General features: G+C 35.1%; 1 non-coding gene across 1 annotated transcript; it reads right to left on the bottom strand.

The window, feature by feature from the left end:
* Nucleotides 1-120,654: 120,654 nt before the first annotated feature.
* On the bottom strand, nucleotides 120,655-120,814 carry LOC136309651 (U1 spliceosomal RNA). The gene has a single exon (XR_010726343.1). It is a non-coding gene; the product is annotated as a U1 spliceosomal RNA (small nuclear RNA).
* Nucleotides 120,815-144,179: the final 23,365 nt, after the last annotated feature.

Here is a 144,179-nt window from a genome sequence, read left to right as displayed (position 1 = left end):
TTTTTTCTATTGTTTTTCTATTCTTTATTTTGTTTATATCTGCTCCAATTTTTATTATTTCTTTCCTTTTGTTCACTTAAAGCTTAGTTTGTTCTTTTTATAGTAAATTTAGATATTAAAGTTAGGTTGTTCATTTAGTATTTTTCTTTTCTAATGTGGGCATTAATTGTTTTAAACTTTGTTTTTTGTACTAGTTTTACTTTATTCCATGTAGTGTTTGTTTTTATTTATTATGTAGTGTTTTGTTTTCATTTGTATCAAGATATTTCCTAATTTTCCTGTGATTTCCTTTTTGCTCATTGATTGTTTAACAGTGTGTGATTTAATTTTCTTGTTAGTAAAATTTTAAGTTTTCCTTCTGCTATTGATTTCTAGTTCATTCTATAGTGATTGAAAAAGATTTTTGCTATGGTTTCAATCTTCTCAAATTTGTTAATTTTTTTTAAACCTAATGTGACCTGTGCTGAAGAATATTTTCTGTGTTCTTCAAAATAATGTATATTTCTGGCCATTGGGTGGACTGTTTAGGATATGTTTAGTTAAGTCCATTTGTTTTATTTTTTTTTTATTTTTTTTTTTATTTTTATTTTTTTTTTTCATTTTTCTTAAGCTGGAAACAGGGAGAGACAGTCAGACAGACTCCCGCATGCGCCCGACCAGGATCCACCCGGCACGCCCACCAGGGGCGACGCTCTGCCCACCAGGGGGCGATGCTCTGCCCATCCTGGGCGTCGCCATGTTGCGACCAGAGCCACTCTAGCGCCTGAGGCAGAGGCCACAGAGCCATCCCCAGCGCCCGGGCCATCTTTGCTCCAATGGAGCCTTGGCTGCGGGAGGGGAAGGGAGAGACAGAGAGGAAAGCGCGGTGGAGGGGTGGAGAAGCAAATGGGCGCTTCTCCTGTGTGCCCTGGCCGGGAATCGAACCCGGGTCCTCCGCACGCTAGGCCGACGCTCTACCGCTGAGCCAACCGGCCAGGGCCATTTGTTTTCTAATATTAAGACCAGTACTTTCTTTATTATTTTCTGTGTGTTTTATCCATTATTGAAAGAATTATATCAGTATCTTTGTAATATTGAGTTGCTGTTTCTCTATTCAGGTCTGACAATATCCATTTCATATATTTAAATGCTCTGAGGTTTGGGTGAATTGACTTTCATTATTGTATTATTATATTATCTTTGTCTCTTGAAGCAGATTTTGACTTAAAGAAACTTTTTTTCTGATAGAATCATAGCCAAAGCTACTCAAATTATTTATAGTATTGATAGAATTACTTTAAGTGTTGAATTTAACATAGTTCTACCTTTGACTTTGGGAAAATATCAGGTTGAAGATTAAACCATCACAAGCAGGAAGAGATATTAAGTAGATGAGACAATGAGATAAATGAAAGATTAAAGAAATATCAACTTGACTATAGGTAGGCAAAATAATGATGATGGATGAGATCACAGGTAACATGCAAGATTAAATATTTATTACTTTATAGAATAAAGAATAAAACAGCTCAATGAGGAAATGCATTAAAATTCTATTATTTTGATTAAAAAGAATATTTATTCATTGTTTCTTTGATGATTTACCCTGGCATTTAATTTATCATGTGATTAAAAAAATAATGGCAGTTTGGAAAGTGACAGCTACTTTGTTGGCCATGTTGTCAGAATCCAAAAAGCTCTGTTGTGAAAGTATTCCCTTGGAGAAGTCTATTTTCATATAGTTTATTTATGTTTGTGCATGCCTTTAATAACAAATGCTCAGCATACATACATGCACTGAATAAATCCATTATTATATAAAAGAAAAACTATTTTTACTCACAGGTAAATGTGACTGCTTATTGTTATTGACTTTAAGTCGACACTGAAAACTTTAATATTTTTGTAAATTTTGTAAATATTTTGTAAATGACCCTTTTGAAAATTTTGTAAATTTACCTGTACTATACTACTTTTTGCTGGAGGGGAAGGCTAAGGTTCATCATCTTTGTTTTTTTAGAGTCAACATATTGCTAAACCAATTAGTGCTAAACTAAAAAAATTGAGTTAAATTTTAGATGTGACAAAATCGCTGCTTTTTGTAATTTTCTTTCTTTCTTTTGTATTTTTTTAAGTGAGAAATGGGCAGGCAGAGATACAGACTTTTGCATATGCCCACTGGGATTCACCCAGCATGCCCACTAAGGGACTATGTTTTGCCCATCTGGGGCTGTTGCTCCATTGCAACCAAAGTCATTTTAGAGGCTGAGGAGAGGCATAGTACCATCCTCAGTGCCTGGGCCAACTTGCTCTAATGGAACCATGGCTGCAGGAGAGAAAGAGAAAGATAGAGATAGGGGTGAAGGGGGAAGTGTGGAGAAGCAGATGGTCACTTCTTCTGTGTGTCTTGACTGGGAATAGAACTTGGGACATCCACACACTAGGTTGACACTCTACCACTGAGCCAATCAGCCAGGGAGCTTTTGTAATCTTCTGAAACCTTGTAATAATGCATGATTGTTTTAAATGAATTTCACGCAGGAAACTAAATATTCCTTTCAAAGCTGTAACATCAGTTGTCAGTCTGTGGTAGTGTTAAAGTGGATAAAACACAGCATTCTCTTAAGTAGTCTCTCAAATATGTATACTTTTAAAATTTGCTTTTTCTACTCTTTTCTCAAATACTGACACAGTACAACATATTTTTGTTGGCTGACTTGATATTTATATTCTTAAATAATTTAGGAGATAAAGAGATGGACTATACACATTTTAAAATACTTATTTCTAAGAATGAAAGAGAAAATCAAATAATGAAAATAGCTGAGAAACTAAAATTTTCCAACTACATTCAGATTCTCATATAAACTTTTATGTTTAGGAAAGAAAGAGAATTTTTATGTTAAAATATCAAGAGTTGAAATAAAACAGCAATACTATTATAATATTTAAAATACACTGGAGGCTTATTTTGTTGGTTTATTTATTCATGGACATTCTTACTTGCTAATTTGGCTTCCTATTTACTGGAATTTTAAAATTGAACTTCATAGTTTTTATAGAGGTTTTGCAAATTGCCAGTAGTCAACTCCTGTCTAGCAATCTTGTCTTATCACAGCCTATCCACTGAAAGCACAGATATCTAATACATTACCCTCTCTACAACTAAACAGCATAGGCAGTACTTGCTACAGAGCAGATTGTTAGCGGAATGGAAAAAGAATTTAGAGAACTGGAATGGGATAATTTTATATCTATCCTACATTACAGAATACAAAGTTAGGGTAATGAGATAGTTTACATTGCCTTATATATTTTAAGTTTTCAAGTTAATGGTAAAGTCACTGTGATTTAGTTTTAGCTATTTAAGATTGTTTGTTAATTTTTATATTAAATAAAACTATGGACTATAAAACAATGTATATTCTTAAAATCTTTTTAAGATAATTCTATAGATGTAGCAATTTTTGATTGAATAGTTGTTATATAATTTTATAACTACTTTTCTACTTACTAGAATTCAAATTGATTCCATATTATATTAAAAACATTTTATTATTGGATTCTGGGAAGATAGCAAAGTAAGAAGCACCAGGAATCTGACTCTTCATGCCAACAACAATTACATGGCAGGTTTTGTCTGATATAAATATTTTTGGAACACTGGAATCTAGTGATAGCTTGCATCTCCCAGGGGAAAGCTTAGACGGTAAATTGTAAATTTTGGTCAATTTCAGCTTTTAGCTTAGCAGGGGCCACCTATAATGCATCCTCTGTCCCTATGACAAGCAGCCATGCATATTCTCCTGGAGCAGCTTGCTCACAGGTTGTAGGAGCCAGGGTGGGCAATAAGGACCCTGCTCTCTAAAACTGGTGATCAGTGTCTGGTTGCTGATTGGTGCTTCTGATCTCAGAGGTGCAGACAAAGAGGCCGGAGCAATTATTGCGGCATTCTTCCTTATTGTTACAAGTCACTGTCTCTCCAGTTGAAGTAGCACTCATCAGACTTCAAAAGTCTTCACCTTTTTCCCTTTCACTTTCCTTTTCTTCCCTTTTGGGGAGCCAGACATTAAAGACTAGGATATTAAAAGACAATTACATATAAGGGAGATGTTAGAAAGTCAACATGCATGTTTAGGGAAGGTAGAGGCTCTGAAAATACCTGAAAACAGCATAAGTCTTTACCATAGGCTGATCCTCAGCACAGTACAGCCTACATCAATAAAAATAATACAGAACAAACACCACCACCACCAAACACTGAGGAAGGGAGATAATTGGATTTCCAGAGACATCATATTATTAGATTTAAATGTCTATTTTTTTATAAAAAAACAAACATAAGACATACAACAAAACAAGAAATATGCACATTCAAAGGAAAACAAAACAAAAGAAACTGTATATAAAAAATTTGATAGAACTACTAGATAGACTTTAAAAGAACTGTTTTTGAAGATGCTTAAAGAATTAACAAAAGACATGAAGAATGTAAAGAAAACAATGTATGAAAAATAGAGATATCAGTAGAGAGAAAACCTAAAAAGAAATAAAAAAGAAATTATGAAACTTAAATATATAATGATTAAAATGAAAAAAATTATGAGAAAGACTCACAGGCTAATATGAACAGGCAAAAAAAAAGTCAGGGAGAAAACATAAAGATGGGGAAATTGAAGTTATTGATTCTGAGGAATAGAAAAAAAAAATGACTGAAGACAAGTGAACAGAGGGACACCATCTGTTCCTATAGGTCACCATCACATAGATAGATAGATAGATAGATAGATAGATAGATAGATAGATAGATAGATAGATAGATAGATATTGTAAAGTCTTGGAGCAGAAGAGAGAGAGATAAAAAAAGAAAGCCAGAGAGAGTTTGAAGAAATAATGGCAAATATTTTACCAACCTTGATAAAAATATGTAAAATAAACAATGAAGGAGCTCAGTAAACTTCAATAGAATGAACTCCAAGAGACTGAATGCATTCTAATCAACATATTGAAAGAAAAACAGAAAGGTTATCTTAAAAGCATCAAGAAAGAAATTACTCAATACGCAAGGGATCTTCAATAGAACTAACAAAAGAGTTATTACCAGAAATTTTAGAAGACAGACCGTTATGGGCTGACATATCAATAATTAAAGTGTTAAAAGGTGTTAAGGCCCTGGCTGGTTTGCTCAGCGGTAGAGCATCGGCCTGGCGTGCGGGGGACCCGGGTTCGATTCCCAGCCAGGGCACATAGGAGAAGCGCCCATTTGCTTCTCCAACCCCCCCTTCCTCTCTGTCTCTCTCTTCCCCTCCAGCAGCCGAGGCTCCATTGGAGCAAAGATGGCCCGGGCGCTGGGGATGGCTCCTTGGCCTCTGCCCCAGGCGCTAGAGGGGCTCTGGTCGTCGCAGAGCGACGCCCCAGAGGGGCAGAACATCGCCCCTGGCGGGTGTGCCGGGTGGATCCCGGTCGGGCGCATGCAGGAGTCTGACTGTCTCTCCCCGTTTTCAGCTTCAGAAAAATACAAAAAAAAAAAAAAAAAGATGTTAAAAGAAAGCAATCTGTCAACCAAGAATTCTATATCCAGAAAAAATATTTTTCAAAAGTAAGGGAGAAATTAAGACATTTTCAGATAAAAGCAGAGGGTTTTTTTTTTAACCACTAGACTTGCATTGCAGAAATGCTAAAGGAATTCCTTCAGGTTTAAATGAAAGGACACAAAATAGTAACTTAAATGAAGAGAAGATAAACATCACTAATTATTAGAGAAATTAAAATGAAAACCATAATGAGATACCACTTCACATACATTAAGAGAACTGCTATAAAAATAATAAGTATTGGCAACGATGTGGAGAAATTGTAACCCTAGGGCACTGTTGGTGAGAATGTAAAATGATACAGCTTCTGTAGAAAACAGTTTGATGGTTTCTCAAAAAAATTAAAAGTGAAATTAGCAAATTATTCAGTTATTCAACTTCTGAGGCTATATCCTCAAAAATAAAAGCAAGGTCTTAAAGAGATAGCTGCACTCTCATATTCATATCAAGATTATTAATTGTAGCTAAAATGTGGAAGAAACTCAAATGTCTATTGATAGATGAATAAATAGGAAAGTGAAATGCTATATATGCAAACAGTGGAACATTTTTCAGCCTTTAAAAAGAGAAGATTCTGATGTAGGCTACAACATAGAGGGACATTGAAAACATTATGTTGCGTGAATTAAGCCAATCACAAAAAGAGACAAATACTGTATTTCACTTGTATGAAGTAGAGTATCAGAATCATGGAGACAGAAAGTAGAATGGTGGTTGCTGGAGGCTGGGAGAAAGGGGAAGGGAGAGTTATTGTGTAACAATATAGATTTTCATTTTTTTGAGGTGAAAGACATTTAGCGATGGATGATGCTGATGGTTGTATGGCAATACAAATGTACTTAATATTACAAAACTGTACCTGAGATGACAAATTTTATGTGTATTTAACCACATTTTTAAATTGAGAAGCAAAATTAATATAATTGGGAAATTTTGAATAGAGATTGGTTATTAGATGAAATCAGTGAATTATTATTCATGCCATTAGAAGTTTTGTGATACTTTGGTTATGTTGGAAAATATGTTTTAGAAATGAGTACTGAAAACTTTAGTGGTGAGAGGTGTTGATATAGTTTACTTTAATATACTTCAACAACAGCTATATTTAGGTGATGTATACCAGTGTTCATTATCCTAATCTAAAGTAATGGTTTAATATTTTGGAAACAATTTAAAAATATTCCATTATTATAGAGCTCATACACTTCATTGCTTTATATTTTTTATATATTTTATTTGTTGGCAGAACAACATATTCAGAAACAGATAAGTAAATAGTAATGTTCTATATCACTTCAAGGCAATCCTTGCCAATAGTTAAATGTAAATCTTTATGATTTATTATACACTTATTTTTATATTTGGTTATGAACAAGTCATGACAATTTTTTATGATTAAACTCTTTGTACCTATCATTAAAATGTTCAATTAAACTTTGTTGTAAATATTTTCTGGGACATGGAAAGAGAGATTCCAAGAAATGGAATTGTTGGCTCAAGGGTATGCATATTTGTAATTGTAATTGATTCTACCAACTATATTCCTAAGAATATAACACTGTACAGATATACTGTTGATTTTAATGTTGAAAATATTTGCTCCACTTCCATTGTAGATTTTAGACTGAAGAGAGATGCAAGACTGTGAACCCATTGGCCCTCTCACCAGCTCAGTCATCCCAAAGGGAGATGGAATGACATAATATTACTAATGGAAGAGATGAAAAGACTGAACATTTATATCTAGGTTTCTATTTCCTTTCTTTTTTGAAGCTGGCCTACAGTATAAATATATATTCCTCTTTCACCTTATCTTAAAATGGCTCACTTGCATTAGAGAATTCAGCAATTGCTAATCTACCTGTGGCAGAGTAAGATTGCCAATAATCTAAATCAGATTTTCAGACAGTAGCTTTAATTTTTAATACAGACTATTTTTTATTACAGATTACCTACTCTCTTATAAATTGTGACATTTAATTCAGAACCATGAAATGAGATTTCCAAACTGGGAGACAAGTTCAGCCTTTCTTACAAAATTGTAGCTATTTTTATGTGTTTAGAGTTAGAGGTGCTGGCCCTAATACAAACCTGTGAGCCTCATGGAATAGTTTAACCATAGGCATAGGTACTAAGGGCTCAGAAATTTTACCTACAGGCTTGAACATCGATAAGAGATGTGTGTGTGTGTGTGTGTGTGTGTGTGTGTGTTTGTGTACAATTATTTAATATAAAATACAAGAAGAATGATTTTATTGAGAAGAACCATTTTATAAATATTAATATGTAGATATATTTGCATAACCATCATCACTATCAGTACACAGAACAATTTCACCATCCCATAAAGTTCTGTTGCACTCTTTCTTAAATTCAAGCTCTGCTTCCACCCCTAAGCCATAACAATTGCTGCTCTATTCGCCATCATTATACTTTTAACTTTCAAGAAGGCTGTGTAAATGGAAGAATGGACGGTATAACTGTAGATAAGTTTATGTAGATAATCTCACCATTAATAACATTGAGACTCACCAAATTATTGTTTGTATAAACAATTAGTTTTGTTTGTTACTGAATAATGTTTCATCATATGTAAAACAGTTTGTTTATCCATTCTCTCATTTAAAATCTTTTGGATTTTTCCCCCCAGACTGTAGAGCAGGGGTCCCCAAACTATGGCCCGTGGGCTGCATGCGGCCCCCTGAGGCCATTTATCCAGCCCCCGCCACACTTCCGGAAGGGGCACCTCTTTCATTGGTGGTCAGCGAGAGGAGCATAGTTCCCATTGAAATACTGGTCAGTTTGTTGATTTAAATTTACTTGTTCTTTATTTTAAATATTGTATTTGTTCCCGTTTTGTTTTTTTACTTTAAAATAAGATATGTGCAGTGTGCATAGGGATTTGTTCATAGTTATTTTTATAGTCTGGCCCTCCAATGGTCTGAGGGACAGTGAACTGGTCCCCTGTGAAAAAAGTTTGGGGACCCCTGCTGTAGAGCATTATGATAAGTGAAAAATGCTAGTCAGAGAAAAACAAGTACCATGTGATTTCACACATATGTGAAATCTAATTAATAAAATAAGCTAACAAATGAAATAGAAACAGACTCATAGATTAAGAAGAAATTAACAACTTCAAAAGAAGGGGGATTACAGAGCTGGGTGAAAAAAGTGAAGGAATTAGGCAAAAATCCACACAGAAACAAAAACTCATAGACACAAAAAACAGCACGGTGATTACAAGAGGGTAAGGGTGTTGGCAGGAGGAAGAAGAAGATTTGAGGGAGGAGATTAATGGTGATAGAAGGAGACTTGGCTTGGGATGAAGAACACTCAATACAATATAAAAATGTATTATAGAATTGTATACCTGAAACCTATAAAATTTTATTAACTAATGTCACCCCAATAAATTCAATGAAAGATAAAGACATTTGGGTTCATTGTTTTAGGTTTTGATAATTATAAATAGTATACTGTAAAAACCCATATATAGAAATTAGTGTGAACATGAATTTTTATTTCTGTGGTTTAAATATTCAGAAGAGAGATTGCTGAGTCTATGGTAATGGTATGTTTAACTTTTTAAGACTGTCAAACTTTATTTATAAAGTGGCTGTATCATTTTGCATTCCCACCAGTAAAATATTACAGTTCTAGTTTCTCTGCAACCTCACTATTGCACATGATATTGCACATGATATTGTCTATATTTTTAAAATTATTTTAGTTATGTTAAATGCTTGCATTCTTTTAAGGGAAATTATAAACATTTTTTATGTGTTTGCTTGTTTTGAGTATAAACCCTTTAGGAAGTATCTGTGCATTTTTAATTGGCTTTGTTTTTACCTATTCTGAATATTCAGACGCATAGCTTGTAGTAAAAACAGTTCACTATATATAAGACACTAGTGTTGATGCCCTTAACAGATGCCATATACCAGACTGGTACATTCATTTGCAGCAATAATAGAAATTGGCTGTTAGCAGCTCACATCTACAGATTTCTCTGAAGGATTGCTTTGGCTGATGTAAACTGTTTTGCTCAGAATGCGTGGGAGATTATACTCTTAAGCAAATGTCCATGGGTCATGGCCTTCAGCCTTTGACCAACCCAAAGGATATTATAGTCCCAACCACTATTTTCTAAGAATGATGTCTTTCTCTTATAATTTACACATCAGAGTTCTCCCTAGGATTAAGGAAAGTACAGATGTCTCCTGAAATCACACTTTTGTCTTGTTAAAGATAAAAGTAAATGTTTTCTATATAGGATTCAATAGTAAATATTTTAGACTATAAGCCATGCGGTCTGTATTGCAACTACTCAGCACGGCCGGTATAGGAAGAAAGCTAGCATAAAGCTACAGTAATTATAACAATGTGGTCCCATTATAAAAACAAACACATAGACTAATGGAACAGAACAGAGAACCCAGAAATAAACAAACACATGAATATATGGTCAGTTGATCTTCAATGGGCTGTCAAAAAACACAATGGGGAAAGGATAGTCTCTTCAACAAAGGTGCAGGGAACACTGGATATCCATATGCAAAACAATAAAATATCCATATGCAAAACAAATCCAATTTGGTGTACGATTGATTTTGATCATACACCAAAATCAACTCAAAACAGATTAAAGATTTAAATATAAGATTGGAAACTGTAAAACTCCCAGAAGAAAACATAAGCAAAAGCTTAATGACATTAGTCTTGGCAATGATTTTTTTTCTATATAACACTGAAATCCAAAGCAAAACAGACAACAAGTAGGACTACATCAAATTAAAAAAGCTTCTGCATAGAAAAAAGAGCAAAAGACAACCTGTGGAAAGGAAACAATTTGGAATCCTTTAATTTATAAGGAGTTAATTTCCAAAATATGTAAATATAAAGAAGTTCTTTGCTTGACCTGTGGTGGCACAGAGGATAAAGGGTTGACCTGGAACACTGAGGTTGCCAGTTTGAAACCCTGCGTTTGCCTGGTCAAGGCACATATGGGAGTTGATGCTTCCTGTCCTCCCCCCTCTCTCTTTGTCTTTCTTTCTCTCTCTTTCTCTTTTCTCTCTTTAAAAATGAATAAATAAAAATTTTAAAAATATATAAAAAGGAAGTCTTTCAATTAAATAGCAAAACAAAACAAAAACCCCAAACAAACAAACAAACAAAAATGATGAAAAAAATGGGTAGAGTATTTGAATAGACAGTTTTCCTAGAAGAGATATGTATGGCCAACATGTATATGTTCCAATTCACCACATATCTCATGCCTATTATAATAACTGCTATGAAAACACAGTGTTGATGAGTAGGCAAAGAAATTAGAACACTTGTATACTGTTGGTGAGAATGTAAAATGGTGGTGTGGTTGCCATGGAAAATATTATAGCGGTATGGAAGTTTCTTAAAAAAGTTAAAAATAGAATTAACATACAGTCTTGTAACTTTATTTTAGGTATATATATATCCAAGGTAATTGAAATTGGGATCTAGAAGAGCTATCTGCACTCTCATATTCATTGGACCATCTTCACAAAGGCCAAGATATGGGAAAAAAAGATAAAAACCTAAATAACTGCTAAATGATGGATAGATTAAAAAAATGGGACATCTATATATAATGGAATAGTAGTCAGCCTTAATATGGAATAAAATCTTGTCATCCATGACAACGTAGGTGAACATGGAGAACATTATGCTTCATAAAACAATCCAGTTAGAAAAGGACAAATACTATATGATTCTATGTACATGACATATTTAAAATAGAATCATAGAGCCTGACCTGTGGTGGCGCAGTGGATAAAGTGTCGACCTGGAATGCTGAGGTCACCGGTTCGAAACTCTGGGCTTGCCTGGTCAAGGCACATATGGGAGTTGATGCTTCCTGCTTCTCCCCCTTTCTCTCTCTCTCTCTCTCTCTCTCTCTCTCTCTCTTTCTCCTCTAAAATGAATAAATAAAAATAATTTAAAAAATAGAATAGAATCATAGAGACAATGTAGAATGGTGGCTGGATGGTAAGAGGAAGTGGGGAGTTACTGTTCAACTCCTACAAAAAGTTACATTTAATCCAGATGAATTAGATGAAGAGATCTGTGGACTACATTGTGTGCAGAAAATTTATTGTGCACTTAAAATTTGTTAAGAGGATAGAGCTCATAGTAACTGCTTGTACTACAATTAAAAAAAGAAAAAAGGACTTGGCTGTATTTCAATAAAATTTTATTTATGGGTATTGAAATTTGAATATTTATTATATAATTCCTACATGCCTCTTTCTTGTTTTCTCAGCCATCTAAAAGCATTCTCAAGGTGTTCAACATGTTGATTTGATACATTTATATATTGCAATATGATTATCACCTTAATGTTAGCTAACAACTTTATCATGTCACTTCATTACATTTTTTTGTGTAGTGACATTTGAAATCTACTCCATTAACTTTGAAGCTTATAATACAGTATTATTTACTGTAATCACTGTGCTGTGCATTATATTTTAGAACTTATTTATTAGTTTCAAGTTTATGTGCCCTCATTAATAGCACATACAGACTTTCTTTTTGGAAAAACAATTAAAATTGTGATAAAAATGAAAATATTTTATTATAAGATTTTACTTTAACTTAAAGGAAAAAGAATGGTCTTTGCCTCTCCATACATGCAGATATATGTATGTTTGCTCATATACAATAGATGTATCAATATATATAATACATACACAATTTATAACTATATTTTTCAGTAGTGATAAAGAGAAAACACTTAATAGAGGTAGAGAATTTTTTTTCTACATAACACTTGATTTGCAAGTATCTTATTTTATCATCCAAATTATTTTTATATGTGAATAACCACATGTCCTAATGATCAAATTTAGTTATTTGGTTGCCCAGAATTTATATCTTTAAAATGTGTACATGTGCTTTTTTTCTGTTTTATTTGTTAATGTAATGAGATGACAGTTATTATTTAAAGAACAGATAGATTGAAATTTGTAATGTTCTTGTTACCACTTCCATAAATTGCTGATATAGTGTGGGAATGTACCCACAGACCAGTTGAGTGAAATGTTATTTTGTATATGTTGCTTTCTCTATGTGTATAAATATATTAGTGAGATACTTTTAGCTCAGTAAACCAACACTTTCCTTTTAGGAAATGCTGAAATTAGCTGCTAAAATGAATTAATATTCTTCACTAATTACAAGATTGAAACTTGAAACATCTTATCACAGAATTTCATCTTTTTAATGTAATACTAGCTTTCTTTTTTTCCAATATGTTTTTTATCTTGAATAAAGTCTTTTACAGAATTTATTAGGACTCATTCAACTTGGTCACACAAATACTCTGTCATTTGTAACTAAAATATATCAAAAAATAATGGGCTAATAAGATGAGTTCAGACTAATAATGCCTCTTTCTCATTTAGAGAAAAGGTTAACATGTTATTTAAAATATTAAGTTGAAAATGGAGGGACTAGAGTAAAATTGAAAGTCATTCTATGGTTAAATAAATTATGAATCCAGAGACTTAATTATTCTTCCCACCTACTTTCACCCAATGACTTTAATCCTCATGGCAGGTAAATATAAGTAGTCAATTAGACATTTAAAACTTTCAGAAATAATTTTTCTGATTCGCTTATTTCACCCCGCACAATGCTACCAAGACTCCACCATTGTGCGGAGTGAAATAAGCGAATCAGAAAAAAACAGGAACTGCAGGATTCCATACATTGATGGGACATAAAAGCGAGACTAAGAGGCATGAACAGGAGTGTGGTGGCTATGGGAGGTGGGGGGAGGGAAGAAGGGAGAGGGGGAGGGGGAGGGGTACAGAGAGAACTGGATGGAGGGTGGCGGAGGACGATCTCTCTTCGGGTGATGGGTATGCAACATAACTAAATGACAAGATAACCTGGAAATGTTTTCTTTGAATGTATGTACCCTGATTTATTGATGTCACCCCATTAAAATAAAAATTTATTTATAAAAACAAACAAACAAAAAAAAACTTTCAGAAATATTTCTATTTAATATCACAATTTGTGGGGATAAGAGATTTTGATGTCATTTTATTTCTAGGTGACAGCATATTGAATTGTAAAATGCAGAGTCTTCCAACTTAAACATTACTGGAAATTAGGAAATAAAGCATGGACTCTAATTCCTTAACATAATCTTAAGTAAATCTTGAATAAATAAAATTCAACATTGGCTCTTAGAAGCAAGCATTAGAACACTAAAATATTCTTTTTTAAAAATAATATCTCTGCCAAGGCACATCTCAGGGATTAGCTTTAGTTAAAGTAATTTCCCAAAGAGTTATTTGCATTTCTCTATAATATTGTACATTTTAATAAAGACATATTGCAGAAAGAGACTGAGACAGAGAAATTTTAGTACTTTAATCAAAGTCACCAACTATATCATAGGAGGAACTGATATGAAAATCTAGGCATGATCTATTTCTTTCGAATTCTGAATAAGAATTTATTTTCATCCACATGCTAGTGATATAACTTGCTTGTATTACTATTAATTAGAAAGGAAAATAGCCAAATAATATATACTGTTTTATCTTTTCAATCAGCACTTCCCTGCTAACATGTCTTCACAATCTTCAAAGAATGCTTGGAGTTTTTAAGAGTGGTTTTCAAAGTATGTTCCTACATTCTTGTTAGTAAGTAAAGCCATGGACCCTACTTTGATTTATAGAATCTGACTATCTGGAGGTGAGTCAAGAAATTATTTTGGCAGATTCTTTATGAGATTCTTATATATAGTAGAGTTTATGAGAACCGCCATTTGAATATATACATTTTAAAGTAAATTTTGTCCTGAATCCACGATGTTCTTAAACTCATTTCTTGATCCTTTAATAAAAATATACAAATATTTGCTTGAATTTTATCTTTAACATAATCTTAATGTAGGGAGAAATTCATTATCATGAGACTACTAAAAATTGTTATTTCTATTGTAGTTTAGACAATGGAGTAAAGGATATGGCAATGCAAAGTAGTTCAGTTAATTTGGGAGCAACTTAATTTTGCAGTTATTTTCATATATCAGGAAAATTAATTTATGCAATCGTATACAAATATGTGTGCATTTATAATAAAATATATACTGTTTAATATATAATAATAAGTATAGAAGAGAAATGTTTTTGACAGTAAAATTTTATCTTTGCAAATGATTATCCTTTGATAACAATGTCTTTAAAATTAACATTTTACTTTTTTTAATTTGTGTGGCTTGATTAGATAAATTTTCTTAGGTACTTATTTTATATATATATTATTTTTTTGTTTTGTTATTTCTTACATAATTAAAATTATAAGAGATTCAAAATTAAAATTCTCTTACATGTCTGCTAACAAAATTTGTATGTGTTATAGTGAGTAATAAAGCATGAAAAAACTAGGAGAAAAACTACTCTGTAATTTAGAGATTAGGTAATAAACTTTAATGAATTTGAGTTATTTTTCAGGTGTGTTTAGGAGTTTAATAATAACATTGAAGACACCTTAGTTCCTCTCTTTACTTTATCCATTCATTAGTCAATGTTCATAGTTGTTTCCATATATTGGCTATTGTGAATATTGCCTCAGTGCACATGAGCAGTGAAAACATATTTTGGAGAATGTACAGTAGTTTCATTTCCTTCAGATGTAGATCTACAAGCGGGGATGCTGTATCATATAATGTCTATTTTTAATTTTTGAGGAACTTTCACACTATTTTTCATACTGGCTGCACCAATTTACGTTTCCACCAAGCCTTTGTAGGGGCTCTCTTTTCTCTATCTCCTTACCAACACTTCTTTCTTGTCTTTTTAAAAAATACCAACAGGTTTAAATGATATCTCATTATGGCTTTGATATGCATGTCCCTGGTGACTAATGATATTGAGCACCTTTTCATGTATCTGTTGGCCATTTGAGTGTCTTTATTGGGAAAATATCTATTTAGGCTCTCTGTATATTTTGTTAATTAAATTATTTTCTTGTTGAGTTGTATGTATTCCTTATATATATTGGATATTAAGCCCTTATCAAATATATAGTTTGGAAATATTTCCTCCCATTGCATAAGTTGCCCTTATATTTTGTTAAGTGTTTTATATTACTGTGCATAAACTTTTTAGTTTTATTTATTTCTACTAGTTTATTTTGGGTTTATTTTTTGTGTGCCTTTATGTATCAAATCCAAAAAACTGTTGCCAAGACCAATGGCAAGGAGTTTTTTCCCTATGTTTTATTTTTTCTAGGAGTTTATGGTTTCAGCTTTTTCATTTTGTCTTTAATCCATTTTGAGTTAACTTTGTGAATAGTGTAAGAATGAAATCTTTTTCATTATTTTGTATGCAAATATCCAATTTTCCTAGCACCATTTATCTTCTTCCCATTAAGTATTTCTTGGCACTCTTGTTAAACAGTAGTCAACTGTAAATGCATAGGTTTATTTCTGATATCTTAATTCTGTTCCATTGGTGTCTATTATTATGCCAGTGCCACACTGTTTTGCATATTATAGCTTTATAATATAAAATGAAATAAAAAAGTATGATGCCTCCAGTTTTATTTTTCTTTCTCAGGATTGCTTTAGCTACTGTGAGACTTTTGTGGTCCAACATAAAGTTTAGGATTACTTTTCTATTTTTTTGAGATTTCATTGAATCTGTAGATAGCTTCAAGTATTTTATTGTTTGTTCATTGGTTTCTTTCAGTTTTATTTCCCATGTATGAGTAAAATCAAATGATTCTTAACTGTTTGTCTCTGACTAATTTTGGTTAGTATGATATTCTGAAGATCTATCTGTGTTTTTGTACATGGCCATATTTCATCTTATTTATGGTTGAGTAGTATTCCATTGCATATATGTACCAAATTGGAAAGCCACATGCAAAAGTATGAAACTACACAACATTTTGTTCTCATATATGAAAATTAAGTCTAAATAATTAAAGACTTAAATATATGATCTGAAACAAATTACATAGAAGAAAATATATGTCCTAAATAAATGGACCTTAGTCTTAAGGAGGATTTTATGAATTTGACTCCAAAGGCAAGGTAAATAAGGCAAAATAACTGAATGGGACTATTATCAAACTAAAATTTTCTGCACAACAGAAGAAATCAACAACAAAACAAAAAGGCAATCAACTAATGGAAGAAGATTTTTTTTTTAATTTTTTTATTTATTCATCTTAGAGAGGAGAGGGAGAGACAGAGAGAGAGAGAGAGAGAGAGGAGAGAGAGAGAGAGAAAGAGAAGGGAGGGAGGAGCTGGAAGCATCAACTCCCATATGTGCCTTGGCCAGGCAAGCCCAGGGTTTCAAACCGGCGACCTCAGCATTTCCAGGTCGACGCTTTATCCACTGCGCCACCACAGTTCAGGCGAAGAAGATATTTTCAAACAATGGCTCTGGCAAAGGATTAATATGTAATCCAAAATATTAAAAAAATATATAGTTAGAACTACTAAAGGTAGGTAACAAATATTATGCACTTATTATAGTCAGGTGACTTATATTAAACCTGAAGTTATTTGCAAAACATGCATGATTAGTAAAGATGATTGAAGGATATTTAATAATTACCAGGTTTAAATTGTAGGAAAAACCTTATTAAATATTCTGAATTTTAAGGTTAAAATCATTTAAGAAGATAGTTTTTAAATGGTGTTTACTTTTATCTAAGCTCAAAAAAGAAGAGAAATTAGAAATTAGTCTCCTTTGTTTACTGAAAAATTATAGTCTTTTCTCTCTTCTATTAAGTTAAAAATATACTTAATTAGTATTAGGAATATAATCAAATTTGCTGTCTGATAGCATCTTAGTCATTTTTAAGAGGCTCGTACTACTGCACTTTTATTTAAATTATCCTATTTTCTTTAAACAAATAAACTGTTAATTAATAGACATCCTATATTTAGAGGGGACTCATTAACCAAGATTGCTGTCTAAAATGTTTATCTATGAAAATATTTACTTCAAACACATTCTTCAAATAATTTGGCACTTTCTTTTTTTCTGTCCTCTCCTTTTCACTACTCAGGTGTACATGTGTGTATGCATGCACACACACACACACACACAAATGCATACCATCCTGCCTTTATACTTTTACATCTTTAATACCATCAAATAACTCCCCAGTGCCTTCTGCTTTATTATTCCTTCAGGAAATATCATCCTTTAGATTCTCACTAATGTTCCGATTTCTCATCCTAGTCTTACTTGAATAATGATACAGAAAGGATATTTCTGACTGGAAGGAAGAAAACACACAGAAAGCATTTATTTTCTTCCTCATAAAGAAGGCACAGAGACTTTCCAAAGTCCAACAATTTTTACCACCTGTCTTCACTCCAAGGAATCTCCCATCTGTATTAGTAAAATGTCCTCTTAACAAGTTCTCCTGCTTCCACTATTGCTCCCTGTTGGAGGTTGAATATGTCCCCTCAAAATATAGGTTTAACACTAACTATATGTATGAATACATGTGAATGTGACCTTATTTGGGAATAGAGTCTTTTTATATATAATCAAGTTAAGATGAAGTCATGCTGGGCCCTGACTAGGTGGCTAAATGGGTAGAGCATTATCCCAGGGTGCCAAGGTCATGGGGTCAATCTCCAGCACACACATATGAGAAGCAACCAATGAGTGCGCAACTAAATGAAACAACTGTCTCTCTCTCCCTTCTCTCTTTTACTTAAATCAATGGAAAAATTAAAATATATATATATATATCAAGTCATGCTGGAGTAGGTTGGCTCTTATTTAATAATTGGTATTCTTATAAGAAAAAAGATATTTGAACTCACTCAGAGATACACAGGAAGACCACCACATGTAGAGCAAGGCAGGGACTGGAGTGACACACCAATAATGTCAAGGGACATCAAGTTTTGCCAGCAACCACCAGAAGCTAAGAAAAAGCAAGAAAGAATCCTCCCCCTAAGGATTTTAGAACATGTTCCTGCCAACACCTTGATATCAGACTCTGCCGGATTGTGTGAAAATAAATCTCAGTTATTTTAAACTACCCAGATTGGAATAGTTTGTTATGGCCACCCTCAGACAGTAATATACCCTATCTCAATTCAGTCTCAACAGAATAGCAGAAAGATCATTTATCCCTATAACATATCCTTCACAGAATTCAGAGTGATATTTTAAAATCCATACCAAATGTCTCTTTTATACACAAAATGCTTGAGTATCTCCACAATTCTTTTACAGAAAAAGCCATTATATTATTATTTCTGTTGAGCTACATTGACTATATTTGATCTTCTCCTTGTTAGGTTTCCTGTCTCCTGGACTTTCTGTCTTGCTCATTCTGCTTTAAGTAGCTGGCTTTATCGATCTTAAAATATAACTGAAATTTTATTTTTACCCAATAGCATTGTGATTTTTTTGTGCCTGGAACATATTTTGCTCAGATGCTCATGTGCTTAGCTCCCTTATTTCCATCATTTGTTCGTGTGGTTGTCACTGCTGTTTCCTACCATTTTAGTCAGGTTTTTTATCTTTGAAAATTCTATAGATGATAATAAACTTTAAAGATATTTTATCTCTCTCTGCAAGATAGTTTTTTAAAAAAATCTTATCAATTGTGCCTATTTTAGAAATGCACCATTTAAAGCGGTAACCACCAGTCACCAGCCACATTTAGCTATTGCACTTTTCAGAGTTAAGATGTGCTGTGTGAAATGCACACCAGTTTTTAAAAACTTAGTATATAAAATAACATGAACTATGTCATTATAGTTATACATTGATTACATATTGAACTGATAATATTTTTGATCTATAAGGTTAAATAAAATATAAAATTTCATTTTATTAACTTTAAAATGTGGCTTCTAGAAAATTTTAAATTGCATTTTGTCTCACAATTCAGACTTGCATTAAATTTCTGTGTGAAGATTGGTGATTTAAGTGAGGATGATCTTTAAAAGTTGAGAAGAGAAAGTAGAAAGTGTGAGTGTTGAAGTGCTCATACTTCTTAGGAAACACATTTGTATTTTATGAAGGAAATTCTGATCTGAATGCACTTTTTAAATTAAATAGTTTCTTACTTTATAAAGATTTTGGTGACAATATGAAGTCAATTCGGGGCACATTTTAAAGAGTTTAAATATTAGATACTGCTGATTTGTGAACCTAGTTTTGTCAATGTAATTGAATTATATGCATAAAAATTCATGTATTAAAAATGATGTGACCTTACCCAAAACAATGCATAGCTTTAAAATTGCATCTTATTTTTAAAAAAGTATTTTATGTTGTTATTTATACAGCCCTGTGTAACACCATTAATCTAACTTCGAAATACATGTAGTGCATGAGCTGTGCTTCTGGAAGAGCTTTTGATCCCCTGATTATGTGGAACGTGAGTTGCCATCTCAAAATATACGGAAACAAAGATCAATCAATTATATGGATGGAAAGAGAAAAAAATTTCAGTGTCATTTTTAAATGGTAGGAATCAAAATAATGTCATTTTATCCTTACATTCTCAAAACAAATGTACTGTGATTAAGAGTACATTAGAGACTGACCTGTGGTGACGCAGTGGATAAAATCTAGACTTAGAATGCTGAGGTTGCCAGTCGAAATCTTGGGCTTGTCCAGTCAAGGCACAAATGAGAAGCAATTACTACAAGTTGATGCTTCCTGCTCCTCCCCCTGCCTTTCTCTCTTTATCCTCTCTCTAAAATCAATAAATATCATCTTTAAAAGAAGCCATTAGTTTTGGTGCTTCAGTGTATATGTAGGTGTATCATGACACATGCAGAAACACATATCAGTGAATGCCAACAAAAGATGAAGGCTATTAAACTTACCAATAAAAAGACACAGAGTAGCAGAATGGATTAAAAAAGAAAATCCAACTATATGCTGCCTACAAGAAACACATCTAAGCAACAAGGATAAAAACAAATTCAAATGAAAGGCTGGAAAACAATACTCCAAGCAAACAACACCCAAAAAAAAGCAGGTGTAGCAATACTCATATCTAATAATGCTGACTACAAGACAGAAAAAGTACTCAGAGACAAAAATGGTCATTTCATAATGATTAAGGGGAAGTTGAATCAAGAAGACATAACAATCCTTAATATATATGCACCAAACCAAGGAGCGCAAAATATATAAGACAGCTACTTATTGACCTTAAAACAAAAACTAACAAAAATACAATCATACTTGGAGACCTCAATACACCGCTGACGGCTCTAGATCGGTCATCCAAACAGAGAATCAACAAAGATATAGTGGCCTTAAACGAAATACTAGAACACCTGGATATGATAGACATCTACAGGACACTTCATCCCAAAGCGACAGAGTATACATTTTTCTCTAGTGTACATGGAACATTCTCAAGAATTGACCATATGTTGGGCCACAAAGACAATATCAGCAAATTTAGAAAAATTGAAATTGTACCAAGCATATTTTCTGATCATAAAGCCTTGAAACTAGAATTCAACTGCAAAAAAGAGGGGGAAAAACCCACAAAAATGTGGAAACTAAACAACATACTTCTAAAAAATGAATGGGTCAAAGAAGAAATAAGTGCAGAAATCAAAAGATATATACAGACAAATGAAAATGAAAATACGACATATCAGAATCTCTGGGATGCAGCAAAAGCAGTAATAAGAGGAAAGTTCATATCACTTCAGGCCTATATGAACAAACAAGAGAGAGCCGAAGTAAACCACTTAACTTCACACTTTAAGGAACTAGAAAAAGAAGAACAAAGAAAACCCAAAAACAGCCGAAGAAAGGAGATAATAAAAATCAGAGCAGAAATAAATGAAATAGAGAACAGAAAAACTATAGAAAAAATCAATAAAACAAGGAGCTGGTTCTTTGAAAAGATCAACAAAATTGACAAACCCTTGGCAAGACTCACCAAGGAAAAAAGACACAGGACTCAAATAAATAAAATCCAAAATGAAAGAGGAGAGATCACCACAGACATCATAGAAATACAAAGAATTATTGTAGAATACTATGAAAAATTATATGCCACCAAATACAACAACCTAGAAGAAATGGATAAATTCCTAGAACAATACAACCTTCCTAGACTGAGTCATGAAGAAGCAGAAAGTCTAAACAGACCTATTAGTAGAGAAGAAATAGAAAAAAACCATTAAGAACCTCCCCAAAAATAAAAGTCAAGGGTCAGACGTCTATACTAGTGAATTCTATCAAACATTCAAAGAAGACTTGGTACCTATTCTACTCAAAATCAAAGAAGCAATACTTGCAAACACATTTTATGAGGCAACATAACCCTCATGCGAAAACCTGGCAATGATGGAACAAAAAAAAGAAAACTACAGACCAATATCTCTAATGAATACAGATGCTAAAATACTAAACAAAGTACTGGCAAATCAAATACAACAACATATTAAAAAATAATACATCATGATCAAGTGGATTCATCCCAGAATCTCAAGGAGGTTCAACATACGCAAAACGGGTTAACGTATTACACCATATTAACAAACAAAGAACAAAAACCACATGATCTTATCAATAGATGCAGAAAAGGCTTTTGATAAAATACAACACAATTTTATGTTTAAGACTCTCAACAAAATGGTTATAGAAGGAAAATATCTCAACATGATAAAGGCCATATATGATAAACCATCAGCCAACATCCTATTAAACGGCAAAAACCGAGGACTTTCTACCTAAATCAGGAACAAGACAGGGTGTCCACTCTCTCCACTCTTATTCAACGTGGTGCTAGAAGTTCTGGCCAGAGCAATCAGACAAGACAAAGAAATAAAAGGCATCCATATCGGAAAAGAAGAAGTAAAGCTATCACTTTTTGCTGATGATATGATCCTATACATCGAAAACCCGAAGGACTCCACAAAAAGATTATTAGAAACAATAAACCAATACAGTAAGGTCGCAGGATACAAAATTAACATACAAAAGTCCATAGCCTTTCTATATGCCAACAATGAAATATTAGAAAACGAACTCAAAAAAATAATCCCCTTCACGATTGCAACAACAACAAAAATAAAATACCTAGGAATAAACATAACAAAGAACGTAAAGGACCTATATAATGAAAATTACAAAGCATTGTTAAGGGAAATCGAAAAAGATACAATGAGATGGAAAAATATTCCTTGTTCTTGGATAGGAAGAATAAATATAATCAAAATGGCCATATTACCCAAAGCAATATACAAATTTAATGCAATTCCCATCAAAATCCCTATGAGATTTTTTTAAAGAAATGGAACAAAAAATCATCAGATTTATATGGAACTATAAAAACCCCGAATAGCCAAAACAGTCCTAAGGAAAAAGAATGAAGCTGGGGCATTACAATACCTGACTTTAAACTATATTATAGGGCCACGATAATCAAAACAGCATGGTATTTGGCAGAAAAATTAGACACTCAGACCAATGGAACAGATAGAAAGCCCAGAAATAAAACCACATATATATGCGTCAAAATAATCTTTGATAAAGGGGCCAACAACACACAATGGAGAAAGAAAGCCTCTTCAACAAATGGTGTTGGGGAAAAACTTGGAAGCCCACATGCAAAAGAATGAAACTCGACTACAGCCTGTCCCCGTGTACTAAATTAATTCAAAATGGATCAAAGACCTAAATATAAGACCTGAAAACAATAAAGTACATAGAAGAAGACATAGGTACTAAAATCATGGACCTGTGGTTTTAAAGAACATTTTATGAACTTGACTTCCAATGGCAAGAGAAGTGAAGGCAAAGATAAATGAATGGGACTACATCAGAATTAAAAGTTTTTGCTCAGCAAGAGAAACTGATATCAAATAAACAGACAGCCAACTATATGGGAACTGATATTTTCAAACGACAGCTCAGATAAGGGCCTAATATCCAAAATTTACAAAGAACTCATAAAACTCAACAACAAACAAACAAGCAATCCAATAAAAAAATGGGAAGAGGGACATGAACAGACACTTCTCCCAGGAAGAGATACAAATGGCCAACAATATATGAAAAGATGCTCAGCTTCATTAGTTATTAGAGAAATGCAAATCAAAACTACAATGAGATACCACCCTCACCCCTGTTAGATTAGCTATTATCAACAAGACGGGTAATAGCAAATGTTGAGAGGCTGTGGAGAAAAAGGAACCCTCATTCACTGTTGGTGGACTGTAAAGTAGTACAAAACCATTATGGAGGAAAGTATGGTGGTTCCTCAAAAAACTGCAAATTAGAACTACCTTATGACCCAGCAATCCCTCTACTGGGTATATACCCCAAAACCTCAGAAACATTGATACGTGAAGACACATGTAGCCCCATGTTCATTGCAGCACTGTTCACAGTGGCCAAGACATGGAAACAACCAAAAAGCCCTTCAATAGAAGACTGGATAAAGAAGATGTGGCACATATACACTATGGAATTACTACTCAGCCATCAAGAAATGATGACATCAGATCATTTACAGCAAAATGGTGGGATCTTGATAACATTATACGGAGTGAAATAGCAAATCAGAAAAAAACAAGAACTACATGATTCCATACATTGGGTGGAACATAAAAATGAGACTAAGAGACATGGACAAGAGTGTGGTGGTTACCAAGGGTGGGGGGGGAGGGGAGGACATGGGAGGGAGGGAGGGAGAGAGTTAGGGGGAGGGGGAGGGGCACAGAGAACTAGATGGAGGTGGCGGAGGACAATCTGACTTTGGCGAGGGGTTTTTGCAACATAATTTGATGACAAAATAATCTAGACATGTTTTCTTTGAATATATGTACCCTGATTTATTAATGTCATCCCATTACCATTAATAAAAATTTATTAAAAAAAAAAAAAAGAACATATGAATTAAGAGAATGTAAGTGGGATAGAAGTTTTTAAGTAAATTTCTCAACAATAATTATGTTTTATTGTAGGGTCTACTTAAATAGTTACCCCAATTTTTTTTTTGGTTACTTGAAAACCTAGAATTTTGCTAAGTTAAGGTAAATGATGAAAATTCACTGAATATCTAGATTATTTCCAAATAAAATAAAATATTGAAATATTAATTATTGAACATAAGTTTATTCACCTTTAGCTTCTTATTACAGAGAATCTAAAGATATTTGGATCTGTCAGTAAATGTGTCTTGTGAACATTAAAAAAAATAAATAAATAAAGGCTGTTGTCCATTCACCAACGTTCATTTCTCTCTTGTTCTATTGTTACAGAATTATAACTGAAGATATGACCATCTAATAGTGACTATACTCTCCAGGTTTGTTGTTTGCTATGAGGTGTGGCCTATGACAAATCTCTTGACAATAAAAAGTGAACTGTATTATATAGCATGATTTTGGTTTTAATCCTGAGAACATTAGTTATTCACTCACCCATGTCGTCTTTACCATTTGACAACCTTGAAAACAGACAACAGAAAATCAAGTTTGACACCATAGACAGGCCTAATGCCCTGTGAGATTAATAGTTGGTCAACAAGATGGTGAAGAACTTGGATCCTGAATGAATGAACAGAGCAGAGCCACCTTACCAACCTGGACCTCTTACGTCAGGACTATTATAAGGAAGATAAATTTCAAATTTCTTTAAGCTACTTTATTTTAAGCCCTCTTGTTATAGGAGCTTATCTTTTAACTTCCATAATAAAATTTGCACCTACACAGGCAAAGAAGACAATAGTTTATTCACTATGAATTATTTGCTATCTCACATGCACATGCACGAGGAACAGATCATCTTAATTCCATTCATTACTCTTGTTCTCCCCCCTAAAAACACTATTCATCTAATGCCAATCACTGTAGCAATGGAATTAACTAGATCCTACTTCCATAAATGATTCTCCCACCTCATTGAAAACAAATGTGGTGACTTTTATGAATGTTCTCTCCCCCATGAAATTCAACACAGTGTGCTCTAAATTTCACGCTATTTCCTCAAGAGCATCTATGAGAGTTTACTAGCTCAATAATATCCAGTTCATGAAATTCTCTTTCTTTGTGTTTATGGTATTCTGGTCAGGCAGTATACCATTTAAGGGATAGCATATCAGAAAGACCAAAATGGAGTTTGACATTCAGAGGGTCTTATCTCAGGTTCCAGTCTCTATGTCGTTAGGCAAATTATTTTCATTTATACACAGAAATAAAGTCATCACTAACCCCTAACCCACTGTGGATATTTGATAGTTTAATAGATATAAATTGTTAACCAATAGTGGCAGAAACATAAACCAAAAGTAATTTATTATTATATTTGCATGCAATTCCAAAAATGTAATATAATTTTAAGGTTGCATTTTAAACCAGTAAAATGTTAAGATTTTTTGATAAATCATCCTGCTAAACAAAATCTCAAAATATTCTCTTTCAGTCTGCACAGGCTGCTATAACAAAATGCCATAAATTACAAAGTTTATCAATGACAGAAATTTATTTCTCACAGTTTTTGAGGATGAACATCTGAAAACTAGGTGCCAAAATTGTTGAGTTCTGGCAAAAAGCTCTCTTCTGGGCTAGAGACAGCTGACTTTTACAAACATTCAGTCTGTTACATCCTACCTGAAACTTTTCTTGCCTGTATCTATTGGTTGTAATGTTTCTTTCTGGAGATCCTGATTTAACAGTTCCAAATCATTTTTCATTTCCTCCCTCTCCCTTTTCTATTTACACTGACTAGAGCCTTTGTTATATTCATATATAGTAAGATTTCCGCTGGATTTGTCCAGCTTGTTATTCAACAATTTTTTTTATTTAATGTAAAATAAATTATTTGACAGACTTTTTGCTGAAAATAAAAAGGGAAATAAAGATTCATTATCTAACTCCTAGAAATTGCAGGATATAAATTTTAAAAATTACTCTTAGGGCTTTATTTTCATGTTAATTTTTACCCAATCATTTTTTCATATTCATTGATTTAAAAATTTATAAAGCCTCATTGATGACTTTTGATAAGTGTATGTAATTTGTGTTCTTGATCAGTGTGTATAACCCACAACCAAAATCAAGATATTGAAAATTTTCATTGTCACAAAGTTTTCTTTATGATATATTGTAGTCAACCAATAATTTTCAACCCTGGGGACTTGCAATCATTTATCTAGTTTTATTTTCTATATTTTTGTCATTTTCACCATAGGGTGTTAATAGAATCATATAATCAGTAGGTTGTATATGTCTTATTTCAGTTAGCAAAATACTTTGAAATTGACCAGTGTTGTCTCACTTATTTTTATTTTATATGTTATATTAATGCATTGACATACAATTTGTTTATTCATTTATCAGTTGATGGATATTTTGGTTCTTTCAAATATGTGGTTTTGTGAATGAAGCTGTCACAGATATTGATGTAATTGTCTTGTTCCGAACATACTTGTCTTTCTCTTGGACATACATCTAAGAATAGGAATGCTGAGCCATATGATAGTGTAAAGTAACTTTAAAACACTTTCTAATTTTTTTTTCCAAAGTGCACGATTCATTTTGCATTTTTGCCCAAAATATATGAGAGTCCCATTTGTTAAATATACTTTCATCCCTTTTTATTGTTAGTTTCGATGTTGTTTTTGTTTACCTCTGGCTCTGTTTTCTATTTTCCCCAGTCAATTAGCTGTATAATAGTCTAGAAATGTTATTTACTTTATTTCCAAAATGACCAATAATATTGAACATTTCTTCATGTGCTTAGCTACCATTGACATTTAATCGTATCTTTAAGCCATTAAATTTTTGTTAAATATTTTTGCTCACTTTAAAAATTCTGTAAATTTTCTCCTTAGCCTGATTTGTGCTTTCTTTACATACTGTGTATGATGGGCATATGTTCTTTCTCAGAACAAAAGTTTTGAATTTTTCTCCAGTCTGTTGTCTATTTATTCATTTTCTTAACAAGGTGTTTAAAGAACAGAAGTTATTTTCCATAAAGTTAAAGTATTTCCTTTTACAGTTCATGCATTTTTTCTACTTAAAAAATATTTAACTCACAAAGATTTTCTCATATTTTTTTAAATTATTTTTTCATATGTTAAATTTGGATCTATGGGTGACCAAAGTAATTTTTTATATAGGGAGTAAAGTGGAGGTTGATTTTTATCTTTTACCCAGGCTTAGCTAGGTGGTCTAGTAAAAATTATTTTTAAAGTAATATGTTGGCACTCTATTAACTTAACACTTTGTCACTCTTTAATTGAAAATATATGTGTGTTTAGGTTTGTTATAGGCTATTTTATTTCATTGTTTTATTAGTTTATCTGTACACTAATTTCATATTGTTTTTACTGGGATAGTTTTCAAAATGCTTAACCTCATTTATTGTTAGAGGCTCTTTGTGCATTCTTTGAAATTTTCTAGAGTCAATATGATATTTATGTATAGATAGTTATATATGCCATGTAACCTGAAATTTCAATAGGTTTTAAGCATTAGGTTATAGACTTCTTTTTCTGGAGGGGGAGGGTGATATGCTTTCTATCATATCTTTTGAACAGAAAAGGAAAAACCAATTAAAATATAATGTAGTTTTCATAGACATAATACAAAATGACAAACTGAAGGCTGAAAACAGGAAGATGGAAATTCTAAAATGGTACTATATATTAAAGAGGCATAGAGAATGCAAATCTCTGGAGAAGCAAAAAACTCATAAAGGGAAATATTCTTTACTCGAAGTATTATGATGGGCTGAAAACAGTTCAAATTATGTCACAGTATCTATGATTACTTTTCTATGGTGGCTTAGGAATAACTGATAATACAAAAATAGAGATGACCCAATAGAATCTTATTTCAGATTATTCTCTTTTTAATTGATTTCAGAATTATCACGTTTATTCAATTACATTTTCATTTTAACATTGGACATATTTCCATGCTATTGAAGCTCTGACTCTCATTTTATAATTTCTTTCTCTCTTCCTTCTCAGATTTCATAAAAGCATAAAGAAAGAAAAGTGTTTCCTAAAACTACCATTTGTATGATATATTTAGGCAAAAGAAACAGCACTCTAAATATATGCTCAAAATTGACTTTCACCAAATTATAGAACTTGAGCAAATCACTTAATTTCTTCTGCTATCATTTTGTGAACGTGGGTGTATCATAGTAAATTATTCTTGAACCAGTGAAGCACAGAACCCACTCAAATTGGGTATATCAAAAGAGCATAATTCACTGAATATTGTCAATAGAGTAGATGAAAACCAAAAGTGTCCCATGAAAAGTAATTGGGGGGAAAGCGACAAGGAAGTAGACAAATCTTAATTTTTACAGCTAGGCCTAAAGAGACCAGACGACAACAAATTAGGACATGGACAGACCTTGGGTGGAGAGGGCCAGCTGAGAGAAATTCAGGAAGGTGCCCTTCTGTCCAAAGTCACAACTAGCTCTCAACAGATGGAGACGCAGGCACATATGCATCCCCACTTCCCTCCTCACCTTCTCTCTGACTGCCTGCAAATGCTTGCTTGCCAGCTCAATACACTTAATAAGATGTAATCCGGGCAATTTATTTAGCCTCTTTTGAGCCTTACTTCTTTATAATAAGTTCCTTTTGAGTTAGTTTTAAATATCTGCAAATAATTAAAACTGGTCTTTAGTAAAAGCCCAGGAAGTGTTGATCACAATATTTATAAGTATTAGTGTCACATGCTTGCTGGTTGTGGGGGATTAATTCAGGACAGAATAATAAAATTAGCATGGTACAGCAAATGATTAAGAAAGAAGGGGTAAATAATTAGAAATAAATTAATTTATTCAATATTGAGTAGTTAATACTTGTCAGAACAACTTTTCTCGGCATTGCAAACAGTCCATGGCAGTGAGTACACTTTGAGTTGAAATTCAAGGTGGTATATGACAGAATTGAATTCTGAACAGAAGCAGTTAAACTGGAATGTAAAATAATCAATTTTGTATTTTTCTAGGATAACTGCAGAAGCAGCTTATATGATGAATATAATGAGGGAAGGAATGACTTGGAAAAAGCGGTTTGCACAATATATGACAGTCAAATCACACTTCCCTCTAACAAGAGGACAAATCATTGGCTATCACCAACCTGAGAGCTAGTATCTAAAAGAAAGCATCAGAAAAAAATTAATCAAAGCAACAGTGTCGTCTTACATTTTGAAAGCACAGTTTTTCCTTCAGAATTTCTAAAGCTGAGCTATTGCTTTAAGAATTCCACACAAAATAAATTTATAAAAAGAAGAAGATATAATCTTTGATTTCTTTTGTGATCTATATTGATGGGGAAGATAAATTGACATTGTGTTGTTTTAAAAATCTCTCATTTCAATACTGTACTTCAAATAGAATGAAAATTTTACAGTAATCATATTGTTACTTGAAAACAAATTTGAGTAATATATGCTATTGTTAGAGTTATAACGGCTGTATACAGTTTTGTATAAGAAATTACCATAACAGAGTAGAATGAAGAAGCTTTTCCTGCCTCACTCTACTCGGCTCCTGCAGTTTGATCACAGAACCAGCTTACGGACTTTATTGTAACATAGGATTTTTGAAAGAGAAACGCCGTAAATTATTTTATTTGGAAGGTTACAAGTGTGAAATGTTATAATGCTATTAAAGGAAAATACTTATTAGATGGTACAATATAAATAAGTATTATGCAGTGTGGAAATGGTGGAAACAAAGAGGTAGCTTGATATAATCAAGGGTTTTAGTTATTGTTGCTGCTTCAGGGTTTTAGCCTAGTGGTGTAAATACTGGATCCTCAAGCTAGATTGTGGAATTTAAGTCATGGCTCCACAACATGTATCCTATGCCTGACCAACTTGAGCATGTCACTCATCCTGACTGTACCTCAGTTTCTCCAATACTAACATTGGAAATCATGGTCAGGATTTAATATAAAACACATATGAGTGTTTTTTGAAACTAGTTGGTGTGCCTCCCATGGTTTTTCTTATTATTCTCATTATTGATATAAATATTATACTATCCTATTTAGAAATCCAGAATTATAGAGGCTCTCTCACCCTGTTACATACTACTCCACTTTCCGTCACTCACTGGCTTTGTTTTCTTAGGCAAGTCACAAAACCCTTAAATAATACTTCATCTATAAAGTCATGTAAGATAGCAATAATATTTAGTATACTTCAAACTGTCAAAATCTCTAATGATTAAAAACTAAACTGAAAGACAGAGCCTTTGTCCTCAGCACTGTTGATATTTTGAGAAGAACATGTAAAGAAGCTGTAAATCTGGGAAGACATCTCAGTGTTCACTGACGCTGGCAAATCCACTTGTACTTGACTTTTTGCTCAAAACAAATTCTGATGCTCTGGCTATTTGTGTCATGTTATGCATCTGCTGATGGAAGACCCAGTGTTAAATGGTAATGCCATTACACAGACATGCTTGTACACATATACGTACACACACATTCAGAGAAGAGTCACCATTGTTTTGTCTTTGCTGACTTCAGAGGTTTTGTAGAAACTGCCATATTAAAACTGAGAAGTTAAAGGTAAAATGTAACAGTTTGTCACAATTATGTTTCATATTGGCAGGTGTTCTGAACTTTCTGTTTGATAACTAGACATATAAATTTCAGTTCTTAAAGCTTTGCAGCCAATTTAAGGGCTCATTTATTTCACTGACAGCAAGATGTATGTACAGCCTGGCATACTGGATGTCTGGGGCCAAAATCCGCACTTTGTTGCTTGCTTGTCTCACAGGGAGTAAATAGTAGCAATTTTTCAGCATAGGCATACTAGCACAAGGTGTTTAGCAAATAAATGAGCATAAGATGACCTGTGGTGTCCTGAAATTACTAAAATTCATGAATAATAAAATGATCTATAGATTGTTAGCAGAGGGCTACAGCACAGGCTAATTTGCAGCCAGTGAAGCTTTGCAGGATAATTTATAACTTTTGAAAATTTAATGACTTCATCAATTTTTACCTATTTTTTACCAATATAATCTCCTGAATACCACTTGCAGCTATGATTTCCTTGTAAGAAAATACCTATGATAACTGCATATCTAGGTCATTAAAAAAAATTAAAGTTGCTTTATTTAGATTTCTTGATTGTTTTATATAATTCAGAAAATAATAAAGGAAAACACTTTAAATTGTACGTGTTTTGTTTTAATAAGACAATTTTAAGAAAAGAACCTTGGTATATAAAACTAATTATGTAGTTTGATGTCATTAGTTCAGGGGCATATCATTTCCTTTTTGAAAATCATGTTTTGCACTTTAAATCCAAGTATCAATTACCAATTTATTTTTTTCTTTACAAATGTCATGAAAAACTTTAAACAAAAGTAAAAATATACACATCTTATGCTCAAATCACTTGAAAAATATTTTAATTAATTCTATAAAAACAGTGAAGTATCACTTGAACTTTATCAGTATGTTTTTCTGTTATAATATTTACATTTTATGATTAATTTGCTTAGATTGATTATTAAGTTGACTATGGCTTACTGATGCTATTTTTTTCCTGAATTTTCTCTGGTTGAAATTAAGACCTTTATATTAGTCACATATACGATTGATGTTAACTTTTTATAGACAGATCTACACTCTTTAGGTTTTTCTGAATATTGTAGACTCTGTTCATTGAGGATGGTATGGTTATTACCAAAACCAAAACTATTTCCTGACAATGTCTAAACATTTAGTAAACAAGCTGGATTATATAGCCACTATCAAAATTGAATGTGAATATAAAGCAATAAAATTATTTTCATCTCAAGCAGAATGTAATTCAAGAAGAAGGATTGCAATTGCGTTGGGAATAGTGGTATCATATAAATATGAGATGCTTAATATATGTAAATCCTTTGGATTTTAGTGGCTTATTTTTATGACAATTTTCATAACTTGTTATGTTTATTTTTGTCATTTATTTTTTATTTATCATAGTTAAATAGAATATATATTCATCTACAATGTTTTCTGTTTGAAGTTTTTTCTTTTGTTTCACACACAAATAATTTATTTCTGTTAAGCAAAATTAAATCAAATCATTTGTAGTCTTCTAATAGATGTTTTATTTCTTTTAAAAATAGAATTAGTAGAATTTTCTATTACACAACAAAGTTTAATAACTACTAATTTTAATTGATTGTATATTTAATATACATGTAATTACTAATATTAGGGTGTTTCTACTATGACCTAGGAACTATAATATTTCACATATTCATTAGCTCCTCATGATCTTGCAATATATAAATTAATACTGCAGTATAACCTTAACGGGCAGTGGTGTAGTGGATAGAGCATCAGACTGGGACACAGAGGACTCAGGTTCAAAACCTCGAGGTTGCCGCATTGAGCACAGGTTCATCTGGCTTGAATGAGAATTTACCACCTTGAGCATGGGTCACTGGCTTGAGCATGGGATCGTAGACATGATACCAAGGTCGCTGGCTTAAGCAAGGGGTCACTCACTCTGTGTTAGCTCTCCTGTCAAGGCACATTTGAGACAGCAATCAATAAACAACTGAGGTGCCTCAACAAAGAATTGTTGCTGCTCATCTCTCTTCTTTCCTGTCAATCTGTCCCTCTTTCTGTCTCTGTCAACAACAACAATAACAAAAATACTATACCTTATATGCCAACTAATTAAGGCTAATAAGTAAAAGAAAACAACTTTCAAGGCCTGAGATATAGTGAATGAAAGAACCAACATCCAAAATCAATATGTATGTATTTAACTAAATTACGTGTTCTTTCCAAAATACCACAAATTGTCCCAAGATCTTTCTGTCATAAGTATGCACTTACTTTTAGTAGTGTTTTGTGATGTGTGTTAAAGATTGTAATTTTTTTTTTGAAATATAATTAACATGATTCCAACTTATTTTGGTAATCAACATTTTATATTTCTTTTTCAGGACAGTTTTTATTTACCTTAGTCCACTCTACTATGCTTCCTTAAATTTCTTCTCTGTTATTTTTTTATTTTCTTTGTGGCAGAGACAGAGAAAATCAGAAAGAGGAACAGATAGGGACAGACAGACAAGAAGGGAGAGGGATGAAAAGCATTAATTCTTCATTGTGGCACCTTAGCTGTTCATTCATTGCTTTCCCATATGTGCCTTGACTGGGGGGCTACAGCAGACTGAGTGACCCCTTGCTCAAGCCAGTGACTTTGGGCTCAAGCCTTGCTCAAACCAGATGAGCCCACACTCAAGCTGGCGAGCTCAGGGTTTTTTTTTGTTGTTTTTTGTTTTTTGTTTTTTGTATTTTTCTGAAGCTGGAAACAGGGAAAGACAGTCAGACAGACTCCCGCATGCACCCAACCGGGATCCAAGCGGTATGCCCACCAGGGGGCGACGCTCTGCCCCTCCGGGGCGTCGCTCTATCGCGACCAGAGTCACTCTAGCGCCTGGGGCAGAGGCCAAGAAGCCATCCCCAGTGCCCGGGCCATCTCTGCTCCAATGGAGCCTCGCTGCGGGAGGGGAAGAGAGAGACAGAGAGGAAGGAGAGGGGTGGAGAAGCAGATGGGCGCTTCTCCTGTGTGCCCTGGCCAGGAATCAAACCCGGGACTTCTGCACGCCAGGCCGACGCTCTACCACTGAGCCAACCGGCCAGGGCCAGAGCTCAGGGTTTTGAACCTTGGTCGTCCATGTCCCAGTCCAATGCCCTATCTTCTGTACCACCACCTGGTCAGGCATTTCTGTTCTTTCTTATACTATCATTTGTTATAATGGAAAAAATGCTTATTTTTATAGAAAATGGAGAGAGAGAGAGAGAGAGAGAGAGAGAGAGAGAGAGAAGGGTGGGAGGAGCAGGAAGCATCAACTCCCATATATTCCTTGACCAGGCAAACCCGAGGTTTCAAACTGGCAACTTCAGCGTTTCAGGTCAACATTTTATCTACTGTGTCACCACAGGTCAGGTAGAAAGTAGTCTTATAATCTTGTTTATGTTCCTGCTATTTAATTACCAAAGCTTCATTTTTTTTTATCAATAAACATGACAACTAATAAAATTTATTATAGCAAGCTTGGCATTGATGAATAACATATAGTACATGTGATGTCCCTGAAGTATATTTTAATTGTTAATCCTGTGAAATAAAGAGACTACTGAATGAGAATCAGGGAATCCATATGTAATTATGTTGCAAAGAATGTTAATAATTACTAAAACAGGAGGAGAAAGTAAGTGAGTAGGGAGAGGAAAAGACAGTGAGAGGGAGGAAGGGGGGACAGCAAGAGAGGAAGAGGAAGGGTGAAAGAGACCTATTTGAAGATAAAACAATTTAAAATTGAGTTAGAGATAAAGCAATTAATTTCAAACTTATTTGCAGTTACCAAAAGTTATGCAGTATAAATATGTCTTGTCAGAAAGGAATTTTTAGATCCAAGAGAATCAGAGATAGTTATCAGCAGTAAGTAACTTAGTTTAGATATTCATTTGCTCTTAGCTCATTTTTTCATGGCAAATTGAGTCACTTTAATGTTCTGAGTTAAGATGGACAAAAAATGAAGAGTGTAATTGCACAAGTAATACATATTGAGAAATGTCTTCTCCAGTAGAAATGGGCATGCCAATATACTAAAATGAAAATGTTAGGTGAAAAAGAAATGCTGTCACAATCAGTTTGACATATAAATTGAATTTTTATCAAACACAGTGATGTGTGGGAACTCTTAAATTCTTCCCTGTTTTTTCTGTCAGTAGTTTTTAATTATCTATTTTTGTTGACTTATTATTAAAATATATTTTGAGACATTTTCTATTATATATTTAGTTAAAGCATTTCTGTGAATAGTGGAAAAATAAAATATTGAAAATTTCCTCAGGTTAAGAGTGAGAAAGCATGTGTAAGGCCAGGGGCCGCTGCCGCCATGGCCATTTATATGCAGGTTGTCATTGAGTTTGGACAGATGGTAAAGAAACAGTGGAGCCAGAAAATGGTGGGCCATTTCATTTATTAAAGTCTGGTACTGGCCAATGAGCAAACACACAGGGCATTCAGGGCTCGCAAGGGCATTCTCCGGTTCCACAAGGAGAATCTTCTTCAATTGGTTCCTCCTGGAATTCAAGGCCTCACCAGTCTCAGTGCAGCTCCCCAAGTCCCTCAGCTCTGGTTCCACATCTGCACTCCTTCTCTCTCTCTGCAAAACATGGCTTCTTCTTCAGCGCTCTACATTCTGTCTGCTCTCCCTGCAAAACTACCTGGGCCCACAAAAGCCCCTCCTCCAGCAAATATTAGCAAAACAAAGGACGGTCCCAAGCAGGAATGCAATCTGCAATTTGCAATCAACTGCCCTGCTCTGAGGGCAAGCACACACATGGCTGCCCAGTGCTAATTTTTAACAGTGAAAGTGAGCAAACTCAAAAAATATAAATTTTACAAATTCATTTGCCCAGCTGCATGTGTTTGTGTGTGTGTGTGTGTGTGTGTGTGTGTGTGTGTGTGTGTGAGAGAGAGAGAGAGAGAGAGAGAGAGAGAGAGAATGTGCATTAATGTTTGGTTTTGGAAGGTGTGGTGAATGTTTTGACATCTGGGCAGGACCTAGGTCCCATTTAAATTTAGATCTAAGAGCCATTTATATTCCACCTCCTCTAGAACTTGAGAAACAGTTATTCAACAGGCTAAATCTAACATGTACAGCATAATGCTTTCTCTGAACCTGGATCTCATTATTTTGCTCTTTAAAAAATTCTTCACTGGCAGAGTAATTCTAATTTTAAAGTTTTCACATATTTTCTGATGTTTGTTTGTTTAATGAACTCTTTAATTATTTAGTTCCCTTTGATAACCTAAGTGTTTGTTTTTTTAGTTATGATAAGGCTACTATTAACAGCTGGGTTTTTGTGAGAATTGAAAATAAATTTATTGATTACACTCAGAAAAAATAGCAGTGTTCTTAGGTTTACCCTTAGGAACATCCTGTTGTATTCATGCAGGTTAGCCATGTTAATGAGATACAGGTACTGTTGGACAAATGAGTTTGTAAAATTTATATTTTTTTTGAGTTTGCTCACTTTTAGTGTTAAAAAAAACGGCACTGGGCAGCGCCAGGTATGTGATCTGTAAATTTGCATATTGCCTTCCTGCTTGGGAAGGGCTGTTGTTAATATTTACTGGGGGAGAGGTTTTTGCACCAGAAAGTTTTGAAGAAAGAGAAAGAAGAAGGACACAAAGAAGAGGCAGAGAGAAGCCATGTTTGGCAGAGAGAAAGGAGAAGGTGTACAGATGAGGAATCAGAGATAAGGAGCTTTTGCAAGCTCTGCTGGGACTGGTGAGGCCTTTGATTCTAGGAGGAACTGGAGAAGATTCTCCTGGTCGTAGAAGTGGATGATGTGTAGGTGGCTTTGATGGTGCCATTAGCTTTAATCCTAGCTTGCACCCAGTGGGCAAGAAATACACAGAGTGGGAAAACACTTCCCTTTCCATTCAGGGCTCCCAAGGCCACTGACTTCTCCGAGTTCCCTAGAATCCAAGGTTTCTAGCTCACCAGCCCTCCCCCAACACATATTAACATAATCACGCCCATTCCAAGTAAGAAGGGCAACTAATATTATATCCTGGGTGACAGGCTTCCACGTGGGCAGCACCATCTTTAACAAAGTGAGCATAATATATTTTATCTGCCCAACAATGGCCCACCATTTTTTGGCTCCACTGTTTCTTTACTGTAATAAGGTGCCAAACACTGTAAAACTTAGTATTGGCAATGCCATTTTAAAGAGAAAAAGTCAGGCTTCTTTCCCTCTCCTTTCTTTAGAAAATGGAGGGAGAAGAATGTGGGAGCTTCCTATCTTACAAGGACACTGGGTCATCTAGTCATAGTTTAACTATAGTTCTCTGAAAGAATAAAGGTTATCTGAAGAACTTCCTTTCTCTTTCAATAAGAGACAATATTTACATATCCTACACTGAATTCAGCTCATCCTTTCCTCCTGGAGTCCTGAGAGTGTATACTCTAGACCAGTGGTAGTCAACCTGGTCCCTACTGCCCACTATTGGGCGTTCTAGCTTTCATGTTGGGCGGTAGCGGAGCAGCCAAAGTATAAATAAAAAGATAGATTTAACTATAGTAAGTTGTTTTATAAATATTTATTCTGCCAAACTTAGCAAAAATCTGACATAAAGTACTTGGTAAGTAATTATTATTATATGCTTTAACTTGCTGTAACTCTACTTTATAAATTTTATAAAGTAAAGTTACTTCCCTATTTTATAAATCTTCATTATTGTGGAACCAGTGGGAGGTTAGAAAATTTTACTACTAACAGAGATACAAAAGTGGGCGGTAGGTATAAAAAGGTTCACTACCCCTGCTCTAGGCAAAGGAATCATGAGACCACTCCCCCTTGCTTGGAGAACTTGCATTCTGTAACATTTTATATGCTTTCTAATAATCATCCCTTTTTGAAATCCTTTAAATATAAAAAAAGACTTTTAAACTAAACTTTAGCAAGGGTATTTTTCATTTGGCCTCTCTCCTTATCTTAAGCTAACCATTTTACTGTGGTGACAGGGAAAGGGGGTAGGCACTAGAAGATTTGGGAATCTCTTTTGATATGTAAAATGACATTTTCCACTATTGTGTTACCTTGTAAGTTTTAATATGTAGGAATGTTTTTTCCTTTTAATAGATCCTATAGACGAATGTTGTAAGCTTGTTAATGACTGACTATTGTGTCATGCTCCCCTTCCTTTTCCTCCCAACCTGTATGTGATCAAGTGTATATAACTAGCCTCAGAGCTATATTGGGAGCTACATGATTTTGGTTAGCTATACCCCGTGTAAGTCATATGTAGTTGGCTTATTAATAAATTTCCTCCTAAAACTTCTTCTGTATCCTGCCTTGGTGTCTCTATGTAACCCGCAGAATTAAGGTATAATACTTTATAACATTACCATCTATCCAAATCTAATAGGAATGCACATGTGAATGGCCATGATGGCGGTGGCCCCTGGCCTTATACGTACAAAAAAATATATTTTTTAATTTTTATCTTATTTGAAAGTAAATTACTGATGTTCAAAGAGCAGATACATAATCAACTCTCCCCTTAGCCACTGGCTTAGATAATCTTCCCCTCCACAAAATGGTGTTGGGTCCCCTTTTCCCACAGATAATCCTCCTCAATGGAATTCATTTTCTATATATTTATACCCATTTCATATATTTATAAGTTGATTCCTTCCATTAGAATTGACTCAATATCTGGAAAACATAAAATTTTATCCTAATTTTTACTGTGTCATTTATTGTCTATGCAACTACCTGCTCTGTCACAGGGTATTGAGCAAGTATAAATTTTCCAAGCATAAACTTACTCCTCAGAACATAGGAGTTACCCATATATTTATAAATTCTTATATTCCCATCTTTAAAGTCTCCATGTGGTTCTTCTCACTAGGCTAGAAATGAATCTGTGGCTTTATATTTCACTTCCATTGAAGGGTGCTGAACATTACACTGATGACTGTCTAAAATAACTGCACTTTCCTCAAACTTTCAACTATCATCTTTTTACAGTCAGTCAAGAGGAAGGTGAAAATTAGTATAGGTGGAAAGACTACTTTAATTTCTTACTGTGTCCTGATGATTATAGCAGTTAGAATAAAGTGACACTCGGTACCTATTTATTTTTCTCAATGCTTTGTCTTCAGCTAAATGGGAGACTGAAATTATTACACATGTAAAATGATAAATTGTACCATATTCCTTACTATGCTATTAATATTTTAAAAGGCATTTTAATGAATTTTAGTTTTAGAAAACCTTCATGCTATTTGCCTCTTTTCTCAAATGTGTCATTGCTCATATACATAAGAAAAGATCTTGAACTTGAGATCACTCAACTGTTAAAGGATTGAAAGGAATTATTAGTGAGGTGACAGCCCCTTCCTGGAGATGCCTGCATCTAGTGACATTTATTCACGGGTGTAAGAGCCTGGCCTTCTTATCCAACTAAGAGGCCATCTCAGCTGTAGAACACAGTCAATTTTGAGACCATAGCAGAGGCCGCGCTCTGCCCAGTGCTGATGATTTCCCTTACTGTCCTCAGAGGGGCGAGAATCCCAACTATCCTCTTTATAAACATCTTACCTGCTAGCCTCCATCTCAGTGTGGGGTAGCTTCCCACAGAACCCAAACAGAGACAAGAGTGAATAGTCACAAAAACAAACCTTGCAGCTTTAATAGTTTAGTTTAAAGAAAACCTTTAACTGCCTTGTGAAAAAATTTTGGAAATTATTGATCAAAATAGGTAATGAAGCAAAGAAATTTACTATGCCTATCTGTTTTAAAAACTTAAAATATGTATTTTTCCTCTAAGAAAGTACACTGAAAAGCAGGAACAATTTAATAGTTATTTGAACAATTTAATAGCTATTTAACGCTAACTATGTGTTAATATATATTTGTCATGAAAATTTTTAAATAGTATTGAAAGTCACAATTGGCTATGTTTACATAAAAACACATCTAAAAAATAATCGAACACATTATGATTTTAATGAATACAGATATAACATGGTCTCTACCTTGGATTATTACAAGTCAGGAGATATTAGAAAATAAGTAAATCACTGTTGTTTATTAGAGTTTTTCCTTGTTTCATGAATGTTCTCTTTTCTTGGAATTTAGTTGTAGTTCTAGATTTACATATATAATTAATTCAGTTCACAGTGAAGCTAAAACAAAGTTATTAACTTATTTTCATTTATTGTTATTTCAAATAAATTAAAACAGTAAACTATATATATAGAAAAATGACGTAGCCAAATACTTTACCAAAACTTTTCAAGCTTAAGGTATCTGTGGCACCTTCTTTTTTCTTTTTTTTTTTTTAGAGAGAGAGAAAGAAACAGATAGGGATGGATGGACAGACAGGAAGAGAGAGATGAAAAACATCAGTTTTTTATTGTGACACCTTAGTTGTTCATTGATTGCTTTCTCATATGTGCCTTGACTGGGGGGGGGTGGCTACAGCAGACTGAGTGACCCTTTACTTAAGCCAGCAACCTTGAGCTTCAAGCCAGCGACCTTTGGGCTCAAGCCAGCAACCATAGGGTTATGTTTATGATCCCATGATCAAGCCAGTGACCCCGTGCTTAAGTAAACCTGCACTCAAGGTGGTGAGCTCATGCTCAAGCCAAAGACCTTGGGGTTTTGACTTGGGTCCTCCACCAGTGGCATAGCAAACATAACTGGCGCCCGAGGCACGACACTTTATTGGTGCCCCCTCCCCTTCTACTACGCTTTTCTTGTTTGTCTTGGAAACCATTTGGTGCCCCTCTGTGGCACCCAGGGCATGATAGACCCCCTTGCCCCCCCCCCCTCACTATACTACTGTCTTTCACTTCCCAGTCCAACACTCTATCCACTGTGCCACCACCTGGTCAAGCTGGCACCCATTTTTAATTTTTTTTTGTTATTTTGGTGAGAAGAGGGGAGACACAGAGACAGACTCCTGCATGCATCTCAACTGGGATCCACCAGGCAAACCCACTAGGGGCCAATGCTCTGCACATCTGGGCGATTGCTTGGTTGTTCTTCAACCAAGACATTCTTTTAGCACCTGAGGTGGAAGCCAGAGAGCCATTCTCAGCACCTGAGGCCAACTCACTCCAACAAATTGAGCCATGGCTGTGGGAGTAGAAGTAACGGGGCGGGGGAGCGAGAAGGGGGAGGGGGAAAGGTGGAGAAACAGATGGTCACTTTTCCTGTGTGCCCTGACTGGGAATTGAACCTGGGACATCTACACCCCAGGCCAGTGCTCTAGCACTGAGCCAACCAGCCAGGCCTGTTGTACCCTTTCTTAGGACTGAGAAAATAGGTTTAGCATAGAAGAGATCAATTATAACCACTCCTATATTCTGTCTACAGTCATTCACATTAATACCCTCAATGAAGCAACACTGATAAAACCTATTTTAGTAAGAGAGTTTGCAAGATCTTGTGAAGAAAGACTATATACACATTCATCAATATTTAAATGCAAGCTATTTATAAAATTGAATGAACAAATTTAGCTAATAGAAGTTAGGTTAAATAACATTTTAACTATTGTGAACAATGCTGTTATAAACATGGGGGTGCATTTCTTCTTTTCAAACAGTGCAATGGTGTCCTTAGGGTATATTTCTAAAAGTGGGATAGCTGGGTCAAAAGGCAGTTTGATTTTTAATTTTTTGAGGAATCTCCATACTGTTTTCCATAGTGACTGCACCAGTCTGCATTCCCACCAGCAGTGCAGGAGGGTTCCCTTTTCTCCACATCCTCGCCAGCACTTATTCTGTGTTGTTTTGTTAATGAGCGCCATTCTGACTGGTGTGAGGGGATATCTCATTGTGGTTTTAATTTGCATTTCTCTAATGATTAGTGATGTTGAGCATTTTTTCATATGCCTATTGACCATCTGTATGTCTTCTTTGGAAAAGTGTCTATTCATTTCTTTTTTCCATTTTTTGTTTGGATTGTTTGTCTTCCTGGTGTTGAGATTTACAAGTTCTTTATAAATTTTGGTTATTAACCCCTTATCAGATGTATTGTCAAATATGTTCTCTCATTGTGTAGTTTGTCTTTTTATTCTGTTCTTATTGTCTTTAGCTGTGCAAAAACTTTGTTCACAATAGCGAAGATCTGGAAACAGCCCAAGTGTCCATCAGTGGATGAGTGGATTAAAAAGCTTTGGTACATATATACTATTGAATACTACTCAGCCATAAGAAATGATGACATTGGATCATTTACAATAACATGGATGGACCTTGATAACATTATACAGAGTGAAATAAGTAAATCAGAAAAAAACTAAGAACTATATGAATCCATACATAGATGGGAAGTAAAAATGAGACTCAGAGACATGGACAAGAATGTGATGGTAACAGGGGTGGGGTGGGGGATGGGGAGGGGGCGAGGAAGGAGAGAGAGGGGGTGGGGGTAGGGGAGGGGCACAAAGAAAACCAGATAGAAGGTGATGGAAGACAATTTGACTTTGGGTGAGGGGTATGCAAAATAATCAAATGTCAAAATAATCTGGAGATGTTTTCTCTGAACATATGTATCCTGATTTATCAATGTCACTGCATTAAAATTAATAATAAAAATAACATTTTAACTGTGTAATATAGAATAAGTACTGAAATATGGTGCTTTTTCTTACTATACTACTCTTTTACAACTTTTCCTGGCTGGAGTTACATTCAACAGTGGCTGGCATTCCTCACTCACACCTTGTTGATGCTATACTCAAATTTCATAGTAAGATCTAGCCTTCATTATGCTGGAAAATTGGTAATTCTATCAGTTGACCTTAAATATTCTAGCCTCTATGTTTAAAATTCTTTGACTCACCTAAATCATAGTTCTATATTTTTCAGGTAAATTTGCTATCCTGGGAACTTAATGAAATGCTCCAGGTTTCAAATATTATCACTTTTTAGATATACCCATTGTGTCTTCTAAACTATACAAAAGCAATTTATCCATTATTTACACTATAATTTTCATCAGATGAGTAAAAGCATGACAAAAATTATGAATATGTTTACATTAGATTTTTAAACAAATTCATAGTAATTTTATGCATATAAAATAATGACATGAAATGAAAAAAGAAAAATATAAATAAGAAAAGAACTATTGTACCACTATGAAAATATAGATATGTGCTTATATGTGTGTATATAATGATATAGTACATATTATTTAGTAACTTTTGATAATTAATAATGATTGTAATGTTTGTAATTCTTTTCTGTACAATAACATCCTCTTGGATGTTATTTCATTTTTTCTAAATATGGATATGCCATACTATCTCTAAATTGTTTCACTATTCTTATAATAATTAAAAATATATAATTAAAAATATGCGACAAAATTTTATGCCTTTTCCTGGTGGACGTTTATATAAAATTTTCAGAGTTGCCCTGGCTCAAGAGTAGAGCATTGCCCCAGTATTGGAAGTCCTTGGTTCTATATCCAGTCAGGGCACACAGGAGAAGTGACAATCTACTTCTCTACCCCTCCCTCCTCTATTCCCCTCCCACAGTCATGGCTTGAATGGTTTGAGCATATTTTCCCCCACCCCAGGGTCACTGAGGATGGCTCTATGGCCTGGCCTCAAGCTCTAAAATAGCTTGGTTGCGAAGCAATGGAGCAGCGGCTTATATGGGCTGAGTATCACCTGGTAGCAGGCTTGCTGGGTGGGTCCTGGTCCAGCACATGCAAGAATCTGTCTCTGCCTCCTCACCTCTCATTTAATAAAGAAAAAGAAAAAAATTGCAAAGTTTACATAAATGTATTTGAAAGGTGTATAGAATTGCTTTTTAAAACTAATAGTAACAATTTCAAAGATAAACACTTTGGGAGAATAGTACAAAAGACTTTGGTATACCTTTGCTTATATTTATTCATAGTTAAAGTCCAAGTACAGATGAAAGTGGGTGATAATTTAAATAGAGGCAGCTTAAATAGGATGATAAATATTCTATTGTTTTTCTTTTGGGGGTAGGTATCTATAATTTCTTACTGATGTGTTCTAATTCTTAAAATAATATTAAAGATAGATTTAGAAGTAAGATATTCCAGGTTCAGTAGTATTGATTAACAAGTGATGCTGGAGTACTTGCATTTTCAAATGCAAAAGAATGAAATTGGACTTATACCTCATGATATAAAAAAATACCTCAAAACAGACTAAAATTTTAAATATATAAGTTGCTGCTATACTTCTCTGAGAAGAAAAATTAATGATTAATCTCTATGATCATATATTAAAATTTTTTTTATCAAAATGATTCCATAATACAAGCAACAAAAGACAAAGTAAGTTAGACTTCAAAATTAAAACATTTTCTATGCTTCAAAGGACACTTTCAAGAAAGTAAAAAGAGAATCGATAATGGAAAATAATATTTTCAAATCATGTCTGATAAGGGTCTAAATATTCAGAATATATAAAATAATCTTGCAACTCAGCACTAAGAAGACAAATAACAGAATTTTAAAATTGGGCAAAGGTTTTGAATAAACATTACTAAGGAAGATTTATAAATGACCAATAAATAAAAGGAAAGTTACTTCAAATCATTATTCATCAGAAAAATACAAATCAAGCTAAAATAAAATATCACTTCATACCTCTGATGGCAATAATATTAAAAAAACATGTAGATAATAACAAGTATTTTTTAGAATGTGGAAAAATTGAAAACTTTATGCTTTGTTGGTAAAAATGAGAAATGCTACAGCTCCTTTGGAAAAATAGTTTATTAGTTTCTTAAAATATTAAACAGAAGTACATATAACCCTGCAATTCCCTTCATTCCTAGGTATATAGTCACGATAATTTAAAATATAGGCTCTCACCAATTTTATATGGATATTTATAGCAGCACTAGTTCTAATAACTGAAAACTGGAGAGAATCCAAATGTCCATCAACATATAAATATATAAACCAAACAGGTTATATTCATATATTCAGCCACAAAAAGGAATGAAGTGCTGACACATTCTATACCATGAATGAACCTTGAAAACATTATGCTAAAAGGAAAAAGCCAGACACAAATGGTCACACAATGTATCATTCCATTCATATGAAATATCCAGAAAAGGCAAATCCAAAGAGACAGAAAATAGGTTAGTGGTTGCCAAGGGTGAGAAAAAGGGATAATAGGAAGAGAATGCTAATGGAAAAAGTATTTCTTTCTGGTGTGATGAATGTATTTTGAGTTAGGTAGTGGTAATAATTGCAGAAATAATGTGAATATACTAAAAGCTCTAAAAAATACTGGTCTACTGACTCATGCATGTGTGTGTGTGTGTATGTGTGTGTGTGTGTGTATAAAATTTAGGTGAGAGGAGGGAAGATAATGAGGCAGATGGCAGACTCCCACATGTGCCCTGACTTGGACCCACCTGGGAACCCAATCTGGGGCTGATGCTTGAGTACTGAACTATTTTTAGCACCGGGGGATGCCATGCTTAGACCAACTGAGCTCTCCTTGGCATCTGGAGCCACACTAACCAGATTGGGATGGGAAGATGAAGAGAAGAGGGAGAGAGAGCCGGTAAAGAAGCAGATGGTCATTTCACCTGTGTGCTCTGACCAAGAATCAAACCTGGGAATTTCATAGCCAGGCTCTATCCAGTGAGCCACTGGCCATGGCCTCATATACTTTTAAAAAAAAAGGAATATTTTATAATGTGTGAAATATATCTCAATTTTAAAATGTTGGGAAAATATAATACTGTGTAGTGTGTGTGCTTGCTCATGTATGTATGTGTGTGTGCATGTATATGTGATCTTGTATGTATTACTAAAACCTGCAATCTGTTGATTTACATATGGGATTAGTTTATCTGAAAGTGTTGTGAAAGTTTGAGATATCAAAGTGAACTATGAAGAAAATTTTAGAAATTCCAGATGTGGAATTTCAGGAAGGTCTATAAATAAAAGAAAGGAAGCAAGTAAACTGCCAATGAGAGTAACTAGAGGATGTGTCTTGTTGGCCACCTAAATGTATGAACCACAGTGATCTACACTCAGTACAGGAAGTGTGCATGTCTTTAATTCAAAAGTATACCTCCATCTAACCCCTAAATGGTGAGCTTGTCTGCAACATATAATTTGCTGAGTTTTTAATTCATGTGAAGATTTCATTAACTGTTAACATATATTTGTAATTTATCTTTTATCTGACAAGTAGTATTCTATGCTCTAGATATCTAATATTAAAAAAAAAAAATCTCAGGCAGCCCTGACTGGTGGCTCAGTGTATGGAACATCGGTCCAGCATGTAGATGTCCCAGGTTTGATTCCTGATCAGGACACATAGGAGAAGCGACCATCTGCTTCTCTACTCCCTTCCTCCTTCTCTCTCTTTTCCCCTCTTCTCATTCCCTCTGGCCAATTGTTCTGAGTGTGGAGCCTTAGTCATTTAACATAGTTCAGATGATTCAAGCATCGGTTCCAGACGGAGTTGCATGGTTTATCCTGGTTGGGGTGCGTGTAGGAGTCTGTCTATCTCCCACCTCTCACTTAAAAAAAGTCTGCTTTTCTTGGAGTTTACATTTCAGTGGAGGTGGACAAGCCTTTATGTTAATTGTACTGCTGGTCCTCAAATACATTGTTTTGTTTAACATCACTTAGTTATAAATTGATTCCCAAATGGGTTGACTGTCTGTGTAGTGCTTGCACATTCTCCCAAAGTCTGTGGGTGTTTTCTCTGGGTAATCTGGTTTCCTCCCACAGCCCCAAAATGTTCATGTTAGGTGAATTGGTGTGTTCTAGTGTGAGGACACTCACTGCTCACTGCTATGAAAGGGTAACTGTCCAGGGTGGGCTCCCACCTTGCTTCCTCAGCTGCTGGGAAACACTCTGGCTAGGGGCAACTCTGAACAGGAATAAGAAGGTTGGCAAATTCTCTTACTTGTTTTTATTAATCTTTCTTTTATTTTTCATTATTTTTTTTGTATTTTTCCGAAGTTAGAAGCAGGGACGCAGTCAGTCTACCACATGTGCTCAACCGGGATCCACCCAGCATGCCCACCAGGGGGTGATGCTCTGCCCATCTGGGCCATTGCTCAAATGTGGCTGGAGCCATTCCAACCCCTGAGGTGGAAGCCATGGAGCCATCCTCAGTGCCCGGGCCAACTTTGCTCCCATGGAGCCTTGGCTGCTGAAGGGGAAGAGAGAGAAATAAGGAAGAAGGAGAGGAGAAAGTGTGGAGAAGCAGATGAGCGCTTCTCCTGTGTGCCCTGGATGGAAATCGAACCCAGGACTTCTATATGCTGGGCCAACACTCTAGCTCTGAGCCAACAGGGCAGGGCCTATTAATCTTTCTTAAATGCATACATAGCTCATATTTATTTGAATCTGTAATACTAGAACTGTTTGGGTCTTTATTTTGAAGTTTGGTGATGATTTGTGACCAGAAATATATCATAGGAACTTAAGTTTGTTTATATCATTTAATCAATGGTAAAAATGATTTTCTTGTATGTTGTTTTATTTAAAGTCAAAGCTTACGAGCATCTATTAATGACATTAAGTGAGGACTTAACATATACAAAAAAGCCTGCAGTGTATAAGATGGTCAATAATATTATCAAAAATTTTTAAAAAATGGTGTGGGGTATTGGGGAAATCATGTTATGAGTAGGATTTTTATTCTTTTCAAATTAAATTTTAAATTAAAGTATAATTTTAAATATTATTTTAAGGGAGACCTAATTAGAAGACATATTTGAATAAATAACTAGAGATCATGAGGGCAGAAGATGTAAGCTGTTGAAGGAAGAATATATATGAAGGCATGGGAAGAGGAATATAGAAGAGTTGAGGCAGGAACATGTCTGTAATATATTATAGAACTTAGATTTTAAAAACAGATTCTATATTTTACAAACTAACATTAATGTGACAAATATTCATCAAGGTATAACTTCTCATTCATTATATATATTTAGATTTAGATTAATCAGCAGTTTGGGCCCATATATCACCAGTTATATCTTGTATAGTGGACATAATTTATGAAAAAATATGAAAATTACTTCAAGAAATTTTACATGATATAGGTATGTTTAATTTTCATATATTCAGTTCTCTAAGAGGTAATGATTATTGAATGTTTTAATGTTTTTTATAGGTACTCTTATTGTTTGTCTCTCTGTCTTCTAAGAGAACAGTGAGAAGTACTTTATGGTATAGACCTTACACTGTATGCCTAATTTATAGTCATGGTATTTAGATTTGTAATTTTCTGTATCATCAAATAAAAGGATTGTACAATATGATTCAAAAATGAACATCATTTATACATTTATACTGAAATGTAAGCAATCCATGATATATTAATTAAATGTCTTGGATTAGTATTTTCTTAGTATAAATAACATATTACTTATCTGTGCTTGCATGCTTTATGATTCAATGTAGTTTAATGCATAACTATTATAAGAATATAAGGATAGTGCTATTTTCACTTATTTGTCTTTTCATGTTCAGTAACAGCAAAATTAAGTCCTCACAGTTGTGACAGCTATGAAAGGAGGTGGTTGGCTTATCTACAGCAAGTTGCAAAGGTAAAAATGGTAAAGTAATTTGCTACCACAAAATGGTTTTTAAGTCATTTGCTTTTATATGTAAAATTAATTAAACAAGCAAGATTGAATGTTGACACACTGAGGATTTCATTCTTTTTGCCTAATGTAGCATATTATTTCTATCTGAAAAGAATATTCTCAGTTGTAATTTTTCTTCTCTTAAAGTTTAGTTAATGATATCCAGCATTATGTGGAAGAGTTCTTTATCCTAGAAGTGTGTTTGGTATACATATACAATCAGGTATTTTCACACATCATATAAAACTCAGTATGCAATAACTAAATCAAAAGGATTTTTCTAGGACAAAAACACTCTATGTGCAGTTTGAATTTTTACAGGCATTAGAGAGACAATAAAAATGAATGTACTTGTAAGACATAAATAGCTTTTCTAAGAACCTTGAAGGCCCTATTGAAGCAGAGGAAGAAAAATAACTTCCTATGACAAGTGTTCTAACAATATTTTTTACTGAAAAAAGGGATTATTCTTATATCATTATTTATCATACTTTATGCTTCTAAGCACAATTAGGATAAGACACTATAACTAATTGTGCAATTTAAAATAAACATAATTTAGTATATATTTTATTACTGTATAAACATTTCTTCTGCTTGAGCATTGTTTTGTAGAAAATGCAGGGCTTTTGCTAATAAAATGATTAGTTATTAAAAGTACCTCATATATTTTATTAGCTCATAGAAGATTAATTTTAATAAAATACCTATTATATTATCTTACAGATTTATGTGTTTTGTATTTGGTCATTTATATACATCCTTAGGACTATGTATTCATGTCCAGTGGCTAAATGAATGACAGTTAGTTGATATGTGGAGGAAAACATATCTTTAACTAGTAGAAAAAAATTAAACCACAAAACTGCTTTAGAGTTATTAGGAGATTCTCCTTCAGTTTGTTCTTTATTGCTCAGATTGCTCTCCTAAAATAAGAAAAAAAATTTACAGAAAAGAAGTGTCTTAGATCTAAAATTTATTTATATAAGTTTTTAATTTAGTAGATTTTATTTTCAGCATTGAATATCAACTTTTATAAAGTTATATAAGTAAAGTTTTGAAAATCTTAATATAAATTTCTTTAATATCATGTCAGTGATAATTTTATTTTAAACTTGCTTTGCATTGCCACTAGGTGGAACCAGCAAACTTTATAATCTCTATTAATGTATTTCTGTCCTATATCTATACACTTAAAAACTCTTCAACTGGAAATAGTAGACATAATTCAACACATACATTTCTTAAATCTGAGGATGGGATCCAAACATGAATAATTACAAATCCAAAAATAAATACTGTGGGCAAATACAAGTACAAAATAAAGAAACAGTCATCATCAAAAGCAAGATATTGCAGTAGTTTAAATATAACAAGGAGAATATGAGGTTTTTAAACAATTGAGAGGAAACACAAATCATAATCAGAAACTACTTTTCTATTCAATGATAAATATTGAATTGTGTTTATGTAGATATTTTTCAAAAACAACAAATAGTTATATACTACTTTTTCAATTGTAGATGGTCTCTGGAAACCATTAAATCATAAATAGAACCTATTTTAAACTTCTACATGGTTCCAAGTACAAATTATTGCTAGTGATTAACAATAATCAGCTAATTGGCAATCTGTGCTTGCAATCGTGCTTTATTTTACACATTAGTAATTATTGTCTTGACTTTTGTAATGGACAAAATGAGGGAACATTTAAAAAATAGAAAATATATGGTTAGTGTATATAATAAAATGTGTCTGCCTTAAACTACAGGGTTGATTTTTTTTTTCCAATACAACCAATTTCTAAAATAGGAAAACCCTAATTAGCTCCATAAAAGAAAGAAACAAGCCTGACCAGGTGGTGGTACAGTGGACAGAGCATCGGACTGGGACACGCAGGACTCAGTTTCAAAACCCCGAGGTTGCGAGGTTGAGCACAGGCTTATCTGGTTTGAGCAAAGCTCACCAGTTTGAGCCCAAGGTCGCTAGCTTGAGCAAGGGTTTGCTCGGTTTGCTGTAGCCCCCTGGTCTACAGCAAACCACACATTTAAGAAAGCAATCAATGAATAACTAGAGTGCTGCAACGAAGAATTGATGTTTCTCATTTCTCTCCCTTCCTTTCTGTCTCTATCTATCCCTCTCTCTGACTCTCTCTCTATCTCTGTCAAAAATAAAGAAAAGAAAAGAAAGAAACAAGTCGGAGTACTGATGTACTAGTTGCAAAGTAGCAATATTAGATACTTTTAAAACTTCATTTGACAGTTCTAGAAATGGGAAATTACAAAGTTTAGTGTCTTTTTCAAGGGAAAAGAGCTTTTAGAACTGGTTTCTGATCTAAGATATCATGTTTAGTTACAGAAGACTAATGTGCCTAGCATGTGGAATATATGGAACACAAAAAAGAAATGAACCTTTAAAAACAAGTCCACAATGTCAAAAGCCTTGATGTCATATACAGACTTTCCCAGTGTTGATGGTATCTGTAGCCACAGTAACAGATAACACATGGAAGTGTAAGGATTGAGAACAGAAGATAGCCAAGGACAGATGCCGAAGAAACAACTGTATTAGTTTGCTAAGGCTGCATTACAGCAAGCCACAAATAGATGGCTTAGTAACAACAGAAATTTATGTTTCAGAGTTCTGGAGATTAGAAATGAAACCAAGTTGTCAGCAGAGCCATAATCCTTTTGAGATTCACTCTACAAGGAAATAGTATCCTACCTACTTTGTCTCTTCCTACCTTTTGGTGGTGGCCAGAAATACTTGGCTTGCTTATCATTGGTCCAGTCTCTTCCTCGGTTGTCATGGTTAAAATTTATTAAAAACATCAAAATAAATATTTACTCATTTTCAATGCTTGATTCATTGGAAACAATTCAAGTATAAATAAAATCTATTTGGAATGGTTCCATGTAAAAAAATATATTGCTAGGGATTGACGAATAATCAGGTAATTGGCAATCTGTGCTTGTTTTGGTACTTTGTTTCTCAAATCAGTAATTTTTTAACTTGACTTTTGTACAGGATACAAGTGAGGGAGCCAATAAAAATAATACCTGGTTGTCTTTAATCACCTTATTGCTGTGCATGTCTATGTCTGGGTTCAAATATTCCATCTTTATTAGAACATGAATCATATTTTACCAGGACTCACTATAATAACCTTAATTTGGTTATCTGCAACAATTTTATTTTCAAATAAAATCACATTCACAGTAGGAGAGGTTAGAAATTATGTTTTGAGGAAGACATAATTCAAATAATAACATTATATTTTTAAAAAGTGCTAGAGAAATATTTTGCATACCTAAAATAGAAGAGTCTACTCAAAGATGTACACTTAATGAAATTTGTCAAATGCCACAGATTTTTTAGTAAGAGTAGGCCTAAAATCTTTCAGTTAAGTTTATCAGCAAGAAGGTTGTTGATTTTAGCAAGAGTTGCTTTAAGGAGCAAATTATATATACACTATAGTAGAAACTCTTTTTGTTAGTTGATTATTAAATGGGATATTTTCTCAAGAATTTTAATTTTTGAATTGAAGACAGCATGTCATTGCTTAAGATAGAAAAAATGTGGACAAGTTTAAATGTTATGGGGAAAAATGATTAGAGAATGTGTTTGCACCTGTTGGATATTAATGGGAAAACTTATTGAGTGAATGTCCAAGAATATTCTGAGGACCTTTGAGTCAAAAACACAATTGAATTGATTTCTTTTCATAGAGACTTTAGAGAGTATGAGAATGGTGCTAACCTATTCAGATTTCTAAAGCTATAGTGAACATTAATAATTGTTTTATGAAAGTGTATGGTGGAATCAACTTTTGAATGATGTAGATCTTAGAAAGGACATGGTTAAGAAAGGTGTTGAAATGTTTAATTATTATGGTGCAGAATAAATGAGATTGCTGACTATGAAAATACAATGTGATTGCTTTAAATGTCCAGTGATAGATGACCATATATTTACAAAGATACAGTTGTACTCAACAACACAAATATAATTGGGGAAAAATCACAAAATTCGAAAAATAAGGTTTGGGCTTCAAGATAATTATGTAGCTAATAAGAGTTTTGTGGGATGGTGGGATAGCTGATCAACGGTAACAGGTATAAATAAGAAGAAAAAATACAAGAATAGAATACACAAATTATATAGTTAAATTAAACTGAAACATATTTATGTGAACATTATATCAAAGTGAACTTTTGATTTTGTTTCAAAATAATTACCCAAATAATTGAATAATTTATTAACATATAGATTTAGATCTATAAGGATACTACTTAATTCTGAGTTAAATGAGGAAAAAAATATATGTTAAGATTTGTTATTTGTAGCTTTATTAAACATATAGAAGAATATGGAACACTTATTTTTCTTTAAGAAATAATAATGTATAAAGAAAATATTCAGATACATTATTGGTTATCTCTGTTTTGAATCAGTATTTACAGTTATATGGTCAAAACAGAGACATGTGATATTTTCTTAGTGCCCTCAGAATATGTAAAAATAGCAGCCATTAATCATAATCATAATAGTGAGTTGTTTCATGGGCTAAAACTGGAAAATTTAATGGGTACTTGATGTAAAATATTGTTGATGAGACATGGTGTCTCCATTTAAACTGAAAGGTTTCTCATTTTATCTTTTCTCTTTTTGATGAAAATGTTAGCAAGCTAAAAGTTGACCTAAGCACACAAAAGTTTATTGCTGGAGGTGAAACTTCAACTCTTAGATAAATTTGTAATTATGTCTATGCATCCAGAGACAAGAACACGAGTAGAATAAGAGGCAAACTCATTATTACCACTTGCTCTATTACCCCTTTACTAACGAACCACAGCCTTAATTATGAAATCAAGATATTATCGTCAAAATGAGTTGCTCACAGGTCAAGGAAAAAAATTCAGGGGAGAAGGCTGTAAATGATAAAAAAATGAAAGAGATGAAAAAGAAAAAGACAGCTAAATAAGCTTTATTTACTACATGAAAATAGAAACAAAACTAAGGCAAATTCTTTTTGGTATGGTGTTTATACACTAAGCATTATCTTGACAATTCTAAACAATGTCAGTAATAAAATGCCCATCTCTGAAAAATCTTTTTTATCTATCTAAATTTCAACATATGTATAATTTACATACAATAAAATGCACATATTCAAGTGTACAGTTTAATGAATTTTGATACATATATACTACTTATATAAATCACTAACTCCTTCATGAAGGTATAGACCATTTTTGTCAACCGCAAAAGCTCTCTTGCATTTATTCCATTTTCAGTCATTCATCAGTTAACCAGGAGAAACAAACGCTGTTATGAGTCTAATTGTTGTAGATTAGTGTTATCAGTTATTCAGCATCATGTTAAAGGAATTACATAGTATGCAGACTTTTGTGTTTGTTACTTGTGCTGAATATAATATTGTTCGCTGTCAACATTTGATCACTTTGATCATTTCGATTACTGCATAGTGTCCCATTGCATGAATACAGCACAGTGTGTTTATCCATCTTCTCTTTTGGAACATTTTATTTTTAAAGCTGTTTTAAATATTTTTATATAATACTTTGTGTAGATATGTTTTCATTTCCTTTGTGCAAGAGAAAAAATAACATAATTCTTTTAACTGTAAGGAAGCTTGCTTTTTAACTTACTAAAAATCTGTCTTTGGAAATTCAGCCAGTCTTATGGTGTACATGGCTACTTCATTGTTGTTTAAATATGTGTTGTTGTTGTTTTTTAAACAAATGATACTGAGCAAAATTTGGACCAACCTTTTGGATATCTTTCTTTATGTAGAACCTTTCTCATTAATAACTTCTCAAAATGTACAATTAAGTTTCGCATTTAAAAATATATAAAAATAAATGAAAAAAAAAAAGGAAGAAAATAAATTCACTTTCATTCACAGGGGTTTTTCCTCTTCAGAATTTGGTTCTTTGTCTCCTAGTTCCTTGGGAAGCTTTCTGAAGATTTTAATGTATCTTGCAAATAGTAACTAAGAAAGAACTGGAGTGGGGTATATGAATACGAGACTGCTAGACTTTAAGACAATTATTGTTACTAAAGAACATTTGTAATCATAAAAGCACCAATCCATTAATAAGATAAAATAGTTATAAATATATGTGTACCTAAGAACAGAGCCCCAAAATACATGAAATAAAAATGAACAGAATTAAAGAGAGAAGTAAGCAATTCAATAATATAAGTTGGTGACTTTAATATCACATTTTTGTTTTTTGGTGTTTTTTTTTTAATTCAGTGAGAGGAGGGGAGGCAGAAACAGACTCCTACATGTGCCCTGGCTGAGATCCACGGGGAAAGCCCAGTAGGGGGTGATGCTCTGCTCATCTAGGGCGTTGCTTTGTTGCTCAGCAACTGAGCTCTTCTTAGTGCCTGAGGCCGGAGGCTGTAGAGCCATCCCCAGTGCCTGAAGCCAATTCACTCCAATTGAGCCATAGCTGCAGAAGGGAAAGAAACAGAGAGAGGAAAGCGAGAGAGGGAAGAGTGGAGAAGCAAACAGTTGTATGTCCTGTGTGCCCTGACTGAGTCTCAAACCTGGGACATCCACACACCAGGCTGATACCCTACCACTGAGCCAACTGGCCAGAGCAATACAAACTTTTCTATAATAGATAGACTAAGCAAAAGAACAACAAAATGAGTCATACTACAATACTGTAAAACAGCTCAGATATCTATATAACATACAAACTAACAAGAGTAGAATATGTACTGTTTCTCAAGTACAGTAGAACTGTCAGACCATAGCACTTTCAAAAAACATAAGGATTAAAATCACAAAAATATGTTACCTACACAAAATAAAATAAAATTAGAAGATAGTAGCAGAAGGAAACTGGGGAAATTTATACATACCTAAATTTTATTTTAAAAATGCAAAACAACCGAGTAAAAGAAACTAAAAGAATAGTTAGAAAATACTTTGAAATGAAGGAATGAAGATGAAAATACACATCTTAAACTTAGGGAATGAAGTTGAATATGTTCTTAGAAAGAAAATTATAGTTGTAGACATTTATTTATATAATCTATTTATCTATCTTGAAATATTTCTCAAAACAGCAACCTAACCTTTTGCCGCAACACATTGGAAAAAAGAGACCAAATTAAAACTAAAGCAGGAATAAAAAAAAGATTAAAACACAAATAAATGAAATATAAAATAGGAATAAAATAGAGAAAATCAACCAAAAACTGTTTTTCAAAATTAGTTCTTTGAAAAGATTAACTACACTAAAGTAATCATATAAGTAAAGTAATATTGAATAAAGTGGTTTTTTTTCTTATCCCAAATGATTTTCCACTGCCTATAACTGCCTGATATGTACATTATGGATAATATATATTAATCCAGTTGCCATTGTAAGTTAGTAGTAGGTCTTTAATATAGCTAAACATAGAGTAATAGATTACTAGATGGCCCCAAGTTTTTATTTTTCTGTACCATCTGACATATAACTTTGTAGTACATTTTCATTCTGATCCTAGGTTCAGCCATGGGATCTTTTTGGCCCATGACATGCTAGCTAACAGGACACAAAACCAAGTACTAATAGACATACACCTGACTAGGTTGCTTTCACTCCTCTTTGTAAGGAATTTCTGTAAGAATCTTCTTCCTAAGCTGATGGAGAATGAAAAGCATGTGGAGAATAGACATGTGGTCCAGGTGGTCTCATTCAAAGCTATCTTAGATTAAACTGAAAGTAGCTCACTGACATTATGTGAGTTAGCTTACCCAACAACAGAGCTGTTTTGACAGCCATCCTAGATGTGAGAGCAATAGATTTTACTGTTGTATGATGCTGTGATTTATACCTGCAATATTGTGATTAAATATATGTCCCTGTGTGAGAAAGAGAATACATATATTGTTAAGGTAACACATTAAAGCTGCAAGTAGAGTTAAGTTTTTTAATCACTTGACCTTGATAAAGGAAGATTAACTTGGATTCCACATTGACCTAAGGTAATCACAAGTCCTTATGAATGAATGGAGTAGGCATGAATGCCAGGATCTGTATCAGAGTGATACAATGTGAAAAAGATTCAACCTACAGGCCAACACTGAACATAAAATGAGGTCACAAACCAAGAAATGCAGGTGGTTTCTGAAAGCTAAAGCAAGTCTAAAATTGGCAGACAGCGGTGCAGCCATGCCAAAACCTTGGTTTCAGCTCCTTGAGACCCATTTTGAACTTCTGCTCACCAGATTTGTAAAATAATAAATCTGTGTTATTTTAAGCCACTAAATTTGTGGTAATTTGTACAGCAGCAATAGAAGACTAATACATACCTGAATATTGTTTAGGATATATGTGTGTAAAATTTAAAATACTATAATAATAATAATATCTTATATATGTGTATTATAATAACTCACATTGTAATACCATTATTTACATTTAATTAGTACTAGAATTATGTGTGGACATTAAAAATAATATGGCTCCAGAGTAAATGAAGGTCTGTTTGAATTCAAATCTCAGGATTTCAATGTATTAAAACTGCTTATACAATACCATTTATCCAAATGTTAGCTATTTTCTCCAATATAATACCAAATTATTTAACATTTTATATTGCAAAATTTTATCTTAATTTATATGGCTGAAATAATCTAATATACTTTTTTTTTTTTTTTTTTTACTTTTCCGAAGCTGGAAACGGGGAGGCAGTCAGACAGACTCCCGCATGCACCCGACTGGGATCCACCCGGCATGCCCACCAGGGGGCGATGCTCTGCCCATCCGGGGCGTCACTCTGTCGCGACCAGAGCCACTCCAGCACCTGGGGCAGAGGTCAAGGAGCCATCCCCAGCACCCGGGCCATCTTTTTTGCTCCAATGGAGCCTCGGCTGTGGGAGGGGAAGAGAGAGACAGAGAGGAAGGAGGGTGGGGTGGAGAAGCAGATGGGCACTTCTCCTGTGTGTCCTGGCTGGGACTCGAACCTGGGACTCCTGCACGCCAGGCCGACGCTCTACCACTGAGCCAACCGGCCAGGGCCTAATCTAATATATTTAATGAAAGATATAAAATCTCTAATTTTAGAGATATAGCTTTTACAAAACTGATATTTATATAGAATTATATTAACTTCAGAAGTCTCAATTTGGAACTATTAGTTGTGATTGTTACAGAAACACATATCATATACTTCAGAGAAAAATATTCATATATACAACTCTAATTTTTTTGTCAGATATACCAAGCAGTAGATTAAATTTCTGGTGACTAATAAACAGGATTAAAGAGCATTACTTATTTCAACGTAGGTGAACAATAACATATCTTCAAAATATTTTTCTGGATGTCCTGTTTGTTTGAGTGGAAATAGGTTATTCAAAGTTGATTCAAAAATAAAAGCATAACATTTGACCAGTGATAGCACAGTGGATAGAGCATTGACCTGAAATGCTGAAGTCCATGTTTAAAACACTGAGGTTGAGAGTGATGTCACAGAAATGGCGCCGTGAGCAGCGCGTCCGACAGATCTCCCCAAAATCACAACAAATTTATCAACTAGAAACAGAAAAATTTATCCTCGGAGCATTCCGGAGTTCCACACAAACTGAAAGCGAAAGGGCTGGTATCACTTGAATCTGAGAGACGAGGGTGTGGAGGAAGCTACCGCAGGGACGTTCATTCAAGCCGCGGAGGGAGTGCGCCTGTGGTGAGTCAGCCCACACTCGGGAGCGGCGAGCAGCCGCTGGCGCGTGCCCGGTCCGGTTGCAGAGCGAGCACTGCTAACGTTCCCAGTGGCCCGCGCACTGCGAATGAGAGTCCCCAGCCACCGGTGCCCGGAGCACCCCATTCGCGCACGTGCCCTGGGCATTCCAAGCGCCCATAGCACCCTACTGGCCCACACACCCAAGGTGCCCCATTATCCTGTGCCCGGTGTACCCCAGCCGCCAGTAGCGGGGCGAGCGGGAGAGGCGCCAGGGCGGTCTTCCCTACTTGGGAGATACTCTCCATGGGCGGGGCACCTCACCCAGCCATTCAAGCTAACAATCAAGCATTGGGGGAGGGGCGCTCAGGCAGCCTGAAATACCTTCAGGAGCACAGCTGCGGACCCAATCACTGAAATTAGCTTAACCCATGAAATCTGCGCACCCACGGGTTCTAATTGATAAGATCTCTCTCAGTTCAGCGATCCAAGACAAGAGGCGTGATATTTTTTAGTGCCTCTCGCTAAAGGGGCGGGGGCAACTTCTGATTGATAGAGCCTCCATATTCAGGGATAAACGCTAACAAGAGGGACTTGGCAGATAATAAGATCTATACTACACTAGTCGCAAGCAGAGACTAGTGCCTCTTCTTCCCAGCCAAAACAGGCTACAAAGTGTGGAAAGCCTGGGTTGAGTGGTCCAACTGAATGCTAGGCGCTGAACAGTCACCTTGACAACAATTGACTCCCACCCCCGCCTGATTACACAGGAGGCTCTGACTGCCAGAGCCTTACCCAGAGCCTTGCGCTGAGTGAGGATAGAGTGGGGATTTCCCAGCGCTTTGAGCCTCTTACTCCCCAGACAGAAGCAGTGGCAGCCTCATAGCTGGATCACCAGGCTGCTAATTCAGGAAGGGGAGACTAGGAAAGAGACTCCAGGAAAGCAAACTCTCTCATCGTTGGACCCTGCAAACGCCAACAAGCCTTGACTACCAACAAGACTAAAGCCAATTGTATGACATTGCCATAGAATCCCATCAACTGCAAATCCCTACCTAAGTGTGACACAGGGGCAGAGCCTGGGGTACAGAGTCACCGACCAGGAAGAGGGAGAGAAAAGAAAAAGGAAGAAGTTAACCTCTCAAAATCAAGAAAAATCCACAGACTTTACAACTTGTTCCACTAATTTTTTTGTTGTTGTTGTTTGTTTCTTCTATCTTATTGCCTTTATTATTATTATTTCTATTTCCTCCACCTCGGTCCTTCTATTCTCTGCCCATCTTATGCTTCCCTTTTCTTGAATTACACTACCCATGAGTGTTACATTTTATTTCTCTTCTTCATCCTCACCCTCCTTTAAGGTTATACTCCAAAACACTTAACTCTCACTCTCTCCTCTTTTGTTTTTTTTTTTGTTTTGCTTTATTTTGTTTTTTTTCTCTTCTTTTTTTTTCTTCCTTTGTTTTTCTCTTTTTCTTATTTTTTCCTTTCTATTCGTTTTTTTCTTTTCTCATTTTACTTTCCTCCCATTTAATCCTCAATCACGAACAAATTAGTTAATTTGGGACTCAAGGTTTTTTTTTGGCTTTATTTTTCTTTTTTGCTTTTGTTTTTGTTTTTTTCTTGTTTGTTTATTTTTGTGGCATTTTGGGTACTTTTTACGTTGCTTTTTAACTCACTAGCATTCCTCCCAACCCAAGGTCTCCATTGTATTTAGTCTTCACTCCACTTAATACAACAGATTTTTACTTATTATTTTTATTTTTTTCTTCTTTATTATTCTTTTTTTTCCTCCTTTTTTCTGGTTCCCTCCTATCCCGCTCATTATATATCTTAGTCGACCATCACTTACAAGCAATCATCTTATGCTTGTCTAAGATTTTCTTCCTTTTTTTTTTTTTTTTTTTTTGCATTTAGTAGGTCCCTACTCCCTTTTTTTGCCCCTTGAACTCTTCACCCCAAATCAGGCCCTCCATTATAGGCAGTTTTTGTTCCATTTAGCATAATATAATTCACAGGTCATCACGATATTTCCCTGAGGAAGGGAGAGGAGGGAAAGAGAAGAAAGAAAAAAAGGGGAAATAACAAATTATTACTGTTTTTTTTTTGTGGGGTGTTTTACCTTTTTTTTTTTTTACTTTTTACTCTTTATTAATTCTAATTAGTGCTATCAACAAGACCACCCTCAGATGCCAATAAGAAAGAGGAAATCGAATATTATGAATACAAAAGAAAGAGAGGTAACACAAATACATGTGGAAAAATCTATGGAGAAAAGACTTAACATATTGGAAGCTTTGGAGAAAAATGACAGAGAATTTAAAATAGAAATCTTAAAAATACTCAGAGATATACAAGAAAACACAGAAAGGCAATTTAGGGAGATCAGAAAACAACTCAATGAACACAAAGAATATATTACCAAGGAAATTGAAACTATAAAAACAAATCAAACAGAAATGAAAAACTCAATTCACGAGCTGAAAAACGAGGTAACAAGCTTAGCTAACAGAACAGCCCAGATTGAAGATAGGATTAGTGAAATAGAAGACAAACAACTTGAGGCACAACAGAGAGAAGAAGAAAAAGACTTAAAAATAATAAAAAATGAGAAAGCCCTACAGGAATTGTCTGACTCCATCAGAAAGAATAACATAAGAATAATAGGTATATCAGAGGGAGAAGAGAAAGAAAATGGAATGGAGAATATACTCCAACAAATAATAGACGAGAACTTCCCAAGCCTGTGGAAAGAACTAAAGCCTCAAATTCAAGAAGCAAACAGAACACCGAGTTTTCTTAACCCCAACAAACCCACTCCAAGGCACATCATAATAAAGATGACACAAACCAATGACAAAGAAAAAATTCTCAAGGCAGCCAGGGAAAAGAAGAGTACAACATATAAAGGAAGGCCTATTAGATTATCATCAGATTTCTCAGCAGAAACTCTACAAGCTAGAAGAGAGTGGACCCCAATATTTAAAGCCCTGAAAGAGAGGAACTTTCAGCCAAGAATACTATACCCATCAAAGCTATCCTTCAAGTATGAAGGAGTTATAAAAACATTCACAAATACAGAAAAGATGAGATAATTTATCAACAGAAAGCCCCCACTCCAGGCAATACTAATGAGATTCAAAGAACAAAAGAAAACAACACCACAAGTAACAGCTCCACCAAGAACACAATAAAACCAAACTTAAACTGTGAAAACAAAGGAAAAAAAGGGGGGAGAGGATGGAGATTAACAGTAGTAAAGGACGATGAAGTGCAGAAATACTCATAAGATAGGGTACTACAATGAATATGGTAGGTACCCTTTTCATTACTTAATGGTAACCACCCTTGAAAAAACCACCACAAAAACACTTGACTTAAAAAAGGTAGCAACAGAGGAAAGAAGTATGGAACACAAACAAACAAAAACAAATGATAGAAAAACAAAAGAGAAGAATCAAACAAGATACAAAACTAACAGAAAGCAATTTATAAAATGGCAGTAGGGAACCCACAAGTGTCAATAATTACACTAAATGTAAATGGATTAAACTTACCAATAAAAAGACACAGAGTAGCAGAATGGATTAAAAAAGAAAATCCAACTATATGCTGCTTACAAGAAACACATCTAAGCAACAAGGATAAAAACAAATTCAAAGTGAAAGGCTGGAAAACAATACTCCAAGCAAACAACACCCAAAAAAAAGCAGGTGTAGCAATACTCATATCTAATAATGCTGACTACAAGACAGAAAAAGTACTCAGAGACAAAAATGGTCATTTCATAATGATTAAGGGGAAGTTGAATTAAGAAGACATAACAATCCTTAATATATATGCACCAAACCAAGGAGCACCAAAATATATAAGACAGCTACTTATTGACCTTAAAACAAAAACTAACAAAAATACAATCATACTTGGAGACCTCAATACACCACTGACGGCTCTAGATCGGTCATCCAAACAGAGAATCAATAAAGATATAGTGGCCTTAAATGAAATACTAGAACACCTGGATATGATAGACATCTACAGGACACTTATCCCAAAGCGACAGAGTATACATTTTTCTATAGTGTACATGGAACATTCTCAAGAATTGACCATATGTTGGGCCACAAAGACAATATCAGCAGATTTAGAAAAATTGAAATTGTACCAAGCATATTTTCTGATCATAAAGCCTTGAAACTAGAATTCAACTGCAAAAAAGAGGGGGAAAAACCCACAAAAATGTGGAAACTAAACAACATACTTCTAAAAAATGAATCGGTCAAAGAAGAAATAAGCGCAGAGATCAAAAGATATATACAGACAAATAAAATGAAAATACGACATATCAGAATCTCTGGGATGCAGCAAAAGCAGTAATAAGAGGAAAGTTCATATCACTTCAGGCCTATATGAACAAACAAGAGAACGCCAAAGTAAACCACTTAACTTCACACCTTAAGGAACTAGAAAAAGAAGAACAAAGACAACCCAAAACCTGCCGAAGAAAGGAGATAATAAAAATCAGAGCAGAAATAAATGAAATAGAGAACAGAAAAACTATAGAAAAAATCAATAAAACAAGGAGCTGGTTCTTTGAAAAGATCAACAAAATTGACAAACCCTTGGCAAGACTCACCAAGGAAAAAAGGCACAGGACTCAAATAAATAAAATCCAAAATGAAAGAGGAGAGATCACCACAGACATCATAGATATACAAAGAATTATTGTAGAATACTATGAAAAATTATATGCCACCAAATACAACAATCTAGAAGAAATGGATAAATTCCTAGAACAATACAACCTTCCTAGACTGAGTCATGAAGAAGCAGAAAGCCTAAACAGACCAATCAGCAAGGAGGAAATAGAAAAAAATATTAAAAACCTCCCCAAAAATAAAAGTCCAGGCCCAGACGGTTATACTAGTGAATTCTATCAAACATTCAAAGAAGACTTGGTTCCTATTCTACTCAAAGTCTTCCAAAAAATTGAAGAAGAAGCAATACTTCCAAACACATTTTATGAGGCCAACATAACCCTCATACCAAAAGCTGGCAAGGATGCCACAAAGAAAGAAAACTACAGACCAATATCTCTAATGAATACAGATGCTAAAATACTAAACAAAATACTGGCAAACCGAATACAACAACATATTAAAAAAATAATACATCATGATCAAGTGGGATTCATCCCAGAATCTCAAGGATGGTTCAACATACGCAAAACGGTTAACGTAATACACCATATCAACAAAACAAAGAACAAAAACCACATGATCTTATCAATAGATGCAGAAAAGGCTTTTGATAAAATACAACACAATTTTATGTTTAAGACTCTCAACAAAATGGGTATAGAAGGAAAATATCTCAACATGATAAAGGCCATATATGATAAACCATCAGCCAACATCCTATTAAACGGCATAAAACTGAGGACTTTCTACCTTAAATCAGGAACAAGACAGGGTTGTCCACTCTCTCCACTCTTATTCAACGTGGTGCTAGAAGTTCTGGCCAGAGCAATCAGACAAGACAAAGAAATGAAAGGCATCCATATCGGAAAAGAAGAAGTAAAGCTATCACTTTTTGCTGATGATATGATCCTATACATCGAAAACCCGAAGGACTCCACAAAAAGATTATTAGAAACAATAAACCAATACAGTAAGGTCGCAGGATACAAAATTAACATACAAAAGTCCATAGCCTTTCTATATGCCAACAATGAAATATTAGAAAACGAACTCAAAAAAATAATCCCCTTCACGATTGCAACAACAACAACAAAAAAATACCTAGGAATAAACATAACAAAGAATGTAAAGGACCTTTATAATGAAAATTACAAAGCATTGTTAAGGGAAATCGAAAAAGATACAATGAGATGGAAAAATATTCCTTGTTCTTGGATAGGAAGAATAAATATAATCAAAATGGCCATATTACCCAAAGCAATATACAAATTTAATGCAATTCCCATCAAAATTCCAATGACATTTTTTAAAGAAATGGAACAAAAAATTATCAGATTTATATGGAACTATAAAAAACCCCGAATAGCCAAAACAATCCTAAGGAAAAAGAATGAAGCTGGGGGCATTACAATACCTTACTTTAAACTATATTATAGGGCCACGATAATCAAAACAGCATGGTATTGGCAGAAAAATAGACACTCAGACCAATGGAACAGAATAGAAAGCCCAGGAATAAAACCACATATATATGGTCAAATAATCTTTGATAAAGGGGCCAACAACACACAAAGGAGAAAAGAAAGCCTCTTCAACAAATGGTGTTGGGAAAACTGGAAAGCCACATGCAAAAGAATGAAACTCGACTACAGCCTGTCCCCGTGTACTAAAATTAATTCAAAATGGATCAAAGACCTAAATATAAGACCTGAAACAATAAAGTACATAGAAGAAGACATAGGTACTAAAATCATGGACCTGGGTTTTAAAGAACATTTTATGAACTTGACTCCAATGGCAAGAGAAGTGAAGGCAAAGATAAATGAATGGGACTACATCAGAATAAAAAGTTTTTGCTCAGCAAGAGAAACTGATATCAAAATAAACAGACAGCCAACTAAATGGGAACTGATATTTTCAAACGACAGCTCAGATAAGGGCCTAATATCCAAAATTTACAAAGAACTCATAAAACTCAACAACAAACAAACAATCCCATAAAAAAATGGGAAGAGGACATGAACAGACACTTCTCCCAGGAAGAGATACAAATGGCCAACAGATATATGAAAAGATGCTCAGCTTCTTTAGTTATTAGAGAAATGCAAATCAAAACTACAATGAGATACCACTTCACCCCTGTTAGATTAGCTATTATCAACAAGACGGGTAATAGCAAATGTTGGAGAGGCTGTGGAGAAAAAGGAACCCTCATTCACTGTTGGTGGGACTGTAAAGTAGTACAACCATTATGGAGGAAAGTATGGTGGTTCCTCAAAAAACTGCAAATAGAACTACCTTATGACCCAGCAATCCCTCTACTGGGTATATACCCCAAAACCTCAGAAACATTGATACGTGAAGACACATGTAGCCCCATGTTCATTGCAGCTCTGTTCACAGTGGCCAAGACATGGAAACAACCAAAAAGCCCTTCAATAGAAGACTGGATGAAGAAGATGTGGCACATATACACTATGGAATACTACTCAGCCATAAGAAATGATGACATCAGATCATTTACAGCAAAATGGTGGGAACTTGATAACATTATACGGAGTGAAATAAGTAAATCAGAAAAAAACAAGAACTACATGATTCCATACATTGGTGGAACATAAAAACGAGACTAAGAGACATGGACAAGAGTGTGGTGGTTACCAGGGGTGGGGGGAGGGAGGACATGGGAGAGAGGGAGGGAGAGATTTAGGGTGAGGGGGAGGGACACAGAGAACTAGATAGAGGGTGGCGGAGGGCAATCTGACTTTGGGCGAGGGGTATGCAACATAATTTAATGACAAAATAATCTAGACATGTTTTCTTTGAATATATGTACCCTGATTTATTAATGTCATCCCATTACCATTAATAAAAATTTATTTAAAAAACACACACACACACAAAAAAAAACACTGAGGTTGCCGGCTTGAGTGTAGGATCATCTGGCTAGAGCACTGGCTCACCAGCTTAAGTTTAGGGTCACTGGCTAGAGCACAGAATCATCATCATGATTCCAAGGTCACTGGCTTGAGCTTAAGATCACTGGCTTGTGCAAGGAGTCACTGGCTGGGCTGGATTCCCAGCCACCCCCACCTCTACATTAAGGCATGTATGAGAAGCAATCAATGAACAACTAAAGTGATGCAAATACAAGTTGATACTTCTCCCCTCTCTCCCTTCTTGTAAAAATAAAATAAAATAAAAATAATAAAAGCCATACAAATAAGATGATTTGGGAAGAAAATTAATTATTTAATTCTTAGTTGGAAAGAAAGTGAATTTTTTTTTTAAAGAATTTATTTATTATACCCTGGTTAGTTGGCTCAGTGGTAGAGCATTGGGCTGGCATGTGGATTTCCCAGGTTTGATTCTGGTCAGGGCACACAGGAGAAATGATCATTTCCTTCTCTATCCCTCACCTCTCTTCCCCTCTTCTCTCTCTCTCTCTCTCTCTTTCCCTCTCACATCCATGGCTCAATTGGTTTGAGCGTATGGGCTCAGGAGTTGAGGATGTCTCTGTGGAACTTCTGACTCAGGTGCTAAAAATAACTCAGTTGCAGGAATGGCCTCAGACGGGGCCTACCAGGTATATTGCAGTTAGGGCACATGCAGGAGTCTGTCTCTCTATCTTGCCTCCTCTTACTTGGGAAAAAAAAAATTAGTTACTGATTTTAGAAAGACTATAGAGAAGAGGTAGGAAGAGCAGGAATCACACTCATAATAGTTGCTTCTTGTATGTGCCTTGACTAGGCAAATCCAGGATTTCAAACTGGCAACCTCAGCATTCCAGCTCAGTGCTTTATTCACAGCGCCACCACAGATCAGGCAAAAGTGCACGTTATAACAAGTGTTTTCCAACATCATGGGTCTCTGGTAATAGCTCTATCTCAGTCACTTGGCAATATTTATTAGTTACATTATGTTTTATTAACTTATAATTCATTTTTGTCATCATTCTTAAAGAATTCCATATAATATTTGTAATATAAGTAAACTATTTTAATATTCTGTGAGGAATATGAGTTTGAAAATCATGTATGGAGGATAACTGTTTTTGGCCAACCCAGTGCTTTGAAAATAAAATACATTTAATAATATCAAGAGTCAGTTTGCAGAGCACTGGAGTAAGACAGTTCCTTGCCAATATAACATATTTTTGAACCTTTTTCAATGATTATCAGGAATGGTTTGTACACCATGACCATTTTTAGCTTCTTTATTATTGTCTTTTCCCACTTTGAGTGTTAAAAGTTTTGCAAGATATTTTAGGATAACAAAACATATCATGAGAATATAACAGTACAGGGCAGTATTAAAAACAACCATATGTGTAATAATCATCTATGCTTATTACACTCAGCTAAAATGCATTTCAGTCTTGTGCAATTATGCATTAGAACTTTAAACTTCTCTTTCTGTACTTCCTGATGTACTACCAGACAAAAATTTTCTATGTCCTATAAAGCTAACATGCAAAATTCTTTGCTGGAGATACAGTGATACATCTGAGAAAAAAAATAAAATAAATCTACTCTTTAGGAGACCATACTGGGTATGCAATGGCAAGAATAGTCAAGGATAAATACACAAAAACAATTACAATAAAATACATTGCATGATGGGTAGGTAGTGTAGATAGTGAGAAGTGCTATGACATTTAAAAAGGCAAAGTAATAAAGAACACTGGAGATATGGGTTTCTGTGTAATGAAATACTGATCTACTAGTCTTTTTAAGAGCTTCTGTGGTATCTATGAAAACTAAATGGAGCAAAGACTGATAGAAGTAATACTGGGCATGTGACTATCAGATAGGAGAGTGTTCAGACATAAGCAAAAGTAGATATTAAACTTTATGGCCCTGATGTGATAGCTTAATTGGTTAGTGTGTCATCCTAACATGCTGATGTTGCAGGTGCTATCCCAGAGAGGATACATATAAGAATCAACTAATGACAGCATGAATAGCTGGAACAACAAAGCGATTTCTCTGTCTGTTTGTCTGTCTGTCTCTCTTCCTCTATCTCTAAAAATCAATAGATAAAAACAAAATAAAAAAATAAAAATGAAAAAAAACTTTAGGCAAGAGCGTGTTGCAGTGTCTCAGGAACAACCAAGTCCTGATAGAGATGGAGAGGTGGGGAGGTTATTAGGAGAGGCAATCAAAGAATAATCAGCATAAAGAAAGGAAGATGGACAAACACATTTTTTTTTTACAAAGTTCTCTATTTAAAGAAGATTTTAGTGCAAAGATCAAGTGAGTTAAAAATAACAGGTAACACTGCTAAAATAAATTTGTAATTAGATAGATATTAGTGTTTAAAAGAAAAAAAACAGGAAAAAAGGAACCTTACAATCAAGCAGACAGAAATAGAGAAATAATGAGGTTGACGGTAGGCTATTCTGCAACATTAAATGTCAGAAGACAAGGGCTCATTATCAGCATTATGTGAAAAGATTTTGCATGCCCTCTGTGACATAACCCATCAGACTGTCTTTCACATGGGAAGACAGAAAGAAGGGCATTCATTGACATGCAAGGAGTCAGAAATGTGGTATTTCTATAATCTCTTTAGGAAAAAATTTAAAACCACAGGATATGAATCATCAGTAATGGGAAATAGATTATTTAAAATAAACATAGAATATCAATGACTATAGTAACATTCACATGAAGTCTAAGTGGTGCTAACATAATTATGAAACAATAAGATATTGACCATTCTTGAAATACAAACTATAATAAAAAATCTCAAAATCTGAGAAAAAGAAAATACATTTATTTTGATGAAATTTTATAGATGATAAAGATTTGAATTCAAGTAAAAGCATATGGGAGTGTGGGAGGAATATTATTTGTTTGTAACATCATTAGGAACTATTATGAATTAAATAGTTTTATTACTATGGCTTGCTTAAAAAACATTTTATTTAGTAATGCTTTTAAACTTTCCAACAATGTAAAATAGTGTTGCCTTCTAACAAAATCATAGTTTTAAATAAGCATTGACTTTTAAGGAAGAAATTTCTTCATATGTAATATTTCTTCCTTTGTTTTTTTTTTAAGGAAAAAGAAACCCTCGATTTTAAAGCAGTCTATACATTCAGCTAGGTTCATAGAAGTGGTTTTGTATATACAGAAGTGATTCTGGGGTACAGTTCGAAAGGAAAGAAGCTTGAAAATGCACAAAGGAGAAATGGGATAAGTAAGGAATCTCTAGAATTATAGTGAAAAGGTCAAGCTCTAGAAGGAGTAATGTACTCAGTGAGTAATCAGTGATCAATATCAAGGTGTCCAAAAAAGGCTCTCAGTGACAGGGCTGAAAATTATAAAATTTGAAAGTGTGACAGGCAGTGAAATGATGCAATTTTTTAATGTCAGTATCACAAAACTTTAAAGTTCTATTATAGATGACAGAATTGAATTCCTGATTTCTTTAGGATGGAACTAGTGTATAAATATTATAGTAGAACTGTTGAGAAGAGCATTGTAGTGAATTGAGAATGGGGAAACTTTGGACCAGAAGTGACTGACAATTTGGCAAGAACACTGGACTTTCTGCAATGTGGAGAATGGAGACTTAGATCAATTTTATTCAGATATTAAATTGATAGAAGAAAATGTATTATGGTGCAGATAACTAATAGTTTTATATTAAGAAATTTTAGCAAATGATCATCTAGAACAATGAATCATCACCATAACAGTGTTTATAAACTTATAAAAGTTATATGGAAACTTTTCCAAATATAACTTTTATTTCAAAATAGGGAACTGTGATAAATTAAGTGAGTGTATGCTAGAATACTATTCAGCCATTCACTTTCCATTGAAAATTATTATTACAATGTTAAGATTTTTTAGAACAGATTAAGAAAAAAGATAAATATTAGTTTTTGTGATATAGTATGTGTAAGGCCAGGAGCTGCCATCGTGACCATTCACATGCAGGTTTGCATTGGATTCAGACAGTCGGTAAAGAAACAATGGAGCCAAAAACTGGTGGGCCATCAACTTTACTCCTAGCTTGCACCCAGCAGGCAAGCAATATACACAGTGGGAAAACACTTCCCTTTCCATTCAGGGCTCCCCAAGCCACTGAATTATCCGAGTTTCCTAGAATCAAAGTTTCTACCTCACTGGCCTTATTCACCTCTGTTCCCCATATCCTTCTCTTTGCACAAACTCTGCACAAACTGGCTTCTCCTTCAGCACTCTGCCATCTTGGCTGCTTCTCCTCTCCTCCACATGGCGTTTCTCTGCTCTCCTCTCTAATGCTAATCTCAGAAACTGAAAGAGAGCATGCTCCTGGTCTGCCCCATTTTATATTATAGAAATCAAAACCTTTAATCCAATATACAAACAAGGAAGTCTCTGATACAAAGTCACTTATCTGAGGCATAATGGGATTCCTCATGAGAGTGCACCACCCCACATCATACAATCAGTCAAGGGTGTGTGGAAAAGCTTAGTCTTAAAACTAAGCCTTAGGCTATAACGACACGGCCTGCTTACAGCCTGTCCCCCACACCCAATACAAACTATAAGTGATCAAACATATATATCATATTTACAAACTTATTTGACCAACAGTATGATACTCCCAGAGAGAGTGAATGTTAGGAAAAGCCTTGATATCTGTGTATAATTTAGGTTTATTATGGGAATTGTATTGTTTACAATATCTGATTCACTTTTTTCTGTATATACATAAGAAACAATTTCTTGTCCCTTTTACAGTTGGCTGGCATTAAATGATCAGTTGTGGTGTTGTAAAGTACCATACCTTACTTCCGCGGGTTTACATAGAGACACCAAGTCCAAATGAATTTTTGAGGTGTTTTATCGTTTAAGCCAGCTGCATATAACTTAACACGGGGTATAGCTGACCCAAATCATGCAGTGTCGAATATAAATCTGAGGCTGGTTATATACCCTTGACCACATACAGGTTGGAGGTAGCATGACACAATCATTAACAAGCTTATAACTTTTGTCTAGATCAGGGGTAGTCAACCGTTTTATACCTACCGCCTACTTTTGTGTCTCTGTTAGTAGTAAAATTTTCTAACCACCCACCGGTTCCACAGAAATGGTGATTTATAAAGTAGGGAAGTAACTTTACTTTATAAAATTTATAAAGCAGAGTTACAGCAAGTTAAAGCATATAATATAATTACTTACCAAGTACTTTATGTCAGATTTTCACTGTTTGGCAAAATAAATCTTTATAAAACAACTTACTATAGTTAAATCTATCTTTTTATTTATACTTTGGTTGCTCCGTTACCACTCACCATAAAAGCTGGAGCGCCCACTAGTGGGTAGTAGGGACCAGGTTGACTACCACTGGTCTAGAGGATCTATAAAATACATTAAAACTTTCAAGATAACACAATAGTGATGTTGTTTTAAATGACAAAGACATTCACAAATCTTTTAGTGTCTATCTATCCTCCTTTGTCCAGAGGTATATGTTACTCTTGGGATTTCAGGAAGGGAGGGAGAGTTAAAATCAGTGTAGGGTATGTAAATTTTGTCTCTTATTGAAAGAGAAAGGAAGTTCTTCAGATAATCTTTATCCTTTCAGAGAACTATAGTTAAACTAAATGACCCAGTCATCCTTGTAAGTTAGGAAACTCTCATATCCTTCTCCCTCCATTCTCTAAAGAAAGGACAGGGCAAGAAACCTGACTTTTTCTCCTAAAACACTAATATTTATTTTTGTAATTTTTTAGTACCTTACCAGAGTGGCTGATTGGTTATTGTAGTACACCAGCCCTCTGGGAACTACCAGTGTCACGTGGAAGGAAACCTCCTCAAGACACAAACTTATGTCAAGAGGGAGATAAGGCCCTGGCCAGTTGGCTCACTGGTAGAGCATCATCCTGGTGTGTGGAAATGAAGTCTGGGTTCGATTCCTGGCCAGAGCCCACAGAAGAAGCACTCATTTGCTTCTCCACTCTTCCCCTTCTCCTTTCTCTCTATCTCTCTCTTCCCATCTGTTGGGCAGATAAAATATATTATGCTCACTTTGTTAAAGATGATGCTGCCCATGTGGAAGCTGTCGCCCAGGTGATATTAATGTGTGTTGGGGGCGGGCTGTGGGCAGGCAGGATCATTGTAGCCTGGGGCTTGGTTTTGGGATTAAGCCTTTCCTACCCTTTTTGATGTGGGGTGGTGCAATCCCATCATGCCCCAGATAAGTGACTTTGTATTAGAGACTTCCGTGTTTTGTATATTGGATTAAAGGTTTGGATTTCTACACTATAAAAGGAGGGCAGAACAGGAGCTTGCGCTCTTGGTTCCTGAGATTATCATTAGAGGAGAGAGCAGAGAGGAGGGCAGAAAGAGGCCATGTGGCCAGGAGAAGCAGCCAAGATGGCGGAGTGTTGAGTGAGAAGCCAGTTTGTGCAGAGTTTGTGCAGGGAGAAGGAAGGAGATGGGGAACAGAGGTGAATAAGTCTGGTGAGCTAGAAACCTTTGATTCTAGGAAACTGGATAAGTCAGTAGCTTTGTGAGCACTGAATGTGAGTGGGTTTTGGAGCCCAGTGTGTGTTTTTACTTGCCTGCTGGGTGCAAGCTAGGATTAAAGGTTATGGCCCATCAGTTTTTGGCTCCATTGTTTCTTTACCGACTGTCTGAATCCAATGCTAACCTGCATGGGCCAGGTGGCCGTGATAGTGGCTGTGGCTTCTGGCTTTACCCTGTCCCACAGCCAAGGCTCTATTGAAGTAATGTTGGCCCTAGGCACTGAGGATGGCTCCATGACCTCCACCTTAGACACTACAATGGCTCCAGCTCCAGTTGCAGCAGAGCAACGCTGTAAGGACCAAGAGAAAATCAGAAAATAAGCAGGGCACTAATGGAACAGGGAACTTAAGGGTTACAGGCAGGTCCTGCTCCTGTTCTGTTAGGAATAACATGCCCAAGGTCGTTCAAGAAGCAGAGACAGATAGGGACTCTGGGAGGCTGAAAGAAAGAGAGAGAAAAAAGGAAAAAGAGACAAATGTTTGCATTCTATTGGTTAAGAGACCCTTATCAGAAGTTTATGTTTGAAATTCTCCACTGAGTAATACCCCCCCTGTAACTGCGCACGACGTCCCTAGCCAATGACTAACAGCCACATCAGCTTCTGTATAATGCTTGCTCATCCTAGACAGCCATCCTATAAAAAGGAGCCATTTTAGAAGCTCGTGGCTGCAATGCTCCAGTCTCTTCAGAGGCGTGGGTTGCCTGCAGTCCCTGCGCAGTTTGTTGGCTGTGCAGGTTTGGGGGGCTGCAGTGCTCCAGTCTCCTCAGAGGCGTGGGTTGCCTGCAGTCCCTGCGCAGGTTTGGGGGGCTGCAATGTTCCCCTGTGTGGGTTACCTGCAGTCCCTGTGCAGGTTTGGGGGGCTGCAGTGCTCCCTTGCATGGGTTGCCTGCAGTCCCTGTGCAGGTTTGCAATAAAACTTATAAAATTCACTTTAGGTCTGCTGTGGTGGCCTATCTCGCTAGGATGTAACAACGCCCCAGATGGGCTGAGCATCGCCCCCTGGTGAGCATGCCAGGTGGATCCTGGTCCAGTGCCTGTTTGCCCCTTCCCTGGCTTCTCACTTTGAAAAAATACAAAAAAAGAGGAGGGGGAAGATGGTGAGGCCTACCAAGGGAGGCAATGAAAATCTGACTTTTTTCTCCCTTAGCTTTTATTTATCAGAAGCAGAGCAGAGGTAATAGGATTACGAACTAGGGAGAGCAGGTGATAAGGGGAAAGAATGATTAATGGCCATTTTGCTGACATGGAGAAAGGGCTAATTTGGGTCAATACATTCTTTTTCTTTTGCTAATTAACGAGCACAAAGGAAGGGGCAATCTAGAACCTCTAGCCTAATTTTCTAAAGCCTGTTCACATGCATTCCTTTGTGTCTGCACAAAGGTCACTAACACAGCTTCTTGGTGTTTGCATCCAAGAGACATTCACTCATGGCTGGTAACTGAAGTTCCCCAATCCAAGTCAGAGGGTTAAGGTTAAACAATTTCCAGGTCCAGACATCTAATTTCCCATAATAGACTTTCCTCTTCTCCTAAAATAATCATGTAGGATGCCTCTTAAAATATAAGTAGAACCGTAAACCTGCATCCTTGCAAAGTTGCTTGTAGTCACAGCTGACAGTGCATGGTAGAGAAGAAAAAAATTTGTCATATTAAATAATTGCCATGTAGGTCAGTTGTTCTTGTTATTTTGTTTTTAAGCCTCAAAAAACCTCAGTTGTCCAGAATAATATACAATGGAAACCAGCAATCTGCTGGTTTACCACTAAGGTAAATTTCAAAATTTCAAAATATTTATATTATTATTCTTGTATTATCATATTCCTAATTCATATTTTTTTCTTAATTTGTAGTATTTTTCAGCTTTAATTTTCAGAACTCACCTCTCTGTTTCTCCTTGGTGCACTAGCTAAACTATTGATTAGTTAGTATGTGTCTCTCAGAGAGAGTTATGTATCATAATATTAGCTATGGTTTAATCTTAATACTGACCTGGCCAGTTGGCTCTGTGGATAGAAAATTTGACCAGGCATATGAACGTCTTCTTTCAATTCCCACTCAGAGCTCACTGGAAAAGTGGCCATCTGATTCTCTCCGTTCTCCTCCAGCAGCCAGAGGCTTCGCTTGTTCAGGTGTCAGGCCCAGGTGCTGAGTATAGCTCAGTTGGTCCGAGTATGGGCCACAGGTGCTAAAAAATTGCTCCATTAATTTGAGCATTGATCCCAGACATGGATTGCCGGGTGGATCCCGTTGGGGCTTGTGTGGCAGTATGTCTCACTATCCCCTCCTCTCACGAAAAAAAAACAAAAACAAAAACTGACCTGATTATTTCGTTGCCTTTTTCCATTTAGTCAAAATTTACCAAGAGCATCAAAACTTATTCTATAATAAAATAGAATAAAATTAAATTAAATTTATTTAATTTAATTAAATAAATTAAAATTTTTGTATACTTTGAAAAGAGTAACAGTCCTTTTAGAGTTTAATATATTGTGAAGAAAACAAGGCAAAGCACAGAAAAATGCTTATATTTTTATAAGGCTGGAAAACAAGAAAAAAACATAATTTGAGTTATAAAACTATATGTAGATTGTGTTTATGTGTCTGTGTGTGTAAAGGAATTACTAACAAAATTTTTTTATTGATTTCAACTCTCTGGGTGGCACAGAATTGAAACACGGCCATGCATGGATGAATAGCAATGATATGTTATTAAGCAAGGATTAGTATAGTTGATTTCTGTACTTCAGAGGATTAATAAAAGGGAAAAAAAGAATGACAGTTTGATTTAGCGTTAACTTACTATTTAGCAGCCTAAGAGAGATGAGGTGTTTTTTATTTGTTTCTTTGTTTGTTTATTTTTAAAATCAGGTGGAAAGCATACATAGGTCATCTTTATGTCATTTACAGAAGTTGGGTGTTTTTTTAAAATAATATTTTCTCTCATGGTGTTTTTTCATTTTATTTTACAATGGATCTCCATACATGCATAATTTTCCTCATTATTAACATCCCCCACTAGAGCGGTACATTTGTTATCGTTGACATACTTACACTGACACATCATAATAACCCAAAATCTTTAAGTAATAGATATTTTAACAGTATTCATTCTTCCCATCCACAAATATTAGGTGTGCTTCATTCATTTGCATCTGCTTTAATTTATCTCATCATATTTTTTTATATTTTTCAGCATATGTCTTTCACCTCCTTTTTTAAGTTTATTGCTAAGTATTTTATTCTTTACAATGCTTTAAATAGATTTTTTCTTAATTTTTATTTCACGTAGTTAGTTCTCTTTTAATATGTAGAAACAAAGCTGACTTTTTATGTTGATTTTGTATCCTGCTACTTTGTTTCCTGTAACCCTGAATTACAAATTTTCTGAATTTATTAGTTCTGTTTTGTGATGGAGTTTATAGTGGGTTTTTTTTTTACATATATAATTATGTCATTTGACACTATAGATACTTTTACTTTTCTATTTGGATGCCTTTACATTTGGGGGGGGGAGAAGAGAGAAGGGGAGACAGACTCCCTCATGCACCCTCACTAGGATTCATCAGGCAAGCCCAATAGGGGATGATGCTCTGCACATCTGGGGCCATTGCTCCATTGCAACTGGAGCCATTTTTTAGTGCCTAAGGCAGATGTATGGAGCCATCCTCAGTGCCCTAAGCCAACTCACTCGAGCCAGTGGAACCATGGCTGCAGAAGAGGAAGAGAGAGAGAAAGAAGGGAGGAGAAATGGTGGAAAAGCAGATGGTCGCTTCTCCTATGTGCCCTGAACAGGAATTGAGCCGGAGACATCCACATGTCAGCCAATGTTCAATCACTGAGCCAACTGGCCAGGGCCAATTATATTTAATAACTTAGGCTAGTACTTCCAGTACTGTGCTGAATAGAAGTGGTACACAATATGATGGCTGTTATCTTGTTGTTTTAATATACAGATGACATTCAGTTTGAAGTATAATTTTTGTCCCCTGGTGAAAACTCTGAGGATTAATTTTATTCAGTACTAAAGAGAAATCTAAAACTGAAAGAAAGGTCTCTGTCCATTTATAGTAAACTAATCTTAGACGTCCAGGAGACATAATACAAAAGGTTATGTTAAGGCTGGCATTTTCAACAATTACATATCTTATCTTTTTATATAGTACATGGCAAATTATTTTCACCTACCATTCAAGGAGATTGTTTTTAACTTTTGTTTCCTTAACTGTATTATTAAATATTGTTTTAGCTCCATTTTTAAAAGTCTTTATTGCAAGAACTTTCAATACATGAAAAATCTATGCTCTTTATGTGTGCTACAATATTCATAATCTTTGTTTATACTAATAATTTTTCTTGCCTTTTATATTTTATTTTTAAACTATGCTAAATTGTTATTTGCATGCTTATATTTCTTTTTTGATTGTTCTCTTTACTTGTAAGTTAGATTTATAGGTGTGTGACACTGGGAAAGAAAATCATTCTTTTATAAAATGTAAGAAAAAATTTAATGTGCAATTTAATGCAAATATAGAATATATAGCTGTATAATTTTTTAGATTCTATAAAAATTTTTGCAAGAGAGGGAGTTGAGGTGATATTAGTGCCTTTACTGAAGGTAGTCATCACACTCCAAAATAAAATCTCAATCTAATTTTAGTTAAGTAACCAATAGATTTTGTTCTACAAAATTAATATAACTTTAGGGCAACCAATAATAAAAAGTTAGATTCCCCCCACCACCCACATACACAATAAACAACACTATTGGGCTTGACTATTTTAGATTCCTTGTATAAGATCAGATTTGTTGCTGCCAGAACTGGGGTTGGGGTGGGTGGGGTGTGAGGAATTGGTTGAAGATGGTCAAAGGTACAAACTTCCAGTCATAAATAATTGTCTTGTAGATATAATACACAATATTATAAACAACATTGTATTGTATAATTGTAGGTGCTAATAGAGCTTTCAAGTTCTCATCATGAGAAAAACAATTGTAATGATATAAAGTGATGAATGTCAACTGAACGAATTATGTTTATCATTTTGAAATCTCTACATATATCAAATTATATTATACATCCTTTATAGTATTTTATATAAATTATATCTAAATAAAACTCAAAAAAATAAAATAAAATGTAAAAATTCTACTACATGCCATTTACTGGATACACATAAGAAATATACCCAGAATGTTTAAAAATAAAAGCCATGCAGTTCTAAAAATAAAAAATAAGAAAAAAGCATAAAATGGTGGTTCCCTGAGGCTGTGAGGGAGGAATACTGGGAAATATTAATCATGGGGTACAAAGTTTCAATTGTGTAAGATGAAAAATTCCTAGATATCTATTATAATATATCACCTCTAGTTAATAACACTACATTGGGATACTTAAAACTTTGCTAATTGGGTATATCTTTTGTGTTCTTACCTCCCCAAAAATAGAGAGGGGTGAAAGTTTTGAAAGGTGATATGTTTATGGCATAGGTTGTTGTAATGGTTCATGAACATATATTTATGTCCAAATTTGAATTGTATACTTAAAAAATATACAACTTTTTGTATATCAATCATAAGTTAATAAAGTGATTTAAAAATATTATTGGGTTCCCAAATACATTTTCACGCTACCTAACAAGATTGGATTTGTTCCAAGTTGCCACATTTATAAAAGAGAAATCAACAAATGGATTTCAAGAATTGTGGTTCCAGTAAACCAAGCAAGCTTCCAAATGTACAACATCCAGTTCATAGTTGCTCAACAAAAAATACATCTATGAAGGATTAGTTATAATATCAACCTACTACATAATGTCTCCAGGAATTGTTTCACAGAGATAAGAGAATCTCCTCCAAAGAGTAATATGATACATGATCTTAAATATTTGACTACCCCAGCTGTTATGGTCTTGACCATCTAGAAAGCTGTTTGTTGACTGAGTCCAATTGGTGCCAAGATCAACTGAGTTATTACAGGATACTGAAACTGAAGGAAATTGGGTGGACCTAAAGGATAATAAGTGGAAATTCAGGAGTTGAAGTTAGATTTTACCTCCATGCCAAGAATTGTCTAGAGATCCAAATAAGAATGTTAATTATAAAAGCCTTACTGAAGCCTAGTTAATGGGTGATAAGTGACTATCAGCAATTAGACATTGAAACAGAAGAAAGAACTAAAAATTCCTAGGAAAAAACAAACTAAGAAAAACCATACAGATTGAAGCATGAATATCTATGGTATTAGTCATCTGTATCTTGTTCAGATCTTGAATAAAAGTTGCTTAGGCCCTGGCCAGTTGGCTCAGTGAATATAGAGCATCTATCTGGCATGCAGAAATCCAGAGTTTGATCACTGGTCAAGACACACAAGCAAAGTGACCATCTGCTTTTTTTTCCCTCCCTCTCTTTCTTCTTTTGCTCTTCCCCCCTCACAGCTAATGGCTCCATGGATTGAAGCATTGGCCCAGTGCTGAGATTAGATCAGTTGATTTGAGCATCAGCCTGGGACGGGGTTTGCCGGGTAGATCCTGGTTGGGGCACATGCAGGAGTCTGTCTTTCCATCTTCCCTCCTCTCACTTAATTTTTTTTTTTTTACTTTATATAATCATTTAATACTATATAAAAATGCTGAGTTATTACACCTGTTTTTGTTATTCACGTCATTAATAAGATAGTAAAAATGGTTAAATATCTGTTATTGCTAGCAAGTTTTAATTTACTGATGAATTAGATGGATATGGTCTTATATAGTCAATTAAATATTTATAATATTGTAGGCTAAATATTAAATATATTTCCAAATAAGGAAATCTCCCTATATCAGTACTTTCTGTTGAAGATTGTTTCATGAACCCAAAAACATGAAGTGGTAAATTAATTTAAATTTCTATATCTGTGGTTAAATATTCTCAATGTTTTAAGTAGGTTATTAAAGATAAAAATTTAATTATAACAATCTCATTAGATATTGGAAATAGATGTTTTATTTTTAAAGATGAAAATGCTAGCTTAGTGTAAATTAAATTCATTGATGCAACTTTTTCTAGATTGCTTACTAATAAATTTAATTGTCTTTGCTTTATTCATTTGGATATCAAAATATTCATGAATAGTATATTGCTATATATTAAAGTTTAACAAATTACAAAGATATTACAGGCTAGTTGAGTACATTTTTGGCAAGAAAGAGGGATTATAACATTACTTTTATACTGTTTGTTCCTGAAATTTCTAAAATAAAGCAAATAGAATTGTTGTTTGATAGAAGCTAGAAATTTTTCTGTAAACTCTGGTGCAGAATACAGGTACTAGTAACTTATAGAGAAATCTTTGGGAAATCATTCTCAGGAGAGAATTTTCCTCAAACTATAAAAAGTGAAGAAAGGAACTCTCAAGAGAACTGGGTATCCCACTCATACAAAATTTTGTCTTAATAAGGAACTAAGTGTCATGAGGCTATTTTATCAATTTAGACACATTGAAAATAGAGAGAGTATAAAAGAAAAGATACTCACTCAAATATTTTTAACTGGGAAGTTCTGTACTTGCCTTTTGCATTAAAACCTGTCCTTGACAAATTTAGTTGTAAGTTATGAGAAGGAAACCCCCAAAGTGTGAATATGACATTTACCCCTTTTAGAGGTTTTAGTCAACATTTTACTTTCCCATCATATTTAACAGGCATTTCATACTAAATGTATCAAAATTAGTTCATTTTCTCATTTTTAGACTTCCTCTTTTATTATCTTATTTGATTACTATTATAGCCAGTAGCCTTATGAGTTTCTCTTATAAATAAAATATGATAATGTATAATTGATTTCTGTATTTAGCCAATAAGATACTCTGTGAATTGGTTCTTAACCATATTGTTCACATACAGGTATTCATAAACACCGCCATTATTATTGGCATATTTATTAGTTTTTTCAAAGGTGCAATAACTAAAACATAATATATTAAAAAATAAAATTAAATACTGATATAAAATTAAATACCTTAGTCTAACCAGGGGTCTCCAAACTTTTTACACAGGGGGCCAGTTCACTGTCCCTCAGACCATTGGAGGGCTGCCAAATACAGTGGTCCTCTCACTGACCACCAATGAAAGAGGTGCCCCTTCCAGAAGTGCAGTGGGGGCTGGATAAATGGCCTCAGGGGGCCACATTGCGGCCTGCGGCCGTAGCTTGAGGACACCTGGACCAATATTAACATTGTGCCACATGTTTTTTCAAATATTTTAATGAAGTAAAATGTTTCCTCTTTCTAACAATAAAAAGAAGGAAATGTAAATTGCTGACTGCTTTTCCTGAATTACAAACTGAAGATAACTTATAGGTAAAAGATTGTGGAAGAATTTGAGAAACTAATGTAAAACTTTGTGAATTTTTTATTAAGAATATTTGCTTTACAAAGCTAGAAGGGTTGGAAACTAAGAGATAATAATGGAATAAGAAGAGCATTTTAGGTTATTTGCTCTTTCCTCTGTTGCTGAAAAAATGGACTCTTGAGATGTCTTGAGAAAAGAATTTCAGGGGACACATGCATGTGTGATGTTTAAGCATAGTGGCAAGATTTATTGGGATGAAAAGAAGTAATACATATTAAGGGATGTAGAAAGCAGGCAGGCTCTAGTAAACACTGCCCTGAGATCCTTGCTAATCCTCTATATATTTTCTTGGTATTGATAACAAGCAAGATGTCTTTCATACAGTTTAATCTTTTTCCTGGGACTTCACAGAGCTATGCTGGACCCTTTCCCTAGCCAATCTCTTTCTTGTATCTTCTGGGTTTTAATGCCTTTATCTGATCTGACACTTTTTATAGATTTTCCCAGGGTAGACTCTTCCCTTTTGTGGTCACCATTTTGACTCCTACTGCACATGCCTCAAAATTCTGCTTCCTCATCTGGATTCCACTGCATATGTGCCTAGCAAAAGAGTTTTTTCCTTAATGTATATTCCTCTTCCTGGTAATCTGTGCCAAAGGGCCAGTTATTCCCTGGAAGATCAGAAGGCTGGTTTTTCTGCCTGCTCAAGAATTAATGTCCCTTTAATAGGCCATGAGGGTGTCTCCTGGGGTGCCTCTGAAGTTGTAGCTTCCTGACTTAATCAGGTTTAGCCAGTTTTTCTCTGTTCTTTTTTGTTAATACCTAAATAACTACTTATGCTACTATTTCCACACAAGTTGTTCATGAAATAATATTTGTAGATTTAAAAAAATAATTCATTTTTAGCAAAGGTACAATTAAAATGTGAAGGAAGAAATAACTATATTATTAGGAATATATATTCTCACAAATCTTATATACTTTGTAAACAACACTTATAGAAGAAGAAAAGAACGGGACAAGGAGAAGAAAAAAGAAGGGTGAGAGAAAGAGCAAGCTGTTATTTCTTTTGGCTGAGGGAATTCCTTAAGTTTTGTAAAGGTTCACTTTGAAAAATCTTCCTGCTGGATTTTCTATTTCTGTCTCCATGCTGTACACCTAACATTTATATTCTCTTTCTCATTTCATTATCTGTCACATACAGACATTTTAGTTGGAATATCTATCTATCATCTATTTATCTATCTATCATCTAATCTATCTACATCTAATCTATCATTTCAGAATACTTTGCAAGAAAGATCTAAGATGCTGGCAAAATAGGTGGCTGTTACACTCACCTCCTCTCAGGACCAGACTAAAATTACAATTAAAATATAGAACAGACAACCTTTATAGCCAGCTGAAGACTAGCTGAATAGAAGTCTTCTTATAACCAAGGAGTTATAGAAGAAGCTACATTGAGAATAGTAAAAAAGATAAAGAGACACAAAAGGACTATCCCCACTCCCACAGGTGGTGGCTGAGATTCTGAAGGGCTGTTTCAGCTATAAAAGTTTCCCCTGAGGAGTGTGGGGTCTCTTAACTCTATGGAAGGCTCTGCAGCTCATAGCATCAGAGCCTGGAAGAGGTGCATACATAGTATCTGGGTGTGAAAATTAGTAAGGATTCTGCTAGAGACACAGGCATTCTCCTAAAGGACCCACAATAAAAACTACTCATCCTGGGCTCTGGCAGAGGGACGGCTGAGAGAACTGGAGTCATCTGAAAAGAGACTGGGTTTTTTGGCTCTGGGTAGAGAGTTGAGGAGAAAAGGACAGGGACTCTTGTGCTCAGTCACCTTTCTGCACTGCTGATGCCAGCTTTCTTGGTTGGAGCACTCCCCTCTTTATGGCATCAGCCTGGGGGAATGCAATAGCTATAGTTTCTGAACTCCTTGTCACCCCAACCTGAAAACCTCACACTCTGCTGAAGAGTCAGCTGCCTGAGCTGAGTGTAGAGGTCTGAGTAGACTCAGGGGATGTCAGGGACTGAGTGGTGTAGCTTTAAGGAAAGGACTTTTTCCCCACTTTCCAGTGAACCTGACTGGCTCTTCTACCTCAATGGAGATACTTCAACACCAATATTTGAAACCCTGGTAGCTCCGCTCTCGAGATTTCTGGTGTGCCTGTCCTGCTGAGGTCTAATCAGAATCCTGAACAGAACAAGTGCTGTGACTTTGTGGTGGGGGACACTTCTCTCATGTTCCTCAAAGCCTCATGGGCATATACCTTTTATGAAATCAGATTCACTAACCCCACCTTCCTGCCTGCCAGCTGTCCCTACCCTTTTAGCTTGGGCTCCTGGCAGAATCTTAGACAGATTGACTTGTGTGGCTCTAAGACAGGGGCCATTTTTACCTCGCATGCCTGACTGGTGCAGAGCCCTCACTTCCCACAGCCAAATATTGGTCTGCTTGGGGCTGATACACTCTGTTGGCCTAAACCTGATGGTTCCTTGAGACCCCACCCCATAAGAATTGGAGGACACCCAATGGGTGCCAGACTTGGTATGCACTTGGATATTTGCTGAGTGGCTACAGACCCAGACCCAGCAATAACATTGACTTTGATATGTATCAATCTGGTAAACACCACTTGCCACTACCTGGTATCTCACTAAGAACCTACTTTATGCAATTTGAGTATTACGAAAGGCAATTTCAGTGACTGAGCTTATCAGACCACCAGCAGGTGGAGGCAGATCTCAGAATGCCTTGGTACTTTTACTGACCTTCCTTGAGGCTTGTCACCATTAAAGGACAGCTTTAGTGCACAGATTGGTTTTTTCCACACATACCCATATCAAGCAGAGGCAGCCACAAGCTGTGGATCATTTTGTAGTTCTAAACAGATTTCCCAGAGCCAGTCCCAGGCAACATATAACATTGGTCTGCAGCAGAGTCCTTCCAAAGGGGTCTCAGAAAGAACATACCCAGTGGCTATCTTCAAATAACATCAGAGAAGGATCCAATTAATTTCACAAAGGCCATATACAAAATGAGATCTTGACAGGCATCAGATCTTGGTGAGGTAAATTCCACTTCTTGTGATCAGCACTTGCAAAGTAGTCTTTACCCTATGGTTGGGATCAATCCTAACAGTTAGCCAGGCCAAGGGTGGACCCTGTATACAAATGGGCCAATATAATTCAAGACTTAATTATAACAAGAGGGCCCACATAACCCACACAAAGAACATTGCTGAAGCATGCAGCTCACGTGATTAAGGAGACTGTGTTACTGGATCCCACAAGACACATTATATACAGCCAACCCTACCAAGACTGGGAGTCATAGCAGATCTAAATAGTACATAGAAATGAACACAAAGAAGCAACCAAACTGGGGCAACAAAGAAACATGCCCTACATAAAAGCTCCAAAAAGAGCTAATTGAAATGGAGGAAAGCAATTTGCAGACATAGAATTTTTAAAAAATGGTTATATGAATGCTCAAAGAAATTATTGACAACTGACAGATAACAAACATAAAAAATGGACATAGAAACAAACAAAGCCAGAAATGAACAATACATTAGAAGGAATAAACAATGGTTTGGATGAAGCAGAGGAATGAATCTACAATCTGAAAAACAAAGTAACAGAAAACACTGAATCAGAGAAGCACAATAAAAAAAGAAATTTAAAAATTGAGAATAGTTTAAGGGACTTTTATGACAACATGTAATGCAATGGCATCCACATCGTAGAGGTGCCAGTAGGAAAGATAGAAAATGAGCTTGAGAAACTATTTGAAGAAGTGATGACCAAAACCTTCTCTAATGAGGTACTACGAAAAGAAACAAGAATCCAGGAAATGCAGTCCCAGACAAAATGAGCCCAAAAAGCCCAACAAAAAGAAACATCATAATTAAAACTGTGAATGTTAAAGACAAAGAGAGAATATAAACAGCAGCAGAAGAAAACTATATACACAAAAAAATAATAAAAATGACAGCTGATTTCTCAACAGAAATATTGCAGGCCAGAGGGAATTGGCATGATATATACCTAGTAATGAAAAGCAAAACACCTATAATAAAAACTACCTCACCCCACAAAGTTATCACTTAAAAATGAAAGAGAAACAAATACCTTCCCAGACAAGAAAAGGTTAAAGGAGTTTGTTATCACCAAACCAGTATTACAAGAAATATCAAAGGGCCTTATTTAAGAAGAACACACACATACACACACATACACACACACAGTAAAGAAACAAAGAAGAAGAAGAATAAGAGAAAAAGAAAGAAGAAGAAGAAGAAAAGAAGAAAACAATTACAAGAATAAAGTGGCAATAAATATATAATTACCAATAATTATTTTAAATACAAATGGCTTAAATGTTCCAATCAAAACACATAGGGTAGCTAAATGGTTAAGAAAAGAAAACCCATATATATGCTATCTACAAGTGACCCACCTCAGAATAAAAATACACACAAACAAGAACTAGAGAATTAAAAAAAGACATTTGTATGGCCAGTAGCCACGGCCACTATCACAGCTGCCTGGCCCATGCAGGTTTGCATTAGATTCGAACAGACAGTAATGAAACAACGGAGCCAAGAACTGGTAGGCCATTAGCTTTAATCCTAATTTGCACCCAGTGGGCAAGAAATACACACAGAGGGAAAACACTTCCCTTTCCATTGAGGGTTCCCAAAGCCATTGACTTATCTGAGTTTCCTAGAATCAAAGTTTCTACCTCACCATCTGTATTCACTTCTGTTCCTCATCTCCTTCTCTCTGCACAAACTCAGCACAAACTGGCTTCTCTTTCAGCACTGTGCCATCTTGGCTGCTTCTCCTATCCTCCACGTGGCCTTTCTCTGCTCCCCTCTATCATGGGCTCCTCTGTCCCATTTTATAGTGTAGAAATCAAAACCTTTAATCCAATATACAAACAAGGAAGTCTTTGATACAATGTCACTTATCTGAGTCATAATGGAATTCCTCATGAGAGTGCACTACCCCTTATCATGCAACAGTCAAGGGTGTGGGGAAAAGTTTACTCTTAAAACTAATCCTTAGGCTATAATAACCCTGCCTGCTTACAGCCTGTACCCCACACCCAAGGCAAACTATAAGTGAGCAAACATATATATCATATTTACAAACTTATTTGACCAATATTCCACCCCTTCTGCTTGCTTAACATTCTAAAACAAAGGTATTCCTCACAAGGAAATTAGGCACATTACACAAATTACAACAACAGTACAAATCATACCATTTCAACAATTACAAAGGTACATTTCACCAGTCTCTGAGCACTTTGCCAAAAGTGCTAAATGTCTTCAGCCTTCTTTCTAGCCATGGAAAAAGCTTCCTGGGAAAGGGAAAAGGCCTCCAGCAAAGCTGCCCCCACCCCCATCAGGGTATTTCACATTGTTCAAAATTTATAAGTCAATCCAACAAAGGATCCAGTGACCACTCTGGTCATAGTCCAGGAATCAGTTCGTGCACATGGGGCCTCAGCCATCCCCTGCATCCCTGCTGTCCTGGCAGGTCTTCCACTGTCCCAAGGAGGAGCACATGGCAATGGCAGTCAGCATTTCCATCTCTGCTCCAGAGAGCATGAGGGCACCCACCCCTATGTCCTAAAATGCAGACCTACCAGGGGCATAGTAGGTACTCCTTGCTGCTGGGCTCTCACCTTCTGGAGACTGTGGATTTTAACTCCAGCCTGATTCTCCTCATCCTCCAAAGAGGAACTGAAAACACCAGCTCACACTGCCAGGCTCAAGCCCTGGGCTGCTGCCACCTACTGCTCTGCAGACCTTGCAACCTCAGCTCTGGCCTCAGCCCAAGCCTCCCACTGCTGCTGGCTCTCCACAATGTCCAAGGCAATCTGCAACTCATAAACCTGTGATTCCTTCTCCAGCAGCTGCTCCATTTCCAAGTAAATCCATGAATCTGATTGGCCTCCTCCAGTGCTTGCTTCAGCTCTAGGGTCGGCATCTCTTTCTCCCACATTTGCTCCAGCTCCTTCACTGCTCAGTTTGCAGGTCCTGGGCAACCTGTCCCACAGAGCTCTCAGTTTCCTCATTCATGGATGTAAAAGTCAGCCAGCCCATGCCCCCCAAAAGGACAGCCATGGGGAACCATAACAGCAGCCAGTCCTCTACTCCAATGCTCAAAGGTGGTGGTAGCTCTATACCAAACTGTATCAAATCCTGCCACAGACTACGCCAAATGTAAGGCCAGTAGCTACAGCCACCATCATAGCCTCCTGTCCCATGCAGGTTTGCATTTGGTTTGGACAAACAGTAATGAAACAATGGAGCCAAGAACTGGTGGGTCATTAGCTTTAGTCCTAGTTTGCACCCAGCGGGCAAGAAATACACACATTGGGAAAACACTTCCCTTTCCATTCAGGGCTCCCAAAGCCACGACTTATCTGAGTTTCTTAGAATCAAAGTTTCTACTTCACGAGCCTTATTCACTTCTGTTCCCCATCTCCTTTCTTAACAAACTGGCTTCTCTTTCAACACTGCGCCATCTTAGCTGCTTCTTCTCTCCTCCACATGGCCTTTCTCTGCTCCCCTCTAGCATAGGCTCTCTGCCCCATTATATAGTGTAGAAATCAAAACCTTTAATCCAATATACTAACAAGGAAGTCTCTGATACAAAGTCACCTATCTGAGGCATAATTAGAAAGTGCACCACCCCTTATCATGCAACAGTAAAGGGTGTGGGGAAGAGCTTATTCTTAAAACTAAGCCTTAGGCTATAATGACCCTGCCTGCTTACAGCCTGTCCCCTACACCCAATGCAAACTATAAGCGAGCAAACTTATATATCATATTTACAAACTTATTTGACCAACAACATTTCATGCAAATGGAAAAAAAAAATAAAACTTGGGTAACAATACTTATCTCTAAAAAAATAGATTTTAAAACAAAGCCTACTGTAAGAGACAAAGAAATACACTATATAATAATAAAGGGGGCATTCAACAACAGTATATACTTAATCCTTGTAAACATTTATGCAACAACCATATGGGACCTAAATGTGTAATGCAAATCTTAATGGACATAAAGGGAGTGATTGAAAGTAATACAGTATTCTTAGGGAATTTTAACACTCCATTAAGTTTATTCATTTGATATCAATGATTAAATATTTCAGATAGAATATTAAAAAGGAAATGTAGTCCTTCACCCCACTGGGAACTACCAGTGTCATGTGGAAAAACTGCTCAAGACACAAACTGTTGTCAAGAGAAGAGGGAGAAGCAGTCAAGAGAGACTAACCTCCTGCATCTCCTTCTCCCAGAGCTTTCACTGATCAGAAGCAGAACAAAGGTAACAGGCTTTCAGGGGAGGGAGATCAGATGATAAGGGGAAATAAAGACTAATGTACTTCAGTAGGAGATTACATTCAGTCTACCATTCACATCAGGGCTTTTTAACTACAGTTCCTTAATCCAAGTTAAACAGAGTCCAAGATCAGATAAGTGATTCCCTACAAAGAAATAAAGGACTTAAGTGACACACTTAATAAACTAAATTTAATTGACATCTTCAAAGCATTTCATCCCACAGCAGTAGAATATACATTTTTTTCATATGCACATGGAATATATTCTAAGATAGACCATATTTTAGAACATAAAACAAGTCTCAATGAATTTAAGAAGATTGAAGTCACATTAAGCATTTTCTCTGAACATCATGGTATAAAACTAGAAATGAATCACAAGAAAAAACTGGCCCTGGCCAGTGCCTCAGTGGATAGAGCCTCAGTCTGGCATACAGACAGCCCAAGTGTGATTATCGGTCCAGGCATATAAGAGAAGCAACCATCTGCCTCTCCCCTCTCCCTTCCTCTTCTCTTCTCTTCCCTTCCCAAAGCCAGTGGCTCAATTAGTGCTGAGGAAAGCTCCATTGGGGCACATCATCCTCAGTTGATAAAAATAGCTTGGTACTTGAGCATTGGTCCCAGATGGGTTTGCCACATAGATCCTGGTCAGGGCATATGTCAGAATCTGCTGTATTATCTCTCCTCTTATCACCTAAAATATATATATATATATATATATATATATATATATATATATATATATATATATATATATATATCTTTATTATATGTGGCTTAAGTGTCTGTTTGTCACCGATAGCTTATTGGTTGCTTGCGTAACTGTACTAGCCAATGGGGTGAAGTTGCCACGGCATTCAAATAGTCCCGCCTTCTGGCATGCCACCTCACAAGTTGAGGTTAAAGTTTGGAGCAATTATTATGCTGTTAAGAAATCTTAACACCAGAAGGGGTCTTTGCAATGGTACAAGACTAGAGGTTCTCCAATTGAAAAATAATGTCATAATAGCTAAGTCTTTGACTGGCTCTTCTAAAGGTGAAATACATGTCATTCCAAGAATTGATTTGGCTCCATTTCAAACAGGGTTGCCATTTCAATTGAGACATAGACAATTTCCTATAAAACTTGCCTTTGCTATGACCATCAATAAGTCTCAGGGCCAAATGCTTAAGCGTGTTGGCATTTTTTTACCTGAGCCTGCATTTGCACACAGTCAACTTTATGTTGCCTGTTCAAGAGTTCGTGAAAGAATGGACGTAAAATTAAAAATAATTGATGGTCCTCTGCAAGGCGAGCTTAAAAATGATGGAAAGATCTACACAAGAAATGTCAAAGAGATCTTTGACATGTGAATTAACATTTTATTATTTAAATCACCTCTATTTATTGAGCTAGCGGTGGCTCTTAAGAAATGTACCGCCAGTGGTTTCCTTCATTGCACTCTACTTAAGCAATTAAGCAAGTAGAAGGGGGAAACCCCATGGGGCAGTAAGCAAAGGGGCGTCCTAGTCGCCTGCCCTGGGTAATTCAGTTTGAATTAGCAGACACCTTTGCACAAATAATTTTAATTACAATTTATAATATCTAGAACAGTGGTCATTTTGTATGACCGCCGGGCTTTCTAGTCTGTGTATGTATGTGCATATATATATATATACATACACACACACACACACACACATATATACACACTATTATTATGATATATATATCATAATAATTAAAGAAAATAAAAAACTGAAAAACACACAAAGACATGAAATGGAGTCAAAGTAACATGTTACTGAACAATAACTGGCTGAACAGTGAGATCAAGAAAGAAATCAAAAGTTATCTTGAAACAAAGAAAAATGGTGACATAACAAACCAATCTATGGGACACAGCAGAAGCAGTCCTAGAAGGGATTTTCATGGTCTTACAAGCCTATTTTAATAATCATGAAAAATATCAAATAACAATCTAACTTACACTTAAAGGAACTAGAAAAAGAACAACAAACAAAACCTGAAGTAAGTTGAAGAAAGGAAATATTAAATATTGTTGCAGGAATGTGACCCAACAGTGGACAGACACTCAAGATAATTTTATAAGGTAAAAATAGAATTTATTAAAAGTTGACAGAGCACACAGGCTTAGTAGCTCCAAAGACACGTGCTGCCTGAAATTAGATTTCTTACATCTCATATATCCTTTACAAAACACAGGTTCACATAAATGGGTCTCATAATTTCTTTGTCTAGAAATACACATGTCAATCACATGATTTCAGGATGGAAGGAGGTTTAGGTGATGTCAGAGGATAAACCTTTGTAAATAGCCCATTAAGGTCTTAAATAGGGGAGAAGAAGGGGTATTCAGATCTCCCTTCCCCACTGCATTCTTTATTGCTTATCTTCCTCCTCAATGAATGGGACAAGAAGGGAGGTCTGATGTCTCCTTCCTCCTTCCCTTCAAACTTCCTAGTACAAAAACCTCTTCATTAGTAATATAATAGCCCTTCCTAAGCAGGAATGTGATCTTTAACTTTACCGGACATCTTTACCGGCTGGTGTTGCCTAGCCCTCATTGTAAATCACACACAAGTATAAAAATCATATTTACAAAATCTCTCTGAATGCTTGGCCTGAAACATAAAATGTCCTTGATGCCTCTTAGTTTGGGGGGGGATTTTTATCTCACTCTTCCCTTTAAGATATTTAGAATATCATTTCTTATACTGGAGTCTCACCTTCTTCATCTGGCTCCTGGGGTAAGGCCTGATAGTGATGTGTATAGTATACATGGGCCATGGATCATTGCTGTATGATGGTCTTTATTGTTATGCCAAATTCGAAGGGACCCAAAATATGAAAGACAGGGACAATGTCCGTCGTCTACACAACAAAGCTTTATTGTCCAGCTTGGCCAAGCGTTGGCAGCTCCAACAGAAATCTGAGGGAGAGCGCGCTGGCCCTTTGTTCTACTTAGTTTTTATAGTTTTGTAAGTGGGAAGTACAGAAGCAAAAATTGTAATTAGGAGCCCTTTACCACTATTGGTTATAGTCATATGTCCTTTAACATGATAGGACCATGTTCAATTTGCAAGCTATACATTATTTTGGAGAAAACAAAATTTACAAGCCAACACAATGGTAGAAAGATGACTCTTTACATATTAAAGGCATTCCTATATTATCTAGTGTTTATCTGCTATCTCTCTGTCCAGAGTCACACACGCATTTACATAGGAGAGGTAGTTTCGGTGGGGACAAATGCCTGCAAATGACTCATTGCTATAAGAAAAGGTTTATTTTGGCTTTTCTCTTCCTGCTAGCCATTCACCCCTTTCCCCACAGGTGTGGTGGAATGTCTGGGAATCCATGTTTTCCTCCCCTTGCATTTACAATACAATGCCAAGGGCCATCCTGGTTATGCCAATCACACAGTACAAAGACTACTCTTATAATTTCTCTGCACACCCCAATCCAAATTAATAAAATGTTCTCCAAGCCTCCCAAAACATCAATTTTGTAGCCTTTGGCACTCCACAACATCCGCGGGTGAAATGGCTCAGTGGCTCCTCATTTATCATACTCTTTAAGCTATTCATTAACAGTAGCAACAGACATGGACCTTGTTGGGCAGATAAGATATATATATTACGCTCACTTTGTTAAAGATGGTGCTGCCTCCTGACCTGTGGTGGCGCAGTGGATAAAGCGTCGACCTGGAAACACTGAGGTCGCCGGTTCGAAACCCTGGGCTTGCCTGGTCAAGGCACATATGGGAGTCGATGCCTGCCCCCCTTCTCTCTCTCTCTCTTCTTCTCCTCTCTAAAATGAATAAATAAATAATAATAATAATAAAAAAGACTGTTTAAGATGGTGCGGCCCACATGGATGGGCATTGCCTAGTAATATTATTAATTGCCTTCATGCTTGGGAAAGGTGTGGTTATGCTAATGTGTGTTGGGGAAGGGCTTTCACACCAAATATTTTAAAAGGAAGAACTAGGAGGCCATTTGGGGAGAGATCATGTTGTTCTGGGGGAGAGTGATTACGTTCTAGGAAGAGCCCGTGGAGGCAGGTCAGGGAGGCCACGTGGAGGAGGCAGCCAAATTGGCAGAATGGGGGAAGGAGAAGCCTAGTTCATGGAGGAGAAGGATATGGGGAACAGAGGTGAATAAGAATGGTGAGATGGAAGTCTTTGATTCTAGAAAAACTCAGATGAGTCGGTGACTTTGGGAGCCCTGAATTGAAAGGGAGGTGTTTTCTTCGTTGTATTTACTCGCTTGCCAGGTGCAAGCTAGAATAAAAGAAAATGGATTATCAGTTTTTGGGTCTGTTGATTCCTTACCATTTGTCTGAATCAAATGCAAACCTGTGTTGGCTAGGCAGCTTTGATGGTAGCCGCATATACAGGCTATACAGACCTATTAGGTGTTACATCCACCAAGCGCGAGAACAAACGTCGGAGACTTTCAGGAGTTTAGATCTTACTTTATTGGCCAAGTTTAACTTGTGCAGGGACAAACTCTCAAGGTGTCCGGTGACACAGTACCCACAGGGGGCTACAAATGAGAGTCATGCCCGGTGCTTACAACTAGGTCCTTATATATCCTAAGTGAGCAAGCATTATACAGAAGCAGATGTGGCAGTTCGCTATTTGCTAGGGGGGTCGTGCGCAACATAGCAACAGGGGAAGGGTTTAGCTCAGTGGCGAATTTCAAACATAAACTTCTGATAAGGGTCTCTAACCAATAGAATGCAGGATGTTTGCCCAACTTTGTGCTGATCTCTTTGTTCTCAGCCTCATAGGGACCCTATTTCTTTGTTCTCGGCCTCACAGGGACCCTATCAGCACTTCCCTGTTCCTGCTCCTTCAAGAGTTAGACTCTGGCAGCCACAGCACACCTCCCCGAACTTAACATTAGGCAGATTCCTAGGAGCAGTAGGAGTAAGTTTTAAACCCACCAAAGGTTGAGAACCATCCCCCAAAAAGGCTATCAGGGTTCCAACCATGCCAGACTTTAATGGGCACATGTGCCAGTTTTGTCATCCTTTTCACTAGGTCCTCATCTGCCTAGCCCTGGTCATCTATTTGCAGGCAACAATTAGGGAGTTTGAATTTCCCACATACTCCTCCTTCTGCTGCTAACAGATAGTCTAATGCCAACCTGTTTTGGTAGATGACATTTCTCATCTGAGTTTGCTGATGTGCAAGGAGGGTTAGGACTCTCCCAGTCTCATTAGTAATGATTTCTAAAACTACCTGTAGTCAGATAATTCAGTTTATCATGTAAATGGGGGTGTGGTATCCCCAAGATCCATCCTCTACCCAAGTGGCAGGTCCACAGTATTGGATTATCCACTCTGGGGGCCACTCATTATCTTTCCAGTCTCCTATCTGGAGTTCTCATTTTACTCAATGTAAGAGCTGTGGAGCTGGGAAGCCAAGCAGTTCCCCTGTTTTCTGAGGCAAGAGGAAAAAGGAGGGTTTTATTATTCCTATTACACAGCTTCCTTCCCAGTTCTTGGGAAGATGAGCATAAGCCCTGTTCCCACATATCCAGTATAGTCCACATGGTGCTATCCAGTCTCTGGCCCTGCCTGGGTCCTGTCAGGCTCCAGTTAGCTGGAGGAACCTGGCCAACGGATTCCTCTCCATCTCATTTCCCCACCACACACTTTGCTTGGAGGTGGCATTATAATACCGTTGCCCAAGGCAAGTCAGTTCTCCAACTGATTCAGTCAGATCTCCTCCTCTGGCTAAGCATTGCCCCGTGATAGCATGTTTTAGAATCAATTGGCTGTCATCAGAGGGGCGGGGGGTTATTATATTTGGCTTAGCCTTAGTGAGAACTAGTTCCTTGGCTTCCCACAGCCATTTGTCTCCCAGTAGAGTTCCCCCACATACATAGCAAAACGTGACATTTAGGGAATGGGCTATTTCCTCAGACATCCTAAGGAATAAGTTCTTATTTGACTGTGGTGGTGGAGGTAGGGGTTCAGTTGCTTCCTTATAAAAGGACTTATATACTTGGAAGGCTGGAATGGGGTGGTCCAGAACCTGACCTCTAGTTACAATTGGAACAATGGGATCTAGCACTGTCCTGTCAATACCAAGTGTTAGCACTTCTCCAGCCTTCTAAGAGGGGTTTAGGGAATTGGTTATGATCAACTCTAAGGGATTACATCTCTGGGTGGTGGTGCAGTTTGACAGAGCTACTCCTCTCTTAAAATATGCTTTTTTTTTAGAGGTGTCCTTTTTCCAAGTACCCCATCAGCACATGGCCAATAGTAACAGCTTATTCCATAGGAGTAGCTATGAGCACATATATACTTTTCTTGTACACCATAGCTTTTCTTCCAGCTGAGAGATCCACACACCCTTTTTTGTATTACTTATAGTAGCACATTTATCAAAACTTAAGGTGACTTTTTCTGGCTTTTTTACCCTAGTTTGTGACATAACTGGCCCATTCTTCCATTGCCAAAATCCTCCTCCTTTTGCTACTTTTACCTCAAACACTACTTTAGTAGGAGGGACTGTGAGGTTATAACAAATATAAGGTTGGTCATTTCCTGGGTCACACATTGACGGTTGAGTCTGATTATAGGTACAGGTTCCTTTCTGAGTTCCCTGGCATTCATAGAAACCATAGGAAAACAAGGTAGTGAAGACTTTCTGACCTTCCTTGGTAGTATGGATACACAGCATACAGTCTTTTGTCCTAGTTTTCCCCCCTCCCCAGAGTCCAATTAGAAGGAGCCTCATGGTGAGGTTTCTCAGGCTTTATTTGTACATGGACCAGCCTGCTACCAGTTTGTGGCTGGAAAAGGGCATGTTGTCCTTCTCAGGGTCAACTTGCAAGTATTGGTAGGGTCAGTCTCTGCTGTCCATGAGGGCATTTCTGCAGGGGCTGCAGGCTTCATCTGGCTGTGGTGAATCCAGGCAGGTATGCCTTCTACCTTGGCAGCAGTGGGAGTGGCCAGGATCAGTGTAGGGTCCCTCCACCTGGTCCGGAGGGAAGCTGGATTCCAATTCTTGACCCACACTTGGTTTCCTGGTGAAGAATAATGCATAGAGGCAGACAAACTGATCAGAGCCCTATCTAGCACCCATTTGGATATGGCACTGGCCACCTGGCCTAAAGTTTCTAATTGTCTATGTAGTTCTGTTTCTCTTAATTCTTGGGGAGACCCTGGCAAACTAACGTAATACTGGAAGAGGCCTATCATATAATACCTCATAAGATGAATACCCAGTGTTCTTGGAGGGGGTGCACCAAATCTTAAATGATATTAAAGGCAAAGCTTGCACCCACTTAAGACCTGTTTCCTGACATAATTTGCTAAGCCCTAACTTCAAAGTCCTATTCTCGTGTTCCACCTTCCCCAAGCTCTGTGGTCTATATGCCATGTGAAGCTTCCAGGTGATGTCCAGTGCTTAAACTGTGTCTGTACTGGCACTTGGTTTATTGCCAAACCCAGGGGATTTTCTTCATCCCAGACTCAGAGTATTTTTGAATTCGTCTTTGGCTCAGCAACTGCCCAGACTTGGTAGCAAAAATCCTCCATTCCTCCTCTCTAGGAACAGTTTAGAGTTAAGACAAGCTTAGGCTTAGGCACCTGCAATTTCAGCTGGCCATTGTCAGCAAAAGATATAGTAGCCCTTAATTTACTCAGCAGATCACATCCTAACAAGGGCACTGGACAATCAGGCATGTATAAAAACTGATGCATAATTTCATGACCTCCTATTGTACATTTATGGGGCAGACAGAACGCCTGTTCAGCCTGTTTTCTTGTTGCTCCCATAAAGTCCACTCTATGGTTGGAGAGTGGTGCTACTGGCTGTGTCACCACTGAGTGTTCAGCCCTGTATCAATCAGGAAGTCCAGCTTCTGGCCCCCTACCTCCATGTGTACCATAGACTCAGTGGGGGCCCCTGATTCCAGTCGCCCTCAGTCCAAGAGGGACTCCCCTGTTATGCATTCTCCTTGGGAGGTGGCTGGCAGGCATGCTTCCCCCTTGTCCCAGTTGGGACATTCATTCTTCCAATGACCAGTTCCCTTAAAGATGGCACATTGAACATGTCACAAGGGAGCTCTTCCTGACTGCCTTTTCTTGTCCTTTTCTGTATTCTTCTCATTTTTGAATGGAGGAGATTTTTCTTTTCCCTTCTTTTGGAGGGTTGCTGCTATAAATTCTGCCTTTCTCTGCATTCAGTGCTCATCTTTCTTTCTGCTTGTAACCTCCCTGTTCACATAGACTTTATTGGCTACTTTCATGAGTTGATTTATGTTCATTCCCACAAAGCCTTCTAATTTCTGGAGTTTCTTTTTTATATATCCTGTACTCTGGCTGACAAAAGCCATATTAACCATTCTTTGGTTCTCTGGACTCTCTGGATCAAAAGGGGTCACACAATCTCTCATAAAAGTCACCCAGACTTTCATTGTTCCTCTGCAAAGCTACTGCCACCTTGTTGATATTAGTAAACTTCTGGCCCCCCTTTTGTAGTCCTTGGAGGAGAGCCTCTCTATATCTCCTCAGCTGTCCCAAGTGCTCTGTTTCATTTGGGTCCCACTTAGGATCCTGGCATCTGGACCCTTGAAAATTCCTGGGGATTCTGGTGTTCCTCAGGAGCATTCTCCTCTAGCCATTTAATTGCTGCCTGTATTATCCAGCATCTTTCCTCTGTATTGAACAGAGTGAGGAGTAATTGATGGCAATTTGCTCATGTAAGATTGTGGGTCTGAAATATGGATTGCATCAAGATCTATTAGAGCGAAAGGCTTTCTGTTTAAGAGGGGGTGTGGTTCTTCCATTTGAGGTCAGTGGTGGTGAAAGGTTGATACACCAGCACCAGCCATTCTACTATATTCCTCTGCTCATTTATTACTGCATTTTTTGCTTCTCTCAGAGGCATCTGCATACCAGGCATTGTTTTTTAATGTAACCTCCCAGCTAGAGGAAGAGAGCCTGGACCCCATTCTGACTGAGCAGTGGGAGTTACCTCTGGCTCTGGTGAGCTTCTGCTGGGATGTGGTAAATCTGTCAATGATAGTCCTGATTCAGAGGCAGTCTCTGGGGTGGACAGAGAGTTCGGTATGGAAGGATAAAATCTTGCCAGCATGTGAAGTGGGGAAGCCAGAGCTTCTGCTTCTTCTGGCTCAACAGGGGTTAAAATTTCTGGCACCAGTGGCTGCAGCAGCTCTCTGGGTCTGGTGGAATGCTTCCTTGCCTTTGCTACCACTGTAGAAGGCTGACCTCTAATCCAAGTGGCTGGCTGTAGAACTAATGTAAGCCAAGTGTCTATGTAGGAAAACTGATCTGTTTGGCCTTCCATACCCTCTGTACAACAAACCTACCCCAGCTTCCTTCTGCAGGCCAATCTACACCAAAGGCAAGCCACTCAACCACTTCACACAAGGTTCTCAATTTCTGCGGGGACATAATAACTCCATAATCCCCTGAGGATTTTTTCTTAAAATTCTTGACCATCATGGTTAAAGGAGTGGGTTTCCGCTGTGATTCTCCCATGCCTCCCACAGCAGACAATAATCATGCCACACGAATTAGGGAAGGTAGGCTTTGGAGAAGGGTAAAATTTGGAAGGGACGTCACTCACTTCAATTGTCACTGGCCGCTCCCCTCGTGGGAATAGCAGGCCCTCTTGGCTTATGGCAGGCTGATATAAACCATCAGCACGCAATTCTGCCTTTTGGCTGGAAGAGGTGCCCTGCGGAAATGCGGTTCGGTATCCAACTCTCGCTTAGGTCCTGTGGGAGAGAGTTGGAACTTTCTCTCAGTGTCTGTCTCATTTACTCCACACTCACTCTCTTCCACACAACCTCCCACACACCAGTAGAGGGCAACAAGTCACTGCTTGTAACACGTGGGGCCCCTTCCCCACACCTGTGGAAAGTGTACAGTCGCAGCTCTTAACCTATGGAGGGCAATTAGTGACTCTCGATCAGGCCTCCCTTCTGCCCAGTAGGGCAGGACCTCAGCTAGCTTCCCTTGCCTGGTATAACCTACCATGCTTCAGATGTGTCCCCATTCCCATTCCTCTGTTATCTGAATCTTGCTGGGTCGGGCAGATGGGAACTCCCTTCTCCACCTTGTGAGGCATCCACATGAGGAAAATCCCTGGTGTGCATTAAGTGGGTGCATCCACAGGAAGGTCCCCAGTGGGGTGCCCAAAGTCTACCAAACACGAGTGTCTTTTCCTCCTTGCTTCCCAGCCAACACACCAAAATCTGTTGCAGAAAAGTGACTCAAAGGAGGACAGACACTCAAGATAATTTTATAAGGTGAAAAGAGAATTTATTAAAAGTTGGCAGAGCACACGGGCTTAGTAGCTCCAAAGACACGTGCTGCCCGAAATTAGATTTCTTACATCTCATATACCCTTTAGAAAACACAGGTTCACATACATGGGTCTCATAATTTCTTTGTCTAGAAATACACATGTCAGTCACATGATTTCAGGATGGGAGAAGGTTTAGGTGATGTCAGAGGATAAGTGTTTGTAAATCGCCCATTAAGGTCTTAAAAAGGGAAGTAGAAGGGAGTATTCAGATCTCCCTTCCCTCCTGCATTCTTTATTGCTTATCTTCCTCCTCAGTGAAAGGGACAATGGGGGGGGGGGTCTGATGTTTCCTTCCTCCTTCCTTTCAAACTTTCTAGTACAAAAACCTCTCCATTAGCAATATAATAGTCTTTCCTAAACAGGAATGCAATCTGTAACTTTACTGGCCATCTTTAGCTGTTGTTGCCTAGCCCTCATAGTAAATCACACACAAGTATAAAAATCATATTTACAAAATCTCTCTGAATGGTTGGCCTGAAACATATAATGTCCTTGAAGCCTCTTAGTTTAGGGAGAGGGGCTTCTTATCTCAAGATCAGAGCAGAAACAAATGAAAGAGAATAAAAACTAATACAAAACAGCAATAAAGCCAAGAGCTTTGGACAAATAAACAAGATTGAAAAACCTTTACATGTATGATAAAAAAAAAGAGAAATAGGGAGAGGATCCAAATAGATAGAAATAAAACTGACTCCACAGAAATACAATGGATTGTAAGAAAATATTAGAAATAGCAATACGCCAAAAAATCAGACATTGTTGATGAAATAAATAAATTCCTGAAACATATAATCTTCCAAAACTGAATCAGGAAGAATGATAAAGTCTGAATAAACAGATTACACTAATGAAATTGAAGCACTTATCACAAAACTTCCAAGAAAAATGTGTCCTGTAATGGATGATTTCACAGGTGAATTTTACCAAACATGCAGTATGGTGATTACAAGAAGGAAAGGAATGTTATCAATTACTCCTCACTCTGTTTAATACAGAGGAAAGACGCCAGATAATACAGGCAGCAATTAAATGGCTAGAGGAGATAAATGGTGATGGGCAGAGATTTTACTTGGGGTGGTAAACATACAATACAATATACAGATGATGTATTATAGACTTGTATACCTAAAACCTAAATTTTATTAATGCCATTCCAATAAATTAACACCATTCCAATAAAGCTAACACCTATCTTTCTCAAACTATTCCCAAAAGTTAAGGAGGTAGGAAGACTCCTAAGCTTATTCTATGAGGCCATCATTATCTTAATTCTAAATTCAGATAAAGACACTACAAAAAATAAATTATAGGCCAATGGTCTTTGTTGGGCAGATAAAATATATTATGCTCACTTTGTTAAAGATGACACTGCCCACATGAGGCCATCACCCAGATGATGTTAATGTGTGTCAGGGATCATTGTAGCCTGGGGCTTGGTTTTGGGATTAAGCCTTTCCCACCCTTTTTGATGTGGGGTGGTACAATCCAATCATGCCTCAGAGAAGTGACTTTGTATTAGAGACTTCCCTATTTTGTATATCGGATTAAAGGTTGTGAAGCTACAGTATAAAATAGGGGCAGAACGGGAGCTTGCTCTCTTGGCTCCTGAGATTTACATTAGAGAAGAAAGTAGAGCAGAGAGTAGAGGAAGGCCACGTGGAGGAGGCCAGGAGAAGCAGCCAAGATGGCGGAGTGTTGAGTGAGAAGCCAGTTTATACAGAGTTTGTGCGGGCAGAAGGAAGGAGTTGGGGAACAGAGGTGAATAAGTCTGGTGAACTAGAAACCTTTGATTCTAGGAAACTCGGATAAGTCAGTAGCTTTGTGAGCACTGAATGTGAGTGGGTTTTGGAGCCCAGTGTGTATTTTTTACTTGCCCGCCGGGTGCAAGCTAGAATTAAAAATGATGGCCCACCAGTTTGTGGCTCCGTTGTTTTTTTACCAACTGTCCGAATCCAATGAGAACCTGCATGGGCCGGGCTGCTGTGTTGGTGGCCGTGGCTTCTGGCTTTACAGTCTTGATGAATATAGATGCTAAAATTCTTAACAAAATATTACTAAATGGGATTGAGAATTGCCTTTAAAAGATCATTCACCATTGTCAAGTTGTTATTTCAGAGATGCAAGGTTGGTGCATGTAAAGCCAGTGGCCGCGGCCACCATCATAGCCACCCGGCCCATGCAGGTTTGCATTGAATTCTGACAGACGGTAATGAAACAATGGAGCCAAGAACTGGTGGGCCATTAGCTTTAATCCTAGCTTGTACCTGGCGGGCAAGTAAAAACATATACACTGGGCTCCAAAACCCACTCATTCAGTGCTCACAAAGCTACTGACATCCGAGTTTCCTAGAATCAAAGATTTCTACCTCACCAGCCTTATTCACCTCTGTTCTCCATCTTTTTCTCTCTGCACAAACTCGCTTCTCCTTCAACACTCCACCATCTTGGCTGCTTCTCCTGGCCTCCTCCACATGGCTTCTCTTTGCTCTCCTCTCTGCTCTCTCTTATAATGTTAATTTCAGGAACTGAGAGAGAGCAAGCTCTCGGTGTGCCCCACCTTATAGTGTAGAAATCCAAACATTTAATCCAATATACAAATAGGGAAGTCTCTGATACAAAGTCTACCCCATATCAAAAAGGGTGGGAAAGGCTTAGTTCTAAAACCAAGCCTCAGGCTTCAAGGATCTGCCTGCCCACAGCCCACCCCCAACACACATTAATATCACCTGGGCGAAGGGCCTCCACATGCGCAGTGCCATCTTTAACAAAGTGAGCATAATATATTTTATCTGCCCAACAGTGCAATATACACATATCAATAAATATGATATATTACATAAACAGAATGAAGGATAAAAATAACATGATTATATCAACAAATGCAAAAAAAATTTAGTGCCCTTTTATGATAAAAACTCAGTGAAATGGAAATAGAATATATTTTAACATAATAAAGGTTTATATGTAAAAAAATTCACAGCTAATATCATACTCAATGGGCAAAAAATAAAATACTTTTTATTAAAATGGACAGCAAGACAGGAGTGTCTGCTTTACCAATTCTATTTAACATAGTTCTGTAAGTCCAAGCTACAATAATCAAACAAGAAAAATAAACAGAATACAAATTGAAAAAAAAGAATTAAAACTGTCATTACTTGCAGATGACATGATATAGAGAACTGTAAAGATTCACCCCACCTCAAGAAAACCCTTCCAGTACTGGTCAATAAAATTAATAAAGTAGTAGGAAACAAAATAAAGATCCAGAAATCAGTGGCATTTTAGTACAAAGGAAAAGTAAGAAAACAATACTAGTAACAATTATATGAAAACAAATAAATTAACTTGCAATAAATAAAACCAAGAAGCACAAAGCCTGTACTTTAAAATGATAAGATATTGAATATATATATATATATATAATTATAAGATAAAGAAGATACATATAAGTGGAAGTATATATATAATGTTCACAGAGAAAAATAATTAATGTCATAAAATATCCATAATGCCCAAATCAATCAGTCATTTTTATCAAGATACCAATGGCATATTTCACAGACCTAGAACAATTATTTCTAAAATTTATATGGAACTATGAAAGTCCCTGAATAGCAATAACGATCTTGAGAAAGGAGAACAAAGTTGGAGGAATCATGCTACCTGCTATCAAACCATACTGGAAAGCAATATAAATCAAAACAGCATGGTACTGGCATAAAAATAGACATATAAGATCAATGGGATAGAATAAAGAGCCCAGAAATAAACTTACACTTTTGTGGTCAATTAATATTCAACAAAGGTAGCTAGAATATATATTGGGGTAAAGATATTCTATTCAATAAATGGTGTTGGAAAAATTAAACCAATACATGCAAAGAATAAAAATTAAAAATAAAAACTTGTCCACTAACTTGCATCACGCCCAAGAATAAACTTAAAATTGATTAAAGTCTTAAATGTAAGAACCAAAGCCATAAAAATACTAGAAGAAAACATAGGGCTGTGAAATCTTGGATATTTCCTGTAGCAAAATATTTTTCTGATATATTTTTGCGGGCAAGAGAAAAGGAAAAATAAATAAATGAGACTATATCAAAATAACAAGAATTTGTACAGCAAAAGAAACTGTCAACAAAATACAAAGACAACCTTGTCAATGGGAGAACATATTTACCAATGATACATCTGGTAATAGGTTAATATAAAAAAATTATAAAGAGTTATAAAACTCAAAACCAAAAAAATGTACTTAAAAGTGCGCAAAGGCACTTTTCCAAAGAAGATACAGATAGCTAACATATATATGAAAATATGTAGAATGTCACTAATCATCATAGAAATGAAAATTAAAGCCACAATGAGATATCACTTAGCACCTATCAGAGTGGTTTTCATCAATAAATCAACAAAAAACAGTGTTGGCTAGGATGTAGACAAAAGGAAACCCTCAGGTACTGTTGGTGGGAATGCAGATTGGTGCAGCCATTGTGGAAAGCAGTTTGAAATCGTTGCGATGACAATGAGCTAATTGGAATAACAAACCTGTCATTTGGTTCCCATTGCTCAGAGCACTACTTGTTATGATGACAATGAACTACTCAGAGACCAGATGACATGCTCAAAGAGGCTAAGGGAGGCAACAGCCCCGGTCAGTAGACTGAAGCCCCATCTTCAACCTTACTCAAATATTTATTAGCCAGTACAAATAACTCAAGAAAGCAAACAGCAGGTGAAGGGGAAGGAACATGCTAACTTCTAATCTCTGTTCTGAAGCCAAAACATTTCTGTGTTGCTGAATCTTATTCTGCTGTTTTCAGCATGCACTGTTTCCAGTATGGGTCAGAGAGGTCCCTGAACTTTCTTCCACTCAAGGTTTATTTCCCTAAAATACTTCACTATCTCTAATTGTCATTCTACCTCTGCATATTTTCAAAGCATATTCCTACATGAAATTACCTCAAAAAATTAAAAATGGAACTGCCTTATGAGTCAGCAATTCCACTTATGGGAATATATCCAAAGAAAAATGAAACACAGATTCAAAAGAATATATACACCCCTATGTTCATTGCAGTGTTATTTACCATAGCCAAGATTTGAAACAAGCCCAAGTGCTTATCAGTAGATGAGTGGATCAAAAAAACTGTGGTATATTTCTACAACAGAATACTACTCACCATGAAAAAGGAGATCTTACCCTTTGTGATAGCATAGATAGAACTTTAGCGTAGTATGCTAAGTAAAATAAACTAGCAAATAAAGACAAATACTATAAAATTTCACTTATATGTGAAATCTAATGAACAAGATAAACAAACAAACACAATAAAAACTGACTTATGGATAGAGAAAACAGACTGATAGCTATTAGCGAGAGGAGGTTTTGGGAGCTGGATGAAAAAGGTGAAGGGATTAGGCAAAAATATATATATATATATATATTATATATATCATAGACACAGACAGAAATATGGGGATTACCCATAAGAAAGGGGGTGTGGAGAGAAGTAGAAGAGGGTAAAGGGAATACAAATGATGATGAAAAGAGACTTTGGTTGTTGTACACACAGTACTTTGTATAGATGAAGAATCATAGAATTGTAAACCTGAAACATATATAATTTTTAACCAATATCACCTCAATATATTTATTAAAAAGTTTTAAAATAATATTTTGCAAATATTTATATTAAAATTTGCTATCTAAAATATTTGGGTGGCTTGCTTTATCTTAATATTAAACTAAGAACTTTTTCAGGTGGATATACTTCCTCTGTGTAGATTTAGTACAAATAAATTGCAGTTTTTATAGAAATGCAACACATCAACAACATAGTATTTAGATATTAAATTGAGATATTCAACAGCTCTTTGCTATCTTGCACTGCCCTCAGTTAATACTTATCTGCCTATAGCAAAAACATATCCTAATATAGAAATGGAGACTCAGAGAGTTGATTCTGATGGATTAAAAACCTCTCAATGTGGCAGATAGGGCTGCACCTTTCTTTTGTGTTTTGCTAATCATTAGTAAATCTTGGTGCTGGATAAGATTGGAATTTTTTAAGTCTGGTTGAATAATTGGATTTTTAACTGGTGAACAAAAGAAATAGTCTTTCATTCCCACAGTGCTTAATGACATAATGTCTATGGGATTCATTGAAGAAATAGCAGGGGGAAAATAAACACAATGAGCATTTGATACCCCATAGTTGTCAAGCCATGCATGATTTGAAGTGGCTAAAGCTTTGTGGCAGATCATAAGACACATATCATATTAATTGAATTTGAAGAAATAAAGTAGGGAGAGTAATAAACTGATAGACAAAGATATGATCCCTTTCTTGTATAGATGCATGCAGTGACAGTGACCAAACTGGTATACCAAGTGTTGAGAAGTTCAGAGAGGAGGAGTAAAAAATTATTTTAAATTGATTTTTTAAGACTTATTAAGATACAGTTGACATATAACTTTGTGTAAGCTTAATGTGTGCCATATGATGTTTTAATATATGTATATATTGCAAAATTATTACCGCAATAAGAGTAGTTAATAGATCTGTCTTCTTACATAATTAAAATTTGTGTTGTATGGTTAAAACATTTAAGATATACTTTCTTAGCAACTTTAAAGTATATAATGCAGTATTGTTAACTACTGTCACCATGGTAAATATTAGATTCTAAGAATTCATTCACCTTACAAATGACAGTTTGAATCCTTTGACCAACACATCCCCATATTCCCCATTCTCTAGCCCCTGGCAACCACCATTTCACATTTAGGTGTGATTATATAATATGTGCATTTCTTTGTCTAATTTATTTCACATAACATAATATCCTCAAGCTTCATTCATGTTGTCACAAATGGCAGTATTTTATATTTTTAATGGTCAAATGATATTCCACAGATATATCACACTTTCTAGATCCATTTTTTTATCAGTGAGTACTTAGGATGTTTCCATATTTCCATATCTTAATTATTATAAACAATGCTGCAGAGTACATGGGGGAATTGTAGATATCCTTTTAAGATAATGATTTCATTTTCTTTTAATATATACCCAGATGTGGGATTGCTGGATCATATGATAGCTCTATTTTTAATTTTTTTTGAAGAACCTTTATATTCTTTTCTGTAATGACTGTACCAATTTATATTCCTATGAATAGCAAATGAGAGTTATTACATGCTTCCAACACTTACCGTTTGTCTTTTTGATAATAACAATTCTAATAGGTATAAGGTGATAGCTCATTGTAGTTTTATTTGCATTTTAATGATGACTAATATAATGCTTTTTGAGGTACTATTTGCATTGCTTTCAAAATTCAGATGTCTGTGGATGACATTATGTATGAAAGAGCCAGTGAATGCTTTGACTGTCATCTCATAATTAAATGACATTTGTAATGAAAGGTGAGGCAGAAAGATGAATACATAATTTTTTCAAGGGCCACTATGGGCCAGTGTTGGCTGATTAAACTTGAACAGCAATAATACCAACAGTGGTGAGGAACCACCATTAACCTTAAAATGGGAATCAAATATATGATTTAGTCAGTCAGACTTCCAGAAGTAAGTATAGCAGTGCATCATGCACTACAATCTTTATTAAGAAAATTGAATCAAGGGTGACATCAGAGGAATGGCAGCATAAGAGGTTTCCATTGGTCACTCATCTTGAAATTACAATTTGATTAGCTATAATTCAACAAAGAATTCCCTGCTCAATGCACAGACATAGCAGAGAGATTCACACATTGAAACATCTGAAGGCAGGCAAATTTAAGAAAGCAAGGGATGAGGGATGAGAAAGAAGCAGAGATGGGTCCCATGGACTTAGCCAGAGCTCACTGCAGGTCTCATGAAAAGTGAGGATTTAGGTTGACACCTACACTCCCTGCAGATATGAGAAACAAAGTGACACAGTGAGTGTTTCTTTTTGAGTGATCAGTACATGGGCCCAGTGACTTGGGCAGAGACAGAAAGCAGAGGTGCAGCTGTGGTTGGCCATTGGCTGCTATTGACAGGTAGAAAAACAAAGCCACAGAGCCTGGCTACCCCTCACCCTTCCATAACTTGTCTTCTCTCATATTCCAAGCATTGGGCCCCAGAAGAAGTTGTAACAGTGAATGGCAGGCTACAAAGCATATTATCTGTAGCCCAGAGAATGTGAGAGGTAGATCATTCTTCACTGAGTAGCAGGCACACGCAGGCAATCACAATGACAGGTTATGCAGCTCAGGTCAAACAGTCAGACAGTTATTATTAATAGTAAGACAACAAAATCACAAACAAACTAGTTGTCCTCTCCTAAGTCACACGCTGCTCCCATCCCCACACCACAGCCTCACTACTGGCAGCTTTTGGTTACAGAAGACAATGTTAGGAAATCATGGGCTTGGAACCCCATCAATCACCACATTGTTCCATGGGTGTGGTACTCTGAGCCTAAGGCAAACTGATCAAAAAGAGGATGCCAAACTCCTCAGGGAATGCAGGACATTTTTTACCTCCCTCAAGAAATTCCAGAAACCAGAAACAGTGCAAGAGAAACAAAAACAAATAAAAACTAAACAAAACACACATGCTTTAATACCACCTACTGGAAAACAAACACATACAAAATACTTTTTATCAATATGTTAAATATGTGTCACTTTTAACTAAAAAATAAAATCAGACTTTATTCCCAGTGATGTCCTAGCAGAAAAATAATCCATCAAATGCCATGTATAATCAAGGTAACAAGAAACCTTAGAAAATAAAAGTATATCCAGAAAATAAACTTCAAGAAATGAAAACATGGGATTAAAATTATGGCAAATTTAAGATTGTAGTTCTGAAAAAACTCAAGAGCATACAGGGAAACACAGATAAGCAGTTTAATGAACTCAGAAATAAAATCAACAAACAAAAAGAGTATTTTACAACAGAATTTAAACTTTAAGAGGAACCAAATAGTCTGACCAGGCTGTGGTGCAGTGGATAGAATGTTGGTTCGAGACTCTGAGGTCACCAGCTTGAGCATGGGCTCATCTGGTTTGAGCAAAGCTCACCAGCTTGGATCCAAGGTTTCTGGCTTAAGCAAAGGGTTACTCGGTCTGCTGTAGCCCCACGGTCAAGGCACATATAAGAAAGTAATCAATGAACAACTAAGGTGTCACAACAAAAAACTGATGATTGATGCTTCTTATCTCATTTCATTTCTGTCTGTCTGTTCCTACCAATCCCTCTCTCTGACTCTGAAAAAAAAAAGAAGAATAATCAAATAGAAATTCTGGAAATATAGAACTCAATAAAAGATATAAAGAATGAACTATTGAGCTTAAAATATAGAGCTGACTAGATAAAGAAAAGAATTAGTGATATCAAAGTTAGAAATCTAGAAATGACCTAGAAGGAACAACAGAGAGACTTGATAGTAAAAAGTAATATATTAATAATGATTAATAAATTAAAATGAAGGAACTCTACAAGAACTACACTGCTTACAAAAATTAGGGGATCAAGGAACATGAAGATACTCCAGTACTCTCAGCATTTTGTATAGTGCATTTTCACCAATAAAATAGATGTTGGCCTTGTATCTCATTTGCATAATTAAACAACTTTCTTTGACTTAATGTTTGCTTTTCTGATGTTCTTGTTTAATAAAAAAAATGCTTTCTTTTAATCACTTCACATATCTGCACATTTCTTGCTCCCCTAATTTTGTGAGCAGTATAATAGAGATTGACTACATTGACAACTATGGTTAGATCAGTGGTCAGCAAACTGCAGCTCGTAAGCCACATGCGGCTCTTTGGCCCCTGAATGTGGCTCTTCCACAAAATACCACATGCGGGTGCTACCTTGATAAGAAATGTACCTACCTGTATAGTTTAAGTTTAAAAAATTTGGCTCTCAAAAGAAATTTCAAATGTTGTACTGTTGATATTTGGCTGTTTACTAATGAGTTTGCTGACTACTGTGTTAGATCATCTGACTGGAAATCAATAAGGAAATATCAGCCTTAAGTGATACTTTATTCCAAATGGACATAAACAATATTTAAAAAGCCTTTCATCCCAGAACACCAAATTATACATTCTTCTTTAGTGCACCTGGAAAATTCTCAAAAATGGACCATATATTTAGACACAAAACTAGCCACACAAATTTAAGAAGATGAAAATCAATATAATACACCACATTAACAATACAAAGAATAAAAATAATAAATCTTATCGATAGTTGCCAAAAGAACACTTGATGAGATACAATGTCAACTTGTGATTAAAAAACTTAATAAAACAGATATAGAAGGAAAGTAATTCAACATAATAAAGGCTGTTTATGACAAATGCTCAGCCAATATTATACTCAATGTTGAAAAATAAAAAGCTTTTTCTCTAAAATCAGGAGTAAGAGAAAGATGCTCACTCTCACCACTTTTATTCAACATAATTCTGGAAGTTCTAGCCAGCACAATCAAGCAAGAGACATATTAGACCAAATGGACATAATTACATAATTGGCATTTACAGAGCCTTCCTTCCAGAACATCAGATTATACATTCTTTAATGCACCTGGAACATTCTTAAGAGTAGACCATGTATTTGGATGCAAAACTAGCCTCAACACATTAAGAAGATGGAAATCATGCCAAGCATATTCTCAGATCACAGTACTTTGTAATTGAAAATCAACTTCAAAAAACAAGCAGAAAGAAACATAAATATGCAGAGATTAAACAACATGATACGAAAGAAATACTGGGTCAAAAAAGAAAAAGACAGATGTAAAGATACATAGATACAAATAATAATGACATTATGATATTAAAAACTTTAGTGATGCATCAAAAGTGGTAATGAGAAGAAAGATTATATCATTACAGACCTTTCACAAGAAACAAGAAAAATCCCAAATAAACAACCTAATTTTACACCTTAAAGAAAAAGAAAAAGAATTGCAACCCAAATTCAGCAGTATGAAGGAAATAATAAAAATTAGACCAAAATAAAATAGAAAATAAAAAAATAATACAAAATCTAATGCAACAAAGATCTGATTCTCTGAAAAAAATAAACTTGACAAACCTCTAGCTATATTCACTAAGGAAGAAAGAGGAAAGATTCAAGTAAAATAAAAATGAAAAATGAGTTTTATTAGACACTACAGAAATACAAGGGATCATATAAGAATACTATGAAAGACTATATAATCAAATTCAATAACCTATTGAAATGAATAAGTTCTTAGAATATATAACTTTCCTAGACTGAATCATGAAAATACCTAAACAGATAAATCAGTAGTGAGGAAACTGAGACAATCATTGATAATTCCCCCAAAAAGTAAAAATCCAGGACCAGATGGCTTCACCAAACATTCAAATAAGATTTAAGACCAATCTTTCTCAAAATCTTCCAAAAAATTGAAGAAGAAACAAAACTTCTTAACTCATTTTTATGAGGCCAATTTTAACCTTGATACTAGGCAAAGATAACACACAAAAGCGGAAAGTGCCAACCAAACTCCTGATGATTACAGATACAAAATATGTGAACAAAATACAAGTAAATTGAATATAAAAATACATGAAAAAGATAATGAAACTCATTTAAGTGGCTTAAGGATGCTTCAAAATTCATAAATCAATCAATGTGGTACACCATGTTAACAAAATAAAAGACAATAATCATATGGTCATGTGACTAAATACAGAAAAAGCATTTGACAAAATACACTGTTTATTTATGATTAAACCATTAAATAAAAATGGGTATAGAAAAAAAGTACCTCAACATGATACAATCTAAATATGGCAAATTCTCAGCTACTATCATACCCAGTGTTGAAAACTGAAAGTGTTTTCTCTAACTCCAGAGGAAGACAAGAATGCCCACTCTCATCACTGTTATTTAACATAGTATGGGATATTCTAGCCAGAGCAATTAGGCAAGAGAAAAAAATAAAAGACATCCAAATTGGAAATACAGAAGTAAAATTGTCACTTTCTGCACACCACATAATTTTTATATAGAGAACCTTAATGGCTCCACCAAAAAATTATTAGAAAAATAAACTAGTACAGTAAAATTGCAGGATAAAAAAAATCAATGTACAAAAATCTGATGCAATCTTATGTATTAACAGTGACATTTTAAAAATGTAAAAATAGTAATTTCTTTTGAAATTGCAACAAAAATAATAAAATCTTAGGAATAAACTTAACACAGAATGTGAAGGACCTATACACTAAAAGCTAAAATACATTATTAAAATAAATTGAAGAAAGCACAAAGAAACAGAAAGATACTCTGTATTCATGGATTGAAATAATTAGCATAGTTAAAATGGCCATTTTACTCAAAGCAATATACAGGTTTAATACAATCCCTATCAAAATCCTAAAGGCATTTTTGAAAGAAATAGAACAAAAAAACTTATCAAATTTGTATGGAACCACAAAATTCAGGATGACCAAAACAACCCTGAGAAAAAAGAATGAAGCCAGGATTATCACACACCATGACTTCAAATTATACTAAAATAATAATAATCAAAACAACATAGTATTGGCAGAAAAATAGACACACAGATGAATAGAACAGAATTGAGAGCCCAGAAACAAATCCAAGTGTATATGGATAAATAATTTTGAGAAAGAGACGAAAAACAAATGATGAAGGAAAGAGAGCTTCTTTGATAAATTATGCTTGTTAAATTGGAAAGCAATGTGCAAAGAAATAAAACTGGACTGCTATCTTACACCATACACAAAAATTAACCCCAGATAGGTCAAAGACCTAAGAACTGAAACATAGAAGAAAGCATAGGTACTAAACTTATGAACCTTGATCTTAGAATTTTATGAATTTGACCTCAAAGGTAAAGGAAGTAAAAGCAAAAATAAATGAATGAGACTATATCAAGAAAGGAAAAAGGCAACCAACTGAATGGAAGAGAATGTTTGCAAACAACACCAAAGCAACAATCTTATTTAAAAATGGGCAAGATACACTTCTCCCAAGAAGATATACAAATAGGCAACATGTATATTAAAAGATGACCAACTTCACTAGCTATTAGGGTAATGTAAATCAAAACTATAAGGAGAAACAACCATTTAGAATAGCTGTTATAAATAACACAAATAACAAGTGTTAGAGAGGTTATGAAGAGAAAGGAATCCTCATTCACTGCTAGTGGGAATGCAAACTAGTACAACCACTGGGAAAATAGTGTGGAGGTTCCTCAAAAAATTAAGAATGATCTAGCAATTCCTTTCCTGAGTATCTCTCCCCTCAAATTTGAAAATATTTATTTATGATTGTACAAGCAACCCTGTTTTGTTCACTGAAGCATCCTTGCCTTGCTTGCATAGTATTTATATGGCCCCAAAGAACGGTATATTTATTCTGCCATTATACCAGATCGGCCAATGGCAGTAGCCCAAGGTCAGTACAAATATATCCATTCAAACATGCAAAGTATTTTAAAGAGCATGAAAGCATGCCCTTGATTCTGCCCACTGAATGAAGCAAACACCCCACTTTCATTTCCATGTAGCTGCCACTGAGATTAAAAGTGAGCAGCATCCCATTGCCAACTATTGGGTTTCAGCTTATTTGAAACATCAATGAACAAAACCAACTTGGGTAAACCTCTGTGAATTGATGTTTTCATTGAGACAATGTATTTGCTTAGAGATTTGGGTTGAGAAAGAAGGTCACACCTCATAACTAACTGCTGCTTTTTCATGTAAAGCAAAGGCCATGCTGAAAGCAGGTTGTCTGCTTTTCCATTTGACATTAACATTCAACAAGTGAAACTTACTTGGCCCTTACCACCTTTTTAGTCATTGAATCTGTTTTGACCCCATGCCAACATGTGACTGGAGAATCATATGATATCTATTAGTTTTAATGCAAACTGTGTATGCCATTATTCATTTTCAAAGTTGTCTGCCAAAATTTCCACCAGTTAATTCTGCAAATAAGGGCTTGAAAGTTGCCACTCTATCTTAACAAGTAAAAAGTTGAACAGACTGAAATATCAAAAGCTTTTCTTAGAACCATGGGAACAGTAAGGACAGAGGGCAAACAGCTACCCCCAGGATTGGAGGGCCAGCCTAAGCCAGAATCAGTTCACCTGACCAGACACTCAAACAAGTGGAAAGGACTGAAGGGACCAGTGCTGTAGAGAAATATCTGAACTGTGACTAATGAATTTCTGGAGGTTCCGTTTAGGCAAATCTGAGAGTTAAAATGTCCAGGGGGACCCAGTCATAAGTGAGATCCCAACAATATTATAAAATTTATGTTCAGGGGCTTTACCAGGATCTCACAGTAAATGCTGGTGAACAATCCCATATTGCTCCCAGCAGGGTAAGGGAAAAGAAACCATTTATAAATATACCGTAGCGCTCTGAAGGAGGCCTGCTCTCAGGGGAAACTAAGTAACCAGAGCGTAAGGTACTTGGATTTTATCAGAACCTTACTGACCTGGAGGAAAGGAAATATCCAATTCCAGTCATCTCTAGTTGTCCATGTAAGAAATGGGAAACCACCCATCTCCAAAGACATGTATCAAGTAGCAGTAGCAGTAAAGCAACAGTCTGACACTAAGAAGAAGGTTCCTCACTTTGCCAGACACTTGAGTTGGCAAAAGTCAGTAATGGAACTTACAAGTCAAAAGGGTCATTTGGGTTGTCAGGCCTCAAAAGTAGAGATTAAGCCACAGTTTACTAAACATTTTCTAATATGGCCTGTTGGTTTGGGGCCCCATAAAGTATAGTGATCTGTGGGCCAAGTAGAATGCTCATATGAATCATTTAGCAAAACAAAGGCATATTTTTATATATCTAGTTGATATCCTACAAACAAAAGTTTTTTAAAACCCTGAAAAAATGTGAAATACCCTCTTCTTTAAACGAAGGAGAGGCATTAATATAATATGACAATATTACAATATCACGTTAATCAATATCCACATAATTGTCAACTGTCAATGTTTTCTCCCTTTGTTAGCACATAGCATATAATACAAAAACCATTGTTGTATGTGGTTCTTTGGCCCACAATGGATTATATTAATTTTTCTTCCTGCACTTATATCTTTTCCAATTATACATTGGAGGGAGAACTTAAAGGCATAGTGTACCTTGAAAAAGGTTTTAGCCTGACCAGGTGGTGGCACAGTGGATAGAGTGTCAAACTGGGACGTGGAGGACCCCGGTTCACAACCCCAAGGTCTTCAGCTTGATCACAGGCTCATCTGGTTTGAGCAAGGCTCACCAGCTTGAGCCCAAGGTCACTGGCTCGAGCATGGGGTTGTTTGGTCTGCTGTAGCCCCACGGTCATGGCACATATGAGAAAGCAATCAATGAACAACTAGGGTGCCTAACGAAAAGTTGATGCGTCTCATCTCTCTCCCTTCCTGTCTGTCTGTCCCTATCTGTCCCTCTTTCTGACTCTCTTTCTCTCTGTCTCTGTCACACACACACAAAAAAAGGTAAAGGTTTTACATTTTTTTTATTATTTGGATAATTTTTTCAAAGCATACTATTTATTAATCATTTACTTCTCTTGCATACTCAACATTCTGTGCATAATAGGTTCTCAGCAAATATTGATTGAATTCAATAGTTAAGAGGGGGACATAGGAAATAATTGCAATTATAGCTATATTGTGTTCTCACTTTTATGGTACTTTTCATAAAAAAATATCACCACCAAATTATTTTATTTTTTATTCCTCTAACAGATATATGAGATGTGGAATGAAGTAGCAGATGGGATTTCTACTTTTGACATTAAAACTGAAGATCTGTATGAAGTTTTCAAGACATCACATTCCTCTGCTACTTTGATACAGTAAAATGTACTAGTGGGAGAAGCAACACATTTGATCTATCTCTAGAAGAAGCAAACGTTTCACAAAGAAAGGTGTAAACATAAATCAAATTCAATAACAACCACCCAGGAATCAAGCCTGCTCTAGCATGTCACTCATGGGGCCACTGAGGAAAAACATTTCATTGGGGTGTGGAAATATACTACAAAAAAACTTGGGAAAAGTTATCTTATTTGTTTGTGTATTTTAATGCATTATAAGTGAAAAATGATAATGTTATTTCTGAGGTTTAGCTAACTTAATGTCTCGTATCATATTACTTGCTCTATTATATAGGGTTTGCAAATGTTCTTTCATAAGTTATGTTCCACCTATGCTTTTATACTTTTGATCAGCTATATAAAGTGACTGTGATTAGGAGTATGCTTCTGCAAAATACATTCCTGAGTGACAGTATACATAAATGGATTGTTGTGAATATAAAATTGAAGGTCATTTTCTCTTGGGAGAGCAAAAAGAATTTGATCCCAAAGGCAAGGGAAGTAATGGCAAAAATAAATAAATGGGAATATATTAAACTAAAAAGCTTCTGCACTGTAAAAGAAATTGACAATAAAACAAAAGGGAACTGAATGAATGAGAAGTATTTGAAGATAACAACCTGAACAGACACCTCTCCCAAGAAGAGAAATACAATTGACCAAAATATATATAAAAAGATGCTCAACTTCACTAGCTATTAGGGAAATACAATTGAAAACTATAATGAGACACCACCTCACACCTGTTTTAATGGCTATTATCAAGAAGACAGATAATGATAAGTGTTGGGGACACTGTGGAGAAAGAGTACTTGCATTCACTGCTGGTGGGAATGTAGATTGTTATAACCACTATGGAAAACAGTCTGGAGGTTTCTCAAAAAGTTAAGAATAGAGTTACCATAAGACCCAGCAGTCCTTTTGGGTATCTAACTAAAAAATTCTAAAACATTTATTCTCAAAGACATATGCACACTCATGTTTATTATTTACTGTGGCCAAGACATGGAAATAACCAACGTATCTTTTGATAAAGGATTGGATGGAGAAAATATGTGTATTGAAACAACTTGGATGAACTTTGAGAATATTATGGGAAGCAAAATAAGTCAGAAAAAGCTAAGAACTATATGATTTTACTTATATGTGAGATATAAAATTGAGACTCATAAACATAAACATAGCATTGTGGTTAACAGAAGGAAGGGTGTGGGCTGATAGTTGGGGTTAAAGGGACCAAATCTGTGGTGTTGGAAGATGGTTGGAATTTGGGTAATGGGCACACAATCCAGTATACAGATGAAGTATCATACAAATGTTCACTTGAAACCTATATGATTGTATTAACCAATGTCACCCCAATATAATTTAATTTTAAAAAGACATCAAAGTCATCACAGGTTATTAAGTAGATTGTAAAGGAAGGGTAGATAAAGGCCAAAGATAAAGTTTATGCATTTGCTTTATTTACTTTACATTTCTTTGAAGTAATAACCTCATATACCAATGAAATTGTTGATCACAAACAAAAAGTCAGCTAGATATTTATCTAGCAAAAATGAATTCACTAGGGAACAACAGGTATTGAAATCTAGCATCTGTATATATAGTGAATTACGTGCATGTCAACTAAAACAAAGGAGAAGAAATTCTTGCATGGAGAAAAGAAATTTGGGAACAGCTATTGCATATAAAAAGTTTCTTGTCTTGTGCTTTCAGGTTAGCATCAGGTGTGAAAGCTTTCTTTTAAAGGAAATTTCTGTTTATTAATTTTTTTAATTTATTTTTTTGTCCCTAGTCCAAACACATGACATATATTTATGGTGTTATACGGACTAAAATAAAGTGTGAATTTAAATAAAGTTGTACAGAAAATACTATTTTACACACATTCAACATCATATTTCTTAGATTATTTACATATATTATTTGTTTTCTTTACAATGATCCTGTAAGGTAAGGATAATGAGGTGGAGGTAAAAATAATTTGATAGAATGTGGTAGTTCAAGGAGTCAAACCTGGTTTTACATTTTACTAAAGATCATACTACCTTAGTAATAGACACTGATTTTCAAACCACAGACTTATATTTTTTGCAAATTATGTATTTTATGCATATTTCAGGTTATCTTTTTTATTATTTTACTAAGGTCTTAAAAAATCTATCAAATATTATTTGCCACACTCTCCAGGCATGTATCTTAAATTAATGACACTTTTAAATTAAGTATCTGATAACTCTATTTTGTTAATTTCAAATTATTTTTCTCTTTCTGCTATGGGAACATGAGCAAGCTACTTAATGACCTGTCTGTCAGTCCTTCCATCCATTCATTCATCCATTTGTCCATTTACCTACTTACATATCTACTTATCTTTAATGAAGAAAATTATGTCTAAAATTATTATAATAATTCAGTAGCATAACACTATAGTTCTGATGCATTGAGGATAGTTAGAAATAAAGTAATGGTTTTATAATGCTTAGCTTAAGCCTGATTATTTGAATATCTTTTATATATTAGTTTATTTAACTCCCAAAAGAACTCTGACGTCAGAAGCATTTATTTAGTACTTTATAAATAAAATAAATATGCACAGATAGATAAAGGCCAAGGTCACACAGTTAATAAGGGATAGAGATAGGGTATGAACCTATACATCAGTTTTCAAAATCAGTGTTCTAAGCACTAGACTATAAATTTTAGTTCTCTTTTGTCTTATCTAAACTAATAAGTAATTTGGCATGATATTCAACCATTAATTCTTTATATCTACAACTAATATATAATAATTATCTGTCTAATTTAACAAATTTGTTGTAAAAATAAATGTGGGGTGATCATGGCCAGTTGGTTCAGTGGTAGAGCATTGGCCCAACATGTGAATGTCCTGGTTTTGACTCCTGGTCAGGGCACACAGAAAAGGTGACCAACTGCTTCTACATCCTTTCCCCTCCTTCTTCTCACTTTTTCTCTTTATCCTTCTCCCATAGCCATGGCTCAATTGATTCAAGAATGTAGACCTGGGCACCGAGGATGGCTCCATGGAGCTTCCATTTCAGGTGCAAAAAATAGCTCGGTTTTAAGTTTGGCCCTAGGAGGGCAGCATATCCACTCCAGACTGTGTTTGCTGGGTGGATTCTGGACAGGGTGCATGTGGAAGTCTGTCACTGTATCTCCTCTACTCTCACTTTAGAAAGAATGTGGGATACCTAACAATAAGAACCACTATACTCTAGACACTTTATAGGATTCTTTTACAGATTAAGAAGTGAAATTTTAATACTATATCCATCAAAGCTTTCCTTAAAATATGAAGGGGAAATAAAAAAATTCACAAATATAGAGAAGATGAAGGAATTTATCACCAGAAAATCCCACTTCAGGAAATACTGAAGGGATTATCCAAGCAGATACAAAGAACAAAAACAAAAAAAAACAAAATTACAAGTAAAAGCTCCAACAAGAGCACAATAAAAACAAGAATAATCTGTGGCAACAAAAAACAAAAAAGTGACGGACAAAAATTAGCAATAACAAATGAGAATGTAGTGCAGAAGCACTCATGAGATAATGAACTACAATGAATATGAGATATATTCTTTTAATTACCTAATGGTAACCACCCTTGAAAATACCACTACTGAAACAGATGGCTTAAAAAAAGAAGAAACAGAGGAAAAAGGTATAAAATACAACAAAACAAAAAAAATGACTGAAAAATAAAAGAGAACCAAACAAGAAATACAGCGATCAGAAAGCATTATATAAAATGGCAATAGGAAACCCTCAAGTGTCAATAACTACATTAAACGTAAAATCATTGAACTCACCAATAAAAAGACACAGAGTAGCAGAGTGGATCAAAAAAAGAAAATCCAACTGTATGCTGCCTTCAAGAAGAATATCTAAGCTACAAAGATAAAAACAGACTCAAAGTGAAAGGCTGGAAAATGATTCTCCAAGTAAATAATATCCAAAGAAAAGCAGGTGTAGTCATACTCATATCTAACAATGCTGACTATAAGACAGCAAAAGTAATCAGAGACAAAGATGTTCATTTCATAATAATAAAGGGGACATTAAATGAAGAAGAGATAACACTTCTTAATATATATGCACCAAACCAAGGAGCACTAAAGTATATAAGACATCTACTAACTGATCTAAAAATAAAATCTGACAAAGATACAATCATAGTTGGAGATCTCAATACACCAATGATGGCTCTACATTGTTCATCAAAACAGAAAATTAATAAAGAAATATTGACCTTAAACAAAACACTAGAACAATTGGATATGACAGACATCTACAGGACATTTTATCCCAAAATGTCAGAATATACATTTTTATCCAGTGTACATGGTACATTTCCAAGAATTGACCATATGTTGGGACACAAAACTAACACCAACAAATTCAGAAAGATTGAAATTATACCAAGCATATTCTCTGACCATAAAGCTCTAAAACTAGAATTCAACTTCAAAAAAGAAATAAACAAACCCACAAAAATGTGGAAATGAAACAACATACTTCTTAAAAACAACTGGGTCAAAGAAGAAATAAAAGCAGAGATCAAAAGATATATACAGACAAAGGAAAATGACAACACGACATATCAGAATATCTGGAATGCAGCAAAAGCAGTAATAAGAGGGAAATTCATATCATTACAGGCTTAGATGAGCAAAAAAGACCACTATGGGGTGATGCTCTGCCCATCTGGAGCTGTTGCTCCATTGCTCAACAACTGAGCTGTTTTAGCACCTGAGGCGAGGCTATGGAGCCACCCTCTGCACCCTGTGCCAACTTGCTCCAATCTAGCCATGGTTGTGGGAGAGGAAAAGAGTGGTTGAGAAAGAGAAGGAGGGGTGGAGAAGCAGATGGTTGCTTCTCCTTTGTGCCCTGACCAGAATCAAACCTGGGACATCTATACACCGAGCTGATGTTCTACCACTGAGCCAACTGGCCAGGGCCACCTACACCTTTTTTATTCACTCATCTACTGATTGGTCTTGGGCTGCTTCCAAACACTGGCTATTATAAATAACACTACAATTAATATAGTGGTGCATAATCCTTTTGAATTATTGTTTCAAATTTTTTGGCTATATTCCTAGAAGTGAAATTTCTGGGTCATAAAGCAGTTTCATTTTTAATTTTTGAGGTAACTTCATACTACTTTCTATAGTGGCTGCACCAATCTGCAATCCCATCAATAGTGCACAAATGTTCCCTTTTCTCTCCACCCTTCCCAATACTGTTGTTTATTGATTTATTGATGAGAGCCATTCTGACAGATTTGAGGTGCTATCTCATTGTGGTTTTAATTTGCATTTGTCTAATGGTTAGTGACATTGAGCATTGTTTCTTATGTCTATTGGCCATCTGCATGTCTTATTTGGAGAAGTGTCTATTCAGGGCTTTTATAACCAATTAATATTTGACAAAGGAGGCAAAAATATAAAATGGGGTAAAGATAATTTATTCAATATACAGTTTTGAGAAAATTGGATAGATACATAAAAATAGTGAAACTGGACCACCTTCTTACACCAATCACAAGAATAAATTTAAAATGAATTAAAGACATTGTTAGATAAGAAACTATAAAAATTCTAGAAGAAAACGGGCAGTAAAATCTCAGACACATTTCAAAACAATTTATTTTTTTTTCTGATATAGCACTTTGGGCAAGGAAAATAAAAGAAAAAATGAAGTAAGTACATTTTATAGGTAAAATTTAAGTGAAATATCCAGAGATACACATCTAATCAGCAGTGAAGCTGAGTTATGATTCTAGTCAATCTGTTACATGACTGTCATTTTAACCATTATACTCTATGCTGTTTTGACTAGATCCATTGAGCTCTTACTTCAACAGGTAAGGTTGGTTAAACTTTATTCTTACCACCACAGACATTGTTGAGGTTCAATAACTCAAACCTTTCTTTTTTTTATTTAGGGGAGAGCATGAACACAGTTCCCACTACCAAAAACTGTGCAGTTGAGTTTTTTCACATCTGGGGAAAATAGGATGGGTCATCAAATCTGCAATGGGGGAGCCTCACCTTGGGAAAATGACCTTCGTGATCTTTGTCTCTCCCCTGCCAGGTTAGTATCAACTTGATTCTTTATGGCAGTGATTTTCAGTGGGTGTGCTGCAAGAATTCTTATAACATGCAATACCTGACTATTTAGTTAGTGGCACCCCTTAGATTGTCAAATCAGAAAATAACAGCCAACACATTAATTATTTGGTGTGAATGAATAAAAACTGTACCTATTCTTTTCTTAGATTGGCAAAAAGTGATTTTTGGTGTGCTGAAGAATTTTAGTAATTAGTGGTGTGTGTGCCATGAGATGGAAAAAGTTGAAAATTGTTGCTTTCCTTTAGTTAAACATAGATTTTTATGTATGTATATGAAAATGTTGCTTTTCATGTGGGAGAATCAACATTAGTCAATACAACTTATATTACCAAATATTGATCATTTTATCTGAAACTATATTTTAGATTAAGGACAAAAAAATCTTAAGTTACATTGTAGACATTATAAATGTGCAAAAGAAATAAAATTTTAAAAAAAGAAAAAAGAAAGAAAAAAAGAAAAAGAAAACAAAAAAATGTGCAAAAGATACAAAGCTTTAAATTATTAACTTTAAATTATTATGTTCAATTCTATAAGGATTTGGGTGTTTGGGTTTTGTAGGTCAGTACCTAGGTCACACAGTATTCATTCTTTACTGTTCTATGCAATGGTGTAATCATGAATATATTTACCTACAGAATAGAAATAAACCAATCATTTGATCTTTACTAATGATTTTCCATCTTCCAATAAAGGTTGGTTGTTATCAATTTACATTTAAAAAGATAAAGCATGAGAATATTATTATATTAATGTTGTTAACAAGATAATTTTAGGTGCTAAGAAAATATTTTATGTGAAAATCAATATTTTAAATTTACTAAAACTAATGTGCTCCTTAATATAATATGTCTACTGACATATGTTGGAATGTTTCATTTGCTAGATACAACAATAATTCATTTTATATAAAGTTTTTTTGTAAGTCAAATTCAAATATTTAACTTATATTTTAAGGAGACTACATTTAAGATATGTTTGTGTTAAATCAACATTGATATTACATTTAATTGGAAAGTTCTGCACACTTATAAGATATTTGAATATCTAGCCTGATTTGTCATCTCAGATCATAAAATAGCAGTTACTAAAAATATAAAGATATTGAATTCTCATTTTATTTTATCAATGTGTGATATAATACTTTTACAAAACATTTTGTTTATCACATTATTCATATTCATTTTATTTTTCTTTCTCACATTATTCAGTTTTTTTTCTTTACATAGTTGTTAATTATACAATTATGTTAAAAACCTCAACACATTATGCTGGGAAGTTTTGGGGAAAATATCCAATAAACTCTCTTCCATCTAAATCATCATCAAGGGATCAGAAATGTGTGTGTCAGTGTGTTCGGTATTGTAGCCCAGGGGGATATAACACTTGCTATGTGTGGGGAGAAACAGCAGGACTTTCCAGCAAAAAGGAGACAGAGGCAAAACTTGTCATCACAAAACAGAAAAGCATATTGCTGATAAGACGTAAGTGTTAGAAGTTTTCTACAATCTCAAGCTGTGCGTCTTCCAACAAAAATCTCATTCTAATTTACACAAGGCAATTTTAGTTGCACAGCTAGAAAGAACTGTGAAAAATTAAATTAGTTGTTCTTTTACTAAGATTGATTCATTACATACTTCTAAAATGCTTTTTATTTTCTGAACTCTTAAAAAAGCTGATGCAAAAATTGCTGTATAAAATTTCTTATTTTAAGAAGGGAGAATAATGTTTTTTTTAAAAATACATTTGGATGCATTGTTACTCTTTTCCATGATAAAATTTATCATGAAATTCACATATGTCAGTGAAAGAAAGATTAACCCAGAGATATGATGCTGCTTAGTATCTACATCCATAGCGTTGTTTTAATGCAAGTTCCATGGTCACCTGTACAAAGACTATTCTCTCTTGTTTACTCTGGAAGTGGGGTATGAACAAGAGAGCTTGAGAAGGGAGTAGAGTGTAAGCAATATATTACATGCAAAGTATCACCAGGCTTGGTTTATCATTTTTTTGTTGTTTCTTGACCCCAAATAAATAGATTGGTCACACTGACATGTAAAACAAAATGGATGCTCTCTTTCAAAGTGAATGGTGTGTATAATACCATGTATTTAAATTAAAAGAAAATAAAACCATAGATTTAAACCAACTGTGTTGAAATAATCCTATAGATTGCAATATAGACTGTTTCTATATGTTTATTATGTTCTGGAAGTGATTTATGATTGGCTACAGTCACCTGACATTGATATTTGTGGCTCATCATAATTCTAATTAAGCTCTTTCTTTCCCAAGCCCAGAAAATCCAGAGAAATCTTGTGTCTTGGTAGGTCAGAAAAAGAAATTGTCTAGGTTTAAGTGAGTTCACAAAAGAAATCAAGGAATTCTGACTTTCATTTACTTACTTGTTCTACTCAGCCCAGGTTGAATTCATTTCGTGTCTATCATTAGAGTTTCAGTCCCACAGGATTTTTAATGAAAGTTCTTGCTTTTGAAATTTCCTTGTAGACTGTTTTCCTTTGCTATTTGTTTTACCAATTTTGTATGTTTTTGTATATATCCAGATCATATTTTGGGGAATACTTCTTTTTTACCACCTGGTGATTTTGATATTTTAGCTTTAGATCTGACTACAGATAAATCTATTTATAGCAAAGACACCTCTTCAGGACAATGCAAAGGATAAACAAAGTTTAATCTTTCTCTGTTTTCCTCACTTCCTCTCTTTAATTAATCCCCCCTTCCTGCTCCCTCTGGTTTTTGTTCCTTCCTTCTTCCCTCCTTCCCTTCTTCTTTTTCACCCTTTTTCCTTCCTCCTTCTGTCCTTATTTTCATTCATCACTTTTAATTACTGAAACACATGATGCAAATATTTTGCTTGAAATGGCCTGCTTGTATTTGTTAATTCTAATTAAATTGCATTGTGTCTATCTCCAAGAGGGTGAGAATTTATCTCCTCTACACTTTTTTAGTTCTTATGGCTGGACTGGCAATAAAATAAAATTGATACAACATTAGATTAATAGAAAAAATCAATTTAATGCATGTGCATGGGCAAATCACAATATGATGCTCAGATCATAAAATGATGCTCAAAGGAATTATTGAATTAGGTTAACTTTAATACCTTTTTAAGCAAAGAAAACAATAAATGTGTGAGAAATTGTCAGGTCAAAGAAAGTTAGTGTTGATTAGAAAGGTATCTAAGGAAGGTTTGAATATTTATCATAAGGAATTTAAATAAAGTAGTATATTAGAAAAGAGGCAATAAGATTTGCTTACATAGATTATTTTGGCTCTGAGTTATTTAACTCTAGCAATAAGGGGTGTCTTCCAGGTAACAGATCACCTTTTACAGGGGAGATTTATTTCCTTCATTCCAGGAGACAAGGGAAAATCAAGATGTCCTTTTGGCACTGACTGCTGGTTAGGTAACTTTAATTCGAAGTAATAACTATGCCATTGTGAGATATTGTATTCTGTGACAGTCAGTCTTGGGCCTCAACACTGGAAAAGTCCTGATATAAAATAACCAATTGTTGAGGGGAGCATAGATGGTAGGGTGAGGGAAACTGTAGCACATGTCCAGATAAATATAATAATCATTTATGGCTTAAAGTTTGGCAACCTGGAATTTAAAAGACAACTTCACATAAAGGTGGCAGGGAAGTTCAATAATAAAAAATATTTTTTAATAATTGAGTTGATCAATAGGATATAGAGAATTATGAAAAAACTATTCTAGTACAACTGTACACAAAAAATAATTTTAATGAATTAGAGATATGTGTGAATCTTGAAGCAATAGCTACTTAGGGGGACAAAAGAGGAATAATGAATTTGTCAACTTGAAATAGGCAAGGGATATTTAACAGGATAAAACATACTTAGAGTTGATAGGGATGGAGTATGTTAACACTCATACATTGCTGATTGGTTGGCTTGCAAGTTAATAACACTTTTGGAAAACTCTCAGTATCTGCCATAGATGAAGAATACATGCATTTGATGTATCTGATAATGACACATATTTATGTTCCATTGATGTCCTATTAACACCACACAATTTTTGGAAGCTTAGTAAGTAGCATAACCCATGTATATCTGTTTGTCCAGAACAGTCCTATATTATGCTTATTTCCCTGGTGTAATTATTCATTCATTGTGACTATATCCAAACTCTTTATTACCCTATACAAATTATCTTCTTCCTAAGAATTTCTTCTTTTAATAAATAACTCCAATAATCTTGTAAGTCGTAACCTAACATTTGATTTCACTTTATCTCAACGTTTTTGTATCTCATATGCCTGGAAATATTGTTGACCATATAAGTAAAATGTATATTAAACATGAATATTATTCTTTATACTCACTTCTAAGGTCTTGATCTAATCTATCTGTATTCTTCACTCAAAAAATGAAACCAAAGCCTTCTTGATAACTCTGCTTTACCTCTTACTTCCATGGAATTTATTTTTACACAGAGGTCAAAATAATCCTTTAAAAATACAGTATAAATTTAAACCAAAATATTTTCTCATAACTCGTTGAATAAAACCCAATGTCTGTGCCCTGATTCACAAGGCCTTATATTATATGGCTTCTGATTTATGCTTAAATCTCATCTCCCCTCATTTTCTCTCTCACTTATATTGCTTCATTCACACTGTTTTTATATAGTTTCTCACATACTTCAAGCATAATCTGCTCATGGCCATTATTATTATCATTTTATTTCATCTGCCTGAATGCAGCTCCCTTATACATAAATATGGCTAAGTCTTTCTATTCATTCAAGGCTCCACCCAAAAAACCTGCTATAGAAATGGTCTTTTAAACTATTCTTTCTTAAATCAGGCTTCCATAATTAACTTGTGGTCTTTCACTGTTTTATGTCAAAGCAATTATAAACACTTCATATTATTGATCATTTATTTATATGAGAAAAATATATATTTTATTTATTTGAAGAAAGTGTGTATTTTTTTCATTAGGTTATAAAATGTCTCAGAAGAAGTTGTTTGTCTATTTTATTAAACATTCTATTCCAAGGGGCCCCCAAAACCCCACAAGAACACACAGTTCATGTAGCAGATACTCAATACATATTTTTTTTTTCATTTTTTTTTTTTTCTGAAGCTGGAAACAGGGAGAGACAGTCAGACAGACTCCCGCATGCGCCCGACCAGGATCCACCTGGCACGCCCACCAGGGGCGACGCTCTGCCCACCAGGGGGCGATGCTCTGCCCATCCTGGGCATCGCCATGTTGCGACCAGAGCCACTCTAGCGCCTGAGGCAGAGGCCACAGAGCCATCCCCAGCGCCCGGGCTATCTTTGCTCCAATGGAGCCTTGGCTGTGGGAGGGGAAGAGAGAGACATAGAGGAAAGTGCGGCGGAGGGGTGGAGAAGCAAATGGGCGCTTCTCCTGTGTGCCCTGGCCGGGAATCGAACCCGGGTCCTCCGCACGCTAGGCTAACGCTCTACCGCTGAGCCAACCGGCCAGGGCCCTCAATACATATTTTTTAATGAATGAATGAAATTGATGCTCACTGATTTAAGGTAAGTTATGTGCATAGCCATTTTTACCAGCTTTATTTAGATATATTTAATACACAAAGAACTGTACATATTTAAAATGTACAACTTGATGAGTTGATGATACCATCACTACAATCAATGGAAGAGGTATATAAAATGCCTCTCAGAATTTTCTTGGGTCCATTTATTTATTTATTCATTTATTTATTGTGTACTAAGAATAGTTAACATGAGAAAAACTAATAAGCAGTGATATGAATGGTCTTTATTCTCAAATGTTTCACAAATGTATTTTTAAATACAGTGTTCAAACACTTGCTCTTCAATAGTAAGTATTATACAGGAGAAGAAAGATATTAATTAATAATAATCACACACAATTTGAAATCATAAGTAAGCTCAAGATGTTCTAGAACAGAGCAGTGAGGCTTGGCTTTCTTGAAGAGTTAATTATTTAGTTTATATATGATTGATATTTAAGAGTTATTAATGCAGAGAGGTAGAAGAAATATTATTTCATGTAAAAGGGTGGAAACTTGGGATATGCTATGATTCTTTTTCACTTCAAAAATCTATGCATTCTTCACTGAGGTTTGGAGAAGTATTTATTGAAAGCAGAATATAAGGGGCACCGCAAGGTGAAAGGAAGGTAATCGAGTGCAGCTATTTGTCAGCAAGCCTGGGATTTGATCCCAGTGGTTTCTCATTCTAAAACTCATGTGCATAGGTACGCTGGTGTGATGTCTGTGTCCCTCCCCCGCTATGGGATTAAATCTTGATGTTTATGGACTGAGCTTTGGTTATCTTTGTATCTCTAAACTCTCTCATGGTGTCATCAACATAAGAGGCACTCAGTAATTAACTGTTTAATGCAAGTATGAGATATGAGTCTCTTAAAAGCTATCATTAAAATGTCTGCAATTATTCTTTGATAGAAATGGATCCAAACTCTAGGCCCTTGATAAGAATCCAGACAACATTTGAAACCCAGGAATAAAACTAGTATATTAGTCCTGTGTCTAATATTAAAGTTTTTTCCATTTTATTGCTCTTTCCATGAATATTTAATAGTGTTTCATGTCTGTAAATTGAGTAGTGATCTTCAATAAGTAAATGAAAAGATAAATGCCACCTTTATTAAAATAGCCATATATATTCCTTTACCAGTATAAATTGGTAAATTATATAGCTTAATATGAGACATGATTGGATCTTAAATTAACTTTCAACTATATGAACTTATATAAACCTTATATAAACACCCTCTCTCTCCCTCTCTCTCTTACTCTCTCTCCTCTGCCCTCCTTTATATTCTTAGTGTTCAAAACAATGCCTACCTCATTTTATGCACTCAGGAAATTTTAATAAAATGATTTGTTTTAAGAGCTTCCTTTTGAAAATCTACTTTTAACCTATATTTTTATGTAATAACAGAAATTAATATATTTTGAAATGATAGCACAAAACACCACTCAACAGTTTCTTTGGTACAAAAAAATGAAATGACTAGTCATATTATATATTTACTTGAACTCCTTCCATGATCAAATTATCTGGGCACTTATTTCATCCAAACTAATTTTTGTAGTGCCAACCCCTACAAGTTAACCTAACAATAAAAACAATACATCAGTAGGAGACAATATTAATTTTATTTATATCTAAGAAATAATCTTTGTTGCCATCAAAAAAATACATATCCATTTTACTATTAATTAATAAGTCATTAAAAAACCTACTATTTTAAAAGCTGCATTTATTGGCCCTGGCCAGTTAGCTCAGTAGAGCATCATCCAGAAATGCCATGTTTGTGGCTTCAATCCCTGGTCAGGGCACAGACAGAAAGCAACCAATGTATGCACAACTAAATAGAACAACAAATGAGTGCTCTCTCCCTCTCTGCTTTCCTCTCTGTCACTCTAAAATCAATCAATAAATAATAAAAAATAAAATTTGCATTTACTGGCATAGATTGTTCTGAAATAATTAAACAAAAAATTTAAATTTATTTGAATAGTACTTAATTTTGAATAAGTTAATTTTACTAGAGCTCCTTGCATTTCAAGCAGCATTGCATCATCAAATATATAATTGTATAAATTGTGCTTATTTTGTCTTTATTAGTGGAGGAGAAAACATGATATTTGAAAGAAGAAAAAACAATGGAATAAAAGAAGCTCTCACATTTTAGTAATTTATATATATATATTTAATTTTATTAAATTATTTTAGAGAGAGAGGAGGGGAAAGAGAGAGAGAAACATCTATTTGTTCCACTTACTTATACATTCTTTGGTTGATTCTTGTATGTGCCCTGACCAGGGCCTAAATCTGCAACCTTGGTGTTTCTGGATGATGCTCTAACCAGGCTAATCAGTCAGGGCTTAATAATTTATATTTTAATTACATTTCAAACTTAGAGTTTACTCTTGGCTTTGAATACAAATAGATTATTAAAGTGCATACATTGTACCTTTTTTTAGTGATATTTTGAAAGATACTTATTCATTAAGACTAATTAAATTACCCTAATTAAATGGGAACAGTATATGCTTGCTAAAAATATTTATGGGTTCAGGAAAATAACATATATTTAAGTATAGCCAGTAATTCTCTTTTAAACTTAATTAAACTAATATTGAACAGAATAATCTTAAATAAGTATAGTTGATATAAAGCACATATACTATAAAAATCAATTCCTGACATGACTCATAGTTTTACACTGAGCTAGTACTGCTGTGGAAATGTTAAAACAAAATATAAACTTGAATCATCATTACTTTAATTTTACATTTATTTAAAAAGATATAAATAATAAAAGATACTGAGGTAGATTAAAAATAGACATACATTCTCTGCTGAGTCTTCAAACAGTTGATAAAATCCATTTTTTTCTTCTTAGATCGGATTTGTCACTCAGATTCATACAATGAAATGACATCAGGTGATTCCCAAAGCTCAGTGTCAAGGAAACCACAAGCTTTCACTCATGTTGCTATGGAGCTCTGAGACTTTTATGCTCTTATAGAGCCCAGAATGAATGACCACATGGAGAAACAGGCTCAGTCATCTTAGCTAAGGCTCCAAAGACCTGAGCACTGGAGTGAGATCAACTTAGATATCTTGCTGCAGCCGAGAGCAAGGTTACCAAAGCCAGAGAAATGAGCCCAGGCAACATCACCAAAGAATCATGTCTCCAACCCACAAAATTATGAGAAATAATTGTTTATCATTTTAAGTCAGTTGTTTAGCTTTTTGGTTATTTTTTGTTTTGTTTTTTGTTTTTTGTAAAATAATAAATATTTGACTCAGTTCATATAAATATCTATATGTGTATATATATATATATATATATATTTATGTATGGTGTGGTATGATAAAGTGAAACTAAGTAACAGGGGAAAAATTAACTAATTACAATATATTAGAAAGAAAGAAAAAATTTCCAAAATAACTTTTAAAGAATACATAATTAAGCAGAGAAACTTTAATGAGATGAAGATTTTCACTGAAAACAGAGTCATATGCTGATGTTCACCCTCCACTATTAGTCTTTAAACTTCCTTTTAACCTTGTTATCTTCAGGCTGAGAAGCTGTGCTCCTACTGTTTTCTTGTTTCTATTTTACAATCTTAAACACACATAAAAAATTGAATTTACTAAGTAACATATGTGACATTAGCAATAATAAGAATATTTTACTTTCACTTCCAGTTTATCAAGTCTTGTCTTTTGCTCTCTTATCACTCTTGCAGATTTTTTCCATTATGTTAATTAGTAAACCAAAGAAAACATGATTGCATGACATATTTAAATCCATATATATTAATCTATATCTATACATACCTATAGATAGTTATATATCTATAGATGTAGATATAATTTAATTAAAATATTGGTTTTAGAAGAGACACTAAAAAATTAATTGGCCACCCAAATTAGGCAAGATCTAGAAACAGCCCAAATGTCCATCAGTAAATGAATGGATAAAACAGCTGTGGTACATTTTACACAATGGAATACTACTCAGCAATAAAAAAGAAAGTAATCTTAGCTTTTGCAACAGCATGGATGGAACTGGAGAATATTATGCTAAGTGAAATAAGCCACTGAGAGGAACACAAATACCACAGGATCTTACTTATATGGAATCTAATGAACAAAATAGAAACGAAGGCATGGATACGTGGAACAGAGTGACAGCAGTCAGTTTGGAGGAGACTGCGTGAAAGAAGGTGAAGGGATTAGCCAAAACTATGTTTGTATGTATGCTTAACACAGACACAGACAACAGAGTGGTGATAGCCAGAGGGAAAGTGAGGGTTGGGAGGAGGCGGAGGGGGGCAAAAGGAGGGTAAGTGGGGATAGAAAGAGAATTTATTTGGGGGTGATGTGCACATTATGTTGTGTGCAGATGTTTTGTTGAACAATACACATGAAACTTGTATGGTTTTGTGAACGAATGTCACCCCAATTACTGTAGATTAGATTTTATGAGCAACAAAATAGTTACAACTACTGTATAATAAAGCAATTTGGTAATAGACAGTATCTAAATAATCAATAATGATGTAAACACTTTAATGTGTTATTTGGATTTAGAGGATATAGAAATTAAAGAGATTATAGTACAAAAGAACAATTGTTGGCAACTAAAAGAAATTAGCTCTACAAGTGTATTATTTAGAAAATTATGTAAACAAAATACTGTAAAAATTTTATATCTTAATTTTGTTTAGGAAGCAGGATGGAATTTGAGATTCAGATGGCATAAGAGTGTACTCTTTGTCATAAAAAATCAGTTTAATTTTTATTTTTGTGCATTTATAAGTAGAGGTAGAGATGTGTATACATACAGTAATATATACAGAGATATATTCATATAAATATATACATATAAATAGATATAGTTATAGGTAAATATAGCTCTGTATATGTTTCTCTTACATATATGTATGTTAAAATAATATCTATAGGCCCTGGCCGGTTGGCTCAGTGGTAGAGCGTCGGCCTGGCGTGCGGGGGACCCGGGTTCGATTCCCGGCCAGGGCACATAGGAGAAGCATCCATTTGCTTCTCCATCCCCCCCTCCTTCCTCTCTGTCTCTCTCTTCCCCTCCCGCAGCCAAGGCTCCATTGGAGCAAAGATGGCCTGGGCGCTGGGGATGGCTCCTTGGCCTCTGCCCCAGGCGCTAGAGTGGCTCTGGTCTCGGCAGAGCAACGCCCCGGAGGCACAGAGCATCGCCCCCTGGTGGGCGTGCCGGGTGGATCTGGGTCGGGCGCATGCGGGAGTCTGTCTCTCCCCGTTTCCAGCTTCAGAAAAATACAAAGGAAAAAATAATATCTATATATCTTTATGCAAATATATAGAGACTACATGCATATATATTAAAAATATTTATAGCTATATCTCTATAGAGAAAAGTGTACACATAAATACTAAAATACATATCAATATTTCTATTTATACATACATTTATTTGTTCTATTGGTTCTGTTTCTCTGGAGAACCTTGTATGAAACTTGTATTTATCATGTTTTGAATCAGTCACTATTCTCATACACACTTAAACTCTGAAATGCTCTGCCACTTTGGAAAACACTTTGGATTAATAAAGGAGGTTGAAAGTATTCACTCCTGATGTTTTAGCAATTCTATTCATGTGATATCTGAATGTGGAATAATATGATTTGCATCATGGTTTCTAATAACCTCAACTACAAACAACTCAGATATCCAAAAATAAAATATGTAAGTTATGTTATATTAACACAATGGCATACTAAAATATTCAAAAAGGAATAGATTCCAGCTATATACAAAAATTATATAAAGGTGACAAACATAATATTATACACACAAACTAAACACAAAGTAATGCATCCATTATGGTTTTAGTAAAATGAAATTTGAAACAGATACATACATAAATGATAAATCAAAAAAATATTAGGATATTATTTATCTCTGGGAGGGTTGAAGAAGGTGCCAATCATGAGAAACACTCACCAGGAAGAGCAGGTGAGAGATTTCTGAGGATTATCATTATGGTATTTCTTAAACTGGGCTCTATTTACCAACTGTTTGCTATCCATATATTTACGAAATTATTTTTGTGCTTTTTATGATGCTTTGACTATGTCACATATTACAATAAAAAGTTTTAATAATCTGTTTTGCAATATAATTTCACTTCAAGAAAATAGATAAATGTACATAGAGATGGCTTTAAGACAAAAAAATTATAGCCATAATTTAAAAAACTTATTTTTAAAATTTTGTTTACCATTGATTTATATTTTAGATTACCTTTCAGATATTTAAATATCACTTTCACTGTTCAGAGAAGATAGCAAATGGGTAAACACTTTAGGTTTGATAATGTTTTTAATAAACATATTTTACCTAGAAAAATTATTATAAATTCTTTTTTATGTAGGAAATACAATAAATAGCCTCAATTTAAAGAGTCTCCATAATTTCTAAGATATCACTTTATCCTTAATCAAAATTGTGATTTCTTCTGAAAATAATTATTTTACTGTGTTCATGGCTTACCATTATAGAGATTTAAAATCTCAGAATAGTTTAGAAGAAGGAGAAAAATTCAAACACAAATAATTCTAATATCTGATCAAAAATACATAATTGTTGAAAAAAGACTGTGTTCCACATATGAAAAATGTTATCCACCATAGTTTTTGGAATGCACTGCATCTCAAAGTTGTGTGTGGCAACATACGTACCCTGTGCACAAAGAAGAAAGGGTGATCTTTTTTTTCTCTTGTTGATTCCAGTAAGAAATATCTCCTGAGTCATGTGTTTTGTTTTTGCTTTTGTTTTTTCTTCTCCAAGAATTATGTATTAAATATTATTGCAGTTACAATAATGGTTCTTCTTATTTGCTACATTCATTTGCTACATAATCTTATTGCCAAATTGTGATGTGGGAGCAACTGTATAATCACAGAAAACCCAAGTTATGAGCATACCTATCCTACAGATTTATAGAATATCTTGATATGAGATCTAATAGGGGAATATGATTAGGAAAATACTATAAAAGTGACTTGTTATATAAAAAAGTATCATTAAAATATGAAAGATTCATCTAAGAAAGTATTGTAAAATACTTTCTACATTCATCTATAAAAACATGACAAGTACCTAAGATTCTGAGCATTTTTAGACCTAAATGAAAGTCAGGTTATATATCATAATGGATCTTGTAACAGTAAATCCAAAAGGTTTTGATTACAATAAACTCTCTTGAAGAAAACTTATTTTTTTCTAAATGTGCCACAAAAGAGTGAACTTCACACAATTTTGTGTTAGAAAAGAAGAGTGAATTTCTTAAGACTAGCAGAATAAAAGCAAGGGTGACATTTCAGTACTTCTAAAGAAAATTGTTGGCTGAAATAGATTTTGTACATTGACTACTAGTATACAGTGCAATTTCACAGGTGTTAGATAACTTTAATGTACTAGTCTCACTCCCTGTCAATCAGTCAGTTTGAGGAAGTATTTGAAGATATTCCCAAGTACTTATCTCTTACAATTTTCTGTTCTTCATGGTATAATTAGCACAATAAAACAATAGATTCTGCTTTTCTCCAAACTTCATTATAGCAGGCAGTCTTTATGACACGGCTCTGCAGGATACACTATTCTGTCTCCCATCCCCAGGCCCACATCACAGCTAGTGAGAAACTCTCCAAAATTATGATGAGACACAAGGGCCGGTGGCCCTGTGTTGTTGCAGCGGAAGTGCTGCTTGTGACTTTTCAATAATGAATTCTAATCAGGTGGATTATTTGTTCTGCATACTTGGCTACACTGAGACCATGCTGGGAGAACCACTGAGCAATTTTAAAAAGTGGAATTGGCTACTGCTGCTACAGAGCCTTTTTTGTACTTTTGACTCCAGTCTTACATGCCAGTGAAGTTCCCCCTAAAAGCACTAATGCTTAATAGAGTCAGTTGAATTTCAAGGAAGAACCCACATTTTTTATTTGATAAGCCATTATTACAACACGGGGGAGGGAAATCACAGTCAGCAATAACTTTAATCCCCAAAATACTTCTATCAACTTTTCTCTCAGTGCCAGGAATATAATTATTTTCTTATAGGCTATGCATTCAAAGTTTGAATTTTCAGTGGGCTTTCCTTTTATTTTGGAGTGCACAGAGGCCTAAGAGAGTTTTGAAAAGAGAAATTTTAATGTCTGGCAATGCTCCTTTTTAAATTGTTTAATCTAAAAACTAAAAATACTATGTAATTTCCAGGTACAAATCATAGTGGATCTGACATGCAGAGTTATCTTTAATCAAAAGATTATAGGATATCTTATATCATTTAAGATATTAAGTTATACTGTCTTTTCACTAAACTTTTTACACACACATTTGTATATACTATGTAATTTATTTATATAAAGTTCAGGAACAAACAGCTATTCTGTGGTGATCAAATTGATTTGTATGCATTTACACATATGTACATCAAAATACATACATTTAAAGCCATGTCCAATAGAATACATACAAAAAATGGGTGATAACTACAGAGAAAATGATTTTAATGTTGTCCTAATGTGATTGGTAGAGGAAACTCACCAATACAGCAATTAGGATCTAGCTGTTACTGGAGACCATATATTTTTAGTCGTACAATTCAAAAAGATTATGTGGTTTTCTCTTGCAGTGTTCAGCAGCCCATATTGTAGGGTGATGGAAGACTAAGTTATACTGATCCAAAGCTGAATAGGTAAAGGTAGGTGCTCTGAAAGCTTAATGGATAACATAAACAAGGTTATTGATGTGGCAAGGCTAGATGACAGAGGAAAGAAAGGGAAGTCTTGAAGAATGAGTTGATAAATTGGGACAGGAGACAGTCATCTAGAGACAATCATTCTCAATGAAGAGGAAGTACATATATAAAAATGTTGTCAAGGTTTACACATGTTCTGTAGTGTAGATCCAGCCTACCTGAGTAACTGTACCGCTAATGGCATCTTGGCCTTAGTCCTGCTAAATGACAAACTTGTCTTACTCAGGAGCACATTCCATCCCTGTCTGCCCATGTTCACATTGCTCATTCTTCATGTCAGGCAGCAAGCCCTTCTAAAATGGTCCCTCTTCTGCAACGATGAACATTTCTTTCCTTTGCTTAGAACAGTGTGGGATATGTAATAAGCTTCCAATGAATAAATGGTTGTTTGAATACAAGTGTGTGTGTGTGTGTGTTTTCCTTCTTTTTATTCCTTTTCTTCATTTGTGCATAGGTTCTTCTTACTTCAAGTAAAGCAGTTAATATTTACTAAATATCCACTAAACTTCTTTTATATTGTTGTTTATTTTTATATTATAGATGGGAAATTTTATAGTGCAGAGACATTAAGTAATTTCTGTAAAGTTGCAAACATAATAAGCAATCTGTTCAGGACTCAAATGTAAGGCAGTATGACACAAGAACCGATGTGTTGAGTAATTATGTTATGGTGCCTCATTATTGTGGCTGTTGGTTTTGTGTTTTTATTAATCTCACAGCAGTTTATAATTATCACCCATGAAACAACTTTTTCAGATATGTTATTTAGAAACATATTAGTAAAGATATTGTGAAAGGTGCTATGAAAATTTGATATCCAAAAGAAAGATCATGCCTTGATTAAATGTTTATCCCTACTTAAGTGAGTCCATTTTCTATTTGAGCACACTAAAGTAAAATAGGTTGTATCATTAAAAACAGTTGGCAACAAATCTGACCAGTGGTGGCGCAGTGGAAAGTATCAACCTGGAAATGCTGAGGTTGCCGGTTCAAAACCCTGGGCTTGCCTGGTCAAGGCACATATGGGAGTTGATGATTTTTGCTCCTTCCCCCCCCTCTAATGAATAAATAAAATCTTTATAAAAAAAATTAAAAACAGTTGGCAACCAAATTAGAATCATAAGCACATTGATTTTTAAATAAATCAAAGGCAATGAAAGGAAGTGATAGACTGGGACAAAATGATAAAAATAAATATGTTGCAAATAAAGCTAAAATAGTTATACAAAAGAAAATTATTTTTATTTTCAGTTTATAGTGTCACAATGAACTGTTTTGAGTAACTTTCTCATACATAATGAAATTATTTTCCCAAAACTTGAAAAGAACTTAAACTTGGATAAAAAAATGTACAAAAGATCTGAATAGACACCTTGTGAAAAATAATATACAGTTGGAAAATAGTATATAAAAAGATGCTCAAATCATATGTCTTTAGAAAATTGAAAGTTAAAAGAGAAAAGAGAAACCACAATAAACATATTAGAATTGCTGAAATTTAAAATACCGACAATGAAAAATGCTGGCGAAGATTTAGAACAATAGTAACTCTTACTTATTGCTGGAACTCTAATTTATTACAATCATTTTGTAAAATAGTTCACAAATTCTTATAAAACAAATGATCCAGCAATCATTCTCCTTTATGTTTACTCAAATGCATTAAAAATTATGTCTGCAAAATTCTGCATGATAATTTTCATAATAGTTTTATTCATAATTGCCAAAAAATTTGAAACTATCAAGATGCTCCTTTGATAGGTGAATGTATAAATAATTTGTGGTATACGCATAAAAATATTATTCAGTAACCAAAAAACAAAACAAAGTCTACCTAGTCATGTAAAGACATGAAAGAATCTTAAATCCACATTGCTACAGAAAATAAGCCAATATAAAAAATTTTCATATTGTTTGATTACAATTACAAAACATTCTGAGAAATGTGAACTATGGACATAGTAAAAAACAAATCAGTGATGTAATGACAGGTTTGGCACAGCTGAATAGGAAGACTACAAGGGATTTTGAGGTCAATGAAATAATTGTGTATAATACTTTAATGGTAAATAAATATTATATATTTGTCAAAACCTATATATTGTGTAATACAAAGACTTAACCTTAATATAAACCATGAAGTTTAGTAAAAAATTGTGTGTAAATATTGGCTGGTCAATTGTAATATATGTACCACACTAATGCATGATGTTAATAATAGTGTAAACTGGAGGTAGACTCTGAGAGGTGTTATATAAACTCTCTAATTTCCACATGATTTTCTGTAAACCTATAACTTTTAATGAATATAAAGTTTATTGTTAAAAGAAAATTTACCAGACTGAGTTTACCAGTAGATATAACATGTCAAAAAATAGACAAAATCAACAGACTTTTAAAAGGATGAAGAAAAATGAAGTGAGCCTCTGAGAAATGTGGGAAGCCATCAAGAGCACCAACATGCACATAATGTGAAAGCAGAAGAAGAGAAAAAGGAGAAAGAAACAGGAAAGTAAAAAAAAAAAAATCTGAAGAGATCTTAGTAGAAAACTTTCCAAATATATTGAGAAATAGTAATGTACACACCTGAGAATTTCAATGAACATCAAGTAAGATAAATGCAAACTGATTCATAAAATGCTATCTAGGAAACACGACAAAGTCAAAGACACAGAAAATAATCTTTTTAAAAAAATGTTTATTTTATTGATTTTAGAGAGAGGTAGGAAGAGAGCGAGGGAAAGACAGGAACTGCAAACTGTCCCTTTATGTACTCTAACTGGGGATCAGCGATCTCTGTGCTTTGGCATGATACTTTACCCAAATGAGCTATCTGGCCAGAAAGAAAAAGTCTTGAAAAAAACATGATAATAACGCATCACATATAAAATAAGCTAATATAATTAACAGCTGATCTCTCAGCAAATACATTGGGTTAAACCAAGAAAAATAATAGAATAAGAAATAAACAGAATATCACTACTAACTTTACATAAATAAAACTAATATAAAGAAATAACAAAAGGAATTATGCAACAGCTAATTACATATCTTAGACCAAATGGACAAATTTCATAAAAGAAACAAATCTTACTAGATCAATAACAAATAAAAATTAAATTAGAATTAAAAATCTATTCACAAAGAAAAGCCCAAGTTTAATAGTTTGTTTCTCAATTCTGTGCCATTCAAAGAAAAATCAATTCAAATTCTTCACACACTTTTCTAAAAAAATATAAGTAAAGTTTCTTAAATCATTTTACCTCTAAATTCATGGAAAAGATAAGAATATCTTCTCTCACATCTCTACTCAATATTGACTGGAGCTTATAACCAGAGTACTTAGGCAAGAAAAATAAATAAAAGGTATCAAGGTCACTAAGGAAGAAGTAAATCAATTGCTACTCACAGATCACATTATCTAAGTAAAGGACATCCTAAGGAATCTACTAAAAGAAAATAAAATTATTAAATTATTTCAGAGAGATTTAAGGATAAACAATTACCATATTTCCTCATGTAGAACCGCAAGGTATCCAAATGACCTTGAAAAAGAAGAACAAAATAGGACTCACATGTTTCAGTTTTAAAACTTAACCAAAGCAACATTAGTCAAGAGATTGTGATGCTCACATAATGACAGATATGTTGATCAGTAAATTGAATATTAAATACAGAAATAGCCTAACCAGGCAGTGGTGCAGTGGATGGAGTGTCAAACTGGGATCCAAGGGACCCAGGTTCAAAGTCCTGAGATCGCTGGCTCAAGGATGGGCTCATTCTGTTTGAGTGTGGGCTCACCAGCTTGAATGAGGGGTCACTGGCTTGAGCATGGATTCCATGGTCACTAGCTTGAGTCCAAAAGTCACTGGCTTGAAGGCCAAGGTCGCTGCCTTGAGTCCAAGGTCCCTGGCCTGAGCAAAGGTCACTGGCTCTGCTGAAGCCCCCTCCCCCCCGGATTAAGGCACATATGAGAAAGCAATCAATGAACAACTAAGGTGCCACAACAAAGAACTGATGCTTCTCATCTCCCTCCCTTCCTATCTGTTTGTCCCTCTCTCTGTCTCTCTTTCTGTTCCTGTCACAAAAAAAAAAAGAAAGAAAATTCAGAAATAAACCCATGCATCTATGATCAACTGATTTTCTTCAGAGTGCCAAGGCCATTGGTAGGAAAAAAAAATAGTCTTCTTAACAGATGGTACTGGGACAACTGAATAGGCACATGCAGAAGAATGAAGTTGAACCTTACCACACACTTCATACAAAAATTAACTCAAATGCATTAGTGACTTAATGTAAGAGCTAACATTATAAAATTCTTTGAAGAAAATGAGAGTTACTTTTCAATGGCTTGGATGGCAAATATTTTCTTAGCTATGACACCAAATGTATGAGGCACAAAATTAAAAAAAAACAAAAGAGATAGACAAATTGGATTTTATCCAAATTAAAAATATTTTTAAAAGTTCATATACAGGCCCTGGCTGGTTGGCTCAGCGGTAGAGCGTTGGCCTGGCGTGTGGGGGACCTGGGTTCGATTCCTGGCCAGGGCACATAAGAGAAGTGCCCATTTGCTTCTCCACACCCCCTCCTTCCTCTCTGTCTCTCTCTTCCCCTCCCACAGCCAAGGCTCCATTGGCCCGGGCTCTGGGGATGGCTCCTTGGCCTCTGCCCCAGGCGCTAGAGTGGCTCTGGTCACGGCAGAGCGATGCCCCGGAGGGGCAGAGCAGCCCCCCCCTGGTGGGCAGAGCGTGGCCCCTGGTGGGCGTGCCGGGTGGATCCCGGTCGGGCGCATGTGGGAGTCTGTCTGACTGTCTCTCCCCATTTCCAGCTTCAGAAAAATACAAAAAAAAAAAGTTCATATACAAATGGACAACATCAAGAAAGTGAAATGATAATGCACAGAATGGGAGAAGAAATTTTCAAGTCATATATCTGACAAGGAGTTTATTTATAGAATATAAAAAGAACCTTTACATAGCAATAATATAAAAAATAAATTAATTTGGAAAATGGCAAAAGACATTTCTCCAAAGAAGATATGCAAGTGGCCAATAAGCACCTAAAAAGGATGCTCAACATCTGTAGTTATCAGGGAAATGTAAATCAAAACCACGAGATATCATTTAACACCCAAAAAACCTGCTTTGAGAAATATGTCAGATGAGCCCGGCCTGCGGTGACTCAATGGATAAACTGTCAGCCTAAAATCCTGAGGTTACCGATTTGAAACCTTGGGCTTGCGCAGTCAAGGCACATACAGGAAGCCGCTACTATGAGTTGATGCTTCCTGCTTCTCCCCCATCCCCTCTAAAAATCAATCAATAATAATAATTTTTAAAAAGTCAGATATTTGATGGCTATAATATGAAAAAATCATAACTCTCCTACATTGCTCATGGGAACATAAAACGAGACAGCTGCTCTGACAGGTTGTCAGTTCTTTAAATGATTAAATATAGTTCACAATTTCACTCTAGGTATACATGAAAATAAAAAAAACAGATATTCATACAAAAACTTATACATAAATTTTTATTGCCACATTATTTATAATAGCCAAAAGGAGGAAACAGTTGAAATACTTATAGTGTGAATGGATAAACAATAAGTAGTATGTCTATATGATTTTATGTGGCCATAACAAAGAATCAAGTTGAATACCAGCAAGATTCTACATCTCTCCCTTATTTCCAATCACTATGTCATTCTTCTCCTTAAAGATAAACATTATTCCATCTTTAATACATAAAGTGCTTTGGATTTATTTCTTTAACTATTTTTAAATGTTATCACATAGCCATGTTCTTTTATTTGATACACTGTGATGTTAAGTTTTAGAATATTCCATTTTGCTGAAATTATTATATTTTTACTTATTGGATAATTGTATTCTTTGTAATGACAACTGAAATTTAATATTTTATGTTATTGAGCTCAAGTTGTAGTATGCACATCTCACTATACTTTAATTGCCATAAGAAGAAGTAATCATTTCTATTATGATTTTATCACCAAATCATAGCACAAATTATAGCAATCATTAGATTATTTACTGTTGCATTAATGTAAAATGAAGAGCGAATTCATATGACATGTAAGGAAAATGTATAAAAATCAAAAGAAGTTACCAAAGAAATGGAGAAATGTGTGAGCAAATGGGTTAGAAAGATTGGAGAGAGTTAGCGAGTTAGATTTCAAATTGGTAGATTTTTGAGATACAGCAAATATCTAAGTCATTCTGGTGATGGACGTTTAAAATAATTTAGCAGTGAATAAAAGGCATATAAAAGAACAAGAACTCTGAGTCTTGTATGTAGGATGAGGTTATATAATCAACTTGTATGCAGACGTTATAATCAACTAGGTGGATGGACAAAATTGAATTTCAAAACAAGTCTTTAAACCAGTCGCTGAAGCAAAAAGGTTATAGCCAGGTGGCTTAAGCCTAAATGGATTAAAATTTTGGAAAATCATTATTTAGTAAAAATGATATAAACATGACACTAAGCAATTTGAAGTCACATTAATTTCCACCGGACAGGCTTATAAGGGAATGTCACTGTCTTAGGTATATGTACTGTCAAACAGCAAGCTTTTCACTGAGATGTAAAGGAGCCAGTATTTTTAAAGGAGTTGATATAAGTTTTCTCTATGTGGAGTGGTAGGTAGTTTGGGCTTAATTTCCATAACTTATGCAATACTGTATATGGACAAGAGCATGACTAAATAAACTGAATTAGTCTAGAGAGAAATATGGATTAACTGTTTAGTCTCACAATCAATCATTTTGATTGGCTTAATTAATTTTATATAAAATATCAATGTGATAAACTTGAAATTTTCTTTAAAATGTATTGTTACCTTATGTAAAAATAACAAATGGGAAAACAGACAATTGAAAAATGAGCAAGTTTTAATAATGTCATCCAGCATGTGATAATTTTTTTGTGTGGTTATTAATTTTAAAACTGGCTGGCTGCAACATCACATTAAGGATATAGTAACAGATGGGAATTTCCCTACAGATGAAGTCTAGTTTCACTATGCAACAAGATTTATTTGCCTCATCAAGAAAATATATGGTAGGTCAGAAAATACAATCTTGGGGGCTCCTTAGTCATTAAAAATACATATAAAATTCCCCCTGGTAAGAATTCCAAATAATTGTTTATTTTAAATTTTTTTAGAGAAGAGTGAAGTCTACGGTTTGGAGGGTAGAAAACCAGAAAATTTCTCAGAACACTCAAGAAACTTATATAGTATTTCTATGGGGAAAAGAATATGGTCCATAGTTACCTTAAAAGGATATAAAACTACTATCTAAAAACTTAAAAAGAAAATATCTTTGTTACTGGCATAATTTCTAAGGTGGATATATATTCCAAATCATGTCATATATGCTTTAGAAGTGGAATCTAATATATGTTCATTTCACTTATTATTTAAAAAGTACTGAAAAATCAAAACTGCCAATCTAAATTAAGACTTTACTTTTGAAATAACAAGAGAAATACAAATTTAATTTTATTTTATAACTTACTCGGAGAAAATGCCAAATGAACAAAATATAATGGTTTGATTCTGAAGGTCAAATTTGCAATTCATATTGTGATAGAGTGAGCTTAATTAAAATATAAGAAAACTCATTTATTAATGATGTTAGTGCACATTAGTGGCTCTGACCTTAGGCTAGCCTCAGGCATCTTTCAAACTACTTGCATTAACAGATTATGCATACACAAATCAGTTCAGCAGTGCATATCATTTCCCTCAGAGATGTTCTTCTCAGTGATATTGAAAGATACAAGTGCCCAAACTGTCTACATGTTGTTCAGCTCCTGTCTAATCGTGTACTGACCACAGCATTGATGATTCATCCTAAAGATTGTAGAGTTAAAGTATCTAAAGACAGATGAATTAATGAATTCAGTTAAGAACAGAGGGCTCTTCAACAGGTATTTGTAAAGGTGCTCAACATCATTAATCATCAGAGAAATGTAAAAACCATAACGAGATAGCATCTCACACCTATTAGAATGGCTATTACTAAAAAGAAAAGAGGTAAATGTTGATGAGGATGTGAAGGAAAAGGAAGCTTGTACTAATTCCTAAAGCCATTATGAAAAGTAGTATGAACATTCCTCAAGAAATTAAAACTAGAGCCACCCACCATAAGAGTCAACATTCCCACTTTGAGATACATATCGAAAGGAAATGAAAGAATCACAAAATTTATCTGTACCCCTTCATGTTAATTGCAGTATAATTCACAATAGCCAAGATACAGAAACAACTTAAGTGTCCACCAATCAAATGAATGGATTAAAAATTGTGGTTGGTACACACACACATACACACACACACAATGGAATATAATTCAGCCATAAAATTAAGAAAAACCTGCCAATTAGGACAATATAGATGCACCTGAGGACTTAATGCTAACTGAAATATGCCAGAAACAAAAAGACAAAAAGATACACCATTTTTCGAAAAATTTGGGGTCTAAAGACTGGGTGTGTCTTATACAGTAGTTGTTAAGTCATCTAAGAAGTGTGGCATTTCAAATGGCATAGATGGAACTGAGGACGAGGCAATATATAAAGACAGTGATTCGTCATAAGACACCGATGAAGACAAGCTAATGATTGGAAATTTTGACAGTGATGAGTTGTATGAATTTTATGATGAATAAAACTATAACTTTATGTAATACGTTTTTTTTTCCAAATTTCTGGCCCTAAAATTAAGGTGTGTTTTATACATGGGAACATCTTATACATGGGGAAATATGGTATATGATCTCACTTAGATTTAGATTATAAAAAAGTCAAATTCAGAAAAATAAAATGGTGGTTGCCAAGTTTTTCAGGGTAGGGAAAATTAAGAGATATTGATCAAAGGATACAAACTTTGTTATTAGATGAATGAATTTGGAGAATCTGATATATAG

The sequence above is a fragment of the Saccopteryx bilineata genome, chromosome 6 (assembly GCF_036850765.1).
Source record: "Saccopteryx bilineata isolate mSacBil1 chromosome 6, mSacBil1_pri_phased_curated, whole genome shotgun sequence".
In the NCBI taxonomy this organism is placed as follows: Eukaryota; Metazoa; Chordata; class Mammalia; order Chiroptera; family Emballonuridae; genus Saccopteryx; species Saccopteryx bilineata.
The sequence above is the reverse complement of the archived record's forward strand: the minus strand, read 5'-3'. Positions and strand labels throughout refer to the sequence as shown.